At 29.9% G+C, this 144,179-nt stretch overlaps 11 protein-coding genes across 12 annotated transcripts; 6 read left to right on the top strand and 5 right to left on the bottom strand.

The window, feature by feature from the left end:
- Positions 1 to 81,408: 81,408 nt before the first annotated feature.
- Positions 81,409 to 82,517, bottom strand: LOC116766876 (succinate dehydrogenase [ubiquinone] iron-sulfur subunit-like). The gene has a single exon (XM_032657011.2). It carries the CDS (start codon positions 82,386 to 82,388, stop codon positions 81,513 to 81,515), a length of 876 nt encoding a protein of 291 aa, XP_032512902.1. The 5' UTR covers positions 82,389 to 82,517; the 3' UTR covers positions 81,409 to 81,512.
- Positions 82,518 to 84,352: 1,835 nt separating this feature from the next.
- LOC116767058 (uncharacterized) lies at positions 84,353 to 86,891 on the top strand. Its single transcript, XM_061521595.1, has 4 exons — positions 84,353 to 84,356; positions 84,667 to 84,747; positions 85,196 to 85,270; positions 85,665 to 86,891. The coding sequence occupies exons 1-4, from the start codon at positions 84,353 to 84,355 to the stop codon at positions 86,825 to 86,827; spliced, it is 1,323 nt and encodes a 440-aa protein (XP_061377579.1). The 3' UTR covers positions 86,828 to 86,891.
- LOC116767059 (signal recognition particle 19 kDa protein) lies at positions 86,859 to 88,201 on the bottom strand. The gene is made up of 4 exons (XM_032657210.2): positions 88,030 to 88,201; positions 87,415 to 87,592; positions 87,114 to 87,253; positions 86,859 to 86,978 (listed from the first exon to the last, which is right to left on the bottom strand). Exons 1-4 carry the CDS (start codon positions 88,083 to 88,085, stop codon positions 86,906 to 86,908), a joined length of 447 nt encoding a protein of 148 aa, XP_032513101.1. The 5' UTR covers positions 88,086 to 88,201; the 3' UTR covers positions 86,859 to 86,905.
- A 577-nt stretch (positions 88,202 to 88,778) lies between these two features.
- On the top strand, positions 88,779 to 90,091 carry LOC116766649 (tRNA (guanine-N(7)-)-methyltransferase non-catalytic subunit wuho). Its single transcript, XM_032656579.2, has one exon. It carries the CDS (start codon positions 88,936 to 88,938, stop codon positions 90,052 to 90,054), a length of 1,119 nt encoding a protein of 372 aa, XP_032512470.2. The 5' UTR covers positions 88,779 to 88,935; the 3' UTR covers positions 90,055 to 90,091.
- Positions 90,092 to 90,237: 146 nt separating this feature from the next.
- On the bottom strand, positions 90,238 to 98,878 carry LOC116766648 (mitotic checkpoint serine/threonine-protein kinase BUB1 beta-like). Its single transcript, XM_032656577.2, has 15 exons — positions 98,814 to 98,878; positions 98,479 to 98,613; positions 97,980 to 98,184; positions 97,622 to 97,818; positions 97,097 to 97,346; positions 96,283 to 96,451; positions 95,719 to 95,858; positions 95,026 to 95,557; positions 94,754 to 94,953; positions 94,124 to 94,416; positions 92,060 to 94,049; positions 91,717 to 91,964; positions 91,313 to 91,409; positions 90,927 to 91,096; positions 90,238 to 90,784 (listed from the first exon to the last, which is right to left on the bottom strand). Exons 2-15 carry the CDS (start codon positions 98,604 to 98,606, stop codon positions 90,610 to 90,612), a joined length of 4,794 nt encoding a protein of 1,597 aa, XP_032512468.2. The 5' UTR covers positions 98,607 to 98,613; positions 98,814 to 98,878; the 3' UTR covers positions 90,238 to 90,609.
- Positions 98,879 to 99,459: 581 nt separating this feature from the next.
- On the top strand, positions 99,460 to 103,134 carry LOC116766686 (zinc finger protein 830). Its single transcript, XM_032656721.2, has 4 exons — positions 99,460 to 100,060; positions 100,387 to 100,490; positions 102,669 to 102,838; positions 102,944 to 103,134. Exons 1-4 carry the CDS (start codon positions 99,601 to 99,603, stop codon positions 103,089 to 103,091), a joined length of 882 nt encoding a protein of 293 aa, XP_032512612.1. The 5' UTR covers positions 99,460 to 99,600; the 3' UTR covers positions 103,092 to 103,134.
- On the bottom strand, positions 100,970 to 102,565 carry LOC116766685 (ATP-dependent (S)-NAD(P)H-hydrate dehydratase). 2 transcript variants are annotated; one of them, XM_032656720.2, is made up of 3 exons: positions 102,184 to 102,565; positions 101,931 to 102,084; positions 100,970 to 101,819 (listed from the first exon to the last, which is right to left on the bottom strand). In XM_032656720.2, exons 2-3 carry the CDS (start codon positions 102,078 to 102,080, stop codon positions 101,076 to 101,078), a joined length of 894 nt encoding a protein of 297 aa, XP_032512611.1. In that variant the 5' UTR covers positions 102,081 to 102,084; positions 102,184 to 102,565; the 3' UTR covers positions 100,970 to 101,075. The 2 variants fall into 2 exon arrangements, with proteins under 2 accessions (XP_032512611.1, XP_032512610.1); XM_032656719.2 differs by having other exon boundaries at positions 101,931 to 102,562.
- Positions 103,135 to 103,552: 418 nt separating the features above from the next.
- LOC116766684 (26S proteasome non-ATPase regulatory subunit 5) lies at positions 103,553 to 106,503 on the top strand. Its single transcript, XM_032656718.2, has 7 exons — positions 103,553 to 103,919; positions 103,990 to 104,134; positions 104,488 to 104,709; positions 104,790 to 105,042; positions 105,122 to 105,310; positions 105,380 to 105,703; positions 106,242 to 106,503. Exons 1-7 carry the CDS (start codon positions 103,735 to 103,737, stop codon positions 106,433 to 106,435), a joined length of 1,512 nt encoding a protein of 503 aa, XP_032512609.2. The 5' UTR covers positions 103,553 to 103,734; the 3' UTR covers positions 106,436 to 106,503.
- Positions 106,446 to 109,131, bottom strand: LOC116766687 (dnaJ homolog subfamily C member 9). Its single transcript, XM_032656722.2, has 5 exons — positions 108,947 to 109,131; positions 108,401 to 108,673; positions 108,196 to 108,323; positions 107,983 to 108,124; positions 106,446 to 106,673 (listed from the first exon to the last, which is right to left on the bottom strand). Exons 1-5 carry the CDS (start codon positions 109,035 to 109,037, stop codon positions 106,504 to 106,506), a joined length of 804 nt encoding a protein of 267 aa, XP_032512613.2. The 5' UTR covers positions 109,038 to 109,131; the 3' UTR covers positions 106,446 to 106,503.
- Positions 109,132 to 110,276: 1,145 nt separating this feature from the next.
- Positions 110,277 to 111,249, top strand: LOC116766877 (uncharacterized). Its single transcript, XM_032657012.2, has one exon. It carries the CDS (start codon positions 110,387 to 110,389, stop codon positions 111,143 to 111,145), a length of 759 nt encoding a protein of 252 aa, XP_032512903.2. The 5' UTR covers positions 110,277 to 110,386; the 3' UTR covers positions 111,146 to 111,249.
- A 4,605-nt stretch (positions 111,250 to 115,854) lies between these two features.
- Positions 115,855 to 143,740, top strand: LOC116767071 (tiggy-winkle hedgehog protein). Its single transcript, XM_032657227.2, has 4 exons — positions 115,855 to 116,243; positions 134,737 to 134,998; positions 141,219 to 141,361; positions 141,749 to 143,740. The coding sequence occupies exons 1-4, from the start codon at positions 115,968 to 115,970 to the stop codon at positions 142,214 to 142,216; spliced, it is 1,149 nt and encodes a 382-aa protein (XP_032513118.2). The 5' UTR covers positions 115,855 to 115,967; the 3' UTR covers positions 142,217 to 143,740.
- The last annotated feature ends 439 nt before the right edge of the window (positions 143,741 to 144,179 follow it).

Raw genomic sequence — 144,179 nt, 5'->3', positions numbered from 1 at the left:
CAACCTTTCTCACTTTCAAGTCTTATTAAACATTAATCTACGTAAAAACTGAAATAAATATTAGCTGAGATAAATCGTCTCTTAAAAAAATGTTGCTAACACAAATGTATGTACATACTTCGTCAAGTATCAAAAGCAGAATCTCAATATTGTCTTTTATTGAATTATAATTATATTACTTTCTGTCATTGTTTCAAAATTTAAATAAAAATATATATTTTATATACATTGGCGCAATTGTTATTATTTTAAAACTAATAATTGAGGGTAGTTGAAATTATCAGGTGTCGCCCGCATAACCAACTGTGCAAGTAAAGTCACAACAATGTTGGTATAAATAGAGGCGATAGTACAGATTACAAATAGTCTCGCTCGAGCCGTTGCAGGGATCGGACCTCTTCGAAGTAAAGGATTCGTCTAACCGTCTATGGGGTTACCTTCAAGAGTCTGAGATCCTGACTACGTTCAAGAATAAAGTCTTCGATGACGTCAGTTATACTGACGTCACTGTTTTCAAAAACGACAAAGTGCTTCCTCCTCTGACATATACAACTATAATAAATTTTATATATTACTATTTATGAATAGTGTAGGTCAAATTAGTGTCTCAATAGAATTTGGTTGCAAGAATTTGGAGTTTGAGTTGACTGCTATTGCCACAAAAGAGCAGACATTAATAACTACTATTGAAATGGTAAGTGAAGCTGTAAAAGCTTTACCGTTGTTCTTTAAAGCTCTCCCTGATATGGCGTGTAACAGAAGAGCCCCACGCGACTAAATTTGGTCAAACCCATGTTGTCGTTCACAAGGGAGATCATTGTCTTCAAGGTAAAAATCTAAAGCTAGTATCTATCTAAAACGGTCTAATCTAAATAAGTCTTTTATTGAGATATCCGTTCTATATCGATTCTGATTGTGTAAAATTATAAGGTAAATGAAATCCGATTGACGAGAAATTAGTACTAGTAGTTAAAAATCATAGCAGGTAGTTGAAGATAAGCAAATTATTAAAATCAAGTAAACCCAATTAATCACATACAATTTAGTAATGATGCAACTAGGATACAATGCGAGTTTTTAAAATAATATTAAGAGGAAATTATAAAACAAAAAGATTGCTGAAAATTTATAAAAAAATGTGAAAACGAGATTTCCTTGCCTACGTATTTACGCCAAGGTCATGTTGATATTTACTCTTGAGCAACTTGCAGATGTTCGTTGAATGTCTACTAAACGTCGTAGATAATAGTATATTTTATTGAATATATATGTACGATGAATGTTATGAAAAGGTTACCAAATATTATTCAATATTTATTTATTCAAATATTAGTCATGACGAATTGACAGGTGTCAGAAACTCAAAGACTAAGCGGCAGGACAATATACGTAATGCTTTTTGAAAACATAATTTTACGTTTTATTTATTAAATTTTAGGTTTTATAGACATAAAAAGCGTTTATTTATAGGCAAACTTTATTCTAATACAAACGATAACAAAGACACCGAGCACAGTTTGTCTGAAAACAAAGCTGCTTATAGTAATTATTTATCATATTAAGTGTTGAGATAAGCGAGGTGTTGGACAAAGAGATGCTAAGTCAGCGCTTGCAAAATTCCCGAGGATTATAGAGTCTTATTTAATATTAACCGGTATAATTCGTAATCGGAGGTTTATCAAATATTATATTATAAATTCTTCGCTTCTTTTTATTTTTATATGTATATTTCTCTGCAGATAATATTATAGGTTATGCTACCCGACATATGTATTTAACATTCATTATCCGATTGGAAGCGAAAAAAATTTCGGATGGTAAAGTCACCCACCTGGCAAAACCATGCTGTCAGCTTATTCCTCGGGTTCGGAATATGGGGCTCTACAGTTGCCTTGAGATTCGAGCCGTTTACGATAGAACAGAAATTTCATTACATCGTTTCTTGGTCATAGAGGGTAACGGAGTCCGTATAAGGGTACTCTGCTGTCCTCCCGCAGTCAGCAGGAGGTTCAATTAATAGGCTAAACATGCAAGGCTGCATCACCAACGGTGGATAATCCAGTATGGCTCCAACATGCTCGTCTTCAGCTGGATGATAGAAACGTCGGACCGCTATCGGTTTATGTTTGTGACAACATATTCTTCACTGAACACAAGCTTTACAATGAAAGGCGTATATGGCAATAAAATTCAGTAGTTTAGAATGAGATACGACATTTCATTATATCATATCTTTGGTAAATGTTGAGTTTTTCTACTGAAAATCCTTTGCGATGCGCGAGCGTTATAATTAATATGATACTTCAGATTACAAAAATATTTTCTTCTCTAACATATCAATTAATGGCAATGTTCGTTCATTATTTTTGAATGATTGTTGACAGACTAAAACTCAGATAAATTTGGGTAGGTGCTCAAATAAACAAAACTTTAAATTTCATTTCCCCTAAAAAGCCTGTACTGAAGAGACGAAGTCCAACACAAGGGTATTAAATAAGTCAAAAATTTATCGTATTAAATATTATGGCTCCAAACTCTCTGCTCCTGCTCGGAAATTAGAACTTTATGTACCGTAGCAAGGTTACTCATTATATCATAAAGACAATTGAAGTAATACAAAATTTTAATTAGGCTTAAATTTTTTTCCGATTTCCATTTTGCTATATCTCCGTCACGGTTAACAAATTTGAAATCATTGAATCTCGTATATGAGGCTCTCTGGAATATAAACGTTCATTTGCTTAAAAGCTTTATTCACTTGCTTTAATAAACACAATATTCAGAAACGACAACAACGTTAAAATTACATGTAGCTTACATATACAATGGTTTTATTAATATATGCTTCATAATTTAATTAAATTATCTATGGCCATCAACTTCTTTATTTTTATGTTAAGAAATACAATAGAATATAACTTTTTAAAAATTTGTTATAAAATCTTAAAATCTAATCATTAGAGGAAAATCCTTATTTGTTACTATTGTAATTATTTTACTCGCTTCCAGACAAATATAATTTTTATTCAGTTGTTATAAAATGTTATAGGAATACATGACTAGACGGAGACAAACGGGTAGACAGCCACACAAAGAAACAGAAAGTAAATAGTTTTTTTTTTTGTTTTTTACAAATCTCTTTTTCCACCTTCACTTATTTTTTAATGTAACAACGATTTACCAGAGTTTTATTTTATTCGTATATAAAAAAATTATTAATGTTATTGTTAAATAATCTGTAACCTTCCTTTTAACTTAAATACTTAAATATTGCATTAATGACTTCAAATAAATTAGTTGAGTAAGGACAGTAATGTTACCATAAAAAAAAAAAACAAATAAGTTTATGCGACTCACTTCTATAAACTTTAAGTAAAATATATTCAATCGTACTCTATTTTATGTATTTTATTTTTTCAATTAACTGTCATTTATACATATTATATATGTAGGTAAATTATTTTATTTCTAAAATTAAAATAAAAGAATTCTTGACGCGAAAATCGAAATCATAACGCTTTAATGAACGAGCAAAGGTTACCTTTAAAGTTACGCCGACTCAGGCGGAAACATTCAACAACAATTGAACAGAAGAACACAATAAGGGCTGTCCTGAACACGTTTTGGTTCTTGCTTTAAATATAACATACATTTATCTGATTTGTTTAATGGTTACATTTTCAATAACAATAATATCTGTTATAATGTGCACGACGATAATAAAAAAAAGGTTTTGTACCAAACCTATTCAAAAAAGTTTAGAAGAGGAATAAGATTGTAATGTATTAACTCATAATTAAAATAGGTATTTTCATGCGTTTTATACAACGTCGATGCATCTAGGATAGTGTGATAATTTATTTATTAACAATATATTTATTATCATTTGATATACAAATAAAATATCGAACAGAAAGACAGTCAAAAAAAATTTATTCAAATTTTTTATTAATTTCACGACAATATTGTCATCCAATCTTTCTTTTTATTTTAAATATCTTTTTTTGGACATACATTTATTTAAATATTTAGCTTCATACTGCGATTATAAATGAGATAACAAATTAGCTGATAGAAATATTTTTCATAATACCCATAAAACACTGTCATAATTCATAACTGATGAATTTAAAACTATTTTTTATTTGCACAATATAATATTAACAAACGAAATATCACTTGTTTTTTCGTCTTATATTTATTTAAAATATATGTTATTTGTCTTTTAACGTTAATTTAAGTTTTTTGCTGTTTTCGATGATGTTACTTTTGTTTCATATGACTCTATTGTTTATTTCCGTCCAAATGTCACTACAGCAAAGTTGATGGTGATAGTTTAGTGACCGCACGTAATTTGCTAAAGAAGGAGTTTCATTTCCTACACCCATCTCTTCATTTCCTTTACAGTACGCTCAGACATATTTCTCTTTGAAAGTTTTTGTGCAGTATGCTAATTTTGGTTTCAAATTCTTTTTTTTTAAATACTCCTTCCAAATTTTTCCAAGCACACTCAGAAAAGTTACAAAAAAAATTAAACTCAAAGTTATTGGCAACAAGAAAAAAGTAAACAATCCCATACTAATGGTGCGGAAATTATTAAGGACTAATTATAACAAAGGACTGTATCCACTTTCATTAAAGTTTATAAAATTATCACATAGTAACTAAAAATTGTAGCTGATATCGAATTTGCAAAGAAATATTAAATATTCAGTCCTTTAACAGTCTGCTGTATAGCTTTAAAATTTGTAAACTTCTAAGTTCGCGTTAAATTATTAGATCACTTATGTTATGTTCGTAAAACGTAATCCTATAAAAATGCTAAAAAGTCTTTATTTCCTTCAAAGATCTATTGATCCAAAACATGTTAGTGACCCATTTCATTCAAGATTTTTGTTAATAAATTTTACATAGTGACTAAAAGTAGTTGCTAGTTTTGAAATTTAATGCTAGGTCAGAAGTTCCATCTGTCTAGTTTTATCAGCTTATGGATTACACAAGTTTATGACGCAATTACTCTTCCTCGTCCTCAGGTCCTCATAAGATGTTCCTCAAATACGGGCAAAATCTAATACATCAGTGACAATTATTTTCAAAGCACTACGGGCTAACTAAAACTATTTTGTTTTAAACTTGAAAAAAATGTCATCCAAATCTGCAGTTGATTGAATTGATTCCCTCATTTACGTATCATTGTTAACGAGATTTATTTAGACCCTTTAATTCTTAAATGAACTACATTATTTATCTTGAATGCAAAACGATACCTTAGTTTCAGTTTGAAGCTATAATTTTTATTCTATAACAAAAATATCAAATTTTTCACCGTACTTAGGTAAAAGTTACCTAAACTAGAACTCGGATTACGCTACAACATTATAACGAGAGATTATGACACGAAAATATTTAACAAATGTAGAACCACCTCATGAACCCAAAAAGTGAAAATCAATTATATACTTTTATTTTCCATCATTAACAATGTACTTGCAAGGATTCGGCTGGTGTATACTGAAGTATAAAATTTCCCAAATAATATAAAAAAAGTCTACTTCAGAGTTGTTAGCTTATATTCATGTTTTACATTAATAAACATAATAAATTTAAGCAGATAATATGCTGTCATTAAAACCTAACTATTCATTTTTATTAAAAGATCCTCAATTTTAGCTTTTTAATCTTTGGATACATTTTATTTTCAATTTATCCCTGCCGCAACTCAGTCGATGGGTTATGTAATCTTATATTCAATGTAAGATATAAATCATAGCTTTTAAATGGGATATATTACTTTGTACGATATAAAAAAAATATTAAAAAACGACTACTAAAGAGATAAAAAAGTATATTCAGCAATAAATTATCATCGCGACAAAGAAAATAGGTCACGAGTGATTAAAACCCTTAAGTGATTATTTATAATGCAAAGTGTAATATAATTAGTTATGGACGTTATGGAACAAAAAGATATAAATTGAAAAAGTTTCATCCACCCCTTCATATCATTGATGGAATACGAATCTCTAATGAGAGGCTGCAAAGTATTCTAAAGTTATTCTCCCTATTCATATAAAATAAATTCTTAGATTTAATGTAACCAAATGACCCTTTTAGTTTATAAAACAAAAATATATTTCCGCAAATACGACTTAGTTTTTTGTGAAGTTATTATTTAAAAACGCTAGATCTGTATTTATTAAGGTGTAATTTTTTTTATAAAGCACATTGTTACTTACAAATGTCGTGGTCTGCAAAGCAAATACTTATAATTTTATTTTCTGGAAACAAATCAATTACTTCAATAACTAGCTGGCAATATTCCAACTGCACATAATTTTATTTTCCTTTGTTTTTCTTTTCGATAGTATACCGAGAAACATTCTGTCGAATGATACAAATTCTTGTATACATGAACATAACATTGCTTAATTCGACGAGAAAAATCACATACTTATCCTTTTGTGTAGAAAAATGAGATACAATTCATTAGGACATTGAAGTGACATTGATATTGACATCATGTAACAGATAGAACATATCAAGTAAAATATTATCAATATTTATATGTTGATCGTTGTATACGGTTTTTAAATATTTTATTAAATTTATGCTTTTACATATATTAAATCGTACAAAGATACAATTGACTCTCATTATTGCAGAGTAATAAATATGCTAGAACAATAATTTACACATCATGGAATTTTACAACAATAATCTTATTTTTGAGAAAAAGCAGTCAAACGTCTTCTAAAAAGCATGACTCTTTGTTAGTTGTAACGAAAAACGAAACTTTCGTTTTTTAACATTTTTTAAATTACTTAATTAGAACAAATTAAAACAATGAAATGAATCTCTTTCACATATATATATACTGAAGATAAATCAAAAATCCAATCTGTTTTTGCCTAGGTACATTATTACATCAAATGAAGAGTAATATCTATTCCGATCCTATGCAATGACTTACAAAACTTACATAAGGTTATGTAATAATTACGTCATAAAACATTGATTTATTTTTATTAAAAAAAAATTTAGGACGTAATCCTTTACTTTTTATTTTAGAACGTAATCACGAAAAGTGCTTTCAACCTTTGACTTTAGCAATATTAACATATTCATATATTTTTTCTAATGAAATGACTTTATTTTGAATATTTAAAATGTTACGTGCTCGATTTTTTTTACAAATGTAAAGTAACACAGATTTAATACAGACATTTTTTTCAATTCAACGCAGCGAATATGTAAATGTATATTTAATTATTATTAATAAACGATAACCAATCAATTATAAGCAATACGAACAGTGGGAACTTAAATAACGGGATGGGTGACAAATCTTACTTCACATTGGCCTTCGAGAAAAAAAAATATCTTTAAGTATAAAAATAACAATCTTATTTAAAAATAACAATCGATTGTTTTACAAACGAATTCTTTTCCTAAAATAGCTTTCAACTAACAAATAACGCAACCCTTGGAACCCACGCACTCAAAACATAATTATTTGTTGTAAATGCTTTTAGAAAGCAAATTGTTTCAAACTGTTAAAACCACAGGTTGAAATTCCCTACTATGTTTAAAAACTATTCGTATAACTTGTACACATAGTAGCACCAGCACACAGCAAATCTGATATGACGCGGGTTTTAACGGAAACAAGTCACAACTTTGTTGTGTCCATGAAACGAGAACAATGATCTCAACTCTTACACAGGACAGACTTTTAACATTGACAGTTTTTATCATAGACAATACTACTTGATTATTAATTTGCTACGCTCACATAATCTGCTGCAACTATGTATAACTGACCTATAAAAATATACATATTATTATTAACATAGATAAAGAAGAATATTAGGAAAGTAAATCGGCCATTCTTGCTTGCATAAATTTTTATCGTAAAATTTTAAGCGCACTTTTACAGATATACATATTCAAATATATATATATATATATATATATATATATGTGTGTGTGTGTGTGTGTGTGTGTTAATAAAAGTTAAAATCATGCTTTCCCGTCTAGTTTTAAAATAATAAGTATTAAAGACCCAATAATTTCATTTCATGTTTCAGACGTTGCATTTTTAACGTTTCAAGACGATGGGTTTTCATTCCTTTCATACAAAGATAACACATGTAAGTGGCCCGTAAAGTTCTTTAATTACAAGTTACGTTCATTCATCTTTATACCAAAGTGAACATCACGAAAACTGGCATTTGCTTGAGCGAAAGTTTAATAAAATATCCGTTTTACAACTCATTAAAACTATATCATAAAGCATAATATTAACAAATAATCTTTTTTTAAGGACCAAATGTAATCGAAATAAGTATCAAATGAGAAAGCTGTGATATTAACTGTGTTTTTAATAAAATTGTTGAAATGTACGGTAACGTTTTAAAATAAAAATCTAAACATAGATAATACTTTCATTATAATTGTATATAAAATAATGATAGTACATGATTACCTTAACGCGCAAGTAAATAAGTTTGGTTATGAAATGATTGAGTTTGAAAATATATATTATTCTAATTATTTGAATAATCAAGTATTATCTGTGTTTTTGGATGTTCGTATAATTTATTTTAAAACGTTCGGACAGACAAGGCAGAGTTAATATCACAACCCTTTCATTTGACTCTCATTTCGATTAGAGTTGATTCTGGTCTTAAAAAAAGATAATTTGTTAATATCTATCAAGATATTCAAAAGTAATTTGCATATTTTTACAATCCTTACTCATGAAGGTTAATAGATCCAAAAAAATATAAGAATTGTATTACAAATGTTTTATTCACTTTTAACTTCATTATAATAAAATATTCAAATCTTGAAAAACATTTATAACGCAATAAATTAATGTATTGCATACAGATTTGTTGAAAATATATATATAATATACACATATATACTTTAACACTGTGTAATTTTTTATAAGAGTAAAATGTCTTGTAGCATGTAATAAAAAAGCTAAGTTACACAAACAACAAGCCTTTGTAGATCAGAGGTCATAAACGCTGCAATAAAGTCTAGTGGCCACTTATGACTCCTATTCCAGGGGCTGTTAAAGTCTTTACAAATCTTTTCTTTCTTTTAGCTTTTCTATTTTTCACCTTATTTTTTCTTGTGTTAATATATATTTAATGTCACTGTATGAAAGGGCAATATTAACATATCATATAGAACGGAATAGCATTGTATTTTAACAAGTATATTACTCCCAATATTTAAACACAAACTGCATTTTACTTTAATGTATTGGTTTACCATAGCACTTATTGGTATTGGTCATTTAATGAAATATTAGCTGTTTGTTTTAGAATGAGGTAGAGAAAGATATAATATACTTGATGTTTAAATAAATAAACTTTATTCTGTGTCATAACTTAATAAATTCCAACTTGTGTTCAGGTTGGCAAGGCACTATTAACACCGCTATATATGATAACGATCAAAGCGAATAAAGAACTAAGCTCTCCTTTTTTTTTCTGTCATCCTATTTCTTTTATTACTTCCCATTTACACGTTTCTGTGACTAGAAAAAAGCAACAAGCGCACAAAAGATACACACATATCATTTCTCACAGAGTTTGAAGAGTAATTCATTTTTTTATATCTCCCTTTTAAAGTTAATTATTTTGTTCCATAGAGTAATGAAGTAGCCATGAACTAATGCGTGATAAATTCAATAACAGCTGCTAACACGTTTATAATTTAAACTTGTGTAACACAGTCCGGGAAATATTTCATCGGGCTGCTAACAGACAGCGAGTTAAACAACATCAGAAAGTAAAAAATGTATAGAGTAGAAATTTTAGTTTTATTCCAAACATTTTTTAAATGAATTTTTTCTGTACAGTTTTAAAAACTATTCAAAGTTTAAACTTTTTTTTGTTCGTTTTATTGATATTCAATCAAAAAAAAATATCAAAAGTAAACTTACTGTTTACGCTATTTATAATTTACTGTATGAATTAATTTATAATTGCAATATGAATAAATAAGTCATTTTGATTTTTTATTAAGAGTCATAATTTCCTACTATCTTTAAAAACTGGAATGCCATACTTTTGTTCCATACGTAAGTAGAACCTAATTTACACCATAAATATTATCGAAAAATAAAAAAAACTTAAGAAATAAAATCCTTTTACCTATTTAATTTTATTACAGCTAAAACAATCTGTTTCGATAATCATGGAAATATACCAAAAAATTTCTTGTGCCAATTATTTGTGGTTTTTTCTAGCTTGTAACTTTTTTCTTCGCCAAAAAGTTTCATGAATCGTTTAGATCTTTACGGAGTTTTCGCACTCTTAACATTGCCACTAGACCTCATTTTCGATGTCTTGTTCGAGCTTAGTTATTCGCACTATTTTTATACGCTCGTAAATTCTTGTAACATCTTTTCATCATTTTCTTAATCAGTACCTAATGTTTTCTTATATAAATGGTTTGGTGTGATATCACATTAATATTTATCAATAATTTAAATGTTTCATGTTTTCTTTTCTATTAAACAAATTTTAATAATAAATATTTACTAATTATTAATTACATAGAGTCAAAGATTTCAACACCAATTAAATTTGAAGATGCCTGGCCTTGATTTTTTGTATAATTCATATGTTAAAAATAAAAATCTATGAAAAAAAATTGTTATAAAATGATGCATCTTTTTACGATAACGTCATTGTATGTGGATTTTATTTGCTAAAAATTATTTTAAATTTAAAAAATAAAATTTTCTAAAGCTTTTTCAGTAGCTAATTGATTTTCATGAATATCTGTATAATATAAGTTTTATATTTATATAGTTATTATTTTCATGGCTCTAGGAAAGTACCTCAAAAAATTAATTTATTAAAAAATTATAAACTATTAAATTAAATAAATTAGACAAAATGCATTATTCATCACACTTAGTATTATTTAAGAGTACATCTGTTAAACAACTTTTACTTAAAATAAAATATGAATTTAGGATTAACATTAAACGTTGAACGGAACTTTAAACCCAAAACGTAAATTATTCGCTATTAGCTCTTTTCGAGTATATGGATTCCATGCTCTCGAAACCAAGTGCTTTTAGAAGGCCATCGTTTAGCTTTTGATTTATCTATTTTATTTTGCTCTTCTGTAAATTTAATAAAAATTAATTAGCCGCCTAATTTTCTTATTAAATTCGTGTTAAAGAATAGTTTTTAAATAAAAAAATATTTTTGGAACTAATCCTCGTGGAAAATGGATTATTTGTATTTTCTTACATTCGGTAGTACATAATATGGGAATTCTTAAATTTAAATCTTGAAGAAAAAAAATAATGTACTTATCATACAAATATGAATTGTGAAACTCGATTCATTGATTTTCTTATGCAAGGTAACGAATAGTACAAAAAAACAGAGAGATAGAAGAAAAAGTGCTAGAAGTGCACCTTCTCCCTGAGATCAACTTTGAAGTGCCCTGAAGGCAGCTTTTTATTTAATATTAGCCACAGTTAAGATATCTTAAAAGCCACCTTCTGTGATATGATTGAAATACTTCCCAAACATGTCTGTGTTTGTGACTCGTCTAATTATATAGCATTATATTGAATGGGTGTCTTTTATTGCTGACATATATGTATACCGCAATCATTATGTAGTTAGTTAAAAGTAATGAAGAAACTTGACTATGCAACGAAGTCCACATTGATGATGTCATTGCTATCAACAACTTTGTTATTTAATTTTTAATAATTATTTTTATGTTCATTTAGTATACAATAGTAAAATTCAAACGTATTATTTCTATACTTTCAGTTAAAAATAAAAATATTTATTTCTCATGACAATTGCCTTCTTCACTACTCTAATTATCTTATTTAAAATTACATCAAATTTAATTAATTGTCATAAAAAAAAATCTTTCTACAATATGTACATTTTACGGAGAGGTAATTTAGTACAACGATAACAAGTTAAAATAGACTGAGGCCAAAATCTAAACTACACGTGACTCATGAAGACATTTCATTGTCCTTGTCAATAGATATTTTGAAATGACATTCCACTACTATATGTAAAAAAATCGCAGTATATTTTGTTATTAAACATGGAATTCAACAAAATCAACCATTTTTTATGCCATAATGATATATATTTTATAACTTTTTTTTTTTAAAAACGTTATTCCATGTTTTTATTTTAAAGTTTGCATTAACTGTATGTCTACATTCAGACTTTTCGGGGAACTTATAATGATGTCTCAATTAACTCACTTTTATAGAAGTTTATATTTCAACAATTTACTGTTTTTTTGATTTAAATGTATTTCCCATATTTTATCTTTATAACCAACCCTAATATGATATAAGGAAATTTTTGCTTCATTTTTAAATATCGTCCAAAAATTTACTTAAAATCGTTTGAAAACAATTATATTTAATAACATTATATAAAATAATTAAATCCTATGTTAACTTAGTCGTGGTGGCCTGGAGGTTTAATACCCGCCTCTCATACGTGAGGGTGCGGGTTCGAAACCTGGCAAGTACCAATGAAATCTTTTCCGAGTCATATGTACTTTCTAAAAGTTTTTAGACGCCATTGACGGACGGTGAAGGAAAACATCGTGAGGAAACCTGGTCTTATAATTTCAAATTATAAGATTGAAATCGCCAACCTTAATTAACCTTAATAACCGATTAATGCTCCATGTGAAAAGAGGCCTTTGCTCAGCAGTGGACTCCGATAGGCTGATTATGATGATGATGATGATGATGATGTTTACTTAAGATTCATTTCTCTCACAATGGACATCGTATTTTAATTACTTTACATTTTAATTTTAGAAAGTTTTTAAGACTATATTATTTACTACTTTAGTATAATCCAGATGAAATATATTATTAAATCATAATTACATGTTTAAATTATTAATTAATTGATAATATTAACTGGCCTTTAATAATGTGTAATTTGACCTTATAATGAGATAGTTATTATCAGCATGTATGCAAGGTACTAACTCTATATTATATAACTTATAATTAATTAAATAAAATTTCTGGAGCAGTTTGTATAGTACTCAGCTCATATCTTAGTTTATGTTAACAATTTTTCCTTGATATCTTTAATTCGATTTGAAATTTGTATCACATTGGTTTAATGTTTTAACAATATGATAATTTTTGTCCGCTTTAAACATACACTGCAGATGACGTATTTATTAAATTAATAATATTCAATTATTTTATATTACTATTAGTCTAATCTTAATCTTTCAGATTTCAGCAATAGAATATAAAAAATTGCTTTATTTTCATTCACATGAAGTTTGATTGGTATGAAAATAAAAACATACTCAGGTTTCAATCTCCTTGGTCAACTATATACCAAAATAATCAAACAACTATTTGGGGAAATGACGTCACAGTGTCGCAATATTCGTACATCGCCAGCATCCCTCCACAAGGATATAAACAAGATATATTTTCATGGAACAATACCTACACGGTATCTCAATTTTCATTTTACCTCTTAGGGAAACTCGGCGTGATTTGTAGCGTCAGATAGAACCCAAAACAAAGGTTTTCGTGAAATGTTCATCTTCACTCTGTCAACGATACCTAATCTGCACGCACGCTTTGGCTCATATTGTACATTACGTAGCAAAACATATACAATTTTTTAATTCTTATAAAAGATAAAACCGCAGGCGATTTTTTGTTATTGCAAATTTTGCTTCAACCCTAGTCTAAAATTCTTTAAAACTTTTTTCAAATATATACACTATACATTAGACTACACGTTTAAGAAATGTAAACTCAGAGAAGTTGCCAGCCCGTTGCCAATCTTTACTGCGGAGATATGCTCTTTTTTGGAACTTAAAAAAAAGCTTTATTACTGGCTAGGTGTTATTTTAAAGCTTGGTGTTTTCTGAAGTGAAAAGTTTAGTGACAACCCTTTAGTGGTGTATAGTACTGAATTTAAGACCGATCTTCAATTTATAAAGGGGTTGCAAGGAAAACTGCTTTATTGTGTAGAGCGAGCTCCTTTGAGACCAGTTAGCTCTACTGTCTAAAAGATTCCTAAAATCGATCGATATTTCGATGCTAAATTTCGATCTTGACTGAGCTAGATAGAGATATATTCTCGACTGGTAGCGGTGATCAGTTATGTTAATACCAAAATATAGGCCAGAGTCGCAAATCTCTCCGCATGAGCGGCTTTTCACGAACCGATTTAAAATCACAAGGCATCACAATCTCTCCGGATGGGATCTTTGGAAACACGAAGTCTGGTAGATCGATGAAAAGATGTGTCCTTCGGAAATTATATCTGCGTTTCGTTTAAAAAATTAAGATCGGTTTTATATTTATAAGGTAAAATTTTTTGTAAATTTTATTCTCTTTTCAATCTTTTCTTAAAAAATCAATGCATTTTCAATTAACTATAAAAAAATAAAAAAATATTGAGGTTTTTAAGTAAATTGTATTAATTTTCAATATAAATGGTGATAGGATATGTTATATATATGTCGCCGCAATATTATTTTTCAATATGTGGGTAAGACATTATCCACGAATTCATATTGCGACGAGACTAAGCAGTTATTAATGAAACTTACACTGTGATAAAACCGTTCTAAATAATTATGAATAGATTTAGGAATTACGTTGATATTTTTAAAATTATTATTACTTGATTATTGTTCAATTTCTAAATTGGTCAATGACACCAGAAGTGAATAATGGAATGAATTCCGTTGTTGTGTTAAGAGAAAGTTACTACTAATCTAAGAAAGATAAGAATAAGTTAAGAAGTACTGTTAATAATTATCTAACTTAATTATTGTAAATGGATGGCATTTTACATTAGGATAAATCGGGACTCAATAGTTTTTATTAATTTAATTCGCTAGTCTTTTTATTACTGTTTAAATTAAGGATTTACATAGGATCGCTTACTTTAAAATATTTTAGGATTTACAACTGTTCAACACTAAAATGTGGGTAGTCATAACTTGCTTACGCACCACACCTACCTGAGGCGGGTGGGGAAAGCGTATTTAAGAGGCCGGAGCCGAGTGTTAGACACACTCGAGCTCCAGCGATCAATTGGTGAGTCATTTTCATTACTTTGTGTAATAATTCTAATTCCAAATTTTAAGTTATTTGCTGAGATTATCTAAATTGCATTTTTATGTAACAAGCTAATCATTCAGCAGTAAATTATTTATTAATTATAATTTTGTACTTCTTATTTAATTTGTTTATTTTAGCAAAATGGAAAAATCCAATACCAGTACTGATGGCCCTGAAGGAGTCATCGGAACTGGTCTTTTAAAAAATGTAAACAGCGCTGAAATCAGACATATACATAAACAATAAAAAAAGTTACTTAAATACCAGTTTCTAAGTATAAAAAATATTATTTTATTACCTTTCCTGACTCTTAAAAAATATTGCTTTATTCTATACACAAAAATTATTTGCTTACTTCTCTGCATAGCTGACTGACGTCACATATTTCGCGTTGGCACTTACGTAAAATATACAACCCTTGTTATAATTCAGAAAGTGTTTAAACGAAAAATTGCGTAAAAAGGTTCCATTTTATAAAATTGTAAAGGCTTGAAGCCCCTGTTTAAATAACTAGAAAAGGAATCTATTAACAAAAAAATACACTTTTCTAAGACGGAGTACCTAATTATAAAAAATTTTAAGGGACTGTGACATTATTTCTAAAATGAACAGAATTTAAAACGTAAAAATCAAGTTTATTTTATTTCTTATATAAATTTATCTCCTTAGCAAATCTTGTAACAAAGATAAATTAGGATAATAAATGAAGCAAACTCAAACCATTGGTACATCCTGTTGTGGAATCACCAAATTAATTAAATATATTTATCCATAGAAAAAAACAACCCTTCTTGAGTGTAACTCAGTATTGGCCTCTTTAACTTAAACCACACGGACATCTGAGGGTTGTACAGATCATCGTCATAATAACAAAGACCCATTCCTCTCCTACGAGTAATTAGGCAGTATTTTATAAAGCCTATCATCCTTTCGTAATGTTAAAATCATAAGTAACTGGAACGTTTTAATAAGCCTTAGATAGCCTTAATAACACAGATGGAAATTTCAAACGATATCTCCCGTTAGTAGCCACTTATGATCTTACCGGCTCAGTCTTTATCACAAAACCCAGTAGTGGAACGTGTAAAAGGCTACATATATCTTACTAAAATAAAACTGCTCATCTTTAATATTAGTACAGCAAATTATCTTAAAATAGGTTGACGAATTTCAGAAATTCACTTCGGCAAAAGCCAGATTTTGCACCAGCAGCTGATAAAATTAGCTGTAAATTTCTAAAGAAATGCAAGCAACTCCTAGTACCTCCTGTGACTAAAATCATAAAAGATTGACTTTAAATTGGAGTCTTCTCTAAAACGATCACAAGTATTTCTTATTCATAAAAGCGAAGACAGAGATTGCTTCACCAATCAGACCTACATACATATATACATATACACACACACATATATATATCTTATCGGCTTATCGGATAATGCTAAAAAATATTAATAATAATATAAACTCAATCCTCTATTTAGAAACAATATCTGTCTCCAATTTGTTAAATAAACTCGAAAACTTTGGACACAAAGGAATGAAACTTGAGCTTTTATAGAGCTATCTCTCTAAAAGAACTCAATGCATTCGAGTGGATCAGTCTAGAAGTACCTATCTTCGTTCATTAGACTCAATGGCATAGAATTATCTAAATGTATATATCTCAACCAGTTACAATTTATATACAAGTTAGTTACATAGTTATAATTGGAAACTAAATATTTAAATAATTTTAATTATTGCCTTTCACATAAAAAAAGTCAGAGAGATTGTAGCTTGACTCAAGATCGATTTCGGATATTAATACAAAAATTATAATTACGTTTCGTTTTATAGTGAAACACCATTGTTTGGGTTAAAATGAAACTAATACTTTTCGGATATACTACGCGTGCTTTATTTTTGTAAAAAACTACATACTCCCGATGTTTTGTTTACTTTTCAGTAATTTCGGTTACTTTTCAGCGATTTCTTAATTTTCTGGCGTACCACTCTGGATGCTATGGTAGCGATCGCAGTAGATGGTAAATAATAGGACCAACAGACAGACATTCACATCTCGTCTGCCCGTGAACACGGTTGCTGACAAGTAACCGAAACGTCGCACTATGGGAAAATCGCGTATGTTTCGTCTCAAAATCCGTATCTCAATTATTTCAAAACTAAATGATCTGTAATTTTACACACCTATACGTGAAAGAATGTGGTTTAATAGAAAAAAAAAATTTTGAAAATTATGTTTATTAATTTATTTAAAAAATGAAACTTAAAAAAATATGTTTTGGCACTGTGTCAGAAAAGGCGCAAGTATGCGCAACTTTTTTTTTCTCCATGTGTACACTAATGTTTACAGATCGTAATACAATAAATATCTCGACATCGCCAAACAGCGGCAAACGGGTTAGTCTCATAAAAAAAAGTAACCCGAAAATTATACCATCTTAAGCTATATTGATTAATTTTAATTTATATATTTATTATACATAATATTATTTAAGAAACGTTATGAGGAGATTATAAGCTTTTCATAAATGTGTTATACTTATACTTTTATATCAAAAACTTTCGAGTAATGTGGCGTTGAATTGTAGTAACGTATTGAACATGATTTGATACCTTTTATATATATTATGGTTAGCAAAAAATATTTAAAAAATATAGAAAAGAAAGCTTATATATAAAACTAAATTAATTAATTAGTTTTACTCCATAACAACGACTTTCACCTGAAACGGTTTTGAGACGGCCTTGTATGGCTTTCCCATATTGCGTCACGAGTATGTAGTATTTTTACAAAAATATAGCACGCGTACTACCCGAAAAATATTAGTTTCATTTAAATGAATAAAACTCGCGAAGGTCTTAGATCTCACCATTGTTTGGGTTTTGAAAAATGTTCTATTCGCCTTTAACAAGATTAAAAATCTTTTATCTAACTTTATTAGGTACTGTTTCAAATCATTCTTGGATGGTTAAATCTTCTCATTAGTAACATGAAACAGTTTCTATTCATTAAATAATTTGATAGTTATGAATGTAGTCAAAGATTCTGAAATTGTGTTTCATTCAGAAATTATGTGAGCTGTTGGGAGAAATAAGGTTCTAATTTACTCCTAACTTAATTAACGACTAATACATAAAAATACATTATTCTATTAAAATTGTATTTTATTTATTAGTCCTTCTATGTAAGAAATGTTTTTTTAAGGAAATTGAATTATCTATTATCAAAGTCAAACGATTTCTTAGATGTCTATCAAAACAATTTTCTTTAAGTGAACCCTTTTTTGTTTACAGAGATTTTATTATGAAATAATGTTACAAGTAAAACGGAAAATTCCGCTAGATAAATCAAAAGTAATAAAACATGGTCTTTTCATCGCAGTTTTAGTAACGTCGTTTCAATTTTAATTAAATTTTTTTTCTTAAGTGGGCAACAAAACAAAGTTATTGTTGAAGCTTAATTTACATGTATATATTTCAAGGTATTGATATCTCACTGGTCAGGTCGGACAACAATTAATGACACAGAGGTTTATGAAATTAATCGTTATGTTTATAATTTAATGTTACTAGCTACGTAATCGACTGTTTATGGTCAAAAAGGTTTATATATGCTAATAACATTTTATTCTACCAAACATTTAAGTGAAACTAAGTTAGCTCAACATAAAGGGTGGAAGCTATTGAAAGTACAACCAATTTAAGCAAATTCATGGGCTTAGGCCCATAGTATTAGTACTATTACATGTATCTTATATTATAATTATATCATAATTAAAGTACAAGAAGACGTGTGTAAACATATTGTTTTTAAAGTCCTTGACAGGTTATAATTAATTACCCCCTGCTGGAATTACCCAGACCCTAAGAGCTTAATAAATTTCTTGTTAAGGTTTCATTTAGTGACAATATATATTTGCGATAAAAAATTAATATGAAATCGTAGGGTAATCGATACCAATTTCCAACCTGTTGCTGATCACGGTCTGGATTAACAATATTAATTACTGAAATCCACTCAAGGGATGACATTTGTATGTAATCATACTCTATTAAATTATTTAATCTTTTTGACGTACATATGTTTATACTCATTCAGTATAAAGAATACGACATATTTTTACTTGCTAATATTAATTTTTAACTGTTTAGTACTTACATATATGATTATTCCATAATATTTCCTTAGCTTACTATTATATTGTTAATGATATTTTATTTTGTACATATATAGCTATTACTTTGCATCCTATTTATTTCTAGCAACCAAATGGTTATTTGTGCAGATAGAATAAACATGAGATGTAGTTCTCGTTGTCTACGCCTGGCTACATGAATGTTTATTTAAGATCAAAATAAATACAGTAAGATTACATTGCAGTGAATATTGATTCTTCAAGAAAAATATAACAGTTTTAACAAAATATGAAGCTTTTGTAATTTTATTTTACCAAGGCCTATTAATAAGATAATAAATATAATGGTTGGATAAAGTGTTTGATCTTAAAAGATAATCTCTAACGTAACGGAAATCTTTAGCGGCGATTTCAAACTCGTTTTCGTATATCGATAGTAAAACGTCCTTCCATTTTTAGAAAAAAGTAGGAATTACTTTTCAGCTTCAATTAATATTATTTATGGAACTTTTTCTTTTCGACACGTCTTATATTTTATAACAACTCTAATATTAATCGATACTTTTTGTATAGAGAATACACAGCAACTTTTGGTTCGACGTTCGAAAAGTCCGCATTTTACTACTTTCATCCAAATTCAATATATTGTATGAAGTGATATTTAGCTTTGACTAGCGAGGTGTCATGTAATTATTAAACGTGCATATGAATTAACGTGAACATTCGTGTAACCTTAATAATCATCCGTAAATTGGTTTTATTATAAAGATTATTAATTAATGTCCATTTATTTTTAAGCCGTTTCCAACGATCAGAAGTCGCATAGAGAACTCAAAGCACATATGATCTGATATTATTCACAAACTGCAAAGCGTTTTTCTTTTAATTTCAAGTAGCGCAAAGGTTATCTAAGGATACGGCAACAAAAGATTAGGGTAGCGTTGTCTGTTTTGGAAGCCTTGAAACGTGCACTTCTCTTAATTCAAGTAAGAAAAGTGTTTGTTGTTTAGCCAATCGCTCTTTGATTGAGGCCATTATACTATTTAAAAAAATATTTCGATAATTTTATTTACTTCAAAACGTTAAGGTAAAATATAATCATATGGTGGCATCTTTATATATATATATTATTCAATTAATTATAAACACCAAATTTATAACGTTCTAAAAATAAAAACGTGACTTAAACACGCGGGACTGTTGGTTGCTGTGTATGACCGAATTTTTACGATAATAGCTTCAACTGCCGTTACACACAAAAAAAACTCATATATTTAATACAACCACTATTAAAATATAAGATAATTTAGTTTATTCGTATGTGATAAAGTTTTCATAAAAACTAATTCCGTTAATAACAAATAGTTCACGTTGTCTTTCAAAGGTATCTTGCAAAGCATTTTCAATTATCATAATTTATTTGAGAAATGTCTATATTTGATTTATAACTGTATAGTATCTCTTTTCATTTATCACAATTCCTAGTATACGTTTTTAAATTTCAATATTGCAATCATGTTTAGAGCTACCAAAAATGTACAGCGCTTGCTTTGCTTTTTAAATATACTGGATAGTATTTTGTTCAGGTTTTTAAATGTTATGTGAGCTGTGAACGTCTATGATCACGAAAAACTTGTGTGAGCTTCGAATAAATATAAAACATTTTTAAGGAATGATTTTATTGAGGTTGTTGCTATACTCATACTACTAGATTTAAGAAAAGAGCTTGATTTAGCAACTCTGACTAATGAAGATTTTGAATTGGACTGATGCAATTGGATACTTGAAAAGACAATTTTCTTGCATAGCTGCAGTGCAGGTTTTAAGGTCAATTTATGTTTCCGATAGCATTGACTTTTTCAGCTGATGTCGTATTTGAAAATCAAAGTCAACTTCAATTTGCTCAATTCTGTTAATCTGTATAATGTCAATGACTGCTTCGTGATTTACTTAATATCTCCTGTGCAATATGTAGTTTTGTACATCTGGTCTAGGAATAGTATTGTCTTAAAAATTTTACAATAACATCAAAATACCATTGATCAAAAATTTTAAAATTATATCAGGTGTACACATGTTGTTGTGACTAAAATTTAAAAATTGTAACGTCACACATTCGGCTTCGTTTGCTAACAATGGGCGTTTTTGGTTTTTGGTTATAGCCAACTGTATTCATAGATTATGTTGGTAGTCGCATCCAATAAAAATGGTTTTATACACTGTGTTGGTTGCAGCCAACACAGTCTGTTTGACATTGTATTTATTGCTAAGAACCAACGAAACGTTTTGTCAATTTAGGATTCCTTCTTTACATTTCAGTTCATCTTATAAAAAAAATTATATATATGGAGTATATACATAAGGCTAGTTGTATGCATTATCGGCATCGGTTTCATATTTAAAATTGAAGCGTTAATTAAAAAAATAGACAAAGTTTTACTACAATCTTTGAAAGTGACAAATCTGACTAAAGTTCAATTTAACAACCAGCTGAATTTATTCGACCTGTGGACACTGATGTTATGATGTCAGAAGATTACGATTTTAAAGCAGTCGTCGAAGAGATCTCTACGTCAGGTACGTCAAATGCTTGACATGCGGAAATAGTAAAGAGACCTTTACGAGCTTCGTTTACTAAGTAGGTCCTTTGCAGAATATGCTAGTTGCTAAATAATACACGGTGACGTAGAAAAGCGTATAATGCCTCGAAACATATCGGTGTGTGAATTCCATCAAAAGAAAAAATATATAAACCATTACACAATTTACTTGTTTAACACGTTTCTAATAACAAAAACAAAATTATGTTTCTGACAGTCATGAATTTACTCATATGATTGCAAAAAAAAATGATATTAACAGATCGATGTGTGAATTAAGTAAAATATGATAGTATGAAACTGATAAAAGTAAATGAATGAATTTTTTTTGTTTCGTCTTAAGTATCCCTTAGTTAAATTTATTTTCAGCCAGCACTCAAAAGGAGGCCTATCAATGTGGAACTACAATCTTATTGATATCTATTCGGCGTTTTATGTCGTTAGTCAAAGCGGATTCTCTCGAGGAGCTTGTGCCAAGGAGGACATTACATCCGGAAACAGTGTAAGCGGCACTCACCAATCAACGACATTTGTCATTGTGATGTATCGGTATTTGCGATATTTTTATGATATGTATCGGTATAAATGACAGATATTTGGGGAGAATTCTTAATTTTGATTTCAATAAGGCGGCACCACAGTACTTTTACGGATTGTAAATAGTAAAATAAGTTTACACTACCTTGAAATGACTTTAAATCTCGCAATAGTTATAAACACTTAAGAAAGTTGCTCAACTCTATGCGGACGATTGGACGCTGAATAATTATCATACAATAGGTATATTTATCAGAAAAAATGTTAACCCTGAATATTAGGTGTGGAGCCTAGCTTTGGTCGAGTTCATCATCATCATCTTCAGCCTATCGGAGCCCACTGCTGAGCACAGGCCTCCTCTCACATGGAGAAGATTAGAGAATGCTCTAATCACCACGCTTGCTCAAGACGGGTTGGCGATTTCAATCTTATAATTTGAAATTATAAGACCAGGTTTCGTCACGATGTTTTCCTTCACCGTCTATCAGTGGTGTCTAAATACTCTAAGAAAGTACATATGATTCGGAAAAGATCATATTGGTACTTGTTAGGTTTCGAACCCGCGCCCTCATATATGAGAGGCGGGCCTTTAACCTCTAGGCCATCACGACTTTTTGGGTAAATTAGTAAAGTAAATTTTTACTGCCATATTTAACACTGAATAAAGTTAATTGAAATGAATACCTTTTTAATCTAATTCAATAGTATTTTCTAATATAATATTTTGAAATTTTATCTCCCAGTTTTACTTAACAAAAAACATTTGTTTTTAAATATTAATTCAACGTTTTTTATTATATATATTTTTTATCACTTATATCCAGAAGAAATATGTGATATTCCTCAGGAATTACTAAAGCTAGAATGACTTATTACATGCAATGGTTTTAATATTGCCAGTTATCTTTTTCTTACTTTCTTATTATGTTTTATAAAACTGCAATAGTTATTAAAACACAAAACTTAAGGTTACTTCCAACTTATTTTTGTCAGACATCTAAAATTTATAGATGTTAATATCGCAGATCATTACCATTTTCTTGATATGCTGGCAATTTACACATATTCTAAATCACTACATAAATTGTGGGTCCCTACATCAAACTCTTTACCTAGATTTTTTATACGGAAGTGTAATAGAAGAGTTTTGAGTTAATTCTCTTATACATTCTTCAAATTCTAAATAAACCTGAATAACTATCTATGACTAATGAATCTCAACAACTAGTAATTAAATTAGTGTTAAGTAAGTCCAAAATACATCTTGTTTAAATTTAATTATTTTTAACTAAGTTGTAATGAAATAAACATTTTTGAATTTTTACTGACCAATTTTTAGGTAGTACAAAAGGCCGTTTTAATATCTTTTCTTATAATGATAAAAACTTTACCAAGACGTTTTTAAACGTTATTGTTCTATGTTATCTACATATCATCCCAAAAATATTCGTTCATTGTTTACCTTATTATAGTATCTCCTTGACAAAATGTTTCTTTTTTATAAATCTCTTTTACATCTCTTAAATAGTTGAACTATGTCAAACTCGTTAATTTATGAGTATTTTGAACAGCACCGTTTCGATTTTTTATAGATAAAATAGTGAGTTAAATACATATTATAATAATTAAGACTTAATACATATCAACATATTGTTGGGGTACAGTTTCAGTCTTGATTCTTAATCTTCGACGTTTTTTTAGTAACGTCCTATAAAATGGCTTAATCCAGTATTTTTAGCATTCAAATACAAATTGATACCCAAACGTTGCCATGACAAAATTAACATAGGTTCAGTATTATAATTAATGATAAGAAATTACAAACATCGGTTTCAATATAATTAATAGCTGTTTACATTTTCACTATATAACTTAAATTTAGTATCAGGTTCACACAATTTTATCCCGACATCTACATTACTGTATTTTTAATAATAATTAAGTAGTGTAATTTTTAAAAGAATAATAATTGAATAAAAATATATTATACATTAGTAGACAAACACCTTGCTTTCAGTAAATGTTTATTAATGACTAAAAATATTATATAGACTTTATTTCGGAAATATTAAATGATTTATCAAGTATCAGATTATAAAGTGGCAAAAGTTATTATAGAAATGAACTTTTATTAGTTTTCAAAAATGAGAAACTGATTATTTTATTCTATAAAGACTTCTAATAAAGGGTTATAACAGAAATATTATTGGTTTATAAATATAAAAATAAGAAACATAAAGAGAAGCAGGACATATTTTTAATGTCCGTAAAGAATCAAGAAGAAACTGCCATTTTGATGAATTCTTTTGGTTTTGATAGCTTATTTATAACTTGTGGACCGTATGTTTTTTATAATTAAAAATATTAAACTATTTATTGGTTTCGAAATAAAAAGTGATTTATTAAACATTCCCAACGATAAGTATGAACAAATACGATGAGTGCAATAAGTTAAATAACATACACGTCTCCAAACAGCTTCTTAATCAGTGTTCTAAAACTATTGAAAACATCAATAATAGTAATAGTATTTGTTTACCTTTCCAAAGTTTGAATTCTCGAACCCAAGTACATAAATGACATGTCCCTGAATAAATGTAAAAAAAGGAAATCATAGCAAAGTAAGTCGTTCTGCATATTCAAAATTAATTCATCGATGATATTATGTAGACATTTAGAAAAGTCAATTTTCTTTCCACACATTATTTTTATTTTTAAAGATTTTTCTATATTTTACTTTGTATGAACGTAAGCGAAATGTGCATTAAATTTATATACCCTATTAAAGATTTCATGCTTGGATATTTCATATCAACTTCGATCGTCAAAATATTACGACCATATTCGCAACATTTGACAATGTAAGTCTCAAAAGTCGCTCATTCTTTACTAGCCATTTTATATCATCCATGAAGGTGATTTTTAGTGGTTTTGATTTTATGTATAATATTATTATTCTATAATTTAATACTTATAATTTTAGCTACAGTCATAATAGTATACACCACAAGAATATAAATGCAAGGCCTCTGTTAGTTTCTTCCTATCCATTTATTTATATATTACGTAATAACGCAAATCCAAGTAAGTTTCAAGAAAATTTAGTAAATAAATATATTTCGGACTCGTCAGTCAAACTGGCATATAGTAAATTTCAAGAGAAGTGGCATTCTAAGAATGATATCAAAACATCTGCATTCGTACATATATTTTGATAAATATATTCCTCCTCTTTTTGATATTTTTAAATTTCAGCTCTTTCAAGTCTACAGGAGCTGCCAAAAAGCCACCTTAATATTATATTTTTACAAAATTAATTCTCGTCTGTGTTTTGTTTTATATTTTTCATACTTTGTTTTTTTTTATCAAAGTAACTAATTGGCAATTTACTTTAGATTTCCATTAGTATTAAAAAATAAATAAAAGGACTTGATTATTTCATAACTTTTGATGATGATTAGCATTTAATTAAAAAGTTTGTAATGTTTAAATCAATTTAATATTATATATTTTGATCATATAATTCCATTTAAGTGTTACTACGCTGTAACAAAACCATGCTTTAGTTCACAATACGAAAGGTGTATATGGCACCAAACGGTTTTTCTGAAAAAGAGCATCTACGAGTATAAAGTTACTCAACTGTATTTGACCATTCGAGTTAAAATGTATCCTTTGCTATAAAAATATTTCACTATTGCAATGTAAATAAAGTTAAAAAAATTTAACAGATTATCCGTTCCCAGGATATATGAATGAATTTAAAAATTAATTGATTTTCGATAGAAATATAATTTAAATAAAAATATTTGTTGATCTTTGTTATATTGCTGGAATTTATCAATAAAAGTAAGTAGCAATAATACAATAATACTGCAAAAAAATAAAAATTGGTATAAAATTACATAATACAAAATAATTTTTTAATTTCTACTAGAGGAGTTTGTATTCTATGTCGGTGTTAAAATTATGTATTTAAAAGATTATTTATGTGTTTAATAGGAAAATCCTTTTTAAATAACTGTGAGTGCAAACCTTATATCTTTATATATTCTAACAAATAGCACCTAAATGTATGGTTGTATGACACAAACAACATGAAAACTACAAGAAAAGCTAAGAAAATCGTGCAATAGTTTTGTTTCGTGATATTTTTTTCAACGTTACAATTCAATTTATATTCACTGAAACCACAAATTTTATATGATATCAAGGGGGAAGATTGAAAACAATAAGAAATTAAACAATACTTGTAAATATTAAAAAGCACAATTTTAAACTCTTCGCATGTCTGTCAAAATGTTATTGAAGTTTTAACTAAACAATTTACATACACAACATTAACATTGTATGTTAATATCAAATACAAAATTAAATTATATATAAAATGTACACAACCGTGTTTACTTAAATCTAAAGTAAAATTTACTCCTTATATTAATTAAAAAAGAGAAATTTAGTTCTGTGATATGACTCCATCACCATACCTATATTAAGATTGATGGACCATGATACAGTTATATATGAATATTACGGATATCAAAAATTAATTTCTAAATCCCATTAAAATGATATTATTTTGTTTTAAGGCCACTTACAGTACAACATAATTTGACCACTTACAGTACAACATAAGTATTAACTAACGCTTAACCAAAAAGCTTATATAGGTGTCAACTATCTGGTTAAATGAGCCAGCTAATTGGAGGCCGACCGTTAAACGCCGGCGTTAGGTTGACATTTAATTTAACTGGAATTACTGCTTAATGAAGAATGTATAATAATCTATAGATGTTTTTAATGCGTCTAAAAGAGAACCAGGGACTGGGTACTTCATTTTCCAATGATGAACATAACAATCCAGATGCTCATTAGAATATTATATAATACTTAAGTAAAATAATTCCAGATCTTTACGTTTTTTATAAATTATCAATGACATATTAAGTCAAATAAAATATCAAACGATAAATCAAAAAGTGTATGTAAAACAACATTAAAATAGTAACCCACAAACTATTTGTTTATTAAAAAAATGTCCTATAGAATGTAAGTTCCAACACTATATCATCCTTTCATATAAACAAAATATTTTATTTTTAAATAACTTGTCCAAAATGTGGCTTTTTCGTGAGCGACAGCTAAAAAGATAGGTCGCATAATTCTATTTGGCTAGTGCTGTCCATAGACATGTGGCTTTAAATATATTGACAACTATATATATATATAACATAAACGGTAATCAGAAAATATCTTCGTTGCTCAATAAATAATATTTCTTCCTTAATAACATTATCTCTCTTAAATACAGACAAATTCCAAATATAGAAAACGCTTAGTCCTTTCTTATTTCTACAAACATATCTTCAATAACATATAATACAAAATATATAAAGATTAATGATAGGCGAAATTTAAACCTATATACATATTTTTCAGTTTAACAAGTTTGCCATCCAAATTTTTTCACAACAACAATATAAAACATACACTATCTAAATGATCACAATGACATACTTATGTAGATATTTGCATTTTCTTTATTAAACTAAGTGTGCAATAAAAACTACAAATAAAACTTTAATGTCTTTAAAGCTTAGTATTTTTCCAGTTTACTGACTGTAGAACTAATTTTTCTCAAACCCGAAGGTACAATTGCGAGTTGTTTAAATGATAGTTTACTTTCTCAATGTGTAGAGCAAGAACTTTGTTTTTGTAGTCTGACTTTGTTTATTCTTTGTTTTTATTTTTTCTTTACATTACAAGTAAGTTAAATATATAGCAAAAAAAAAAATAAAGTAAAAATGTATATTGTACTCAATTTTGTTATATGATTGTTGCACACAAATTTTAAAACTTGTAATGAATAAAAAATTATCTATTAAATCTCATAATACATTGTAACTATGGAATGTTGATTTAGTAGTGTTGAGTACGTATTATACCTCTATTTACTTAATTATATGCTTGTTACCGTAGCGTAATTATTTATCTTTTTGTTAAACTTGAAACATATCAAAAATATGAATTCTCAATATAATTATATATATTTTTAAATTTATATTACAACGAAATGTAGACCTTAAAAGAGATGTTTATTTTGATGTATTCGTGAAACATCCATTGTAATATAATACGCCTTGATGAATAATTATTAATGAACAATTTAATATTATGAATGATATTTCAGCTTTTCTATACTTAATATTACGCAATAAATATTTAATATTTTATGTGGTACGCCACACAATACGAGTCGAAGTATTTGCCAATAACGCTATCCCAAGCAATAACCGAGGTGGCAGCGACTCACAATGGATTACTTTTACCAATGAATATTTTCCTTTTTTCATTTGTATTATAGTAGAAGCTTGGATTGAAAAATATAAATTATATATAATATAAAAAAACTGTTTTTAAAGATAATCTGATGAATATGGACGAAATAGACAAAGTAGAAAATAGTCAGAATGTTACGAAACGTGAAATGCAATGGATAGTGTTATGGAATATATAATCCAGGATTCTAAGTGAAAATAATCCCTATGATAGAAATACACCTAAAAAATGTTTAAAATGACAAGCAATATTTATTCGAAAAGTCTTATATATTATTCGAATTAAAAAATGAAGCTGGTTAAAGCATTATGAATATAATGTATTTATAAATTTGAGATGTTTATATACAAAAAAATATCAAGTATATATATATATATATATATATATATATATATATATATATAGCATCCATTAAATATAATCTTTTATAAAATGTTATAATATTTCAGCGAATAAGATAAACATGTTAATTTAGCTGCAATTTAGTTTGAAATTAATTTATTGAAATTGAAATTTATTTTTTTCTATTTTATCAGTTTTCGCTGTTTCACATACTGAGGCTTACTACTAGAGGTAACTGGGCATTGAATCAGGATGTATTTGCTCCATTGTTTAACAAAAAAAATAAATATATGTATATACGAACATAGAAAAAAAAACTTCGAACTGAACAAACAAAACTGTCCAAATAACCACTTTTTTTCTCTCTTTTTTACAAATGTTTTACTATAAAACTATCCTAATCAAGCCGGTTGAAATACTAGTAAAAAAATTGACTATTAGTAAATATTCTTTACTAAATACCGAACAAGATTATACTGTCTGCCATTATTTTGAACAACTAGTTTTTGCCCTTATGCCAAATACAGAAAAAGAAATAGGTCTCTTCTAGGTAAGTTGCTGTTATCGGTTACCGTTTAAATTAAATTGATATATTAAATTTTATTAACCGTTCAAAGCAGTTTAAAAATATTATATAGTATATTTACAAAAAAATTAAGACATGTAAATAATCTTATAACTGTCAAAAATAAAACATATTCTTTGACAATGTTTTCATATTCATTATGTTTACTTAACTAAATAATATATTTTAAGTTCCAAAGACCCAACGTCAAGTTTGTTAATTAAAAGACGTAACAAGTCGTAAAATTAAGTTGTTTTACACTTCAGTAAGGGTTCATTTTGGTCTATTAAAATAATTGTTATAGATCAATTCGGACCTTATCTAGTACCTTCAAAAACTGGCTCCAAATTAGAAGATTTATTATAAATTGTTAGGTTAATTTTTGAGGTAATACTTATCCTGTAGCAATATGAAGCCTTAAAAATGTCATATAATTATTATAATTTTTTTTGCGAAACAAAAACTGTATATCATTGATACTAAATAAACCATATATATTCATACATACATATATATTTATTTATTTATATATGTCCTATAGCTATTGCCGTGAAGTTAAAAAATGACAGCAGTTAAAGAGAGAAAATTTATTACTGCTGGAATTAGAGAGGCGAGTAAGAAATCTGTATTTACCCCTGACCTCCAAATGCTACGGCCTGCGTTAAAATATCACGCCGAAAACATTTGAGTCTGAGCGATTCGAAGTATTATAATTTTAATATTCGCACTATTTTATTTCATCATATTCATCTTATATAAATAGTCCTCTGGACTTTATTTTTATTTTAGAACACCTAACAGTAAATACACCATTCGCTTGAATGAAAGCTGTTTGGCGTTATGTTTTGTCTTTAGTGAAAAGTTAATTTAATTGTCTGGTTTAGAATAAATGGTAATTTAAATAGACAAAATAAAATAATTTAAATTAAATTAGATTCTTGTGAATCGATAATTTTCTAGCCATATTGATGTCAAATTATGAGGATCAAACAATCTTTTTATTTCTGTGATATGATTGTTAAGAATCTAAACGATATCAATGTTCTAATCCAACTAACCATGAGTAGCATATCAAAGTCACTGTTTTACCAGAGCAGCTAATTTAATTTCTTGTATTCTAACTCTTATGGAGAACAAATAAACGAACTTAAACATTTACAGCTTTTTTTATTATTATATTAAATCAAAGTTATTTGCTAAAGTTTACACAGATGTAACTTACTAAGTAACAAAGCTTCATAAAACTGTACTCAAATACAGACCTCCCTAAAATATTAAGATACTTAGCATTTAACTATTTTTAAGTTGATAAAAGAACTTGCTAATACATTTATACAAAGGGAACTGCAGGGAGTGTCATAAACAGTTTCGAGATACAACCGCTACCTCAACTTTTGGTTAAATCACGGCGCGTATAGAAAATTCGATATATTTTTTCAAAACCTCGCTAAAAACCTTATTAAATCTATCAAGGGAAGACAATATTTACGATATAAATATAATAGAATATTAAACTAACAGAACTACACCATCGAGAGTGTTTAATCTAAAACGAAACTAGCTGATTATTACACCTTTTAAGTACGACGTTAATCCATTGAGAAATTGTTTCCAAATCTACTCAGAATGATTGAAACAAGAAACGTTACATCTAATAGAGTGAGCTTGTTGTTGCAGCTACTTTAAATTTCAGTCACGTCTCCTGCCTTTGACTCCTGATATGATAACTTGTCTAAAGTTCACGTCGCCCGATGGAAATTCTCTTAGTCTGGGGATATCAAACTACAATCTCAATTATTACTTTGAAAAATATTTCAGACGTTACAAATGTTAAGGGAATCTTATCTTGTAATGGTTTTTAGTATAAATAACAAATAAGTAAATCGTAGTAGAATGAGAAAATGTATTTATCTTTCATATGTTATTTGAAAGTATGTTTTGTGAAAGAAATTGTTAAGGATTTTTAAAAGAAAATATGTTCTAACATGTTTTCTGTCTTCTAAAACAAACGAAATATTTAGGTTTACACTGTTCTAGAATAACTCTTTGACTTATAAATTTTTGAGAGAAACCGTAAAATCTAGAGCTTCTATTTTTGTACATTCTTCGATGATTTTATATTTGATACAACGGATTTTCACTTTTACTCAAGACTCTGTTGATTAGGTTAGTCTTGTATCATTTTGTTAGTATTATATTATTTACAATTATCTTTTCTAACAATATTTCCTTCGTTTGATGTTTAATAAAGACATTTTAAGCATTTATTTTGCACCCTCTTAATATTTTGACTATCTTAGTTTTTTCTTTTCAATTGTACTTTTTTATTATTCGCTTTCAGACACAATTCCGATGGTACCCATAGGTAAATGCTTGAAATTCAGTATGTTATATTTTACCACTAAAATAAAAATAATATCAAAAGTGTTATATTTTTAAAAATAAAATGAGATTTTATAACGTTCATCTCAGAAGGTGAAGAAAATTTTTAAAATACATTTTGTTTACGACATATTGCTAGCAAGCTCAGTTATAAGTTTAGCTTTATTGCATACAATTTAACCTATTCAGTGCGCTGGGATTTTGTATACTGCCAAAACTCTATTAAAAATATTTATAATTTATATATCAAAAATATTTATTTATTAAATGAAGAACACACGTTTTATTTGTACATATCTGTAAGCTCGAAATGACTACTTTTTTTAAATTTTTCCGTTCAATATAACAGCGCGATGGATTGATAAAAACTTATAAGGAAATCTATATCTGTATCGTTTCATTATTTAGTCTGTTGATTTGTAATGTAAACAGGATTTTTTTATTATAATCTCGCCACATTTGTGTCGTAAATAATCAACTTTAAAAATTAAACGAGTTTGACTCAAAATACACTTTAAATTTGAAAAACATAAACATTTAATTCATGTTTTTAAATAAACTATCATATTAGTATTTTTTATATACATTCAATAATACTGACGGAAATAAATTCCCCATAAAACATTCAAACTGAAGATTATTTTTCCGCTGTTCTTCCTTATTGAAAACATTAATATCAAATGGCACTTGTAAAAGCTATGGTTTGTGGTTGATGAGATGAAACATTCATCTATTACAAATATATTTGGTCTAATATGTAAATAGAGTTAATGTTTCATGTTTACATGGCAGTTTTTCATTTAAGGATTACAGAAAAGTAACTTAAAACCGAATGCTTAATCTCATGTTTTTGCCGTCGTAAAATTTAAAAGATAGCTAGTATTTTTATTAACTCACATAAAAGGCATATAAAATAGTAAATATACGAGACGATACCGTGAAAATAGAGCAGTAAAACAAAGAAAATGTTTCAGATCAGACCCGTTAAAATATTACGACCGCCCAATATCACATATTCACGTTTTTAATCACAAAAAGTTCAATGTGACTTTTAAGAATATCCATAACTTTTACTTCTACCCTCTCATAATAGTATCCGAAAAATAAAATCACATTTCATATTAAATTTAATAATCTAATAAATATTTTATAATGTCTACATATTTCATATATATGTTGTGGTTAATTTAAAAATTCCATTTATTTTATTTCCACTGTAATTAGTTCAATTTAATGTGAATTTGAAAATTGCATAATACCAATTTATATTTAATATTATAATAAAATTTATGAAATATTTTTATTTATTTTACGGAATTTATGTCATACACAACATCGCATATTATCTTGAAATTAAGTAATAAAATTGTTCTAAAACTAAAGAAATATGTTACGTACATAGTATATAGTTATTTTTAAAAGTGCAGATTGATTCCTTGCAATCGGTACGGCTGTTCGTAACATCCTGGCGTTTTAATATTTGTAAGTTTCATGAACAAAGACTCACTTTCTTTGATGATGTTTTTGATTCGAACATGAAACAACCAAGAATGGAATTTTTTTTCACCAGGGCAACAGAAAAATAACAAATACTGCTTGATCTTTCAAACATCAAGGTTTTTATGCACCCAGTAAAAATCACATTCCAAAATAAAAATACAACAAAATCCAGTGCGACCCGAATCCTCCATTAAAAAGTCGAAACGAAAACATAAAAAAATCTTAATTGAGAGTTAAAATTCAATCGTTATCTACATACCCACATAAAAATTATAATTTTGAAGCATAATAAAAATATGTTTTCAAAAAAACAATAACATTTGACCCCGTATACTTCCAGTATCATTACCATAAATAAATCTTTTTAATATTCACAAAGAATCACGTTCGTGACGCATTTACATTGCTAAAATATATTTTTTCATGCCGACGACAAGTTTTATACTTAAAATTCATATTTAGCGATCAAAGGTAAAGTACTATGGATATATTGATATTCAGACACAAATATTTTTTGTGTGCTAATAAATTATTGTTTGATTATTATGAATGAAATAAAAATCTAGTAATAAATTTAAAATTACCTTTAGTTTTCCGTGGTCAATAATACCCCAATAAAATGTCGTGTATTTAGAAAAGAGTATACTTTTACTATAAACTATTTCAATACTCAACTCTATAAATGAATGTAGCAGCCAGGTTACTGCTTTCATATTTATGTTATATCCATAGTTATAGTTTTGTCAATAACGTGTTTTATCTAATATAAATAAAAATCGTTAAGAATATGATAGGTTCATGGTTCATATAAATAATAATAGTAAATGCGCCTGAAGTCTTTTGATTTCTATAGTCGAATGTATACGAAGTTTTTAATAATCGCAATAAATTAACAAATTATTTTTGATAATAATCTAATTGTTAAAATACAAGAAATTAGTTATGTCCCGCTACTACTGAAGCAAGACCTTGATTTGGAATCAGATAGAAATATAAAAAGTGTAAAACGACAAATACATTAACCAACCAGCAGCGACATCTGTAGTCTTTGACATGACTAACTAGACGGAACTTTGGAATAGATTATGTCTATGTCTTATTTTAATGTTTAAGCAATATTATTGTAAGTATTTACTAAAATACGTAAAGTAGTATTTGCTTGAAAGAGCAAGAATCATCTATACATATAAACATCTATATACTCACACATACTTTCGCATTTATAAAACGTCTAAAGAATGTTTAGGTCTGCTGTTTTTTTTGTCATTTAGTTTTAGTTATTTGTAAAACAAGATAACGTCCTTTTGCATCAATAGTTTCATTAAACTATGCTTTTATCGCTTGCAAACCTTCAAATAATGCATAATTTCGAGCAAAAGATATGTAAACAAAGCTCTCCCAGAGGCAAGCAAGTAATTACGATCTGGATAAACACCTAAATGTGAATACGTACTAGTTTTCTGTAAATAATGAAATGAAATGTATTTAAAAGTGCAGTATATTTTTTCTGGTTACTAATTGATTCTTTTTTAAATACAATGTTGCAATAAAACTTAAAATATGGAATGAAAACATCATCGATATGAGATTTGATTCTGTATCTTCCGGAAAATTGCTTTACAGTTAGTCGCTCTACCCATTACACTGTCGTGATCTGACTCGAGTCGGTAATTGAAGCATTCTATATATGTACACGAATGTCATGTCGGGATATACCTGCTTGCGTTTGGGACACATACATTTTTTATAAACCAAATTGTATATAGCCTACTCTGAATTCTCTAAAAAAAATAGTCTTATTATAAAATAAATTTTATTTTAATAAATTTATCCGAACGCCACTTGATTGTTTACTTTATGAAGAATTAAAAAATATATAAATTCGAACGCTTATAAATTTCCCCAATAAACATATAAAACATATGAAAAATTTTAGTGACCTAGGAGCTTTAGCATAGTTTGCGCCAAATTATGTTGATTTTAAGTTGAAACAATAAAAATTAAATGACAGGTTTTGTTTGGCCAACTTTCACCAACTTTGGTTGTTTCTGTATGAAATTTAAACACATTCATTTCCTTGCTTTATCTTCATTCGTGTAAAATTTTAAAATAAACCAGTGTTGATAAATTTTTTATTACATAAATGGTGTAAGTAACTCAAATCTCGATAGATTACGTTGGGAAGAAGAATTTTATTTTATTATATTAAAATAAAATCTTATTCTTAAAAAGTTTTGTAACTCTGAATAATTCTAATCATTCTGAGCGAGCGCTTTCGTTTCGTACAATTATTGTCGCAATACGTTAAAAATGATTCGTTTGTTATATTAGGTATGTCACCATTTTTTACTTATCAAACATCGTTAACCAATAAAGCAGATTTAGCACATATATAGATATATAAACATATGGGTTAAAATATTTATGTTACAATGTACAAAAACAGTACCTATATAAAGATATCATGTTAAAAAAAAGTTTTAAAATCGGATATATTGTCTAAATAATAAAATAATTTACGTAAATGATATCGTTTATAGTGATCTCAGTTCTAGTGTAAAATATTCACATACAATCAAAGAACCATCTTTTTAAATGACACTTTATAATTTCTTAACTTGATTTGTTTTAAAAACACAAAATATAACTCATGACAAATTTATATAAAGCCATGAAATTCGTATATTTTGCTGCTCTGTTTATTATAATACGTTTTACCTGTCGCTTGGACAATTTTGCTTTGTTTTGCTTTACTTTGACACTTTCATCTCGTCTGGCCGTGTTCACGTTTACTGCAAAGTAGTCGAAACATCGGATAAAATGTAAAACAATAAATTGCCTTGTAACACGAATGTTTCAGTTTTATTTAAACATAATGGGGCTGTGGAGTAAGTTTTAAGATAATCAGAACTAAGAGATAACACTAGTTATAGAAAAACAATAAAAAAAAGAACTCGAATAGAATATAATAAAGCATTTTAGAACCACCGTTACTTATTTAAAAAACAATTTAGTTATATTGGCCAAATATGGTGCAAATAAACTGCTGCCTTGTTTTAAATACCTTGTACTTAGAGAAATAATAATATAATGTCCATAAAATTATCGTAAACTATACACCCGTACCAAGAGGTGAGCTTTGTTTACGTAATTTCGTTCTATTATCGTTTATATGTCCTTATTTAATTTAATCACTGAACTTATGTTTTTTTCACGTAATTTATACACAATTAAATGATGTTGTAATACTATCCTGACCCGTCCTTATAATTTTCTTTCATTATGATTTTGATTTTTAATATCAAAAAAATAAAAAATATTAATTTATCTAAAAATATTTGATTACAATATTTACAATCTTTATCGAAAGGATAATCATTTTTTTTTATTACCAATTATGAAAATTTAATTCAAATCAGTTCCAAAATTTGAGCAATTCAGATTCCTAAAACTTATAATACGGTGATTTTTCAAATTAAATTTAAAAGAAATCACAGTCTCGTTAATCAAGTGAAGCTTTGGCTATGAAATAAAATATACAAAAGTTAATCTACTAAAAAAAAAATGTATGGTAAATTTTATAACTAAAGTTTTAATTTAATCCTCAACACACGGACAGGCTGACTTAACGTGATGTTTCAAACAGATTAGTGTATTATGCAGCTAGCAGGAACACACCTCGTGTTGGGATACATAATTGCCTCTCCATACTATTTGAATAATAAAAGCGTCTGCACAACTGATTAATGAGTTCTAGTCTTCCTAAATGTAGAGCCCGGGGAAATAATTAAGCTTTGAATATGAATTAACCAAAATTAATTATATAAATTGTCATTGTTATATATGTAAATGACAATACATATGTAGACGTTATTAAAGTTTAACATCACTACTTTTCCGGAGATAATTTATTGCAACATTAATGTTTACATAGAAAAGAAATACAAGAAAAGTAAAAGTCGAAAATAAATTAATTGGCAACTAAATGAAACTAATATTTTTCGGATTATGTGTACGTGTATTTTTTTTTATTTTCAGAAAACTATATACTCCCGACGCTTCGGTTACTTTGCAGCAACCGTGCTCGCAAAGTAACCGCAATCTAACGCAACGTAAACATATATTATATATAAATATTACAAGAGTGAAACTATGACAGAAAGGATCAATAGGTCTCTCCATTAGACTGATTTAAAATAATTAATTTTAGTAAGTAATGTATGTATGTTAGGTCTATGTTTTAAGGGTGTGATTATTATTAACAGAAAAAAACATTTCTTATATAACAGTAGGGTAATAAAGGAATCAGGATTGGATAATTTAATAAATTATATGGTGATGAATCTGAAGGACATTGTTAAAGAAAGTAATGACACTTTACAGGTTTAACATAAAATTTTATGTCATTATTTCGACATTTAAAAAGAACCCTCATAAAAATATTCAACGTAATATTTAGTCAAGAGTTTGTAGCGTTGCTGTTACTCAGTGAAAAAATAAAATGTCGCTCTATATATACATAAAGAGTAGCAATTAGATGAATAATGATGATAATACGTTTTGCAGTTCGAAGGAATATTATTGTTTAGTAATTATTTTATTAAGACAACGTAAGTAAACAAGATTTAGTACGAAATGCAAAATGAATCTCTTAGATTATTAGATCAACCTTTGCTTGCGTAATAGTTTATTATAATAAAAAAAACATTAATCCGTAGAATTGTGTGGATGAAATATCAATTAAATATTTGATACAACAAGATTTATCAACACAAAATATAGTAATAATAATGTAATAATATCTATATATTAACCGGCTCTTTTACTTTATGGTAATTATTTAATTTTCTTTTACGATTAATTAAGTGAAAAAAATTACGAACTGATAAATTTGTCAAAATTTATTACTTTGTCATTTGCAGTCTGAAAACATGGTAAGGGAAGGCTTAATCTTGGCGGATGATCATTAGAACAGGAAAATACGCATATTATATTTTGCTATTTTTATCAAATTATATTTCAAACACAGTGTAAACAAATAATGGAAGAAAGGAATTTGATGTGATTTGATTATAAAAACAGTTTATTTATGTTAGTTAATTCATTGAAAATTATTTCAAGTCATAAATTAATACATTTATTATGTAACAGTTGTTCTAATTATGCAATTTGTAACGTTAAATACGTCAATGAGGAAATTATTTTTTAAATTTGTCCCCAAAATTGTTCGCGAGTTCAAAGTTTAATCACGCCCTGTCTGAGCCGCTCAACTATAATTCAGCTATAATTAAAGAATTGAATTCTACATCAAAATGTTCTCAAATTTAAATACGTAACTCTCATCTACAAAAATTATATTATAATTTTATTTTCATAAAGAAAGTGATCTTTTTAATAAATATATTTTAAAATTAGTAAAATTATAACAAAAATCACATTCAAAACTTATAAAAATAATATCAGAAGATGATGATGAGGAACTCGAGCACATACACTAATTTTTATTTTCTAATTATAATTTTTTTTATAGCAATTTTTTCATTAATAACAATTCCCCATGACCGGAAGTAATAAGTATAAAAACATAAATAAACATGCCATATTTTATCGCAATCCTACTTCACAAAAAAAACGTGTCTTCTAATAAATATAACGCGAAGAGTTGTGCAATTTACAAGTCACATATTAAAAAATACATTTGACGATATTTTTTATGTTTCATTTCATTGAAGATTGTATCAAAATGTTTCTTGTAATATTTATACGTTGCTTGAAAATGCTATAAAATCCAATTACCCAACATCGTCTACAATATTATTCCTTCTAAAGGAATCTTGCCTCGTTTAGATACTTTGGTCTCAATATTTTCCGTACAAACAAATGGCAAATTTAGACACGATTTGTGGATAAATTGCGTAAACTCCACAAACATAAAACAAATTGGAGGTAACACAATCTCAAGGGCTTTTCGTCCGCTTGCTATCTTGAAAGACGGAAATATACAACATTAATTACTTGGCAGACATCTTGTTTCATATTAGAATAAAAATGTATTCACAAAATCCGAGAAAAGAACAAACTATATTTTTTTTATGAAAATTACCACTTTAGATAGATGTAAAACAAAACAGTTTTGCTATGAACTAAAGCGAGTTTTCTCAATTCATAACAGCTATTAATATAAGTATAACGGTTTGGAAAAATATTTAATAAGAAGTACTACTTTTCTGTTTAAGTTTATTTTCCCATTGGGGATTTTATTAATGATTAAAAATTGATTAAAAATTGATTTAAAAGAAAATTTTAACTTTTACAAACACTTCTTTTGTCGGGCTGACACCAAAATATTAAAATTACATATGATACTAATAATGTATATATTAAAATTAAATAAAATTTACATTTGCAGTCAAAATAATTAGAGTCAGTGGTTATAAATATAGGAGAGAGTACAAATTCAAAACTTTGACCCGGCTAAAGCAGGAAGTGGAAAAATTAAATATCTCCCAAATGAACAGTACGGCTCCAGAGTTAAGCACTCCAACGTTCACCCGGTGCACCGCTTCACGGAACACATCACCAAGGATTTTCTAAGTAGATGTCTTCATAATCATTTTTCAATGTTCCGAAAGCATTCGACAAAATCTGGCACAACGGCTTGTTTTACAAACTGTTCAAACTAAAAGTGCCAGATAGGCTCGTACACATCATTCGAACTCACTTGTCGAATCGCTCTTACCGCTATCGAGTGAAGGGCACCCTCCCCTCTCCTTTCCCCGCTTACTAAAAGCAGGTGTCCCTCAGCGCTCTTTCCTCTCCCCACTTCTATACTCGTTATCCACGAGCGATATCCCGGTTCCAAAAGAACCAACAAACCTTGCCCTTTTCATGGGTGACACCGCAGTATATACCTCATCAAAAAGCGGCCAACACCTTATGGAAATAATTTTGCTGATAGAAATTCAAGATCAACCTCGATAAAAGTACTGCAGTCACCTTTAGCAGAAGCTGCCAAGTGTTCATCCCGTTCTAAAAAATTAAGTTATACGACAGCCCCCTCCTTTGGTAAAAACGAGCCAAATATCTAGGGGTCAACCTGATATTTACATTACATTCAACCCACATATTCAGATAGTCAGAAATAGGGCGGCATAATTTTTAGGATGCCTATACTTTCTGATCCGCAGCAAAACTAAAATGTCCCTTAGAAATAAGGTCAAATTTTACAAGACTTACTACTTACTAATACTTCCTATCATGTCGTATGTAAGCGCGTATTTCGCCTACTAATAAACAAAGTGCAAATGCTGCAAAACAAATTCATGGGCACTGCCAGAGGTATTCCCTGGTACATCAGGAACTCCGATCTCCATAGGGTCTCCAACTGCCTACGATAGCAACACATTTCAGGACGATCCCACATACATCCCAACCCGGTAATATTCAAAACGTGAGTCCATTCCCTGTCTCCAAATTCCCCCATAACTAAGAGACGTTCTAAAGACGTCCTCTTAGATCCTGAAGACAAAATAAAAACCGATAACATAAACATGAATATTCCCATGACGCACAATTGCAACTCCAACACACACTGTCTTCGCCGGCGAACACGAGGTGTATCTTACACGTCGCTCCGGCGTTTTGCCGTCGGGGGGCGTCATGCAATACCATTACCCAATACCACCCTTCTCTTCAACGATGTCCTACGCCGAGGTCCGACCTCTTAGATGCACCCTTGGGATGGCCAGGACCTTCAGGCGAAAATTTAACGGGTAGGTCCCATCGGGCCACCCACCCTTCCCAGTGATACTATAAAAGCCATCAGGGCTCACAGCTATAGCCAAGTCGAAACTAAAAAAAAAATAATTAAAACAGTCTCGCTCGAGCCGTTGCAGCGGTCGAATCGGCTCGAACGATTTGCTTCTATGTACGACATATATATTTCCCTGTTAGAGAAAACTGAAAACTTTGTGTGTACTGTTTATGTTAACTGATGCTCGGATCAAAGTTACATGCTGAATACTATCAACAGAGTTGAGAGACTGTTAAACCTCAAAAGATAATTAAACTTCCTCGATCGAGAATAGTTTCATTGTCTATTATATCCATTATATTAAATAATACGTTTTCTAGCTAAGTGGATAATGCATATTTATAGTTTCATAATCTATATATATCCTGATATATTAAAATATAGTATAGGTATTTTAAACATTATCTCGACTTAGACTAAGGAGGTCATTTCTATTTTTGTTTAAATATGCTAATATATGTCGGAGTAAGGTCCAAACTATGGCTTTTAAAGAGTGATGTCAGCACCTGACGTCACCAATGCCTATATTCTTGAATGTCGTCAGGCTCTGAGGTATTTAAGGTAACAACATAGACGGTTTGACAAATCCCTTACATCGAAGAGATTCATACCCTACAAAGGCTCGAGCAAGACTATGTAATCTGTAATATTGCCTATTGTTGTGACTAAAATTGCACAGGTGGCTCTGCAAGTGGTTATGCGTGTGACACCTGATAATTTCAACTACCCTCAACAATTACTTATTCAAATAATAACAATTGCGCCGATATAAACATATTATTTTGTTATTTAAATAAAAATATTTGATCTATCTTCCCTAAGAAGGTGTGAAGAGTATAAATATTTAAGATTTTCGTAAGTTTAAAAATAAAGACATAAACATTTTTAATAACTAGAAAAACTATAAAACATACAATTTTGATTAAATATTTTATTTAAAGTAAATTTTATTTGCATGTGTTATACATAAAATGTACATTTTAAAACAATAGTTGTTTACCCTTTGGGGGTTGGAATTCCTTACCAAGAAATGGACTTCCCGTTATTTTAAGAAAACTTTAATTAAATTTTGTCACAGGAAAGGCGACACCAAACCCCGACTGACACTTTCTAGGTGAAGGAGTTTTTTTTTCAAAAGACTATTTCATACTTTTCCAAAGGATCTTATTATTACATGTTTTCAAAGTTTGTTTATTTTATTCAAAGTCCTGATAATATTTATACCTAAACAATTCACTGAATTTATATATTGTTATTTATTTAGTATTATTTAGCTACTACTTAAAGTAATATCAGCAATATAATTTTCCACAACAAATATCTATGTTACATATTTAAACCAAATAAACTCACTGACAGCGCCACTTGGCGGTAATGAAAATAAATGCTAATTAAAAATTATTTATTTGAATCAAAGATATCAATCACAAAATGACAAGAGAGATTTTTTTTAAATTTGAAAAATATTCATTGATATTAAAATTGGTACTTGGATTTTCTTAAATTAAATCTGAAAAGGGATGAAAAGAGATCTGGTAAAAAATGTGTTCTTAGTTAAATAATTTGTGCTGAAAATTATCGAACTATTTCCGCGTCACGATTATTTTTATGTACAATAAAGAATTACTCTAAAATTAAAAAAATACCGTTTTGGTGCCGTCTCGTGTATAAAAAGATAAATCGGACAATACTATGTAGTTGTAAAATATATACAAAGATGTATTATAATAAGAAACCTATTTATAACATACACATTTTTTTTTATTTTTAAAGTTCCGAAAAAAATATATTGTTATTAGAAAATAGTTTTATTTTATAATCACAGGTAATTTTTATATTAGAACTGTCATGATATCTAGAAGTAGAATATACTAGATGGGTATGCGAGTGCTTAAGAGATTATTCCTATATAATTCTTGGTTAAGAATTGAATAAAATTGTTGATATGGGAAGTAATGCCAGTAAGGTAAATAATAAAAAAAATGCTATACTCTGCAAAGAATACGAGCATCATATTAATTCTCACTCACTATTAATATTATACGAAGTGCAAACAAATCTGTAGTATAGACAAATTTAATTTAAATGTTATGCCTTATACACTTATCACCGAGAAAACGCATTATCAATATAATAACACACTACATTGGACGTCGCTTACTCCACGCTACAATAACCTCGACGTAGGAACATTCAAGTTAGAATATAAAAATACAAAGCAATTGCTAGTCTAATATGGACATTATGTAACGAGGGCTTAAGTATATAATGTATATTTAAAAATGTATTTTGTACTTTTAACAAAGCTTAGTAATTAAAATCTCTAACTTAGACTGGATCCGCACTTACATATTATTTATTATTTATATTTCATTAACTTATATTAACTAATAAAAATGCCAAAAAAATATACCAAATATAAAAAAACGTTGATAGTAAATATTTTTTGACATATACCTAATACATATACGAAAAGGGTTACTTTACTGATTAATTTTATATTATTTGAATTAAAATAATTGCTAGTTTTTAAAGACGATATTTTATAATAATTTAAAAACGAATTTATTTATTCAAAGAAGGAGAAACAAATGTTTAAGGAATAGAAATATTGAATCCAAAAGTATAAGATTCATGCTATCTGTCAATTCTTTTAAAAACTTCCTAAAAATACTGGCACTAAAACGGTACGAATTTTAAAAGTTTCATTTTACACGGTGGCACTTTGTTTGATAACGTTTTGATATTTCGCACCCATTTTTATTGTTTTCTTCAATGCATATTTAGAAGTAAGTTACTGCTATTTTGCTTTATCCTCTAACCGCATGAACTTGACAACTTTGGAATATGTTGGGTTTATTAAAAAAAATAAACTAATAACGTACTTAAACATTCAAGTAGCTGATCGAAGGCTCTATGATAATAAAGTTCTTATAAAAAAATATAGCCATTAAAGACGAATAAAATCAACTTTCTCAAATTAATAAATTATATAAAGCATGTTAATTGTTGTTCATCTCATATGTATTAAAGAAACATATTTAATTCATTTTTAACGATATAATATTTTTCTCAGACACAACAAAAAATCACGCTCCGTGAAACTTATAGTTCTCGGGAAATATCGGTTTACGTCTGTTGTGGCGAGATGTTATACGCTATAATTATTGATTTATTTAGCTTTAGAATGTAAATGAAAACATCATTTAAACTCCTAAAAATCCACAAAACGCTAAAAACAATGTCAAGTTCATAAAAATAACTTTTCTCAATCGTTGTTTGCTTACAAACTATACCTTAAATTTTAGAAATCATCTTTATTTATATTATAAAGCAAAAGATATTTATAAAATTTTGCTAAGTCATCACAGAAAAGTATTATATATTCCTTTATTTTTAATGTAAGATAAATAGTATTAATGTTACCTGTAAAGCATCGGTAAATATTTAACAAAGTGTGATAGTCCACGGGCTTTTTGTTGGGCATCGTCCTAACATATCTTTGTCCTGTGCCTTAGTGTCAAGGGACCTTATCTCAACACTTAGTTTTCATGAATAATAAATTTAAGCCCTCACCGTTTTAACTGGCTTTGAGAGTCATTTTAGGGTACGGTTTGCGCAAAAACTTTTGAAGTGGTCATTTTTAGCAAATCTTTTTTTTTATATCTTTTTTTTTCTTTTTTATCTGTGAATTGTTTTATTAACTTAAATTTACAATATATTATTGCTGCTATAGCTTATCTCACAAGAAGAGATTACAGTTAGTTAGTTTATAAACGAGACAGTGGAGAGCAGACGGCAAGTGGATAACGTTGCTACCGAGTAGTTATAATTAAATAAAGCAACAAAATAATTAAATAAAGCAACTTGTTCCACAACTATCTAGGATTCACCTAAAGAAAATAGGTGGCTTGTATTCAGGTAACGAAATATTATCAACAAACATCAAAGAAAATTATTTTCTATACACAAGTAATTAGAACAATGAAATTTCTTATGTTAAACACTAGACACAACATACTTAGGAATTTGGTTACCTTATTACATCATATTAATCTTGTCATGTCTAATCTTATATGATACGTAAATGTTATTTTCGTCTTAAATGTATTTTACTGATATTCATGTTACTAAGTTTAAGCTAGTTTACGGTATCGATCACAGACTTCTGAACTGTGAGATCGACGTAGTTTAAACTCTGTTTAGGTTATAAATTGAATCGTGCTATAGAGAATAACTTAAATTGAACACTATCATCTATAAGCAATACATACACGCAGGGACAGCGTTATTGGAAGACTAGATAAGAGCAGTTTGATTAGGGCTCCATAAACCAAATACATAGAACTTTTAAAATTTTTGAGTTTTTCTAATTCTCGACAGTCATACATCTATCTACAAATACATTAAACACAAATATTCGTTTCAGAATATAGGAAGTGCATTATTTTGGAAGTTTTTTTTTTTAAGAAATGAATTAAAATAATACAATCATTAATATTAACAAAAAAATACAAATAAATTTACTTTTCAATCGTATGTTCCATCCTCAAGACTTCCCAGAAAATTTCTTTTAGATTTCTAGCAATAAAACAAATTATAGTAGAAACATATCTGTTTCTACATTTATTTTTCTACATTACGTAATGGAATATGTACAGCATTTTTTAATGTTCGTGATTTTTTGGAACATTTGAAAAAGGAAAAATAACCTTGTGAACTAAACAAATATCAATTAAAATATGACAAGCAGAACACAGCATAAATAGTATCATATAATATATCTGCGTTTAAATTTACACTATCTGTTAAAGTCAACTTCTGAAATTGTCAATAGTTATTATTGCTGTTTCGATGATTATCTGGAACATACAGAAGCAAACAATGTTAAAAGCGTTATTCGTTATTAATACGTATGCTCATAGATATGTCGATATTCCCTACATTATATTTTGATTAATATACGTGGGATGTAATGTGTTAACATATTTCTATATAAAATAAATACAACTGAGATATTTGCAGTTTTTTTTTTAATTAGTATCGTTTCGTTCTTTACATGACAGAACTACAAACCGTTTGTTTCTTATGCCTGTTTCTTTCTTTTTATTATTTAGCGAATTTTAGGTGGAAGGAAGAATTATAAAGGAATTTATGTAGTATCAAAACAGTGAACTTAAAGGAAGTCCAAAAAAATATAATGATAAAAAAAAACACAAGGGAAATCTAGAAAAGGAATGAAATAAAAACTATGTTAGCCCCAGTCATTTTCCAGGTAATATGTCAAAAATGTAGTTATTAATCAGGATAATCGATATTCAATGTTAATACCTAATTAAACTAACGAAAAAATAATAAAGATTAGTTTCGTTATGATTATGAGAATCCTATAAAATCCGCTCTGACTTATAATAATCTTAGAAAAGTTTTTGTCTTTAAGTACATATAATGTCGCATTCATATATAACTGGTGACATTTAAACGCAATGCAACAGGATGCAAAATTTTACTAGAAGTCTAGCACAGCTCTTTTAGAAAAATATGATTATTTCATGTATAGTTATTTTGTAACAAAAATAATATCACACAAATCAGTTTACATTCCTTATAACTCCTATGATATCTAAGAGGCGAAACTTTATTGACATATTATTTAAGACTTCTTATCTAAATGTGCGTTTTCATAAATTAGTTTAATTATTTCTATTAAATACCTTATTTTATAGTTCATTAAATTTATTATAGTATTTTACTTCTCATATATAATTTATATCTTATACAGTTGAAAACTATATTCTTAAGACTAACACAAAGCTTGAACGGTGCACCAGTACAAAAATTATGGTTTTGATGTTTTTGTAAGTACCTACTACTGTTACTACTGAAAGAACATACTAAATTATTTGAAACATGTCACGTAAAGCACAAATAATCGTACAAGGACTTTGCAAGTTCAAGACTCTTTTATATCAATATTTGCATTTGTATCACAAGTGTGCTATTTTAATATTATGTACAACACGGGTTGTTTGAATTGAGTTGGTACTTAGATTTTATCACCACACCACACCACTGTAGAAAAATAAATGCCTACATAAAGGTAAGGCACCAGATTAATTCACCTCTTCAGGTACAGGTTTAAATTTTATAACCATACGTTTATTTTATAATATTTTAAGCGCTAATGACTTCTTAGCGTTAATCCTAATTCAGTTTAAAATTATTAAAGATGCTATGCTATTGAAACTAAAGCGTTGCGTCGGAATTATTTCAAAGGATAAACAGAAGTGCATCGTGATCTTTTTTCGAAATATTTACTTATATAACGAACAATTATAAGTAAACGAAAGACCGTAGAAGGAAAAAGTAAGCTGTGATAAAAGTAATCGTCATGTCCTAATCCGTAACTGTAATAAAAGATACCTTAAAAAAATATTTGCGCAGTAAATTTTACCCCTTTGATATTTTCTTTCTTAACACAAAAAAAAGGATTATTTGTTCTTCCAGCATTGTAAATATTGTCATAATTATATCAGAATAGATTGGCTAGTGTTTTAATGTTTAAATAAAAGAATATACCAATTATTACATTTAAAAGATCACAGAGATAAGAAAAAATGTTAATATAAAAAGCCATTACTAGTTATAGAAGTATTTTAAGATTCTGAAATTTCTTTGTCTACCATGCTTCATACCAATTTATCAAAAATAGTTTTGTCATACAAAAACAATTAAGGTTATAGAACAAATCAGTAACTTTCTTTAAGAAAATGGCCCACAGAAATCAAATCTCTAATATTTTCTCAGAGATTTAATCAAATTTTGCTTTTTATCATTTTCCTGTGAGAGTATTACAAGCAAACAATCTCATTCACTAGCTACAATGGATTGACCTACATTTTTCTATCGATATAACAAATGATAGAAACTAAAAATATTAAAATAAATCAAGCTTTTAAATTGAACACGTTTATAAGTAAAGATCTTTAAAAAAAATTATCTTCAAATTTTAATTATAGTAATTTTACACGGTTACCGTAAGGCAGCAACATTAAATAAGGATTGAATATAATATTGACATAATTTACAAAACAATACAGACCTCCTCTTGTTATATAAAATAGTTTTAAAAAATCGTTCTGAAAACAAGTAGTCTTTGTTTCTTTCAATTCACATTTTTTTCTAGAAGAAAAATAAAGATACGACGCCTTAAACTTCAGATATATTTAATATTCGTTTTTTATTTCTGCTTTTTTTGTTATTAGGAAAGCATAAAGGAGTGTATTTAACCGAAAAATGCTAGATTGTTATTTTTAGATTAGTTATAACTCAACCCAAGTACATATATTTGTACCAAATCATTAATTTATAAAAGTTAATGCTAGCGTAATTAAAATATTGTTATCTCCCCGGGCGAATAATGAATGTCAATTTGAGATACAACTAAATTATTTTATGTAATATTGTTACAGTTCAGTTTACTTTGAAAGGGTTTGTAAATTTATTGTTTAACAAAACATCAAGTTCAATTTGTAAACATTATATCACTGCTTTATAATGATTCAATATTAAATGTTACTGAAACAAAGGGAAAATTTTATATGGACGCTATAGATGTTTTTCATAAGGCAATACTATTAATTTCATATCAATCAATAATAACAAGTAATAAAATTTTACATCAATAAATTATAAGTAAAAGCTATCGTTAGTACGCTTCTGTAATGTGTCACTTTATGTAAATGTTTTAAAAAAATAACTTATCTCGAAAGATTTACAAAAGACAGACCTGGTTTATAGTTTTGGTAATAACAGAGAACATAACACTCACAAAGATCAGATAAGTTTGTATTCATTTGGAACATCTATTTATGTTTGAAACCGTTCCTCGTGTTTTGTATTTTAAGTAAAAAGTTCGTTTTCCAAAGTTGGGGATCTCTTTCTAAAGTAACCATAATTCTAAGATCGCTTGATATTTGTTCTTTTTAAGTGTTACTTTCAAATCATTTCTTTAACACGACCTCAGCCGGGATAAATGTATGTAGTATTTTCCATTAATGTCACGGAAAAATTATAAGTATAAAACATTAGTGGAACTGGCGTATCTATTGAGTGTACGCTATGACTAGCACCATCTTAAATTATAAAACAGTCATCATTTAGTTTTATCGAATGAAGGTATCTAATATCATCGTAACAAAAATAAATATTAAAGCAAAAAACATAAAATTACCTAAAAAAAAAAACAATAATATTAACAAAAATAATGGCTTTTGCTTGAAAATAATGATTTATAAAGCAAATAATGAAATATTCTTTCGATCTCATATTTAAAGTTTATGAAACAAAACGGAACTTATAATTTCCTCTTCAGCATGCATAAGAAAGAACATCAACAAACTGCAAAAAACTAAACAACGTCTGTCCAGCACAGCGGACGACCGCCTTGAATAGGAATGACCCTTTTTTAATCACCCTTTCACGCGGGAGCTTTTTTACGGTTTACACACAGAATTTCATTTTGATATTAAGTAGTCCATTACTTACTTAGATCGAAAGACCGAACGAATATTCTAACTTTATTTAATATAAAACTAAAAGGTTTACAATTAAAAGTATTTTTCTAATACGTACCATCATTGCATTCTAAAATCAAGAAGTAATTTTTATACTAAAGAATAATTTAAAGTAGTTTAAATAATACAAATACAAGATGCAATATATGTAATTTAGTTTCTCCAACCGTTACTTATAAACACTTTTATGGGATGCTTGAATGATTTTTTCCAAACAAACGTTGAAGCTTATTTATTGCTTACAAGCTAAAGAAATATATACATTACAGATCAGATATTTAACATTCATTTACGCTTTAAAATTGCTGCCTTAGGAAATATGCCACCACGTGACGGGCGACTGTGAAACGTGAACAATAGTAGCGGTTGGTATACAAAGAGCACTTTAATGTTTTAGACTCGGGAATTGTCAGAACAATAATTAAAACGAATAGTATATCTATGATATAAAAGCCAAACAATAAGGACACTTGTTATTATTTTCTGTCTTCCTCTTAAAGGGAATTTTGGATTAGATTTTTTTACTGGTTTATTATTATTATTTAATATACTTTATTGTACTGGTTTAAAAATGTTTTTATAGTACGGTTTTATTGCCTCTTTTCGTTGTAGTTTGTCTTCTATACCAATTTTTATAATTAACAATTCCTTTCAAACGTTCTCAATTTCAAATCCCCAAAAATTTGGTCAAACATAATAAACTCGAGATTTAGATAAATGGAATTTTAAATTAATTCAGTATTACTCTCTCAATATAAACAGACTGAATGATGATCATATGTCAAACGCGATACATTGAATACCAATTTTGGTTCAAATATATTAACACACTCAAGTATATACACACATGTTTGCATACGTATATATATATATATATATATATAAACATATCTACATAATCATTAAGGGTTTTTGGGCTACGCAACAATAGAAAACCTCCTGGCTATATAGGGTGATTAAAAAAGGTCCAACATTCGCATTCACGACGGATGCCGCCTGTACTCGACAGAAGCTGTTTAGGTTTTTGCTGTTTGTTGATGTTTTTTCTTATGATATCGTTGATAAATACTTCCAAAATATGCTTTAAAACATCTGTAAATTTAATATTAATTCAAAAAATGAATTCGTAAATAAAAACTACATAAACAACTAAGAAACAATAAATCTTAATCTTTTTTAAATGTCGACAAGATAGACTTAAGTTAGCCATGTTTAGAGTTCTTAATTTAATTCAAATTTATCTCTTGTTTATTTAAATACAACCTAATATCTAGATATATTAAATTGACTTTGCTAGCAAAATCAAATTGTATAAGAGCATTTGATAATATGATATTGATATTTAACAGATACAAAACAAATTTTGTACTCACTTTGATTTGGGAAAATACATATAATCTCAGTAAACATTTTATTTTTGTTTTAATATTTCCGTCTATACAAGATTGTGATTATTATTATTATTTTCTTTTAGGGAAATTTAACAAAAAAAAATTAAGGTTTTAATATCACATAAATAATTTTTTTACAGAAACTTACTGAAAGAAATGTGTATAAATAATATGGATTCTGTTTTTACTTCTCTTATTAACATTACTAAAGTAAAAGAAAAATATTATGTTATTATAATAAAAAAAAAATTACTCATTTTTCAAAGTATTTTTATCAATAATATATTTTATTTGTAATGTAAAATAAAATCACCTTTTCACATACAATTTACCAATACACATTTACCAATTGATAAATGATAATAGGCTATACAACAATTTCAATCCAATTATACTTATCTTAAGATCGTGGTTCAATAAAATGTTCTTGCTGAGACTTATTAAATTGCAACATTGTTAAGAGTATACATATTATCAAACAAAAAGACAACTGAAGTAAAAAATACGGAGAAAGTTGTCGAGCATAAAGGTAGCCATACAATAATTCTTTTAAAGTAAGCTGAAGAAATGTATTAGAATATATAAAGTAATCTGTATACATAAATTCTAGTCCTGTATTTTATCACGGTATTATTTACTTTATAAAAAATGTAATGTAGCGGAGTGCATTTCGAAATGAAGTCCTTGGAAAATTAAAAAAAAGTTATTTAAAAGATTATCTATTTTTTACAAATCTTTTATTATCTACCTACTATAAAATTAATAATATACATAATTTATTCCTAAAAATACAAATAATATTGTAGGTCAATAACTTAATTTTCACTTGGCCATTATGATTTCATATAAAATTTCTGGTAAACAAAGTCAATAGAAGATGAGACATGGCAAGCTTACTGGCAATTTCAATCTAATCTTTAAGGAATTGAAAAAAGTAAAATCCCTTTGTGTATTTTATCGAAGGGGATTATAATAAGAACAGAAGCAAGAAAAGTAATAATTTTCTCATAATATTAATATTATTACTTTGATGTTTTTGTATAAATTCTAACCTTTTAATCCCCAATTGCTCTAATGCAATGATTAAAAAATTATCATTAGAACTGTTGTGAGATATGGATTCTAATACTTTTAATGAATTCATAATACAATTATTTTTTATATCACATAATTTAATATTCTCGCCACAAAAAAACAATAGAACAAAGTAAGTATACCAGGAATTGAATTATAACCATCACTTAATTATATCTTTTTGTAACTGGCGTCACAATAACTAAGTTAGTTTTCTTATTATATGAAAAGATAAATACGTAAAACATAAACAAAATATTATCATATATCCTTATATAACTGGTCGAATTCGAAAGTAGTTTATTTTTTAAAAATAATAAAATATTCGTAGTAATCCGAAAATATCTTTCATTTAAATGAATACTCGCGAAAATCTCATTAGATTGATAGGAATTTTGCTATAGAAGATATCTACTATTAAATAGTTGCTAAAACTTACTAATAACTTATACTTATCAATTTAAAAAAAATCTGTTGTTTCCAAGTTTAACTACATTATTTTACATATAAGTGCTATAAATTAAAAGGGTTTATAACTAGTAGAAAATATTTTTAACTATAAAAACGAACATAGCTACAGCAAACGTTTGAGCTTTGGCCTCAAAAAGCAAAGTCGATCAGGAGCTGCAATAAGATTTAAAGGAAATGATCGGAACATTATTTTCAAATAGTCATCTTGCATATTCAGAGAGAGGCATCCCATGGCGCCTTTTATATATCACATGTTGTCAAAACTTTTATCAAACCGAGAGTCAAAATACTATTTGAGAACAAAATAAAGGCGACGAAAAACGTTATTATTAAGAGCGTATTTTATCATGAAGCATAAGAAAGTATAACTAAAATAAAATATAATTCACAAGGTTTTCGCCTTTGTTCTATTGCCTACTAATAAGAAGTGACATCAAAAGTTTTTGTAATATACAAGACTCTTAGAACTCCATAATTTATTGTCCGAAAAGATAGTTTACCTCTTTTACATACACATATTAAGGATGAAGTCAATTGAGTAAATGGGCTTGACAGCTAAAATAAATAAATGTATTAAAATGAAACTAATATATTTCGCATTATACTACGCGTATACACGTGATCACGGTTGCTGAAATGTAACCGAAACGTCGGGAGTACGTAATTTAAAAAAAAATAAAATACGCGTAGTATAATCCGAAAAATATTAGTTTCATTTAAATGAATACTCGCGAAAGTCTTAGATCTAAAATGTAATAAATTTTTGCTGTTAGCTTGGTTTTGTTACTTAGTATATAATATACTTATACTAATGTATTGGACTAATAAATAACTCATGATCTATTCCATTTTTTCCTTGGAGGCTTAGAGGGTACTAGAAGTGAAAAGGTGGATTATATAACGGATATAAGAAACTATACATACGTAACAAATATGTTATATTATATAGTATGAATTTTTGTCTGTTTAAGGAGTAAATTCGAAAAATCCATACATGATAAAATATAAACACAGAATTCAAGAGGAGATTCAAAAAATCCGTATAGTTTAAAAAAAAACTCTCAAAATAATAGAAAAAACAATGATCCAAGATGTTGAAAAGAATGGGAAAATAAACCATATCTAATAAATAAATACTCGATTTAAGTAGGCTTAGTTTTACTGGAATTTTTATAGTAAGCAGTAAAAACTCTGATCTAATTCTGATTACTTCAATCGATCTTATTACTAATGTAATATTGACTTTTATGTGAAGACATTTATAGGAAATAACAGCCAATAGTAAAAGAATATTTATATTGTTGGACGGATCACACTTGTCGAAGCGAGAAACCAAGCCTCGTTTTATTTTTTCATGGAAGTTATTATGAAAAATCATAATTCTCAATATTTCTGAATAATACTCCCTTCTTCATCCTAGCATAGGTATAAATCATAGTAAAATTGTAGGGAATAAAGTGCAATAAAAAACTTCAAATAGTTAATATTTATATAGGCCAAAAAAGATTTCTTTTCCTTTCTATGTAATTTAATAAGTACAATGTCTAACATAATGATATATGATAAATAAAATTATATTTATATATACATAAGTGATAAAAAAAATATTGTTTAAAAAAGATTATCTCTTTATTAAAATAAGTTAGATGACGTACAATTTTGTTAATTATAAAAGATTTACACTATTATCGACTTATTATTATGTCGCAATCCATTGTGAGGCATTTTGTGCAAATTGTTTTCAATTTTTTATTCCAAATTGTGGTTACGGCGATGATCCAGTTTTTAATAGTATTATTTCGAAATTTTCAACGAAAGTAAAATCAATTCCCATTGAGCAGGTTTTAGACGTTATAAATAATATTTAAATATTACCATGAAAAGAAAACAGAAAGGGGATTTATTTCATTTCATCAGAAACTAACTTTGTTCTTGACTGAGGAAAAATGTTGTTGTAAGTAAGACCCTCTTAATGAGCTATTAAAATTAAAATATAGTTTTAGGTACGCCTTCAGTACAAGGATAAAAGACAAAGAGATATTTTGCTTTAATAGTAAACAATACAAATAATTTTATATTATACTGGTTTTTGAGATTGCCGTTGTTCTCGTTAACTTCTGAATTAGGTTCAGAGTTAAATATATATAGTGTATTAAAAAGAAAACAGTAACAGGTAAAAACTATAGATATAGATACCAATTCGCAATGACATCTGTAAAGTAACATAAATTCATGAAAAATCAAGATATAAGGCGATTATCCCACTGGGACTTATTCTGATATTTAAAATACAATAATGTAAAGTTTCGTCTCAATCTCTGACGTAGTTTTAGAGTGAAAGAGCCATGCATCCGTGAATTCGTCTATTCGTACATCCATATAGCCACACATATTCACATCTATACTTTTCCCTTATAATATTAGTAAGACTATTTTTTTATTTATGTATTCGATATTTAAACAAACAGAAAAAAAAGAGTTTAAAACGTTAATGAATTTAAGATATTTGATTGGTTTAATTAATTTATATTAAATCCTCCTTTTTGTTCTCATAACGATATATTTATTAATCTAAACATTGCACAAATCAATAGTATATAAATAGGAAAAGGGCAAAATATATGTTAATTATAAATAAAAACAGATATGATGAATGAATTATTTTGAATTAAGATATTTTGAAAAAAAATATTAAAATAGTTCTGGGACACCAAATAACACATCAAAGCAATTTAATATTTTGTATACTATTAACTAAATGACCGAGTTGCAACACGTGTGAAAGGGATCAAGTTGCTATTACTAAAAACAAAATTTGTCATATACGACTATCGCACTCATCTGAAAATTGTACAGATTAGAATAACAAAAATCAATTTTGCGATATCGTTCAACAATTCACTGAACTGTGCACGTACCTTGTAAATAATCAACATGTTACAATTCATTTTAGATGTTACACATTTATTTTTTGACTTTTAATTCAATTTAATCTTAGAGGAATAATCAATCAATATACATTTTATAAAACAAAGTCCCTCGCCGCGTCTGTCTGTCTGTCTGTTCGCGATAAACGGAAAAACTACTGCACCGATTGTCAAACGGCTATCACCACTCGATAGCGTGATTCTCGAGGAAAGTTTTAGTATATAATTTACTAAGTTTTTGTATTTACTTGAGTGTACATTGACGAGAAAACATGAGCCGTCGGAGAGCTTTTAACGAAAACGCTGCATAAAGTCTTTAAGATATAACAAAACAATATATGGTGGGGTTGTGTATCTTATATAGGTCTACAGAAAAGTCCACGTTGTTATATTTTATACCTTAGGGATAACATACGATATCCATTTTACAACTTTTAAAATTGGCATTCCTAAAACGTATAGCTATATACATAAATACGGTGTTAAGTCTTATCAAAATCAATTACTTCGTGTTGAAGCCTACATCAGTATCAGTAAATTAATTTTTAAATCATTCTAATCGGACGTACCATTTGAAAGTTATCATAATATAAGTTTAATAATTCTCAAAATTAAATAGGCTATTTTATATTTTTTGTAAAGAGCCCGTGCGAAGCCGGGGCTGGTACCTAGTTAATGATAAAATAATTTTGTTGAAACCTTACGTCACTTTATTGGAAATGAAATCGAGTAAAAATTTTGCTGTCGAGATGTAAGTTTTTAGATTATTTATGGATAAAGAAAATTATTGTAAGATTTTTATGAAACATAAAGAAAAATAAAAATAAGAGTATTCATCACTTAAAGTAATTTTAATTTATCACTTGCTAGTTAAATAATGGAAAGTATGTATGTTTAACATATGTGATATTTTATATTTGAAAAAAAAAGCCTTGTCAGTAACAGTGTCATTGTCCAGCAATTATATGTATTGTTTTGTCCTACACTGTCCCGGACGACAATGCATACGGACTATACGGACCACTGGAAAATGGTTTGTGGGCACTCCGGGGCTGGCGATACCCAAAATTCAATTGCACCGGTCACCAGTGTTTCCAGCCTCCCATGATTCAATTTCCATAAGTACATAATTCGATTAAAATTAAATTCATTAACGATCTACGTTACGTCTTAATAACTTGTTTAATTTTATAATGCAATTATAATGTATATAAAAGTAATATTTTCAGATTACTACGCGACTACAGACATCTCGTCTGTCCGTGATCACGGTTACTGCGTCGGAAATATGTAGTTCTAAAAATAATACAATAACGCATTGTAATCCGAAAGTAATAGTTTTTTTTCCTACAACCCTCCCATAGTAAATCTAACTGCTCTATTTTAATTGTCAGTCGAATAAGGTTTAACGTTAACAAACATTGAAGGATGTGGCTTTCTTAATATAATTAACATGGGTAAGTATAAAATAATCTTTTTGTAGTTGATTTATTATTACAGCTTTGATAAATCGATTCAGTCTTGGTAACCTTATAAACATATTTATTCTACTATACTAAAAGAAACACAAAACTCCAGTTAAATAAAAACTATAACGCTCGTTGTCTAAGTTTGAATGCCGTCAATTTAGAGATCACTGAATTCTAAAAAGTTACATTGGAAACGTTAAACTCGATTTTGTATACACGGTAACTTAAACATCGGATGATGATTAAGCGAATTTTTAGGGAAATTACGATAAGAAATGCAACAACCCTTAAAATATGCGAATAATATGTATTATATGTTTGCAATACCCTAATGCATATCAACTTCATATATCTATTCAAAAAATAATAAGACTGTCGCAGTAAATAAGGAACAAATTTTTTGAGTAGAGCCATGAACTTAACTTTATGTAGAATTTATCTCTGTTGGATTACATATCTTTTACTAATTCTTACCAAAATTTTGTTAGCATATTCTCTTTTCGTTTCGTTCTTCATTAGTGCCATGTAAGCTATCCCGACTTAATCAAGAACCAATTAAAAGTCTGTAGTAAATCTAAAACCTTATTATACAATTCATAGTTTGCTTCCACAAAAATATTTTACAATTTCAAAGTATCCTCAAGTGGCTTCTCAAGACCTGCTGTCACTTGTGATTTTTACATCTTTATTACTTTCAGTATATTTTACAGCATCATAGCCATAACTAAAATGCCACAATTTATTATTAGGACATTTTTAATTTGTATTTTATTTACAAAATTTTATTGTGTAAAATAAAAGTAGTAAATAAATACAGGAATATGACAGCATTTATGTATAAAATCTTCTTAAAGACATAGCTAGCAACCCAGCAGCTTCAGGTCTTCTGTAAAATATCCACAACCATTTGGTTTTAAAAAAGTATTTATACATTTTAATTTCGTCGTTAAGGGCATATAAAAATATTTAATAGATTATATAATATAATTTTTAATAGATTATATTATCTGATACCCTTTTTACATCAACACTTATTTTCGACTGGTATTGTTTGAAATTGCTCAATTAACTTATAAAAGCATTATATGGGGTAATATTACACGTCGCTGTCGAATACATTTAATGGTACTGTACTTAAATCGTGCTCTAAGTATCACTTTATACTGAAATACTAGAAACCGCTTTGTTTCATCCGAGCTTTCCACTACAAATGCATTGCGTGAAGCATTTCAATTACAAATGTGGTATAAAACTACAGTATGTAAAAATAGTACATACTTATATGTAACGCTCTTGTTGTATTTGTAAAAGAATGTACAAAAATTTGGTATTAATGATATTTGGTTGGATGTAAAGTTCTTAAACTGCGCAACATCATTCAAAATGAGTATAAAAACCAAGGATCCTTTACATTATAATAACCCGATGAACCTAAGGTTGAGAGTTATGCACCCACATTCTAATAAATAGCTCTATACTTGATTTTAAACGTGCAAATGGTCGCAATTGACCAACGACCGGCGGTCTGTTTAGATGATGTCTAAGTTATACTTTGGTAAGGTACACCCGCAAATATTTTTTGTATTTTTTTATTTGTTATAATGATATAACTGCATGTACTCTTGCCAGCTGAAAAAGAATTATGTTTTACGAAAAACAACTAGGACAATATAACGCCGTTAGACAGGTCGCTGATGGTGACTTTGGTGATCAGATTGAAATTGACGATATAGGTTAGGGAAGCTAAGAACAAAGTGATTTCTAACAAGATACAGATAATCGGGATAAAGAGTCGAAAGAGTTTGGTGGATCTGAAAAATATTAGATTGAAGGTAGTGAAGGAAGATAAATCTGTAGCTAACATCGCCTATATTTGACTCTTTCTCTTGCATCTGACCGAAACTACAATAAACAAAATTTGAAGGGTTTATGGAGAATTTCGTGATAAGGAAAATTAATGACAATTTGGCTACTACTTTTTCTATTTTAATTTTTTTTTTTTTGGGAAGTTTGTATAAAATTCGAATTCTGTTTGTAACCATCCGACTTAACTGTCGGTTAAGATCTTCCATCATTACAGAGCTGTTACAGTTATCATCAACATATGCCAAACACGTCAAACACTGTGATACAAATTTTATTTTTGCGCACGCTGTTCTAAATTAAAATTTTTAATTCATTTAGTTTTTTTTGTGCCAGGCTCTTTAGACTAGCTTGATTTAAATTCGTATATTGCTTGCGTTAAACCGTATATGTGGTTAATATTATGTACATTGTAGGTTTATTTGAAGTAGCATAGCAATTAAAAATGCATTAGGTTAGATTATAGTTTTTGGCTTATTAATTAAATGTGCAGAATATTGTCAGGATAATAATGATGAAATAAAATAAAAAAGTGCTAAAATAAAATTTAAATATTCTTTAGGAAGTGCCAGTATTTTGGGTAGTGAGAAATTGATATAGGATATAAAATATCCTCTCTTAAATATGTTTTAAAAAAGCTCGTTATCAATTAATTGCGTATCGTCGGATTTCATGACTAGCTTATAGGTGGTATTGAACAATAAAGTATGACAACAAATAAATTTCAGAAGAAATTTCGCAGTTTTCTAATGACTGTATAATGGGATGAGTTCCAAAGAACTGACAGTGACAAGGACCAACTGACAGACATTCACACCTCGTCTGCCCGTGATCACGGTTGCTGCAAAGTAACCGAAACGTCGGGATTATGTAGTTTTTAAATAATAAAATCCGCGTAGTAAATCCGAACAATACTAGTTTCATTTAAATGAATACTCGCGAAAATCTTAGATCTCATTAATATGACATTCTTCAAGAGAGCAATAAACAGATATTTGAAAGTTCCTTGGTGTCTGAAATGTCCTTTATAATGTAGGCGTCCGTAGGTTTCGGGAACCGCTTAACATCATGAAACCCGTGCGATTGTTTTTCTTCGGCGGGATATAATGAAAAATATTTATTTAAAATTGAGGTAGTTTTAAAAAGATAATTCGTAAAGTGTGCAAAATTAATTATCAAAAAAGTAAGTAAGTAGTAAGTATTTTTAAATAATTCTTCACAACAATAGCAATTAGTAGATCTCACTTAATGAATGTTAACCCCAGTAATTTTATCCTGGATGTCGATTCTCTCTATATTCGTTGGACCCAGTAGTCTCTAGAATACAAATTAATCTTAATTTTTGTGTCTCAGCATTCAACATAAGAACTACGAAATATGTTGTAAAATTATAACTATCTTACCTTATTAATATGAATTCTTTTTACATTCAATAATAAAATACCCCATAAAAGGATATGACATCCGTATATAGAACTATAAAACTGCTTTAGCTTATCATTCAAAAAATTCAAATCATTACAATAGTATACCTCCTAAATATGTTCTGTAGAATCATATCAATTAAGGTTTCATATTGTCTTTTCTCTCAAATTGCTGTTTTAGAAATTTCAATCATTCACTTCCGAAATAAACCTGTCATACTACATTTTCTTTTCAACATAGTTTGTGTAGATAAAATTTCCCTTGATATATTTTTTTGTATGAAGCCTATTTAGGCAGTTTTAATATGTTAAATCAATTTTATTGATAAATACTATTAGTTAAGTTGCATATTAAATTTCACTACAGACAATTAACCTTCTACTTATCATAAACACTGCTATATTGTCAGGTGTAAATTAATGCAAATGAATGCTAACATCACTCCGAGGTAGCCTCTTGCTATAAATCATCAAAGCAACATTGCTACCAATTGACTTAAGTGGAAATTGGCATTTAAAGCCTTTGTCTGGTAATAAGAGAGGCCCATAAAGCTAACGAGAATAAAATATATCGATTAAATAATTCTACTACAGTTTTGATAGACAAGCCGCCACAAAGTGAAAGTGTGGTTTACTTGTTCGTTAGTTCTTTCTATTACGTTATCAATATAAAAACAATATAGCAGTTTGAGAAGCTTATTAAAGTAAGAATGAAAATATAAATAATATAATTTTCATGATAACGCTGGTTTGAATTTATCAAATCTAAAACTGTACTTATCGTAAATAACGTTGCAAAAGGTTTATACACAATGTTAATTATAGAACATTGATTTCTGTTTGGCGTTTAAAAAATAATTTCAGCAAATCGACTTACATATTACACATATACTTATTATATCTAATTCTTCATTTTATTTAGTTCAAAATAAGTTTAAAAAAAGAACAATTATCAAAGATTTAAAATATTGTTTATTGTGTTGCCGTTAAGACTAATAATCTATTTAGTTTCATATTTTATAAAAAAATATAATACTGTATACAAAATTATTCTATACAATATTGTTAATAAGATGAAAAAAGAGTCAGTCAGTTGCAATACACGAACTTTTGAAGAACTAATCAAGTAAATAGGATTGCGCAAGAATATATTTTTGCAGTGCAAATAATGTTTACTTTCAGCCTATAATATAGGTAATATAATTTGCTCGAAATCGATTTGGACTTTGGAGATGTTGTTAAATACCGGTGTTTCAGTTTTGAATTAAAAAAAATAAGTCACATATATACATTATTTTTTATTTAAGAAAATAATCGTTATTTATTTTAGTGATTTTGTTCTTTGGCCTTCTCTTCATATTTTTTTTATTTTTACACGAGAAAATTAAGAAGTCGTTGGAAGTATATGACCAGAAGCTATACTAATCAGCAAACAACTACACTTCGCCTGACCGTAATGACGGTTACTACGATGTAGTCCGGAAAAGTCCGGAAAAAATGTTAATAAAAAAAAATCTTGCGAAATTAAATACGAAAATCAGTTTTACTGTAAATTTATCCTCGTAAAAATTTTGAATATCATTAAAAAAAGTCTAACTGACAAACAATTCCACTCATGTGTGACCACGGTTGCTGAAAACAACGCGTAATGTATAGTAAAATATAAAACCGCTGGTACAATTCCATATAATAGTTATTTGAATATATGAGAACTTCGAAATTAAAGCCTTATTCAAATTCTACATGCTATTTTAAATTTGTCAAATTAATCATACATTAATATAATAACAAAAGAAAATCTACAAAAAATGTCATCGTCTCTATGCCTCTGAAATTATAAACCAAAATCTGTGTTATTGCGTCTTTCTGTTATACTTTTAAAAAAGATTTAAAACATGCTTATTTTTTATAAAGTAAAATCGTTTACGGAACTTGCATTTACTAATATATATTATTATCAAGTCACATAATATCATATATTAATTTTTTTCACGGTTATGTATGTTCTAATTTTAGTTTTTTAATTAAATCGTCTTTTTAAATATGTTTTTTTTTCTTTGTTTTATTGTTATCATCTCTTTTTTATTGTATTGTAATGTATTGTCGTAATCTTTTTTTCTAATAAACAGATAACATGAAAATTTGAAGGGTTGAAGTTTTCTTTTTTCATTTGACATCTATATGATAGAATTGCTTGTAAACTTACCAGTCATCCGAGCAAAGTCAGATAGATGCAAGTCAGTTGATCTCACCTGCAAGCGAAATCGGTTGCATGATTGGATTAAACATTGAAAACTTTTTTTAAATAATCTTCCGAGATTTTATGGCATGGAAATGCAACCATTTTTGCATTCATTTATACATTATGCGCGAATATTATCAATGTTTAAATGAAACTTATATTTTCGGATAATTATTTTCGGACTACGCTTAATATATAACTATTATGCAGACGAGATGTCTGCAGTGATCACGGTTGCTGCTAAGTAATCGAAATGTCGGGAGTATGTAATCCGAAAATATTAGTTTCATTTAAACATTGATAATATTCGCGCATAATGTATAAATGAATGTAATGAATCTCTCAAGTACCTTTGAGCCACGAAAGTACCTTAAAACGATTACGATCTGTTCATCACCGCTTTATAAAAGTTATTTAAATCGGAATATCCAGTGGAGATCCAAACATTCTTATTATTATTATTTTTATTAAAAAAACAACAGACAAATAACTCATTTGTGTGTACACAATCTGCCAGCTAATTTAAATTTTCATAATACTTTTTATTAAAAAGAATAACATTACCTTTCTTTTAGTTCAATCGCAACTGGTCACACACATTCCCTTTGTAATTATTTTAATTTTATTATCAAACGACAATATTGAAAATCTAATCGTAATTAAGTTCGATAAACACACTCACAGCTATAATTTTCCATAATTCGTTAATAAATTAATTCACCATTTACTAATTAGATAATTAAAACTTATTCACTTGCGCTTAGAAAGACAAATGACAATATTCAATAATAACAAAATGGCGAAAAAATATATATGAACAGTTTACCGACCAATCAGAGAGTCCCGTTTCATTTGACAATTAACGGACTTTCTACGAAATTTTAAACGAAAAAAAGTATGCAGTGCATCTCGAATACAACCCATCATAGATTTTCGTACACACACATGCATACATTTCTGCATACAACACGAGATTTGTAGATCGTCCTTGATTATTTTTGTATGGAAAATAAGCACCGAGTAGTTGTGCATATCGCCGCTTTGGCTGCATAGCGGCGCTAGCAGTTAGCAGCGGCCGATCGACAATGTTTCGTTTTTACATTGATAGATGGTACTTTTAAAAAATCGTCAATCAAATGTCATTTTAAATGTTTGTAAACATTTGTATTTCATAATGTTTGATTAAAAGTATGTAAGTAAGAATTAAACAATATAGTTTTATTTGTTATATGGGTAGGGAACCAGTGCTTATTTGCATCTATGGTGTGCACGCCACTGCCAGAAAGGGTTTTTACCCGGGATATCTGGTTTCCTAGAACACAACACTATTTATCGAAGAGCTTAAAAGATACTATTAAAAGCGAGAGGCAAATTACAGTTTGTTGGATAGACTTAAAAAACGAGTTCGAGTCGATACAACATGAAATAATGCTATTCGCTCTAAGATGGTATAAATTTCCAACACAAGTTAGTGATATGATCGCGTCATATTACTCAAATTTTAAGTTTTCCTTAACAACTAAAGACCTAAGACGAGAATATTAAATATAAAATCCATGCAATGATTTTAGAAATTAGTACAGTAAAGTCGATACATATAGGAGATTTTTGCATGCCATAAGCAAAATGAATTAAGGTGCGCCTTTTTGCATGCCATAAAAAGACGCATCTAATTCATAATTGATCGCCAGCACTTTAACGCAACGCAACGTTTAACGCGCATTAGATAGAGGCCCCTTGAGTCTATGTACACCTGGGTCGCAAGTCCCAGATACTGGCAAGCTCTAGAGGTGGTAGGTAAAATTACTGCTTCTCGAAGATGGGCTGGCTAGACCGGAGAAGTACCACCCACTCACAGAAGATTGACGTGAAGTAGCCTTTAAAAATCAAGGTTTGCAACGCATCCGCAACATCTATGTTGCGGATGTCCATGAGCGACGGTCACTACTGCCCATCAATTAGACCGACTTTTCGTTTGCCAAATTTTACATTAAAAAAACTCCTCTCCCTGCAAGGCGATGAACCCGGCATCCGCACGGTGAATTTATGGAATTCTGAGAAGTTTCGATTCTATAAAATTTTATATATGAGTTAAACAAATCAAGTTATTAAAAATATATGTTTCTTATTAATTATCGAACTTTAGTTTTAAAAACTTTACGAATAAAACACAAACGAATTAAATAAAAAATAAAAAAAATACATCCTAAATCTAAATATACAGAACTTCGTACTTTTTAATCAAAACAGCTCGTATTTCACATCTAGCTAACAAAACACCGAATTCATCACTGAGCAGCTAAAAATTCATTTTCAGGCTTTAATTCTTCAATACCCATATCACGAAAAAAAATATTTAGAAGCTCGGTGTACGTCCTATTAGTCGAATAATATTTCAATTGATACTACATATAACAATCCTTTGTTAAGCTAAAGCTTACTTAGATTAATCCACTCTTAGTATTTATAACAATATCTTGTTAATTGTAGTGAAATATTAATCATTATAGTTATGTGTGGGGTCAAATTTATTAATATAACCAAATTACACAACAACATGTATTGATTGTATGTACAATGTGTTTGATGAACATTAATTTTATTTTGACTTTAACTATCATAATTAAAGTTGTACTTCTTAATATTTAATTGTGCACAGATTTGAATGACCTTATTTACAAAGTTCTTGAGATTTCATATTATAAGATGTGAAAAACTTGGTTTTCGTAACTGGCTTCAATACTTACGTTACCTGTTTTCAAACTTTCAATACTCATCTGTTTTTTTTTTATAAAGTGGATAGTGCTTGACTGCCATTCAACTTATTGGGAGGTGGAAATAAAAGTTTCGGTTGTGAACGCACTGAAAGGCTGCCGTACTTTTTCAAGAACGCTAACTCTTTTTGGTCCTGCCTTAGCGTTAAACTCAATGAAGGAAAAGATAAGTTACAAGGTTACGTCTCATCCATACACCTTATAATCCAAGAGATTGCTGTATTCTAAGAATACATTCTGGAAGGTTGGAATCACCATAATTCTATTTTGGTGGCATTAAGATTCACAAAATTGGTATCGCCAGAGATAGACTGCCTGAAGTTTGAAATTAACTCGCTCTACCATGGCCTCTCTTTCCCCTTCCTATTTGGTTCTATTTGAGCTGTGACATGGATTGATAGACTCCACAACTGTGCTTTTATTTGGAAACAGAAAAACACCCGGTGATAGCAGATCGTTAATGTGAAATAGAAATTCCTAGATAGCACTGAACATGTTTCAAAATGAAAAACAGCTTAATGTATAGAAACTTGCCAAAATTTTTATTGTTTTTTGAAGTAATCTCCGAGGTTCACTACCCATCGTCGCATTTGATGGAAGCACTGAAAATATCGGTGGGCTCATTTTTCTCTTCTATGGCATTTTCATAAGATATAACCGCATCTTCAGGCTTTAAAAAACGAATACCTCGAATTTTATCTTTAGTTCTTGGAAATAAATAAAAGTCGCAGGACGCCAGTTCCGGACTATATGGAGGATGAATCATTATGTCGACACCTGACATAGTCAAATATTCAACAGTCCATTTTGCGGATGCGTCGAAGCATTGTCGTGATGAATGAGGATCCTGCTTCGAGGGCGCTTCTGTGGAATTTTTCCAAAATAACAGGCAAACCGCGATGATATACCAGTCTGCGGTAACTGTCCTTCTATCTTCTAGCACAACTTCGCGAAGTCACCTTTCTGACCAAAGAATGAGGCAATAACCTTTTTTCCTTGACTTCTTCCTTTCTTTACCTTATTTGGCCGATCCTCGAAAGGAAACACCGACTGAGCTGATTGTCTTTTGGTTTTGGTTTCGTAGCAATATATCCAGTTTTAATCTCTTGTGACGATATCTAACACAGCATTTGACTCACCGCCGTTGAACTTATCTAACATTTAGCGACATGTGAACGCTATTCTGGATGTCGTTTGAAGGGGAATGGGGAATCCATTGGTACAAAGCTTCCTGACGCCTAAATGTTCGTGTAATATTTTTCGAACTTGACTCATACCATGCTTAGGCTTGTTCATATCTGCTGATAGGTCACTCTCTTATCTTTCTGTATCATGGGTCAGCACCGATGTTATTTTCAGCAGTCGCTGCTAAAGGAAATCCCTCCCGCGAATCATTATTGAGATTGCTACGTCCACGCTTAAACTCGTTAAACCAATTATTAATAGTGGCACAAGATGGGGCTTCATTGCTAACTTGTTGTTGGTAGCTTATTGTTGGGTAAGCCTACAAAGAAAGTCACAACAATTCATTGACCCGAAATTCTCTCGCGTTGGGTTAATTTTCACGTGTAACAAGAGTTTTAGACTAGCCGTAAATTCAAAAACCAAAGGACATATGAATGCAATATACAACACTTAGATTACCAAAGAGTTCTAAAATTTCAATTCAAAAAAAGGTTTCATTAGCAATTTTTCAATTTTCTAAACATTTTCAGTGTTACCCACGTAGTGTTACTGAAAAACTTCTGCCATGACCGCGATGTACTTAAACGAACAATCTCTAACAACTACTCCTAGAGCATGGTTCCTTAAAAATCAAACTCTGAAATAGCTGGAAAGCTTAGCCATAATGCTGATATACAAAACCCTGGCGACAGCTTTCAAGACTTCAAATGAAACTGCTAAAGCTTCACCGTTACTCTCTAAAACAGTCTACCATAAATACGTTTCATCGACCATAAAGTCCCCAGTCAATCGATATCAAAGCTTTCAAGATATAAAAATACGCAAGTATCTGCCAGACCTTCTCCTTAAAAAAGGGAATAAAAGAGACCAATAGACTTTTACATCATTTTTAGATACGAGAAGTGTTATAGAAGGCAATGAATGATTAGTTTATGTTTGGATACTAAAATATAAATATATTTTATGAAAAAATATCTGATTGAAATTAAGTTTTGTTATTGTATCAACAACCTTACTATCATTTATTGCTAATGCTGATGTCTGATGCAATCTGTTGGTTGTATTTTATTTTTTAAAATCTTTAATGTTTATTTTAAAACATACTATTTATTTTTGTAGTTGTCTCTAACTTTCTCTTTTATCGATTTACTTTCCAATACCATGCTCTTACTTGCTGCCCTCTATCATTATCATCATCATCAGCCATCGGAGAGCCCACTGCTGAGCAAAGGCCTCTTCTCACATCGAGAAAGGTTAGAGCATTAATCACCACGCTTGCTCAAGACGGGTTGGCGATTTCAATCTTATAATTTGAAATTATAAGACCAGGTTTCCGCACGATGTTATTCGTTCACCGTCCGTCAGTAGTGTCTGAATTATGTACTCTTATAAAATACATATGACTCGGAAACGGTTACTTGCTACTTGCCAGGTTTCGAACGCACCCCCTCACCTATGAAAGGCGGGCCTTTAACCTCCAGGCCACCACTACTTTCTGCCCTTTATACTCCTCGTTTTTTTATTACTTACTTCTCATACGTCAACAAAATTTGGTAATATAATAAAAAATACATATGAATATCTTTTAACCAGATAAACATAGAAAGGGAAAATTCTTTATTATTTTATTATTCTGATGTCGCAATATAATTATAATATAAGCATATAAAAAGAAAAGAACTTTAACAAGCAATTATACGTTAGAAAATATATTTTATGTACACAAAGGAGATCGTATTTCACTTCTAGTCAACGAAGCACTTCATCATAGAGCTCTTGTCACTATCGATCTCGGATCCTTAATTCTCTTCTCTCCATCGATATACTGATATATTAGACAATTTCACTGTTTAATTACTATCTTATAAAAACTTTTATTTATATCTCATAAAAATTCTATTCTATTAGGATAATAAATACATTTTTGTTAAAAATAAATTATATTTGCTTAGGACAATGTTATCTTCATCTTAATTTAAAAATCTTAATTTAAAAATAACCTAATTAGCGTTTACTTGGTTACTTAAAAAGGTAAAAATAATTTGTTACCTACTTTTTTATGTATTTAGTACATGTGCACTTTGCTATAAATTTGAATATCTTCTACTTTCAATTTTAATCTGCTCAAAAGTAACTACGTGCAAGTGCGTGAACCGTTCTTTTTTGTAAAGAACCACAGGTATTTTTACTGAGTAAAAAACCACGTTAAATAATGCGAAATAACATCAATATTTAAACTTATTTTTGATAATATTTTAAAATTTTATAACAGAAATTTTTAACGTAACTGAATTTTAAACAAGCAAAAACTTTCATTGATTCTTCAAAAAAACCTATCACTGGGGAGTTACTTTGTGGTTCTGTGCGCTAGGTAAACGCCAACAGTCTAGCACGCTTCACTAAAGACTACATATTAGTCTCAAAACAGGAAGGAGTTTTCCCTTAAGTATACGATAGCGAAGTGGATAAATGCTACATTTATAATATTTAATCAAAACTAAACTTAGCTTAAAGACTTACTCAGGTAAGTAGGGCCATATGTTTTAAAAAATTGGATCTCTTTGTAAATTAACACTTTATACACCAAGAAGTTCTAATTCTTATGAATTTTAATAAAAATATTATTTTCATTTCATTTAGTGAGTTAATGATAAGAATATATTTTTATTCCTATGTGAAAAATGTACATTGTACACTATTCAAATATTAAAGTAAATAATATAAGTAAATTAATAGCAAATATTGTCTTTCTGAAAAAATAGAGTCACTATAGTTCTAAACGTATTTTCGATAACATATTTGTTTTTAATGTGTCATACATAAATCGTCATGGAGGAATAAAATATGAAATATATAATAAATTTTCTGAACGAGAAAAAAATTATGAATTAATTAAAAAAAAAATTACTACATATCTACTTCTAAAAATAATTAATTTACTTCATTAAATGTGTTACTATATTTTCCTCAGTAATACAATCTTTGTCATACGACAGAGTTCCTAAGAGTCCCTACTATATAAATAAAACATATATTAAACTGGTGTTTGTACCTCAAACATAGACTTCTCCCAATTTCCCAGGGTACATTTAAGAAACCTTGTTTTATATTTACAGTATGTTTCACAAATGCTTATTTTTTATATTAGAAATAAAGAAAGAAAAGAGTATTTACATATTAATTAAATATGTTTACAAAAAAAAAAATCACATTCATGGTCAATCAAAAAATGTTTTTTTGTTTATTTTTCTAAGTATTTCGTAATTATGTTTTAACTTATTTATGTTGTGAGATAATCTCTATTTTACTCGAAGAAAAGTGTATCTACTAGTTTAATACAGAAGTGTATAATGTTGAGGTAAATTTGCATAATTGAGTTAATATATATTCAGCTGACGAGAATAATTTTGAGGCTACATTCTACACTCATGTTAAATAATATTTTTATAAAAACTTAACATAGCATTAAACTTCCAAATCTTCACCCTGTTTAGGGAAAGCAAATAAGTTGGTGGTAAAAATATAATATATTTTATTAAGATAAAATAATTACATCATAAATATTTATTTAGAAGAAATTGATTAATTGTCCTTCATTATAATCATAAGCAACATATTTCCCTTAAACGAATTTAATCTTAGGAGTTTATATTTCACCCCTATCCAATAGAGCACTCCATCATAGAGAGCCTGTCATTAACCAAGCTCCAAACTCTTGACTTGTCTGCTCCATATCAACGCGTATCCATATATAATGTGAATAGTATATAACATAGCCAATATTTCATTAAATATTTTTCATTTTATTATAATAACTTAAATTTTTTTCTTGAATTTTATGAACAAAAAGATGTTCTATAATTTAATAGAAAAATATGAAACTACGAACGTTAATGAAGGAAAGCCACAAAAGTATTGAGAAATATTGTACCGTCTTTATTTAAATCTTCATTAATGGTTCAATGATCTTCAAAAAAATGATTTTGTAATTTTTTACACCACTATACTAACTTATTTACTTGTCAAAGGATTTTATCATGTCTACTTCTGCAAATTTTTCTTAAAAACTATGTTTTCGTTAGTTCTTAAATACACAGAATTCGATGGTCACCTTTAAGGAGCTATGCACACTCACGGCTTGTTAAACACTATCACATTTTCTGACCCTCAGAGACATTTTTGTGTTTTAACGATATGGAGCTGTCACTTTTGTACTTTTTTATTTTATTGATCTTACTGGAGTGCTTAGTCTAGAAATGGCCAGATGTATTTTGATGGTTTAATTCAAGCTAGTTCATGCAGACATCTCTCCAGCCCCTTCAATATTTCGCGTTTGAATAAACTTTTGATGAATAGTGGTAGTTAGAGTTTTGATCCACAAGAATGTTTTTGGTATCTCCTCACCGCTACAACAACGGCTTATAAGATCGAAACTATTATACTAATATACTAAGGAAACGTTAAAGAATTAAGAATACTTCTTTTCAAAAAGTCACATTTTAGAAATGTACAATATTATTGTTTATCATAATATTATTCAAAATAAAATTCTTGTCAATGGTCTCCTTATGGATATTGATATTATCATTTAGCCATCAGTTCGTGATTTTGTGATAGAATAAAAGGTATCACATATATTTCATTAACGCACTTGACCTAAATGTTCTTCACTTCTACGAATCCAATAATAAACATTTTATTATTTTTATATTTGTCAATTTTCTTACTATTAAATACCATACTAGTTCTGCTATGAATAGACACTAATTTAGCATGATTTTAATAAGATGGAATTATTTCAATTGTAGGATTCCAAATAGTTAAACGCTTTTCGACGTATGTCAGACAAATTTTTGGTAAAGACTTCACTTTTATAATTTAAATTAATGAATATGGACTTTAAACAATATTATTGTCATTTATTTCATGTTTAAAACGATAACAATAGATTTAATTGACATTTCTCCCAACTCTTAAATTTCTTTACGCCGCATCAAATGAAGCAAATAACGTAAGAGGAGCAGAATACAATTTCCAGCTTAATTATTTATATTAAATTTTGCTCATAGATATACTTTTAACTTTACAATTTTCAATTTAGTGAGTTTGTAAAGTTACCCACCAGATGAATACGTGAAAACATCAAGCACATCGGTCTCATTTATTACTTAAGGATATGTTCTAATTTGTAATAGGATTAAAAATGCAGAGTTGAGATTACACCGCATAAGCTCAAGCAAATAACTATGCAAATACTATGTAAGAAAATTAAAAATGCCTTTTCAACGTCAAAAACAACCATAAAGGAGTCACGTTGCCAACCTTGTACAAACATTGAAGCGGGGTTGAAATCATTTCAAGCGTAATGGCTTTAAGCACTTCAAGTTTCCTACATAACACACACATTATGCTTGTTTCAACATTTTGTCATTCTTTGGGTATTTGTTTTTCTTTCCGAAATATTTTAAATTACTAATCTATGAAAAAAATCCATTAAAATATGAAGACTAAAGGAAGTAAGTAAGGTTAATGCCAAACCTCGATTATTTTTTTTTTTTTTTTATAATTACAAAAATATTGAAAATCTCAAAGAGATTCTTCTCATATTTTATAACAATTTGCATCTTAATATGTTAAGTAAATGTGTGTCTAGTGTATGGTTAGTACAAGTCATATTTTTTAATTTTCCAAACTCACACGACACGAAACCTAGCAACATTTTTGAAAAAAATAATCGACATTGCCTGTTTTAGAGGCAATTAGAAATGTGTCAGTAGCTCTGACGGCAGAAAAATATCGTTAGATTTATAACGAGGGACCAATAAAGTATGAAAATTAGATAAATATTTTAGATGTTATAAGCGTGTCGCATTTTCTTTTTAAGAACTGTACCATCATCATTCATACCAAAATGCTTTTGTATTCATATTAAATCTTTTTCCTATACATATAAACTTTTACTTTCTTTACTAATATTATTTTTTCAAAAAATTAAATTTGCACATCTTGCAATAAACTTTCTGTAAAAAATTTCTCCAGATAATTCTATTTATATCCTATTTTACATCTCACTGAAACTCAATTTAACGATTATATTATATTTCAAATTACACTAAATATTCTATTTCTATCTCCTGGTATAAAAAGTAAGTATTAATAGTATCAATCATTAAATATTGGTCATAGCTTTATATAAAATTATGTATTCAACATTTCATAAATATCTTTCGTACATATTAGCCTCAAGTTTGTCCAGCAGAATAAACATTGTAAAATCTTCAAATAAAGCTATACATCAAAACTTTGGGTGGGAGAAACCAAACAAATATTAAAAACTATTAGAGTGATCACACAATCAATTAGGAATCAAACTAAAAATAGTCAGAAACATGAAAGACTGCAACAATATAACCGATTTAAAAAAAAATATCCTAGTTTTTTATTATCCAAATATAATATACATTATTTATTTAATGTGATAATTAAGATCGCTAAAATATTTCAAAGTTTACGTCGAAAATCGAGAAATCAGTGATAAATATAGGAACACTCGAGCTTTAATTAAGTCAGCAAGTCCGTTGTACGGTCGATCACGAAATTAAGTTTCAGGTTCGCAAAATTATGCACATTTAATATAATTGCATTCAGATAAGCTAACTTAAATTAAGAAAATTAGATGATGCTAAGCACTTGTACCCTATAAATGCAAATCGCTCCAATGAGCGAATTGCATTTAAATGCTTTAAAATATCAAATAGTTATAAAATTAGACCATTCTCCTTAAACAACTGTATTCGAAAGAGAAAAAAAGAATAAATTATTTTATAAAAATTTTACTCATTTCCATTTTTATTTACAAATATCAATAGGCAAAATTTTATGTGAACATTTTTAACGACCACGTTAAAAAAATTCACATAAAATATCCCTGAGCCCTCTTTTTTTGTATTTCAAAAAAAAGTTAAAAATAACTACAACTTAATAGGAGCTGATTTCGATCTCACTTACATTCTAAAACTAAATATGGCACCTTTGCAATCGTATTTGTTGTTTTACTCATCGCAAAACTAGTTAACATAAACCACTTTCTATACTATTTTTTCAGTTTTTTGTATCTCCTGATTAAGTTTATTTTTTCTTTTCAATATATCAGAATAGTATTTAAAAATGGCATCAGTTTGAAAATTTTTGAGACACGAAATATTTTAATACTTTTGTTAAAAATTACAAAATAAAGTCCTGCTTCTGAAATATTGTTATCATATATGTATTTTATATTCATTGTAGTCGTTAACTAGTGCTCTATCAAATTCGAAATGCATCTTACAAAAGTGTGACAGCTCCACATCATCTATAAATTTCGAATACTTTGTAAAGTATCTCTCAATACTTTCTTCTGTTAATCTCCCCTCGATGAAATAGGGAACAGTAAAGCAATCATTAATTATCCCGACAAAAACGTTTACAGTTAATCGCACTTGAAAAGCGTCTACGAATGATCAAAATTGAAATTTTCACCTCGAGGACTCGTACTATGTTTATTAAGGATATTCAGCAAATGAATTCTAGTATAAGTACCGTCTTCTCGTTACGTTCTTTATAAATCCATTGTTTTTTGTTTTTGCTGTATGGTCTTTTATTCACTTAGCATTTTATATATAACATTCAAACACAGTATTGCCATATATTTATACTATCAGCCATACACAATACCAAAACTTCCGATTTAAAGAATCATTTTTATATTTGACTAGACAAAGAAATTATTCTCTTTTTCTCGTGCATGTATTGCTTTTTTTAAACTCTGATCTAAATATATCCACCCTTTTAATGTTTTGTTATCTTTGTCTTGATATTGATACTTTTAGACATTAATAAAAAATATCTTTGACTCAATCTTAATGGTCAATATTTCGAAAATACTCTCAAGAAAACTTTTTTTTCTACGCTCTGGATCTTAAAGTTGACAGGCGTCAGTCGCAACTGTCCACTTTATCTGAAATTTTCAAAAAAATCTTAAATATTATATGTTAAATAAAAAGTGGAAATAAAATAAGATATCAAGGATTTACTTTAAGGATAGCGAAAAGACCAAATCTGGCAGAGACTAGGAGAGGTCTGTGTTAAGGCTATCTGAATAAAACGAAACTTTATATACATAAATATCTCTATTGAATTGTACAACATAAATAAGTTGTTATTATTAATAAAGAAATAACTAGTTTTGTTAAATAATAACAATGGCATTATAGAACATTTTATAAGATATAATAATATATTATTTAATTTTGGTTCATTATAGTTATCTGTAAAAAAAACTATTACTCGTTCATCGGATATTTAAATACATAAACGTTGGAATAAAAAATTCTGATAATTATATCATATATAAATTAAATTTAAATCAAAGATCGTCTTAAGCGCCTCTTGTAATTTTACTTTTAAGTGTCGTTATATTAATGAATTTCCACCCTAATTGCCATCGCTTTAATTAAATGTCTAAATATATTTTGCTACCAAATGCATTAGTAGAATATATTTCCTAAAACACTTTAATTACAAATATCTTAAATACCTTAATTTTGACGTATATTTATTTGCTTTTAAGTATTAGAAAATCATTTGAAAAAAGTAAATTATATGTAATGTTAAGAATGAATTACATATAACATCTTATCTAATTTATTAATTTAAAATATCTTTTCAGAATTTAACAACATTAATTCGAAATTGCTTGTTGAAACTTAAATCTGACAGTTTACAAATCCAAAATGATAAATCTTCCTGAATGCGACAGTTACCTATTTTAGAGTAACAAAGATGCATAAATAATATAAACAGATGACATTTAGTTTGATGGTGTTACCTCGCACTAAGGGTAGAGACCACGAGGTTTCGGACAGAAATGCTTTCATAATTTGAAATGTATAGGCCTTACTTCGTGAACTGTAGCAACTATCAAGATGAAAGAGTTTCTCTAATAAACGTAATACTTTTTAGAATAATAAATCTATATGTATATATACTAATGTCCGAGTGATAAAGTTAATCTCAGAGAGAAATGTATAAAGTATGTTTAAACAACACATATAACGTACGTTGCAAGTTAGTTTAAGTTAGTAACAGCTCAGTCACTTAGAAATTAAATATAAAATTTTCCTTATCACAAGTTTTTGATTTTTGGCTGTTGATAATGCAGTTATGTAGCTTACCAACAGATACAATAGCGCTTGAGCGAGCATGCTCGATCTCTTTCACTCACATGCAAAGAATCTATGATATGATATGATATGATGATTCTGGCAATCCTAATGATTGAATTGATGTAAATTCTACGAGGTATTAATTTGCCACCGGTGCTTGATAAGCCTACAAAATTTTAGCGAATTCGGTCCGTTTAAAATGGGTCAAAATCGAGTTGGAAGAAGTCGGTTACAACCATACATACATATAGTACATACATACACATGAAGCTAAATAAAAGCATGTACAAACGGATAGTGAGACTAATAAAAACACAATTATAGGGATTTTTATTTTATAGATCAGGGGATTCAGCTGAAGTACTAAATTCCTCTTGTATCTTAAGTTTATAATTGAAGAATGACGTTGATAATAGCAAATCAATAGTAGACAAAATCTCCAATTGTACATTTTAATTTCCATGTGTGTAGTTATAGTGAAAACATAATAGACACCACCGTCCAGATCACATGAGTATGTTAAAAACTGAGCAAAATACTTCTTAAAAAAACCTCTAATATATGTTTTTTTTTGTGTAAAATATATAAATACATGCCACATAAACCAGCAGCATATTGCTGTTGGCTATTCTGTCATGTGCTCTTTTCCCCTACTCTGCTACCAAACGCAATATGACATACAATAAATGGACGAAAAAGATTTAGGCGGTATACATAAATTTCACTTTTAAAAGTAAAATTAAACAAAAAATTAATAAATCAAATAAAAAATTGTTCTTTAAAATTGGATTATACATAATTAAAAATTTTTAACTGTTTAAACAATATTTTTTTACAGGAAACTTTAAGTTACATATTTCTAATTTATAAAATATTCAAAGAAGTAAGAAAATGTGTAGTTTTTTAGCTACCTGTTATAAGAAATTAGTAACCTTTTTGCTTATATCGGTTTGACGTAAAATTATTATTTAAATAATAGCTAAGTAGTATAATATAAGCCTTTGAAATAAAGTTATTGTAATATTTGTGTTGTAAATAGAATAATTTAAAACGACATTGTGGCGGTCAAAGTGATTTTTAAATAAATCTGCCAAATAAACTTGCCCGATTCCAAATACAATTTGAATTCAGTTGCTGTGAAATCAATTTTAGATGGGGATTGCGGTCAGGTACAATTCCACTTATTTAGGATCACGGTATTCACTTGCTCAAATACTACAAGCGTAAATGAAATAACTTTTACTCATTCAAAAAAAGATTTCACTTCTACTTTTTAAAATAATCCAAAATAAGTAAACAAAAGTAAAGTGTTCTAACCTACTTTACCTTAGAGTGACCTTTATCAATATCCTATAAAAGGAATACATGTTTTTAATAACTTTTATTTACCTTGCAATGTACTCGTCCGACCTTGCCGATCTGCTGACCTTGACTTTTGAGGAAAGAGGAAAGGGTGGGAATAGGGAGTGGGCAGGAAAGGGTGGGAATAGGGAAGGGGCAACCGGCTCTTTCACTCATCGGACGAAATACAGCCATTAAAGGCCACTTCACACCGACGTTCTGTAAGAGGGTGGTACTTTCCTGGTCAAGCCAGTCAGTGTTCGAGCTGTAGTAATTTAACCACAACCAGACTCTACCACCTTCAAAATTAGGAAAAATCTCATAACTTAATTCAATTCCATAATCAGTTTATGATAAGAACACAAAGTAACAGAGCAGGGTTAAGATCAAGTAAGAAGGCCCTAGATACAGATATTTGAAGTCTTTTATTCGGCATAACGAAAATTCTAAATATAAGATCCATGCAATGAGTTTAGAGATGCAGAACGAGTGGTTAGTCGCCATGTTTGGTCGCCAACATTGCTAAAATTTTATCTCAATGCATTCCAAATGACTCTCCCAGATCAGAGTAATTTAGTAAGATGGGTAAAGTTACCGAAAAAACTTGCTATATCTGTGGGAAGTCAGTTGGAACTGCTAAGCATTTTCTGGTGGGATGTAAGGTACTCCGGGATAGCGGTGAATACTCGCGTCGTCACGATAGGGTTTTGGGAATCTTACGTGAGGCGGTTAGTCTTTCGGCAGCTAGAGCGCAAAGGGCAATAACCACTAAAGAGCGATCAGTAGGTTTTGTGAGAGAAGGCACTAGAGCTGCAAAATTAAATGTCAAGCCTTAAGCCTTTAAATCGGCTTCAGGTTGAACTATAATGATGGTTACGTATGAGAAACAATACAATAAATCCCAGTGGATAATTGTGCGTCGTCCTCCAGACCAGACATATTTATATATTCGCTAATTTTAAAGCGCGTTGTGATAATAGAGCTTACGGTTCCTTGGGGAACCAACATCCCCAAAGACCATGCCATCAAGTTCAATAAATATTACGAGCTCGCAAACGAACTCGCTCGAAATAGGTTCGTTGTGGATTTGTACGCGGTAGAAGTGGAAGCGAGAGCTATAACGGCAAAATCTCTCTACAACCTACATACTAAAAGACTTGGGCCTGTCCAGAACTAATATCAATTCATTCTTGGAACGTACTTCGAAGGCAGCCCTAGTAGGTTCTTTTTAAATTTAGTTAGGTAGAGAGAGGAGCTTGGACAGTGGAGGTGAGCAATTAACGCACGTTAGATACGGGCCCCTTTTAATCTACACCTGGGTCGCAAGTTCCAGACACTGTTGAAGCTCCTCTCCCTGCAATGCGACGGACCCGGCACCCGCTCGGTGAATCCCTTGAATGCTAAGAGGTTTCGTCTCATAAAGGAGACATCTGAAACCATTTGTTTCAGATTTAAATAACAATGAATGGTTTGTCACGTGATTTTTAATAAAACTTATGTGCTCATCCAAGATGATGAACTAGTAATCTTTAGTAAACTCCAATGATATGGGTATCAAAAGAAATCGCCTGCTAAGAATAGCTCTAAAAACGAAGTAACGTCACTTTACAAGTCTATGATAGGCCAATTTTATTTTTAATACATATCTAAAATAGTTCTTACTAAGAAAACAATGCTAGTTTTGTCAAAACTTCCATCAAAATATAATCATAGCATAGCATAGCAGAACGAAAAACGTTATTCATATAAGGTTGGGTTTACACAGTCCACAAAATGTTGTGATACCTATATCAACCAATAGCAAAAAAAAACCTTTTAAAACAAACGCGTTTTTATTTCACTGTGTATAATTAAAACAATATATATTTGCTTCAAAACGTACACTATCAACTTTTAAATTCATTACAAAATGTGTTTATGTTTTTATTATTTTCCAAAAATCAATAGATTATTTCGTATGGAAAACAAATAAATTAATTGATGGGATTGATTGATTGGGTAAATTAATTGATGGGTTTAACTATAAAAATTTTCGAAGTATAAGATATGACCACTTAGATTCTCTACAGGCTTTTATATCATATAAATTAAATAGATAATAAAACTTTCACAGTATTATTTTTTTGTTTCTGTACGTACAAACAGCTTGTTTAATAAAAGGGCTTCTTATTTTTAATTTATTTATGTTATACGATACACGTCGCGTGTCTCACATGGACTCTCACAGGTGTCTATTGAGTCAATGTAACTTTGTGGTGTCCATTGGGATTTAGGAAAGAAAAAATGTATATTGGAATTGTGACTTTTACAGAGAGGAAATAATAGGAACTTAGGGCTCCCAAACCACTAACTAATCAAACATAAGTCACTTGTAATAGCTATTGTACACCTATAGTTTGTGAATGTCTTTCTAAGTCAGGCCAATCTATATAAGGACGACGTTAATTGGCTATTTATAAGCTGAACAATAATTACTTTGTATAACACTAATGTGCCACAAAAGAACATAGTATCAGATTACTTGAACCTTTCAACATAAGTTACGATACATCCAACCATATTTGAGACATCGGTGACATTTGTTTATTTTCATGAAAATAAGAAAAGAACTAATAATAATAAAATAATAAATTTTCTTTTTAAAATATTATCTGTTAAAAAAAAGGTATTCTAAAGAAAAAAATATCTTTTAAAGAATTATTTTTTGAATTAGAATATAAACAAGTAGACGTTTAAAAGGTCTTAGAAATTATTTTTTGGATGACTAAATTAAGAAACAATATATTCAAAATAAAAACTTTAAAATACCGAATAATCATTATTATTGATATATTTTTTAATAAACATGTCCTTAAAATAATTTACAATAAAAATGTACCAGAAATAATTACGGATCGTATAAATTAATTAAAATGCCTATTACATGAACACATTGGTGTAGTATAAAATATATGTTCTTAGCATATATATACATATAATACGTACGTATATATACATATTTATTCGTATCTCTAATTATTGTGCATAATTTATCTGGTTCATTACTAGATGTTAACTATGTCTTGAATGATGAGAATGTTTCCAAAGTAATACCAGTCGGAACAATTTATTATCTGGCTTAAGGAACCTTAATGATAAATAGTTGCTATATGATAAATAATTTGAATCGTATTTTGTTAATGTTCATTGTAATTTTGCATATTTTTATTTTCTTTATAAAGGTGATAAACTTATTTTATTGAACTTGAGAGCATCAATAAAAGTCGCCTTTTATACTCTATCGATTTTGAATTTAACTATAACACTATACAAATCTGAAACACTTCGAAACTCTTAATAGCCTAGTTTTCAGTTGGAACGGACGAGAAAAGCTGGTTATATAATTTCTCTATAACTTAATAATTTAAGTCTTCGATTATTTAAAGTTTGTGTTTCTTGCAGTGACTTGGACTTTTTAGTGACCGTTTTCATAAGAAGACTAAAAGTCCATGGGAGACATACGACGTGTACTATTACGCATAACATAAATAAAATATAACTGGCTTTATATACTGTATACTTGTTATTCACTCTGTAGTATTTAAAATTTTTATACAAAAATACCGTCGACCGGAAACCTGCTTTCGAGCGAGATTGACATGTTTTAAATTCTCTGAAACTCCTGTGCGAAATTCAACAAGAACTTAAAAAAATATTGCTACCACGCAATATGTCACAATTTTGTAAAACATGCTCCGTTTCACAACGAATAACATAGTACCTAGTGATCAGAATGGTCTTCTTTTTATATATAAATTGGTTTCCGAAAAACAAGTTATGTTAGCATAATTTATTGTATTGGAGGATATTGAGTCTTGACAGATACTGCGTATTGCGTTCACAAACATTCGATCAAAGCCGACTTTGATGTATCATTAAAGAGGAAACTCAGATCCAATTTAGATACCGATTCCGTGATAATCCCCGCGAGGATAGCGTTTCTTTGATGAAACTAATAAAATATAGAAACGAAAGAAAATGAAACGAACCTTTTTCAACGCGTTGAATTCATTGTGTTAGGTATCTTTGCCCTATCGTACTAGTTTTTGCGAAACGAAAAAACATTTCATATCTAATTTATTTATTATATATTTCTGCCTTTTCTGTTTTAAAAATAGTAACAAAAATTATGATTACAGCATTGATTAAAAAATGTGACAGTAAATTTTCATTTACAACCGGACAGCGAACCCGAAGCAAATTTCATAGGATCCATTTCGGGTAAAGGTTTTTTATCTAATCCTGAAATTAATCTTTTTAATTTTGCTATAGCTAGAGCTGGGTGTAATCCTTTAGGACATGCCAGAGTACAATTATATATAGTGTGACATCGAAAAGCTTTAAAGTCATCTCGTAGTTCAAATAATCTTTGTTCGGATTCTTCATCTCGAGAATCTATAATCCATCTGTATGCGTGAAGCAAAGACGCTGGCCCCATGAAACGTCGGCCATTCCACCAATAACTAGGACAAGCTGTAGCACAACAAGAGCACAGAACACACTCGTACAGCCCAACTAATTTGGAGTTATCCTTCTCACTTTGTGCATACTGAAATTTTCCGAGGGCCCCAGAATTGTTTCGGATTAAATATGGACGGAGGCTATTGTAAACATCAAAGAAATGTGTCATGTCTACGACCAGATCCCTGATGACATACATATGAGGAATGGGATGTATGGTTATGACTTTGTCAGAAGGAATTGCAGTTATACAAGCGAGACAATTTTGACCTTGAAGATTAATAGCACATGACCCACAGATACCCTCACGACAGGATCTTCGAAATACAAGCGTAGGATCCATATCTTTAATTTTAATGAGAGCGTCTAAAACCATCCGTCCGCAAGTATTGATGTCTAAATCGTAACTTTTTAATGTTGGTTTCTCATTACTTAGAATTCCTCCAAACCTGTAAATTTTAAACACCTTTCTTGGATCCGAAGGCTTTTTAGCCGCGGCAGCTGCTGGTTTTGGACCCGAGTAGAGTCTTATTGATATCAAACATGGCAGTTTTGAACATATTGCTTTCTTAATACTGTGCATTGGCGATGCTTCCTTGTTTTAATATTTATTTATAAAGAACTTTTAAGACCCTGTTCTTATAACAAAAATCTACACAAAGCCTAAAATCCAAAATTACATGAGATTGTCAAATGCAAAATATATATTTTTTAAACCTATAATATTTAGTATATTCTGAAAAAAGGTTGCATAATTCTTTTATAATTTGTTTGTTTACAGATGTAACTATAATGAAATAATATTGTTGTTCTTAGATTGGTGTTTCTAGGTAGGTATAAGTGAGGTCGTAGACTATTAAGGGATGTTTGGCAATATTAAAAATTCTATGTTAAAAATAGAAACCTACATTTTATTAATTCTATTATATAAAAACTTATTTATTTTAAGCTCAATTCAAAATTTATTAAATAATACAAACATTGTCAATCTTCTCACGAACTAAGACATTAACGGCAAAAACAGATTTAGAGGAAAAGCAAATTATTATATATTTAAAAAAAAAAATTTCGCTTAGCTCAGATATGAGAAAATTAAAATCCGTGAAAATCCTTCAGAGACGCCGACATTAGCATATTTATTAGTAACAACCAACGATTCCGCTCTCACAGCAGCTCCGATATCAATAATAATGAATTACGCTGCTTTACATTGTGTTTGATCTTTTTTTAAAAATTTCTAGACATATTATTGTCTTAAAAATTTGGTTCCCATTAAATAAATGCTTTTACATTTTTATGTAGGTTTCAAAATAATTAAAATTAATTAATAAAATAATTATAGGTATTCACATAAAGTTATTCTTTTTGTCACAACTCCCGTAGGTAAAAACATTTCAATGAGTTATCAGAAATAGTGACCAAAGAAAATAGAACTAATTTTTTTTAATTTTATCATACACCGCCAAAGATTTAGAATAAGAATCAGCCAGCCATCTTTTTATTGCAATTACATTTTTTTTTTGTTACTTACATATTAACAAATTAAAACACAATTAATTTAAATGCGATCCTGGACGTAATTATGTACCTACTCTCTTTAAGGACATAATGCTGAATGTAAATTAACAAAATTAGTGACGTGTAAGAATTTGACATTTATAGGTTATGCCGAATTTCCAATGGGCACCTTAACTTCTTCGAGAATCAAGATAGGATTATTGGCAAATTGTTCCGTTCGCATTCCGACCAATACGCACTCGTAATATTAAACACCTACCTATATTCAAATTCCTACTTATTGAATATTGGTAAATTCTTTAGATTACCTTTTGTCATTTGGAATATTTTTTGCCATGGCTCTCTGAAGTACTTCTTTTTTAATCTTAGAAATACAAACATTTACGCAGATTAGGTAATATAAGCTGGAGGCACGTACGCATTGTATTAAGTCGATATTGTAACATCGAAGTTAAACAAGATGTTGTTTATGTAGCTTGCGAAATTTTGTCTTGTATACATTTCTGTCAACGAATTAATTGAAATCTTCCGCAAACTCAACAAAACCGATGAAAATAACAATTTCAAGGTTTGTTTATTTCCACAGTATTTAATATAAAATATTTGTGGTTTACTAAATGATTTCTGAAGTAGATCGTAGTTAAAATTTTAAAAAAATAATTCTATTTTTAAAATAAATTATTATATATGTTAGTATTTTGGTCTATTTAAATGCGTAATTTACTTATGGTTATTTAAAACTACCCGCGTATATTAAATTATAATTTATATTAGCATTAAGATTTATTCACTCCTTACACATAAATGTTAAATAATTTACATAAAATAATAATCTATAGCCAAGCTATATGAATTATGAAAACGACATTATACAATAATTACATTTAATATAACATGCATTTAAGTATTTATACGAATTTGGTTTCGGAATATAAATAATACAGAATTATTTAGTTACAGTTAAAATTAATACACATAATTACAAAACCAAAATATCGTACAGGAAACTGCCGCTAGTGTCATAACCGAATGAGTACGTGATTAAAAATCGCTGTGTTGTTAAATTAATTTACAAATAAATGCATGTCGAAATGAAACTAAAACAAAGCTATTCAGTTTGCAAATAACTTCCTGAAGTGATCAATCACTTGTTAAAATGATAGAAAATGGAAATAAATATATTATTCCGTTATTTTAGCTGGAGCGTAATTTTATATTGTGAGCTTTTCATTTATATTTTAGTGTAATATTTTGTTACGGATTTATATAAAACAAAATTATTTTGAATTAGCAATTTCTATAGACCCAAAATTTTGTTATATGTCTATTTATTTGTTCTTTAGGTTTAGAAGCAAAATCAATATCGTTGAACGACCTTATTGCTGCTGAAAAACAATCATCACATCCTTCAATCATACATCCAGGTAATTTTTTTTAAATAATTTCTTTGTCCAAATCGCATGACGGTCAAAAATATCATGCATGGAGTCAAATCAAATAAAGAAATTTTTCTAAATGTATTTATTTTATTGAGATTAATCACTTAATATTCAAAAATATTTATGAACCGGTAAGTGATATTTTATTTATATATTACTATTATACGACGATGACATGGTCCACAGACGATCAATTAAATTTTCCTAGTTTTGGAATTAATTTTGAATAGATTAAGATAAAAATGAATTTTTACTTCTAATTAATCATCCAACGACAGGTATTGTTTACACTATACTTGGTCTACGATTATAAATCATATAATATTATTTTAACTTATTTACGCAACATGAAATAATAACTACATTTACTTAAACTTAGTTAGATATTCATATTAAAAGTAAGTTTTTATATTGATTATTTATTTTATTTCAGAATATTCAGCAACGAAGGACTTAGGCCTGTTGCAATTACCTACCCGTACAAAAATACAGAGGCACAAAATATCAAGTAAGTAGCAGAAGGTAATAAGTGTAGTCACACATAACACACTTTATTAGTTTTTCTTCTAAATCCCACAAATCACTTAAATTAATAAGCGACCTAAAGATAATAAATATGTATATCGCAAACCCAGCTTTCAGAATACTTTTAGAAAAAAGGGAAGGTATCGCGGTTTATATTTGTGTAAAAAAAGCTTTAGAAATTTAAATACTATCTTTTAACTTGCGTCATTCCTATTACAAAAACCAAAAAATATTGCTTAACTCCTGTAACCTTAATATTTCTTAAAGAGGATCTTAGGAAAAAAGACGTTTATGTTTAGGCAGTTTTTAAGAAAGGAAAAAAAATTGTTATTTATTATGTTAATTTAGATCAACACTAATACTTTAAGTTGTTTTAGGTGACATTGATAAAGGCAAGAAAACATCGTCACTAAAATTCAAAAAAACTTTCCTTATTAAATCGCCGTTAACACCAAAAAAGTTAAAATATCTGCAAAAACCAAGCTATAAACGAAAAAATTTAACAACAAAACGTGATACTCAAGGAAGTCATGTCAAAATTAACCAAAAATACATTCCCCTTCTTAGGAATATTGGGGTGCTATTTGATAATATTCTCAGTTCAGACTCTAGCGAAACCAACGAATTTCGACGACGCAAACATAAAAGAAATCCGTTTTCCAATAAAAAAGATAACATTTGCACCTGTCCTAGTAAAGACAATACCGAAGAATCTTATACGCAAGAGGAGACAGTTACGTATTCCTCGGATCCTTCCAATGAGATCGAGAATACGCCCCTTACTGCCACCCCGTCAGCCGATAATACTATCTATGATAACTTCGGCCGTTTCAGACGGAATAAGAACATACCCATATTATTTGCAAGAAATCCCTTTAGCCTTCGGAGAAACGATACTGAACTCAGTGAGGGAAGCGGCTCCGCATATAACAGATGCAATAAAGGACATATCTCCAGGGATAATGGAAATAATGAATGCAGTACCCGAAACGGAGACTATGCACCCTTTTCAGAAGATTATGAAGAAAATACCTACGGTTATTCACGAAACGATGCAAGTAGCCTTGGATCCACCAGAGGAGAACAGAGAATCGGAATTAATACCCAATCTACAGAGACTGGTGGAGGAACCAACAAAAATTACTCATTCATACTCCCGGCCCATGGAACCTCTAAAAATCTTACAGGAGAAATATCAGAACACGAAAGACAAATTAAATTACAAGTTCGAAAAGACGAAACAGAAAGCCCAGTCTTTTTATCAGAACTTACTTCAGGACTACGAGGAAATAACACCCAAGAGGAAAATATACCAAAACGAAATACCGAAGAGTATGAAAAAAGCATCCCAAACAATATCTCCAGTGATAAACGAATCTCTTACGGAAATGGCCAAATTACCACAGAAAATAAAAAAATTCGTCGAGCAAATGAAACAGTAGGACCAAAAGTTGTCATGATCTTTGATGGCTACAGCGTAGCAAGGGATGTGAACGGTAAAAATAAAATGACAGAAAGGGCTATACATATTCACTCTTAGATATAATTTATTAATAAGTAAAACAACCACATAGAAATTATGTTTATTTACTTGTAAAATAAAATTGCACATAAAAGATTATCGTCTTCCTTTCTTTCCCTTGCTCTTATTGCTACTTTGCTGAACTGCCTGAGGTTGCTGTTCCGCAGGCCTGAAATAAATATAACACATGAAAATATAAGCACAAAAATTTCAAGTATAACATAAAATTCTAAAATATAGAAAAGTAACAGCAGTTGTAATAATAAATAATACTATAACAGACCACAAATATGCAACGATATACCTATTTTGACGAGTCTTCAATTTCGGTATTGATTCAACAATGTGCCTCATAACTGCCTCTCTTGTAGGATACTCATCTTTTATTGGTGTACCATCATCATTTTTTAATTCAACACGAATCCTTCCTCTGTACAGCATTTCCTAAAAACATTTCAGAATACTGGAATGATCAAAAGGAAAATCTATATATTAATATCTACATATTGTATAAAACATTAATCACCAAACAGCTAGGCAAAATATTATGTGACAAATAATTATACCAATGGTTTACCTTCAATTGTTATTTAAAAATGTACTACCTTACTACGTTCACGTGGGTACAATTTATTTTCAACGCCTATACGAAGTCCAGTTGTGAAAAGCACATCCCTTATTTCTTGATGTGTAGGATTTTCCACACATATATCTCTAGGCAACTTTCGGCCTTCAGCAAGAGTTTTTTTACTGTTCAAGTAGGCTGGATAAATACAAATCCATCTGCAATATTAATGTACTATAGCAATATATAAAAAGGACCTGCAAATTTTGTCCTTGATAAAAAGTGATCATAGGGAAACATTGAAGCAGAAATATTGTTTTTAAGAAACTTTGGTCACAATAAAATATACACTATAAATATTTAACCACTCCCTAAACTAGAGACAAAAGTTAAATTGTACTAATATCCTTCTTAAAAACAGTACAATCAATAAGAGAAAATTAATATTTGATTTCTATAACTGCAGATTTCAAATTATAATCTCATAAACAAACGTAAGACTTCAATTTAAATAACTTATAAAATATATGAAAATGTAGTGTTAATTAAATATTACTAAAGAAGAGCCTAACATTATCTTTTATGTTATGATAATATATTAAAGTTAGCCACCAAGTTGTAAAAAGCATTGTGTTGTGCCTGAATTAATACATACCTTTGAAGATCAGTGTGCTTTTTATCGGGAGTCCATGAAGTTACTACAGCAGCCATGGTTTGATTTTGAAATTAAATGTGGAAAAATTCTGAAAATGTTTCTTCACAATGTTTAATTTGACAACTTAACTTTACAAAATAAATGTGTCAGTGTATGGGCTCTATTTTAGATGACGTATGAAAACTAACGACAAGTAAATGAAAATAGCCACAGAAAACAAAAAGGTTTTTATTTATGGCAATATTAGAACAATCTATCTGGTGATTTAAAACGAAAATGATCAATAAATTCAAAATAGAAAGTTAGGACACAAAAGTTAGAAAAATTACATTTTTTGAAATGTGTAGAATTCTTAATCTGTGTATAACAAAATAATGTGTATAGAGAAAAAATATTATGCTAGGAAAGTATTGGAGGCCTAATACATAACTAAGATTTTAACTTAGACATATTCAATTTTGTATACTTCTCGCACAGAACTCTAGTGAATTTATATTAAGTTAATGATTTTTAAATCGACTAATATTTATAATCAACTAATAAATAACTTAAGAGCCGTCCCAATACATTCTAATAGATATACTTTTTAATTCAGATATTTTTTATAATATTAAATACAATTAAACAATAATTGTAACAAAGCAATCAGTTACTATTTAATTTAAACAAAAACTTTAAGTAAGTAATAATAAGTAAGTAAAGCTCATAAGTAATAAACTATAACAATAACAGTACTTCTCGCTATTGACATCTGTCACAATCATGCAGTTTAAAGTGAGGTTATAAACATACTATTTAGTTATTCCATATAGCAGAATTAACTTAGTAGTTTAAACTTATCCTTTAAAAATTCAAAGGATATTACCAAAAAAAATCTCAAAACATTAATCATATTTGTCATGAATAATGTCCTGTCTAGCTGTGAGTGATGATATTGTCGCAGTTTCAAATGCATTCTATATAGACTTTTTTTATAAATCAGATAATGTTATTAATAAATTAACAATCGATCCTTCACCTTCAGAGGATGAAACAGTAACGGACCTTATAATATCATATGATAGTAAGTATTTAGCCGTACTCTTGTCTCTTTCTAAAAGGGTAATAATTTACGAGCTACAACATATGCAACAAATTTTAAACATTACACTACCACGAAGAGCTAGTAAGATAAGATTTAACATAAGCAATACACAAATATTTGTAGCTGATAAGACTGGTGATGTATTATCTTATGATATACCATTAGGGAACAATGGTATCAAAATCCTGGGACATTTAAGTCTTCTTCTAAACGTCTTACAAACTGATGACTCAAAGTATCTGATTTCATGTGACAGAGATGAAAAGATCAAAGTGTCGTGCTATCCAAACACATATAATATACAAACATATTGCTTGGGTCACAAGGAGTTTGTTAATCACATAGAACTCTTGCCACACTTAACAGAATATTTGACAAGTAGTTCCGGAGATGGAACTGTGAAAATTTGGAATTATGTAAATGGTATCTTAATGCACACTATTAATACCGGTAATGACTTAGAGAATACTGAGTTACAAGAAAAATTTTGTAAAACCATGGATGAAGATGGAATAGAAGTTTCATCATTACCCATAGTACATTATTCAATATCAAAATATGATGAGAACTCAAGCATATTAGCAATTGCAGTACATACATATATGAAAATTATGATATACAGATTACAATCACAAAATAACAAATTCAGCCACAATTTAATATCAGAACTGTCAGTCGATCAATTTCCTTTTGCTATTAAAGTTAGCAACTTATCCTTATATGTATACGACAATGCTGATTTTAAAATTAAGGAATACCATATCCTTAATAAGAATGAGAATATAATAATCGAATTTGCAAGGGATATTCAAGTATTTAAAGAACGAGATTGTAAGTCTGAAAAATATGATCCAGATGCAATCAAAGTTTTATTTAAAAGAAAATTTGATAATGTACAGGAATACCAGGAAAGGAAGAAACTAAGATTAGAGAAATCTTAACAATGTTCCATTTTAATTAATAAAATATTTGTTATAATCGTCTTTTTTATTTACAAGATTATGTAACCATAGATTGTTCTTTTTTTTCTATATGAGACCATAAATTTATTACCATAACCAAATAAGTCAAAATAGTTTCTATTTCAATAGCTTTAGGATTAGATATTAAATAAAAGATTCATATAACCAGGTTATTATTTATTTTTAATACAGTTGAACAAAAAAAAATAATGTAGTGCAAGTTTTATATGTTGTACAAAAATAAATGAAACCTAAGTGAAGTTTCAACATTAAGAGCTAACAAGATATTCTAAGCCAAGTTTCATATTTACTAACAAAAAGCTAAATTACATATCACATTTTTAATCAAACTCAACAAGATAACCTTAAAATGTAGAATCTGATATTTAAAGTTTTTTTTTTTCGCAATGTTTCAACCTGATAAATGACTACTCAAATTCATCCAACTTAAATATAATTATTATTAATACAAACATGTTTTTTTTTTTACAGTCACAATAACATCTAAATGCAATAAATATAAGTGTATCGAGTTTACCTAGATTTAAGCACATTAGCAAAGTTACGGAGCTGTGAACCGAGACAGTCAATTTGATTTAGTACGTTGTCAACATCGTTCTTCAGTTCCATTAGATCCGGTATATTGTTACAATCAGGCACATTTAGAAGAGTCGTAAATATTTTATCCCAAAGGCTATTCTTCATATACCTGGAGAGAAACTCAAATTAATATATTAAAATGACCAAATTTGGTATTTTTTATATATATATATATATAACTTATTCACAGAGTATTTCACAGATAAAATAAATTGAGTATTGGCCATATTCTTTATACATTTTTATCATACCTTGGTAATTTCTTATCTATATTCCATTGTCCTAATCGATTAGCTACTTTCATGTAGCTACCCATCAAAATGACGTGTATTGTACCAGCGAGACAATATAAATCAGTCTGATAGGTCCAAGGCTTCCCTTCTCTCATTTCAGTGCAAGTAAATCCCTCGGTAGCGATTAACTGAAATCATATTAGAAATTTGTTGCATTGAAGAGACAGCATAATCATTAATTACCTAAATTTATATTTCAAATTTAAACTAAAAATAAACAAAGATTCAAAACTTATGTCATTAAAATTATATTTTTTGATCCCTAAAAATATATTATTATAAATTGAATTTGTAGCAAACTATGTTATAAGTTGTCATACAATTTCGAACAGAATGTAACTTACTTCTCTGAATGTAGTTCCTTCTGGGAACAGTGACATGTCTATAGCACATCCTAAATCAATTAACTGTAAGGAAGGAGTCCTCCATTCTTGAGTAGGACTGAAATAAATATCATTTATTAGACATATTTAGGTTCCCTGGATATCAGAACCTAATTAAAGAAAATAATACATGTCTTCAGTTAAGCGCACATTAATTCAAAGCTATTGAATATATTACATACATATTAAATTAGTATTTTTTATTTCTTAAGAAAATTTTCTCTTATCGAAAAAGACATAAATGCAATGTCATCTTAAGATTTTTATAACCACTACTTCAATAGTATACCAAATTGTACATCAAACAATGTAGACCGAGCCACGGGTATCAGCTATCGCACTATATTATATCATATAATACTTACATCTTCATTAATAGGAAGTTGTCAGGTTTAATATCGGCGTGAATTATTTGCGCCTTATGGAGATAATGTACTATAGACAGCATTTCTGATGTTAACAAAATAACTATGAGTTCATTGATGCACTTTGACGTAGCAATCCTAACTTTGTTGGCTACGTCCAACAAGGACCCATAACGTGAGTATTCTGATACGAACAAACTGGCGTTTTCGCCAAGGAAAGCTGTCGATATTTCCATGTAACCAGGTAGCTGTGACAAAGAAATATTAATTAATATTTATAAAAAGTCATGTCATAACTAAAATTTAAGAAAGCGTTAAATAATGGTTATATAATATTGTTTACCATGAAGGGATCTTTTATCCTAGCCTTTATTTCCTGACAAATGTAGAATTCCCATGGACGACTTGGTTTCTGATATTTCACTGCAACAGACTTATTGCTGTGGAAATCTAGACACAGAAACACAGCACCATAGTTTCCTTTGCCCAGTTGTTTTTCTATGGAATATTTACTATTGCCGACGGATATGACCGTTGCTGTTTGCAATTTAGGTATAGATCTGACTTCGTTGTATCCCTCGGCGTGCGTCTTGTTGGGAAATTTTACATATTCCAATAACGATGTTAACATCTTCTTGTTGAATGGATCGATGACCTTGGGGAAGTCTATATCAGCGGGTCGTGGAATATCACTGGTTTCAATCATAGAGATCGAATGCGAAGATTTGAAGGCGCCACACTCCATAGAGTTTTCACTGTCAATATCCATACCGTAGCCGTCGGACTGGAAATCGGATTGTCGCGAATACACTGATGATATCCTACTGTCCTTACTGACCGAGTCCCTGCTATCTTCCGATTGAATCTCGACTCTATCTCTGTGCTCGAAATCTAACTGCCTCTTTGAAATGTCCTTTTGTTTATCGATAGTGAGAATTTTGGCAGATTGTATCGGTGTAGCTGTTTGGGCAGTCATACCATCTTTGCTGTCAGTGTCCGAAAGACCTGACGAAGGAGGAATCTGGGCCTGCTCAGGACTCGACACGTATAAGTTTTTATGCATTTTCTGAGATATACTTGGGCTATTCGTAAATTTCGGTGTATTCGCATTGTCCTTGGGTTCGTTTCTATTAGATATGAAGTTCAAGAATTGATTAGAAAATCCTACCTCTGGTGATTTCTGTCCGATTTTAACGTTAGGCTGGTCGTATCTTACGTTTCTTAATACTGAATTGTTTGGACTTTTATGTGAAGATGAATTTTTGGACTGCGGGTTATTAATAAGAGTTGTGTTTTCAACATCTCGTTCGTGTTTCCCCAACGAATCAACCATTTCTTGCCGTCCCTGTGTTTCTTGATAACCTTGAACCATGTTTGCGTCATGCATTGATGTATTGCGGAGGTTACTGTTCTGGGAAGCTTGAGGGCTTTGATATATTTGGAATTGTTGGTTGTTTGACATTCCGTAAGAAGCTTGGTTCTCAATTTGTTTGGGCACTTGCCTGTATGGACTTTGTACTGTATTGAAATTCGGATTATTAGAATTTTGACCACTACTCGAATACATGTTAGGATTATTATATTGACTTTGGATATGGTGATAGTTTTGTTGATTGTACGAATTTTGTGTCTGCGGCTGACTGGATCTTTGGTAATAAACAGAGTTTTGAAACTGAGTCTGATGTGGAGGACTTTGAAAGACTTGGTGTTGTTGGTTTACGTAAACATGGCGGTCCGTTTGATTACTGTAGTGGAAATCCTGTCGTCCGGTGAAACCTTGTTGGGGACTCATCATTACATTTCCAGGATTATTCACCGGCGACTGATGGTACGCCATTTGATTAGAATAAGTTGGACTTTGGAATCCAGTTGGTACTTGATTCATTTCGTGGGAATTTTGCATGCTTGGATGCTGAGGACTTTGATAGGAACTCGGGTTAGGACTCCCGTAACCCTGTTGCTGTTGATTCATCATATGATTGTTGGGAAAGTTTTGTTGATAGTTATAGTTCTGCTGATAATGTATCGAGCGTTGTGGCGAATAACCACTGAAGTTTGGCGGCATAGGTTTTTGGTATTGGTGATCGTGAGAATGATAAGGCACTGAGGTGGACGGTGTAACTGCCATCTTATTCTCCGCTTCCCTCTTCTGTGGGTACGCTCGAGCGAATTGACCATTCGGCAGTCTAGCTTGAGCTGATAATGAATTCCTTTTTGATGTTGTACTCGGATGATTAGGGTCATTGTGGTTATTGTAAACGGAGTCAAAGTTGGTAGTGTAGCCTGTAAAATTAGTCCTTATTGACTGGCCCGATGAACTAGAACCAGATTTGCTGAAATTTGAAAATGCTTCCTGAATTTGACTGAACAGAACTAACAATAAGTTTATTTTCGTATAATCACCTACCTATTGTATTCCCTTGTAGCTTCCATAATAACAGATAATCCGCCACCTTGATTGTCATTAGTTGCGTGTTGGTCGTTTGTTTGTCTAGAACAATCGTCTCTCTTAGTACTAATTTGATCAGGCTGTTCAATGACACTTTCGTCAATGCTAAATTTCGGTACAGCGAATTTACTGGACTGATCAATATTTGATGGTTTCTTAAATTGGGACATGTTTGGAGTACTAGCGTTTTTAATGTTGAAATTAAACACCTGGGTGCAAGATGGCTCTTCAGAAAACATAGTCTTATTTACCTGTAACGGAGACAAGATATAGTGAAATTGCTCTAAAATTAAATAAGTTCTATTTAAATTTCTTACTATCATTATATTCTGAATAATAGCATGATATAAGAAATGGATCAATGGTTTCAAGTCTTCATTGTACAATACAGTTAAATGATGAAAATTTAATTTTCAAGACCTTTTATGCTTTATGTATTTAAGTTTCTTCAAATTACTTTTTAACCATAAGAAAGAGAAAGAAAAAAAGATTATCTAATTTAGTAATGTAAATGACTTAATTTCTTTTTAAATTACCAACAAATGCTCTGCATAAGCATTTGTTTACTTTAAAAACTTTAACTCTTACGTTTGGTGCTTGCGAGGTAACGTTTGGCTGAATAGCGTTAAATTTATTAGCATTTTCTTTATCCTCTGGCATATTTCTGGCATCCTGAATATCAAAATTTTTCTTCACATTAATCGCCATAGTCATAGATCTGTCTTCGTGTATATCAAATTTGGGAACGTCAAATTGTTGAACAACCGGCTGAACTATAGATGGCTCCGCTATAAATTTAAAAGTAAACGTTGATACAGGGTGTTATTTTAAATAAAATACTCGTATTTATTGCCATTTACCATTGTCATTAAATATGTTACGCAACTCCCAGCGAGCCTCCTTTGTGTTAACAGTCACTGAATCACCCAAAAGGTTCCCCATTAAGCTTCTATTGAATTCTTCCATTAAATTATTTTTGCCAAAATTACCAACGTTCTCGTTGTTGAAGTGATTAGCAACTTGATTTTCCTTGTCGCTTAATGAACTCGATGGGATTTCATTTTCGTCGTTTTTCTTAGCGGCAAGCTCGCTCACTTCTTTCGAGTCTAAATTACACAATACTTTAGGCTCTCCCGGTGAATGCATATTTGTTACTTTGGTGACATTTTGTAGTGTTGGCATTGTTAGTGGCATTAATTGTCCCATATGATCTTGTTCAGAGTCCAAAGCACAATTGGCTAAGGTTTCTAATGCACTGCACTGTGCTAACGTTTCGTTTATATTCTTATAGGTTTCCTGTACTTGCACATTTTCTGTTTTAACGGCTTTTTGTACATTATATTTTCTAGCTCTTATTTCTTCTAAACTGTATTCTTTATCGTTAAAATATACCTGAATATAAAATAAGATACTTTAACACTATTTTCAGAAAAAAAAAAATTATATAGGAAATAAAATCTTACACATGTTTCAAAATAAATAAAAGACCTTTCAGAGATTCTGTTTTTTTTTTTTTGAAAAATATACGATACCCACGTTTTAATAATTCTTACCTGGGCTTTATTATAACAGGGAATTTTCGTTGGATCGGCTGGATCAGGTACACACAGTGGCACATTAAATGTTAAGTCATCTAAGCAATAAGGCATATGCTTGGAAGAAAGTTTTAAATCATCGTCCATATCTTCATATGCTGAAAGAGAGGCTTAGAATTAAAATTATATAGAAACTTATTATAGGTTTATTCTGTATGAATAAGACAACCTCTGGATAAACATTGAAATAGGTAAATTTGTATCGGAAATGACACATGATAATAAAAAATATTTACTGACAATATATATAGAACAAGTGTAAGTAAAAAAGGTATCAGCAAATAAAAATAAAAAAAAAGTATATGAGAGCTGAGACTTTCGCTAGTAGTCATGTAAATTAAACTTTGAACATGATCACAGTTACTGCAAAGTAACCGAAACGCCGGGAGTATGCATTTTTGAAAATAATAAAATAACGCGTAGTAATCCACAAATATTAGTTTCTTTAAGCATATAGTTATGTGAATTATAAATAATTATTTTCTTCATAAACAATGAGAGCACCCCTAAAACAACACTTACGAGTAAAAGGCAAAGGTTGGTGCGGTACGACATTGGTGTGAACCATCTTCGTTTTGGGGTTGGTCCATATCCCAACCTCCTTTTCATTTTCCACATTGCAGGCCTGGACCAGTGATGCCGGGCCGGGATCTTCAGCTGTCACAACTCCTCTCGATGTTGACGGAGCATCCTGTTTTACATTAATAGAATTAATTATAAACATTTTTAACACCCGCTGCACAAAGAGCGACGCTATAATTTTGACATCGATGAATGAGTGTTCGTGCATCAGACTATCAAATTGGTGCTCTTAAACGAACCGAGCAATTTCGATGCGACATCATTTCATTTGAAAGACATTTCCTTTATTGTTTCTTTACTATATTTGCTTAATATTGGTCCAGCAGATTAAGAGTACCCACTCTTTTCCAAAATAATATAAGACAATTTTGCCCTATGACTACTCAGTTGAGTGCCTCATGCAAGCCAATATATTTATTAAATCACAATTAATGCACAGATTTTTTTTTCATATACACTGTATATTATAATTCTTATAATCTTTGTAAGATTGATTCTTTTGACTATCCACATGCGTTACTGTACAAGTAACTTTCTTTTAAACTAAACCATTGACACTTTTGCCAAACTCAAATAATGATTTTTAAATTAAAAACGGAAAAAAGGTTGAGGTTCATATAGTTTTCATTCAATCACTAATCAAATTATCTCATTAACTGCACCTATCACCTTATTAATAATATAAATCAGTACTAAACAGTTAAATACAGCATTTGTTTAAATTAAGTTAAGGTTTACATTAAATCTTTCTTACCTCATACACATTAACCATTACATTAGAGTTGGGTAATCTGTTATCAACGGCCTGTTGTCTTACAACACCTGGTAGACTGCTCTTAACACTGTCACCGACTCTTTGTACTGGGACATTAGCAATGTTTCTCCTCTTGAATGATTTAAGCGATGTCAGAGCCATTCTGGTTTCGGCAAGCGCTGAAGCCGCCTTACGTTTAGTTGGTGAATCATCATGTAACATACGCTGGGCAAAAAATAACTGGAAGTTCCTGTGAATGATATTTATATTGAATAAAATTAACTTATTATTTGTATGATAAAAAATTGTATGACATTATCTAAGTTTATGAAAATATACATGCTGTATAGACATTTTATTAAATATTGGACACAACTACAAGGCTATATATGTCATCAAAAACTTCCATGTACAACTCAAACTGTTTCGAATGATCATTGGCAAGGACTAAGTGATCACACCATTGGTCAGCCTAAGAAATCATCACAAATATATTATTAAATAATCATATATTTATTAACTTACATATGAGCCTGTTCCAATTCATCCAATGGCTGAGCCTTAGCTTGCAGACCTAACATGTACACTTGGTTTGCTTTCTTATAATCTCCAGACTCCTCGCAATAACAGGCCCAGGCTCGGTAAAACTCTGAACACTCAACACCAATGCCAGTGTTATATAACCTTTGATATATCTCAAGAGGATTGGAGAGACAGTCCACCTTAAATATATGTATCATTATGCCATTACACAAACACTTGTTTATTCATATTGGCAATTATAATAAAAGACTAATATTAGTACATAACACATATTATATATTTAAAATTGTATATAACAAGCAAATAAATAATATTTATTATTAGGTTTAGGTTAACTTACATATTTGATCCATAATTTAACAAGACGCCTATCTTGGAAGTACCTCTCATCTTTTTCAAACAACTGTAGGCAGTCTTTGATAAGCTTATCAATATTCCCTTCGTGGCCATGCTTAGGAAAAGATTGTTCCACCCATTGGATGTAATTAAACCATGGCTCCAAGGGATCAGGGCCTTGGTACTGTCTTATAGCTTCTTCATGCTCGCTGAAAGTAATATCAATATATTACTTGTGTTACTGTAAACTATTATAATGTCCAATACATTGAATTAGATTGACAATAGAATACACAAATTGTTCTATATTCTCTTAGACTTAAAAAAAATGTATAACATATAAATAATAATGTCAATTTTTATAATTAACTGGACTAGAGTGATGAGGGACCAATTGAGTTAACATTTTTTTCAGAAACAAACAAACAATGATTTAAACCAATAAATCAACAAATTCAATAACCCTTCTTATATCTATGCAATGCTAGCTAAAGGAAACTTACTCTTTTTGCAATAGTAGTTGTCTTTGAACATCACTGTCTGACTGAGCTTGCAAAGCAGTGCCCAGCTGCATAAGGTTTCTGCCACCTCTTAGAGGTTGGATATTTTCCTTACTAACATCTATATCCATTTTAGCACTACAATTAAACCTTAATATCAGAACATTAAACTTAAACACAAAATATTTTACACGAACTAGGTGATTTCAAGACCTAGATTTACTTAAACAATATTTTATTAAGAAAAACCTTAGACACTAAAACAATACATTAAATTATTTTTTCAAAACATTTCACAATCGGGTCATTCTAGAATACATTATAAGTTTAAGATTCACCGATTATATAGCTATAAAATTCATGTCTGTTACAACTGAAGCACAAATCCTGAATTCACTCACCATCAAAATGACAAAATTATGTAGACGAATGATGTCTATGGTTCAATTCAAATTTATAATGGACATGGCCGTTATGTATCGTATTTAGGGAAGTATATCTTCAAATTAATACCGAATAATATTATTAATGATAAGTTTCGTACTAATTCTTCTTTGGTTAAAAAGATGAATTACTGAATTATTTTAAATAGTTATATAATATTATTTTCAATGAATATAAAGTTATTCGTGATTTTAAAGCAACATAAATTTTTCAGCAATTACACCTTGAAAATATTCAATCAATTAGCAAAACTTTTTAAATTTTGCAAAAGAAATTATAAAAAAGCTACAATTTAACCAGAAGTTTTAGTATTAGTCGGACATACAAAATTTTAATAACTTTATAAATATTTAAAATATATTACTTATTTCAATTAAAAATAAATAGTGACTTGTGCAAATTAATTATAAAGGAATAAATATTAATTTAGATTAATAACCATCTAAGCCTGCCAAAATACAAGAAATACAGGGCATAACTTGATTAATACTAAGGTGAACTGTGAATTGTCAACTGTCAATAATGCCTAATATGCAGACAAAATATGTCAGTGTCAATTACAAGAAATAAAAATATGATTTACCTATAATCGTTGTTACTTTAATATATTGAGCAAATTTCAACCTAAGTTATAGTTTTTAGCATATACGTATATACTTATAAAAATACATAGTAGCTACGATGGCTCTTCGATTGCAAATTGAAAAGAAAAAAGCTCAGGAAGAAATGCGACGTCTGATGGCTGAAAGAAAGAATAAAATCAAAAAACCAACCCAAATAAATAATCCCCTTGCAAAGTACAATAATACCGGGCAACTTATGTGCGTTTTATGTAGTTCAATAGTACGTTCAGAAAATGTTTGGCAAGTGCATTTAAATAGTAAACAACATAGAGAAAATATTGAGAAGGCCAAGAAATTGAAAGAGCTCACCAATAACTTTACCGATGATAAAATTAAAAAAAGACAAAGTTCTTGTGCAATAGAACAACCACCTGAGAAGAAAATAAAGAGTATTCTTAAAAATGCCCCTGAAAAAATTAATGCTTTTAGTCAGAAACCCAATAATGATGCACCAATTATATTTTCCCACCATGATGAAGAAATTAAGAGGAAAGCAATCAATCCAATGTCAGTCGATGGTAAGTACCTTTTTATTTAAAACTTTTAAAAAACTAAATTAGACTCTTTGAGTTTAAATTAATTTTAGTATACTTGTAATATTGTTGTTTACTATAGAGTTAATATACCACCTATGTTTATAGGTGGATTGTATTTTGCAGTATATTTTATAAAATTTTGGATATTTACTATATTATCGTGTTTTAAATGTATTATAATTATTGTACATAAGTATACAATGTGACATACTTGTTCACTAGAAAGGTCATTTGTTATAAAAATAATAATAACTGTAGTATTTTATTAATATTATTTGAATAATATTACATGTAACTTTTATTATTAGAAGCACCACCAGGAGAAAAAAGTGATGAGCAGGGGAAGCCTGAATTAACAGCTGCTATGCCAATACCTGAGGGTTTCTTTGATGACCCCATATTAGATGCAAAGGTGAATGATTTATATTAATAAAAAACCCAATGTCTAATCAATATTAGTAGGTTTCCATTTTTTGTGTCTATGAAGTCTGTTACAGTTTAAAAACAAATTTCTAGGTTTTTGTTCTTCTAAGTGCAATTTTTGAACTTTCTTTATCTGTGGCTCTTTTCTTATATTTTATATTTTGGATGAACACCTATAGGAGATGTGAAGAAATGAAATTTTGAAAGGAGCAATTCAATACATTAACTGCTAGGAATTTGCTCCTATAAAATAAAGTATTTACTTGCAACTGCAACCTCTGTGCTAAAATTTAAAAGCATTAATTCAGTATACTGAATTATGTATGTTTAAATAAATAAAAAAGAACAGATTTACAGCAACCAAATTTATGTTAATATGGTATGACCGAATGGAATTAATTATAAATTCAAATAAAATAGGACACAATTCTTTTATTATATTCATATTATAGAATGAGAAAAAACACATTTGTGTTAGAAACATTTATTAGATGTAAAATGTTATTACCTACACTTAATAACAAGTTATAATATGAATTGTTTAATATCGCACCTTGTGTTATATCTATTTGTGTCAGTTCTCATAGAGTTCCTGAAATGATTCGTGTATGTATTCAATCATATCCACAGCCAACATGCTCCTCCCTTTAGCTTTAAATGCCTTTTCATTACACAATCTCACGAGTTTAGCAGCAGCGAAACATGATAATGAGGACAATAATAACATTTTATCGACATTGACACCTATCTCAATTTTATTTGATGAATTAATTGCCCAATGTAGAAATGTTGCTATGGATCCCGAAAGAATGTCACCTTGTCCACCGCATCTTCTCCCAGAACCCCCCGTATTGATCTTCCACTGTAGATTAGAATGGTAGCAAAGCAACTCATCCGTTTGGCCTTTCCTTAATATTGTTACATTTTTTCCCAATTCCGCCAAACCGGCCGAAGTACTCAATTTGTTGTAAAGCCTTTCAAATTCAATTTTATTTGGTGTTAATATCACTGGTGAAGAGAAATTCTCCAATAGCTCAGGTTTTTCTGTTATTAAAAATAGTCCATCTGCATCAATAATGAGTGGTATTTGTTTAACGCCGATTAATTTAATGAGTTGAGATACTACAGTAAATGTGTCAATTTCCCGACCCAAACCTGGCCCAATAACCAAAACATGGAGTCTTTCAAGCCATGGCGTAATCTTGTCAATTGCATTTGGTTGATCCAGTAAGGGATGAACAATTAACTCTGGGCTATATGATTTTATAACTGAAGCTGCTGGTGTTGAACAAAAGATATGTAATAAGTCGGCTCCAACCTATGGATTTATTATTCAATGTGTGAATACATGTCCATACAAAAACTAATATCACTTATGCCTCTTATTTTCCTCTTAGAAATAATATTCATATTCAGGTATATGACTCACCTTTAAAGCACTTATTCCAGCGAAATATGGGGCTCCTGTATATTCCAATGATCCCCCTACAATACCAATTCTACCAGCCTGTCCTTTATGAAGAGTTCCATCTAAAGGCGGCAAAATTCTCTTTACTAATTTCGGTAAAGTCCATTCCATTGTGCTATATGGTCGAAATGTAAAATATTTTCTTATATTAGGTGCCCTTAGTGTCACAATTACTGACATTTGCGCTTTTATCGCGGTAACGCCATTCACTTACGTTAGTTATTCATTCAATACATATTCATGTACTTATCGTTACAAATATTGTAGTAAATACATAATATTTTTTATTCGATTTTTTGGTACCGAAACGATTCGCAATAATATTTATATAAGGGCAGCAATGTATAAATAATTTTTTTTTTTAAATAAAAACCAAGATGATTAAATATGTAATATTTAGTTATATGTTCTGCAGCCTACTGTTCTGTTCATTTAATTTAAATGTTTTTTGTTATACCCTTTTCAGAGAAGAAAAAGTTATTACTGTCGACTAGCTATTAAGTAACAAATCAAGATTTACTAAAAAAGTTGAAAAACAAGTTTTCTAACTGCTAAATACGGCGTAATTCTTAACTCGACTATTTAGTTCTTTATTTATATTATTAGACTTTGACGTGTTTTTGACATTTGTAGTGTAAAACAGCTAGAGGAATGCAAAATATATTCTGTGGTTCCATTTTTATATAATATAATCTACAGGCCCGCAAAATTGAATATAAAGATCCAGTGGAAGAAGAATGGGAGAAGTTTCAAAAAGAAATTAAAGAAGAAACTACAACCTCTGCGGAAATAATAGCTGGTGAACAAGAAGAAGCAACCGCCGAACGGCAGATAGATGAAATAGATGAACAAATTCGTAATTGGTCCAGGTAATATTTTTATTAGTGTCATACACATATATCTGTTATATATTATAAAAAATGTACCCGTAAACATTAGTTTTTGTAATATTTTTTGTTCTTTTATCTCTGCAGGGTGTTGGACCTGGAATTAAAAAAAGAAGAAACGAAAAAGAAGATTCAAGATATTGAAATGTTAGACGATAATGGTGAAAACGAATCTGATAATGAAACTGATATAGATGAATTTTTGGATTGGCGAGCGAAGAAATCATATGTTTAACGTTTTTATAATTTTCTATTACACATATGTAAATACCTAACAAGTTGTTTGTTTTTCGAGATTAAATTCAATCACAATTATTTTTCGTGCATGATTATCGAATATTTTATAAAAGCCATAATGATAAAATGATTATTGAGCAGGATCTAAAATTTAACATAAACAGTTTTTGTTTAGAAAAATATATCCCTTATGATTTAATTTACAAAAACATCAAGACATAGTTCGTTTTGTCAGAATTTTTGCTTTTCTAAGAGCCGAGCATTATATTTTATTTTCATATTTTCCATTTCATCAACAATCGCAAATTTAAACTTAATTATTACTTCAAAATATAAGTTCCATGAGCGCTGCAAATTTTTTTAGTACAAATCCAGTCTTAGAGTGTAACAAGGGATATTCAAAATTCAATATTCTTTAATTATATGGCAACTCGTATAGTTTTAAGTGTCAAAATCAAAAATAAATAGTAATCAATAGTCTTGCCGGGTCTGACAAAATCACGAATAATAATACGTTTATTATAAAATGAAAAACCATTAATATAATAAAATTAAACACTACGTACTTGGTTAGTCGTGAAATTAAAGTATATTTCGACACTGGTAGTATTTTAAATAGACAACATATTTATAAAACTGCAATGTCGAATCGAGACCTGGACGAGTTAAGAAATTGCTTTAATAGACTAAAAATAAAGGAAAACGTTCCGACGGCACTAAATGAGATAAAAAGTATTTTAGCTTACAAACCAGCTGCCGAAGCTGCCCCAACCATCAGGAACATTGGGATTTCCAAAATCCTATATTGCATCAACACCAGTACCAAGTAAGAAAATAATTTATATATTTATTTATATCAAAATCAATTTTAAATTGGTCAATTCTCTCTATTTTAGAAGTGAAGCTGAACTTGCTTGTGATGTCTTAAAGATATGTTTTGATAAATTTGAACCTGGAGAAGCTATTAGGTGTTATATCAGTCACTTCATGTATTTATTGCGGCATGAAAGGGACTGTGTCCGAAGATTGGCGGTGGATGAGGTATTTTTTGTTTTTATTATCACTTCAATTATTCATAGAATCTTAGTCTACTAGCTATCTAAAAGAAAAAGATGATTTGTAATTGTCTAGGTGTAAATAAATAAATTATTTTTTTCTTATTGCTTTCAAATGACTATTAATATTCTACTATGTTTTAGGTTATTGCTTTTTAGCATTAATTTTATTTTATTTTACAATTTCTTTTAAATATTAACAGTTCTATTGATTTGGTTATACATATGTTTAATAGTTAACTTTCCAAGATTGCTTTTTGCTACTTGCTGTGTTTACTTTGTTGCCAAAAAAATACTATTAGCTTATAAATATTTTTGTATAATATCATTAATTTTCAGGTCTATAAGGCTATAACATCAAATGTCAATGTGCTTCCGTTGCCACAATACATAGATGTATATGTGGCAGTCGCTCAAATGATCTGTGATGTTGATATTGGCATAGCCAATAAAGCAGTTTTGATAACGAGCAATTTGCCTACGGAAGCTTATCCAAAAGTTTTGGAAGAAATGAAAATTGCTCTAGATTGCAACAATAGTGCCAAATGTAATGCTTATGAGGTAAAGATTTTCAAATATAAACATATATTTTTATTTTCCTAACTGACACAGTATATGAAATATATTTTTCAATTTATTAGGTGGTTATGAACATATCCTCAAAGTCATATGATCTATTCCAATTGTGTGCTCAAGAAAGATATATAGATTTTATGGTAAATGAGCTCAACTCGGATGATATCTTATATCAGCTGAATATTCTCGAACTTTTGTCACAATTAGCTGTAAAATCTCATGGAATAAACTATCTTGTTAAACAAGGGATGCTACAAAAAATCGCTGATCAAGTCAAAGAGTTGCATAGCAATCCATTCGGATCACTTTTAACTCCAGGTAAGATTTAAACATTTAGTATAAATTTCTTTCTTTAAACTTGTTAAGATGAATTCTAAACATATTTTAATTATAACAGGTTACATGAAATTTTTTGGTTACATTGCTTACAATTATCCAAAAGAAATTTTTGGAAAATATCCTATCCTATTGGAAACACTCTTTGAAGCTTTGGATTCTAATGATTCCAATCTTTTGCCTGTTGCTATTGACACGCTGGGTTTCATTGGAACCACGAATGAAGGGAAGATGTGTTTAGCTACATTAGGTATTGCCATTAAATAAAACTTTGATGTGTTATACAAATCGAAATTATATTGTAATCATATATTTTCAGGTAGCAAATATACCCAGAATATTGAGAGATTGGGTAGCATTATAAGAAATAGCCCCTCTGAATTACGGATTCGAGCCCTACGTTGTATGGGAAATCTAATAAGCGTGGATAAAGATCCAAATTCAAAAGTTGAATCTGTTGATCAGAGAATAACTTTGATGACGCGCGAATGGTTCAGGATTTTGAGTAAGCAGCCGTCATCTATGGAAGTTTTATATGGCATTTGTAAGAATCCATTCCCCGATATAAAGTTGGCTGGATTGATTTTACTTGATGCTGCTTGTCAACACCAGTGGGGTGAGGAGTCGGTGGCGAGGGTAGCAGGTGAATATTTTTTTCCTATTTTATGAGGCAAACACGCAGATATCTATTACTAAATCGCAACAATGAAAGGCCTTCAGGTGCAATGTCTCTTTGCTGAATTTATATTTAGAAATCTGATTCAGATACAGCGAAACAAGCTTTTAATTTGTATCTTTCCCATTAGTTTGCATCGTAGTACAATGAGAGTATATCGTTTTTCATTCGTAACTCTACACACATGAAAGTATAAATTAATAAGTTGTATAAAGTGTGCCAATGTATACTCTGTTAAGTTGCACTATTTTATGTCAAGTACAAACATGTCTAAATGAGATTATGTTCTTGAATAAACAATTAAGAAAAATTTAATTAGGATAATTTAATAAATTCACTCAATAAACATGAGAGGATTTAAAAGCGGGACTCTTTGCTTTTCTTATATTTATCATATTCACATAATTTAAGTGTTATTAATACACATATGTTATCATAGCCTTTATTTGACTGTAATTTTGTAAAACTTTGTAATTTATAATTTAATTGTGATGTCATTTATCAGGTTTTATCGAGTATTTATTGGATCGGACAACAGATTTTAACAAGGAATGCAATGAAGCTAAATATGATATAATAAAGAGGTTAGCTTCATCTACAGCTTTCGATGAAGCCATTATCATTCGGCTCCAAAAATATGTGGAACTTGGACCGTTCCACTCTGAAACTACTTTAGAAGTTGCTATGGATGGCGAATAAAATATAATGCTTAACTATTTAAAAATGTATTAAATTTCAATAAAATAACCATTTCAATTACACACGAATCACTTCTTTCTTTTATTTTTAACTCCCGCTTCAGATTTGCTGCCAGCTTTTCGTTTTGTTGCTTTTGATTTCCCGCCATATTTAGCGGCTAAGTTGTCTATCAATGAATTCATTTGTTTTTTTCTATCATTCTGCCTTTTTTGTATCATGACTTCTAAACTGTCACCACCTGCAATAATTCGTTCTAAGTTTTATTTAAGCTGAATGGGTTCAATGTATTGTCATTATCTGTTGTGTGTGTAATTTTTCAGGGACTTTTTCATTATTTTTTTTTTAATTAAAGGCATGATTTTAAATGTGACAATATATCTGTTAAGATTAATCGATTCATTTTGAAAGTGTATATAATAATTGAAGCGTCAGTTTTTTTTTTCTTTTACGCTAAAATAAATAAAATATTCTCAGCATGGTTCATGCACGGTAATATTTCTAATAAAAATCGAGGATATCTTTTGCTTATAATGAAGATTTACTATTAAAAGACAACTGAAACTTAGAAAAATATGTCCAAAACAGTTTTCATAGGAAGATTATCTATTGTTCACAGATCTTTAACATATGTATATCTATTTATTTTCCAGAAAAAAAAAAAAAAAATTGTGTTATTTTAAATAAAGAAGTGAAGTATAATTATTAGGGGAAATTTCTAAACGTAACAAATCATATAAAGTAACGTGACGTCTTTCAAGTCTTAAAGTATTTAGACTAAACTTTTATTTTTCATTATTTCAATAGTTGAGTCTAAGACGGTGGGAAGTCAAAGTTTACTCAAATTTTTATATTCTTTCCAAAAGTTAAAAATAACCATGATAAGAATTACCACTATTATTATTTATCCTATTTAATTGGAAACTAATTATCAGTGAAAATATTAAACAATAAGTAGTAGACATAATCATCAAGTATAAAAGTTATATGTTAATTCCATATTACTAACTTTCCTTTCCAAAACAACAGAAGTTTTGAATTTTTTTTTTTCATTATTATAAATAAAAGTAGTAAAATGAAGTTTAAGCATTTTTTCAACTCGTCCTAATTTAACACAAGTTATAAATAAATAATCATTAAAGAAATGTACTGATTTCAGAAAAAAAATCTTGTTTGATATCCATTTATGTGTGATGTGATGTGTTTTTCTGTTAATTAAAATTTCTGCCCCATTCTCGATTGTCGTTGATACACCACCTACTTACTTGAGATATAAAATAAATTATTAAGGACTAAATAAATTAATACGAAATCATAAAAAATCATGCAGCATCCGGTTGTCTCACAATGAATATTTGTATAATATATATGTATAAAAAAAAAGTTGACTTTAAAATTACCAATTAGAAACTGCCCCTTATAAATTAAAGTTAATGAGACTTTTCCAGAACCTCTTACTTTATTAATTACCTTGTGTTATGAAAGATTTTTAAAATGACAGTCTCAATTAATGACTTATTTTGCTTCAAAGTACAATACAAATTCCAAACCTGCATTTAGCCCCAATGATTCTTTTAGTTCTTCAGCTTCTTGAGCTTCCCTGTTTTCTTTGGCATGACGTTTTTGCTTTTTTCTAGCCGGTTCATGGGTAAATATCTTGTAAGAGGGAATCTCACCTTGTTCAATCATTTCCTAAATATTGATAAGTTATAAAATTTTATATATCATATATAAGTAGCTTTATAGGATTGCTCTAAACTGACCATTAGAATGCCACATATTCTGGGTTCATGTTCTGAACGAGCAAACTGTACTTGATCCACAATATAATCCATATCACCCTTCCCAGCTAAATATGCAGTTTTTAAATCCTTCCTTTCCTCTTCTGAACCTAAAAATGCATTTAAATATGTGATAAAATTCTTAACTCTATATAGGATAATTTCACTGTTGCTAAGTAGTATTTACCGATGTATTCTTTTTCATAAGCTTTAATATCTTCTTCTGTAATCTTTTTGAACATGTTTCTCCAGTACACAGTCCAATCCTTAGCATTAAGATCATCATAATCTTCTTCATCAACACTTTTAGTTTGATCATATAGATCTCTTTTTTCTTTATTACTTAATATGGCATGAACATTACTAAGGACTTTAAATTTTTCTGTAGCCTCTAACTTTTCCTCATCCTTTACTCGATCAGGATGAACTTTAAGTGATAATTTGTGGTAGGCTTTCTTAACTATAAAAGTAAATAATTGATACATATATAAAATGAAATACAAATTTGAGAACAAGATTTTTATAGTTGCATCTATATAATAAATTTAAATCAATATGGTCCCATTCCACAAATTGTATATTTGATTATATATAACTATATAGTTATATTGTTTTATTACTAAATTGTGATAGTCGCAGTTCACTTGTGAATATGAATCATTTTTTAGACGGGTTAGATAAATTGTAGAGTTTAAGTCGCAATAAAAATTATTTCATTCGCATTTTAGAATACCTTCTTTATCCGAAGACTTTTCTGATATTTGTAAAACCTCGTACAGATTATTTGTATTAAAATATTTCTCACACAATTCTAAAAGACCCATGATTAATGTTATATAGGTTTCAACTATGTATTATTCTGTCAAAAATGAGCGCCAAACTTCACATAACGAACACAGTACGACTTAACTGGCTGACTTTTAACTGTCATAGACCATAGTGACAAACAGTGCTGCGATTTGATTGGATACAAAGAGTTCCTGATTTTTAATGCAAGTTTGCTTTGCATTCCTGTTAAATCGATTTCGATGTTCGCTGGTATCACTTTTCTAATTGTTTAAACCACATTTTTTATACCATAAATATATTATAATGTAAAAATTTAATGTTCTAAAGAATATTTCACAATGTATGAAACAACAGTAGACGACAGTTGTTCAAAAGGTGCTTTTCTTGTATTCTGCCTATTTTACTGTTTAAAACCATGTTTATCTGTGTGAGGAAACACCCAAAAGAAGATTTTGTCAATAATTAATTGATTAGTTTTTTTGTCAGATACCAAATGATCGTTTAACCTGGTTGTGGGTTTTTACGAAGAAGGAATAAGGATATGTGGTTCTGTAGTCTGTTTTTTCAGTCCGTTCGTACAAGAAGACTGAAAGTTTCAGAATATACGTATTTGATAAGAGTAAGGATCCCATTTTTTAGAAACGTAATAATAAAAATATTATACTAAAAAAGCTAGTAATAAATATTAGTGTGGAAAGTCAATTCCCTTACTAGAATGATTTTAAGATTATTCTGTATAAATGTTTCAACTACAAATTCTTTTCCCTAAATTTCTTAATTTTCTGGTGATTTTTTCAAAGATTGTTTTGAGCTTTATAAGAACATTTCTGTTTTTTATGTTAATTATAATTCTGTATTTTATTACTTAAGGCATTGAAAAGGGTGTGTCACGTTAAAATTTACCTGATTATTTCATAATTGTGAAATAGGTTTCATATGTTCCTGATGTAATGTTGCTGTACATTGAAGAGGCCAGTTAACTACTCTCCCTTTTAAAGAATTTCTATCACTTTATTATTGCTGAAATCGATTAGGATATACTTGATCTGCTTCTGTTCTGTTCTTATTTTATTTAAATTACCAATATTTATACCCATTATTTAAAAAATCAATGCCTACCTTTTATAGATTACTTAATCAATTAATATCAAGATCAAGCAGAAAATATAAGTAACTTGGATCGTGGGCAAAAAAAATCAAATTTAAATACAAAAAGAATATGCATTTAATACTGGCAATTGGTGTGAGGTAGGTTAATTATATGAAATATTTGAAATTTGAATTGACGTTTAGGCAATATCGAAAAGTATACAATTTGTTATCATATGATATTTAATAAATTATTAATAAACTTTAATAGACATATTACTAATAAAAATAGGGTATGGATGTATGTAGAGATACATCTGTTGATGATGAAAAAGATTTGCAAGTGAAAAAAATTGGGGATGATTCCAATAATAATGAGGAAATAAATAAATTAGAACAATGTAAACAAGACTCGAGAGTTATAGAAGAAAACGATATTAAGTTGAAAGATAGAATCACTCAGTGCAAAAACATAATAGCATCTCTTAAACTAGAGCTTAACGAGGAAAAAAATAAAATAGAAAAAGAAGCAAAAGCTGCAAAATCAAGTCAAATATCAGACGCTGCTACACATTCGTATACCTACAGCGACGGTAATACATCTAATAAAAGCGATTTATTAGCTACTAATCTGTTTTCAGTTTGTGTAGATAGCAAATTTAATTGCGACGAATCTTTAATCGAATATGAAAAACAACTACAGAGGTATCAAAACACTCTTAATATGGCACAGATTGAAAAAAAGAATGCCATAAGAAAACAAATGTTAGCTAAGGCTTATAAATTGAAACTTTTGGAAGTTGAAAATCAATGTAATATTGAATTATTACGAATCAAACAAAGTCTGCAATGTCTAGAACCTCTTCAAATGATTGCTGATAAATGGAAGAATAGTAATGATGACGTTTACGATTTGGACAACTATGAATTGATACCCAGGTATCCTGAATTAAATGAGACTTTGGGAAGCGATATTTTGTCTAATTCAGACCTAACGGAAAATAAGATGGCCGTTGCTACAGACGTCAACGATAAATTACGTGACTCTAATTAAAAATTCCGGCACTTTGAAATTTTTATGAACGATTTTTGATAAAGTTGTATAATATTGAAATGAACTTTTAAAAATTAAACGCTTTTATATTCTCTAGAACAGAAAAAAAATTGTTTTCTTTAGAAATAGGTGGTCTTAGTTTGGATCAGAAATGTATCAATCTATATAGTTTGCGAGTTTACGCTTTATTTTTAAATGAATCCTTTAACACCAAAATTTATATATATATTAATACTTACTGAAATTTTTAAGTAACTTATTATCAGTGACTATAATTTTATTATTACCAAAATAATAGCCAGTAAATAATGTTATCCGACGGAGACTGTTCAAAACATTTTAATTTTCTTAAAAATGTCGATATTCTACTAAAATCTTCAAATAATGGCCTTCATCCGTGCAAAAGTACGAAGTAAATTCGTAGGGTAAGTTTAATTCGCTGATATTTTTTGTGAAATTGTAGTTTTAATTTTGTGCGTACCTTTTTGTTAAGAAAGAACCTTATCCCCCTTCTTTTTAAAAAGTCTTCTCATGTTTTAATAATTCAATTAAATCAAAATGAAGAAATGTATTTATTAACAAAACAAAACATTATATAAGCGTATCGAGACACATTAAATTAAAACTCGAACGAAATTCGACGGTAAAAAAGTGCGAAAATCAGATTTCAATATATCAAAAAGCCAAAGCGGACCTCCATAGTGGACCACACACATCGAGGCACGCGCTTCGAATGCTGCCGACTTTTTACTCTTGCCGCCCGAGCGCCGTCGGGTGTCTTCGGTATTTATCGGCAGCCGATCGGAAGGTTGGACGCATACACTATACATCCAACGAGTCCAGTTAGAAACTTGGCTTTAACATTAATGAGATTCCAATTTGTCAATTAGAGGGCAAAGTATGAAGTGAACAGGTTTGACTTCTTTATATTTCGTATTCCATACAGAAATGAATGTTTTGTAATATTCGTACATGTATTTATGTCATTCGTAAATGACACGTAAATAAAATGAACTAAAAAAATAATCTAAAAAATTATTTGTTAAAGAGGCTGCAATATATATATTTGTTTGTGTTGAACATAATTTTTGTTTATTCGAACAAACCTCATTCTTTCTTGCAAAAATTTAAGTTCACATTTTATAGTTGGCAACAGATATATACAAAAATTGATACAGTTTACAAGTACACCGCTCACTATTTCGATTTTTTGTGTGTAGGTAATCAACATAATGTTTAAAAGAGCATGTAATTATGATTATATATATTGCAAACTTACATGTTAAGATATCGGATAGTAATTGAGCTAACTATTACTATCCATTAATATTATTGGTATCATAAGTTTAGGTTCATGCGTCAATCCGTGTAGATGGATGGCATCTGTACAAAGTGTGTAAGAAGTGAAGAGTTTTATGCTTAAATAAACAGTTTAAAACACTACAAAGCGAGGTTATATGCTCAGCACTCTACTCCATTAGCCTCCGCTGACACCTCGCCGGTCCTTTGTCGAAAATATTGTTTGCTTTAAAGCACACTGGAGGTGCCGACGCGACACACGTTCACTGCTTCGTACAGTTTGCATTGGCTGCCTTTAAGCCGCTTGACGAAATACAAGTGTTATTAGAAACGATCTGTCGTTTGAGGTGTAAACCTGAATTATGTTATCTTTGATTTGTTTATTTTAATGGAACATTTAAAAATAAAATTATATACGAATTGAACAGATTGCTCATACGACAAAAATGTTCATACCTCCGAGCTACGTTAAGAAAACGATATTCAGTTTGGTTTAGGGTCGGGTTTTGAATGGATATTTATCTTATCTGTGATTTAGCAACAGCATTGTGCGATGAGCGCAAACACGTAGCATTCACACGCTTTTGTTTAGTCTCACCTATATTCGGCCCGCTTGAGGTATGACTACTTCCGAGTATTATGGATAAGGAAGTGTTAAATCTTTATCTTGAGGTAAAAGTCATTACTCACACATCCGCTTTACAAAACACGTGCAAGACTCAACCTGCATTAACAGATTTTTTATTAAATTGACCAATTTATGAAGAAAGGTAGGTTTTCATTAGAAAGCTTTACTAGTCCTAATTATAGAGTTGTATCTTTTATGAAAAATATATATGTAAAAATTTGATTACATTCAGCCGAAGACCTATAAGATAAATCGTTAAAGTTAAGAACTATATAAAATAGGGAAATCTATGGTGACTCAAATGTAATTTATGATTTTATGTTCCTGTCAATTCACGTGTTCAAGAAATATTGAATGATAATCTGAGACGCTATGACATTGGCAAAATATTCCACGATTCTAGTGCGAAAGAAACCATAGCATTAAAAATCTGAGACACTAAGTAATAGTGACGTAATAAATTAAACTGACTTATGAATTTCAAAACATGACGGATATGTGTAGGAAATAAAGAATAATATTATTAGAAATGAGAAAAAATTATGTTTTAAATGTAGTTTTTGGTGCTGACGCGAGCAGCGTCATGTTATTTGACTTACGATCCGATTATGCGTCTTTTGTGTAAACCTCATCGCAATGCTTACAAATCGTCCTAAACGGACAAACTATGTTATGTAAATGTGCATATAAATTACTCCGTAAACAATTTCTCTTTTAGGTCAAAGCTGAAAGGGAAGCTCTAGTCGTTTTGTCGTCGCAATTATATTAAAAAATGGGATTATTGACCTTTTAATACAGAATTATTTCAGTCATGGCAGAAGTTGCGTATCGTTTGAGTGGATTGCATTTTTTATATCAAAACATAAAAACAATAAAATTGCTATAACTTAGCATTGTTTGTGACGGGTTTTGTTCACTTAATTCATATCACGATTACATTGCATTGCAGCAGAAAAACTAACAATTCAGTTTTCTTTCATCACAATGATATAAAATTATGACCGGTTCTTTTAAATGGTTTGACGTTTTCGTTTCACATTATTTAGGTCACGTGACTAATGATACGATAAATATTTATTAATATATGTAAATAATGTGTTGATGATTATATATAGTTTATTTTACGTCTTTGCTTGTATTCGAATAACCGCAGTTTTGCACAATATCATATATACAATGAATCGTTAGTGGTTTTCTGTTTCAATGCCAAATAATTTTGTTATAAAATAGTTTTGTTATTTAATATACATATAGATTTAATAACGGAATATATAGAATAAAGTTAAAATGAAAAAAGGAGTGCGCAATATATATATTTTTCAATCCTAAACAACTGTAATATACATGCAAATGTTTAGTTTTTCCGTATTAAGTGTTAATATTAGTTTATATATTAAGAAAAACTTGGTATATAGTGAATTTTATTATTGGCATATATCTTTAATTAATCTAGTTTATGAAGTTAACAATGTAGGATGTATATTATTGAGAAAAGTACCAAAGAAACGTGATTTGATTTTTATTGATTTTGATGGAAAGTACCTACACAGTAAGTAGTAACTTTACGATTCGCTATATTTCTGGGATTGTTAAGATAATGGAATCTATTTGCTTTATACTTTAATGATATCAGACAGTCATCAAACCAAGTATTATTATTAAATATGTATAAAGTTTCTAAATAAATTTCTTAGTCATTTTTAAATTTTCAAATACGTTCAGTTTATAAATATTTGTAATATGTACTAAGCGTTTTAATTATATATTAATTAAAAAAGATTTATTCGAAAATAAGGATTACATTGTTTTTTTTTTTTAATTTAATTGTCAGTGTAAAAAATATATTATACGCATATTTTTCTTCATGAAAATTTCTCAAGTACCCGTCCCGTAAGAAGGGTCCTCAAAGTTTCAAGGACTTTGTATTTTTAAGTATTCAATTATAGAAATACGTTTATGTCCTAAGGATAGTAATTAAAGAGGATATTAAATTATAAGATGATTATTTAACGAAAAATTCACTTGACAAATTCAAGATAATAGTAAAATGTTTCTAAATTTACGTTTTATTATCACTTTCACGAGGTTAAATAATAATTGTAAGTTAAAAAATTTAAATTATATTCCACACATGTCTGATTTTTACATATAGGTATACTTAATAGAATAACCTTTTTCAGGTTCAAAAAAATATATGGATGACTTTTGTGTTCCATAGAAATTTCAGTGGAATTTAGATATACGGAAACTAATCCATCAACATTTATAGCAGAAAAAAATATGTTTTATTTTTTCAATTATTAGGATATTCCTTTAAAAATATATTTATTTAAATTTCACAACACGGTGAGTAAGAGTAATTAATTCTTCTTAAGTAATGTGATTCATAATGATTCCGCAAGTCTAATCTAAAAGCGTAATATGTACCAATTTTGACAATAGCTTGTTATTTTTAGATTAGGAACAATAAAAGTTAAGCCATAATAGGTTCTGCCTAATCTAAATATTAAGTCTGACCTTTATAATATAAATTGATTTTTGATTTATGTTCTTGAATGTTAACAAAAAATAAATTAATGGTTTCATTCAATTGCATATAAGAACCGGATAACAATGTAAAGAAAAAAATATATATATTATATTATATAGTAGAATAAATATAAATTAGTTAACGTTATTGATAATATTTTGATAATATTGAAGAAACCGTGAAAGGCAAAGGCGGGCTAACATGCGGTCACCACCATTGCCGGCGGGTTGTCGTGTCAAGGGATGCAGATTGCAGTCATTGTCGGTGGTTGAGCTCAGGAACCGGCACAGGCCAAGTCTCAGTGTCGCTCAAAACGCGGCGCGCGGTGGTCGTGCGTCGGACGCGCGTGAAGTGATGTCTGAGAGATGAGGCTAACGCTGGTGCTACTGTGGCTGGGCGCTGCGGCGGCCTGTGGCCCGGGCCGTGGCTTCACCCGCCGCCACGGACCGCGCCGCATAACGCCCCTCGTCTTCAACCAGCACGACCCTAACATCAACGAGAACTCCAAGTCAGCCAGCGGACCCCCAGAGGGACGTATCACTAGAAACGACGAGAAATTCAAAGACTTAGTGCCAAATTATAATCCGGATATAGACTTCAAGGATGAAGAGGGCACGGGTGCCGATCGGCTCATGACACAGGTGAGAATATAAGATAATATAAGATCTCTGTGGAGTTTATCGTGATTCTTATTTTTTTTTATTCACAATAAGTACGGTTGTTGAAAGTTTGACACGAGACAATAGGTTTCATGAAACGTCTTCTGTTTTGAAAACATCTCAGTGCGCGGGTAGGGACAATCGCCGGTATAAATATTAACGGGCTATGAACAATGGGCACAAATTGCGGGCGTTACGGTAGCTTCGTAGCGAGTGTTACGATTGTAGCACTGCAATTACACAGGCATTGACAAACAGTATTTTGTCTCTGTGACTAATTGATGAATGATGAATTCTTTTTAATTTTGATGCCAAGTTCGCTAAATATATTGCCATCATAAACCTCGAGGCATTCAAACCCATGCGTTGTCATTGACGACGTTTTGTTAACTTGTTAATACAACTTACGGGAACCTTTTTGTTGTTTTCCAAAAGCATTGTCCTTTTTGGTTTTGGACGTTCATTATTGTTTGTCTTCGTTACGTAAATAATTATAAAGGTTTTGCATTATATACAACTAAATAAATTGCTACTTATGTTTTTATTGCATGTAAATATGATTTGTCTGTTTATTTGATAAAAAATAAAAGTTTTAAGTAAAACTTTAGAATCTGTTGCATAAGGTATATGTATGAAGTTTTATGCACATAGAAATACAAAGGCCGGTAAACATTTCGTCATTCGTATTTCAAAATGATGTAAATCATATTAGCGTTTCTAGGGAAACAAATCATCTCGCTTTTCCCACTGAAGTATTCTGAAAATTTACCGATTGTAAAACTTTTCATCTGTAAATCTTAAAATTTTGATTTGAGATATATTTTTTCTTTTTATGATAACTAAGTAAATTTACAAGTATCTCTAAAATATCGTTTTAACTACAGAATACGTAATAAACCATTTTAAAGTAAAAAAAAAAATGACTTCTTTGCGAAGGCAAAGAAATCATGCTTCACTGTAGAAGGTTGATATTTAAAATAAAAAAAAAATTATGAAAAATATACTTTATTCTTTGGCCAAAATTAAGCAATAAATTCAATTAATTATCAAAATGTTTTTATTACATATGTAAGTGGAAATGTAACGATAAAAATATTTCATATTAAATATACAGAGTACAAAGCATATAATTTAAATATTATAATTCATATATATTTTTATATTGTAAATTGTTTTAAATTAATATTTTATTCATCTTAAACACCGCTGCAGGACATACGAAAAACATTGTACATATTTCAACAAGCATAATTTATTTAATTTCAAAATTCGATATTTGAAATGTCGAAATTCCTTTGTCGGCTAAATCATCTAATAGGCACACAGTACTTTAATTCTTGTAGTGTTTTAGCGCGGCCTCGCTCTAATGGCTCGACAAACATCGGCTGTGTTGACAAACAAACATACATTCGCCATCAACATGCTCAGAATTTCCTCGAAGATATAGGTCAGGTATTACGTAAATGAATAAATTAATTTTTACATAATGAAGCAGAAAAATCTAAACCTGCTTGTGTCGTTTAAAAAATATATAAAATGACGTTTCGGTATAACGCGGATTGTTTTCATATTTTTGGTAAAATGCATGTAGATTATCTTTTTAAAACGAATAGTAAGGTTTATTAGTTTTAAAATTCATTCAGTTTCATAACATTATTTACACAATTGTGTGCAACTATAATTTTAGTGTGTAATCATAGCTACGCAAAAATAATATAAAATATGTACTCTTAAATTAATTCATTTGTATTTCATAGCTGGAAATGCATAGGTATTGCTTGCAGATAAAAAATATAGACACATGTCAATTTAATTAACGTCCTGTCACATTTAATTGCATTATTTAGTTACTTATTTGTAAGGACCTATGCATTTTATACATGCATAGTTACATTAGATTTTAGATTTCAATAAACAATAAAATATATTAACAATGACAAGTATCGGTAGAATTTTCGTAATATGATTCCGTTTCACGCAAAAAAAAATTAATAAAATTTTAATTAGCTATAGATGAATTGACTTTTTATTCTTCAATCGTTTAAGACATGTTTATTGGAGCCTGTGTTTCAGTTGCTTGTTGCTTGTGATGTCAATCTAGATTCAGTGATGTTGATATCAGTCAAATCGATTTAACGTTATACCGACATGTTTACGCTTACCTCAAAACCGATCAACGAAATGACATATGTTATTAAATATTTTGAATCCGATTCCGTCCGTATCTCAACATTATATACACATTACTTTCAAGGATGATTTAGCTTGTCATTCGCAAATAATGGCTTTAACTTACGGTCGGTTTAAATGGTAAATATTATACCAGACTAATGTGCTTACGTGGAGTGCAGTTAGGTTTCCATATTAATAAATCAATGAAGATCTGCAGACAATCGTCCGTATGTAATATGTATGTGGAACAAGAAAGGCCGAGCCGGCGCGAATCCGCCGACTATTATGTTATGTGCCTGCCGCGGGCAGCACATAGCCGGCTCGAGAAGCAGCCTTGCATTCGTAAAAATCTTTAAAACCGGTTCGATGTGCCTCCATTACTTTCTTTCTGCCTCCACTGTGCCTCCCATTTAACTCGGACCCACTTTTTATCAGGAATCGGTATCTTCCTCTAATAGTATTATTTATTTCTCATGAATAAGTAGGAATATAAGTAAAGTTAATGCATATTGGTGCGGGCCTATTTCGAAATGAATTCCAGATTTATTTTATACGTGAAGATTGTTTTTTAAATTAACTTAAAGCATGTCAAGAAGATATGAGTAATTATATTTTAATTTATTATCAAACCTTATTTATCTTAGTATTAAATATAAATGTTTCTATAACACGTTTTTTGTACAAAATTACTTAATGTTACAGAATACTGTTTTGCAACTTGTAAATTTTAAATAACTTTTGTATTTATTTTTGAATAGTTTTAAAAAATCAATAAAATGTTAGCAGATCCACCATGTTGGCTGCTAATAGAATATTTTCATTGTAAAAACACTTAAGCTTTTGATTTGTGGGCTAGCTGTGCAAACCACAGAATAGGTGCGAGACCGCACCTTAGCGCTTCTCCAATTCCAATCGGAATTACTCACAATTTTATGTATGTTTTTATTTAATATTTTATATTCTTGAATCCGAATAAGCCTCTACCGAGGGAAGGAAGGGCTGGAGAGGGGAGGGGGGACATAAATATCTCGGTGATTTATGAGCGGGGCGGTCGCGGGATAGGTCAGAATTATTCAATTTCGTATTTGAGGCTCGTATTACAATAAACTTTTACTGCAGCGCCCGCGCAGATAGCAAGCCGTCCCGACAGCTTTGTTATCTTAATTTAATTTTCATAATCTCCAGATTATTCCATGTTCAAACATCATTTAAACGACCGTCGGTACGGTAAAATTTTAAACACGGTATTATTTTAATCTCACGAAACTTGAGCCATGCAAACATTATCAAATGATTTGATTTATACGATGGAATCGTTTTAAAGTCACTTAATTATGGATTGTTTATATTTGTTTTATTTTACATAGCGATACGCTAAAGTGGTTTAATTTGTTGGCAGCAAAGACGCCGACATCCAAATTAGATACTTTTCGGCTTATTAGTGTAGAACAAAAAAAAATGGAACGAGCACCGATCGCTTTGTGAATAATTGACTGTAATCAAATTAATCCTAAAATCCTACGGTGGGTTTACAACGTTATAAAATGTTATAAAGACCCTTTAACAGCCTCATTGCATGTTTACCATTAGTTTCATCTGTCTTATTGCTTACCTCACTCAGTGATACTGACCGATTACGCACAATAATCATACAGATTTAATAAATTTATTGACTTATACAATATTATGTTATTTATATTGTTTTAGGATATACGTAGGTAATCGTAAAATATTTTTGAGATGTCTGTTAAAATATTGTTAAAACAATAGAAATAAAAAAAATCATTAATAAATCACATACGAGGTAGATGAATACATTCAACACTGACCTCAGTTACAGGCGTCATAAAGCAAAGGTGTAATATGGATACATAGACTAACAACAAATAAACGTAACATGTTGCTTCACGAGTAGCAAGCGATATTGATAGGTATAGTTTTAGTCTGTAAACAACTAATACGTCACTTTACATATATATGCTATTATGCTGTCAATCGCTATACCAGCCCTACGATGTTCGGTCGAATGCAAGGAACACTTGTTCAAATACGAGCCAAACTGTTCATGATAGGTCTTTGAACCGTGTGTTTGCGGTTTGTTTTATACGGTTGCTTCTTAAGGTGGCGATAAATTAACGATTTGCATCTCTTCGTCCAACGTAAACAGTTGTGATAAATGTATACACAGTATGTCAATACCCTTACAATGGCCGTGTGAAGTGCATTGTGAACTGGAATGTATTGTTGGGGAAAATGTAATTCTGTTACATCAATTTCACTTTTACACATAATGTTTATTTACAATGTATATCAATAACATGTACAATATAACTCAATATCTCATACCTAAGTAATAACATACATAAAATATTTGTCACATACGTTTATATATAGGTAATTAATTATCGGCCGACAGTAGTATGGAGATGAGCTATCGATATTAGTTTGAATGCTATACAAAATATTCATAACGTGTTAATCGAAAAACTATCTGGTCTCAGTTTAATAACGCCACGTTCCTTCATGGGTTTGTTTTAATAATTTCCGCAAATATTTATCCTAGTACAGCTGTCGACTGTTATCTTATTCTTATCTGTCAAACCTCAGTCAATGCTAAGAGGCACGGGCCACTAAAATACTGTTCATACAAAACACAATGTACCCTCACACTTTTAGTATAAGTATATTTATAGAAATAAAACTAGTAATTATACTTTACCGCTCATGTCTTGATATATCGATCAGAAGATGAATCTTTAATATAGATCAAAACCTTTAAGAATTTTAAGCATATAAGATGTTATTGCGGATGATTACGGATCTGTTTAGAAATGCTCATAAATCCTGTAGATCTTAAAATAAAGGAGCTAGCTAAATAGGGCGCAACAACAAAATTATTACGCTACGTACCTTTTGATAATTTCAACAAGGAAGTTGTTTAAGTGTAACGTTGGCCTTTAAAATAAATTAACCCTCGACTTAGTTATTTTTAAGAATATAAATTAAACAATGTTTATAATATTCAACCAAGGAAATATATAAATATTCTTATTTTTTTTTTATTATATCTAAAGATTTTGTTTTGAGTTTCATAATGAGGTATCCAATAGAGAAATTAATTTTTTGACATTTACATTGTGCATGATCCTATGTTTATACGAGTCTGAGTGTTCTCAATTTCGTGTAAGCGAGCGAGCTATTATAAATTTATTACTCTCTCTGAATATTTCTCCACCGTTTTAACATCATAGCCGGATGAAATATATTTAACGTTGAACGAATTACACATAATGAAAATAAAATGTATGTTACACGTCTCATTATATCTTATATGATCGATATTTTCAATGAGTACTTTTTAAAGACTAAAACCATTTTAAGAACCATCCGGAACTTATTCTGGCGTGTCGATTGGCACTTAAATCTTACACCCAATAAAAGTGCACCTCGCACAGCACAGACCTGTAATTGGTCGTGGTGGTTTCGATTATGCTCGCAACGAAGGCGATCAGCGCCCATGTACCTTTTACGATTCTCATTGGTCCCGTTTAATGACGTGTAACGTTTCATACTAAGAACAATGAGCTTGTAATTGGATTTTAACAATGTAGAAAATTTTACACACGCTGGTAATGCAATGAAAATTTTATATCAATTGGTGGGAAATAATCGCACATTGGTCAATATTAGTTTCAGCTTCACGCATTATGTTTTCAGTTGCAGTCTAGATTTTCACGGTTACATTTCTTTAAGTTTCAAAGCGACCGGCGATCGAGTCCAGGCGCCGCGGGATGCCGGCGTGTCCCCGGGCCCCGTACCCCTTACCTTTATTTATATTTATTTACCTTCCCTTCATTCAACGAAGGGCCGCCCTTTCGGCCCTTTTTGTCGCCCCGATACAAATATTGTGAAAGAGGCCTGCGGTTGGAGTGAATTTATTATGGCCACAATTTGATGGTGCAGTTCTTGTGATGATTTTTTTATGTTAAACTTAAGCAGATGGTCCCAACGCACATTCGTAGGCCCAGATCGTAAATTTAAAAAGCTTACAGAATTGTCACATTGTAATGCTTGATCTAATTTGCAATGGCTAGGCAGTTGTTACACTTATATAGAGATAAAGATATTATATTATATAACATGTATATTTTAATTAGTTATTTATACATTAAAAAAACTATATAAACTTATGGAATCATTCAAAGGAAACAAAGGATTTGTTCGGTCTAGGTATATAAATACTTAGTACCTGATTTCGATTCCAGGTAATGCGTCAGCAGCTCCGTTTATCCCATTATCTTGAACTAACAAGGAAACAATGTAAGATAAATCGGTACAAATCGTGAAGGCTAAAGATCAAATCTTCACCCCATTTGAACGTTGTGACATCGCGACATGCATGCGCATCAGTTATCATGATAAATGACGTATTTATTTATCCGACGGGCCTAAATAGCTATGGTAATATTGGTCGTACAACAGCACAAAAGGTAACAAAACACAAAAGTTGAAAAAGGTAAACCGCGCTATTTACAAAGTGGCTAGCGAGGACCACACAGCCACAATCGAGCCGCGCGTGCGACTCCACCGCTTCACAATAAAAAAAATTCCTAACATAGATCTTTTTCGGCTATAGATTTCGTATTTTGCTAGTGTGATTTGTGACGTTCGGAAATGTTAATGGCACGTCCGATTCTGCTTCGCTCTTTTCTATACCACGTCTAGACTGGCCCTATTCAAATTTAATTGGAATAGATAAAGTGAGCTTAGAAATATTAAAATAGCTTGTAATTTTTTTTGAATATTCTAACGTGAATTCCGTATAAACGCAAAATGTTCAAAAGAACACAACACGGCGGATTTGTTTATGCGATCGGCACAAGCGCTGAAAGACGATGAACATGCCCGCAGTCTTTGACACCGCACTACGCGTTCCTGCTCATTTATTTTTGGATACCATAATCTAATCACATAATACATATTTCTTCTAGCAATAAAAATACAATTACGTTAAAAATATCATCATGAAATACGACACCATACAAAATTATATAATAAATCACATTAAAAATTATACATCAGATTAAAAGTAACAAACAGTCAACATCATATTCGAAATGATTCCCATCATTCCCACATTTCCTGCATTACGAGTAGTTAAGTCGACTAAGAAACGAATTCCGTGGGCGGTTCGTGTATCGTCACGCTGGAATTATATTGGTATGTAGTTGCATCAATATTTTCTTCAGACGATCATTACACGAGGAAGTCGGTGTGTACACGTTATTAGTTGCCTTTACATAGGTACATATGTACATACATGTGGGCAACTTTGGGGTACGTCTAATTGAAGGTAGGCGCGGCGGCCGCTTCGGGCTGACTAACCTAATTTACATTAATGCAAACGAGGAGCATTGTTCAGGTGTGAAACACCAGTGTCAACACTAGGCACTACTCAAATAGTTTATTAGCTCCACCCAGCGTTCTGGCGCGGGCGGTTGGACCTTTGATACCATCCTTAAAAAAGTATATATTTTTTATAATTAGAAGCATTTTACTGCATATATTATTGAATTAGTTTTGAAACTATCGTCATTATTTTAATATAAAATCGTTGTTCGATTCATAGCTAAGCCTTTTTGATATCCCGATGTTTAACGATCCGCGATTTTATAGTTCTCTTCAGCCAGTTTAAAAGTTCATCTGATCGGTTTTATAGGCTCTTCACACCAGTTTACAGGATCATCGAAGAAGCAATTTAACGCCTATAAATATATGTCATTACTTAGAGAGAAATGTTATTGGTCAGTTTGGGGTCAATGACTTCAGTCGAGGCTGCGGTCATCTGAAACACTAGAACACTGTAGTGGTCACATCATGTATCTTAAAAACCTCAACAGAGAGATCACAACGATTTCACAATACTTGGAACCGCATGTAGATTTCTATTTCTGTGTCAATATTTCACACGATAATCATACTGATCTAAACAGTACTTTTTTTACGTTTCATAATTTTTACTGTATCATTAGTTTGATAAAGTTGTATATATTTTAAAATAATTTGAAGTTTTTTTTTGTATGAATCAAAAATGCTCTCTAATTGAATCTGATGTTCCGCGAATGTCTGAGATGACGTCAGTTACAAGACAATGGGCAATAATAAATTAAAGTGACAATCTGCCACCTTGGAAATTAATCTTCGCATGTCAGGTGTGCTTCGTATCTTCGGTAAACATATAAAAAATACCGATTGAGACCTCGTGTTGTAAAGTGCATTCCTGTGTAAGTTGGTTAAAGTCAATTCGCGAGAATGTGCGAATGCAAGAGAACGAACACTATTATCACTCGCAGAACTATTAATGTATGAGTCATTATTAGTTGTAACGCTTATTTATATATTTTATGGATTTGTCGTGGCTTATATTTAAAATATTAATATGTTATAACAAACATTTCATACTTGCATCTATGAATCCGTATCTCGTTAACATCGTCATATTCAAAAGGGCTTTCAAGAATAAAACTGTACGTGCTTTATATACAAGAATACAAAAATATTCAGGTAAATGTGCTTAACATGTTTTATCTTCTGTTTTCTGTACTTACTCGTAACCTTCATTCCATGATCTGAAATTTCTTTCTCGTATTTGAAATTTATCATAGAATATATCACATTAATTTAATTTCTGTTGTTTTGGTTAATCAACAGTTAATACAAATATAATATAGACCTTTTAATTGTATTCAGATTCTAACTATAACATTCCAATATAACGCTATTGTCAGAAGTTTCTTGGGGTGTGGGCGATATGATTCAATTGTTTACTCCATATATACATCAGTATGTGTTCGACCATGTGGTATCTTTATGCGGTAGCTCTATTTTTATATAATTCTCCTAAAATTATGAACCAAAACTATTCTGGCGTGTTTTATTTTCTTAATGTACACAAATGTACTTAAAAACATATTATAAATTATTCGTTTCAGTGTGTTGCGTGAATCAAGAAAGAAAATTTGAATTAGGAAACAGGTTTTATAGCTATAGTCATTACAATTACATAGTTTTTATAAGTAGTGTCTTAGAACATAAAAATATGTCATCGTTCATAATCGAAATTAATTAAATTAGGTCGCCTTAGTCGTAAACTATTTTACGTTCCGAGCCATACGCCATTCCTTTGCTGTTGTTAATTAATTGAAAATTAATTTTATCAGAAGGTTGTTGGGTTCATGTTTATCAACGCTTGTTTAGTTAAAATTGATTTCACGAGCATGTTATTGGGTTTTTTATGGTTGTCGTATACTCGATTAAATTCCGGTTAGTACATATTGTTAGAATGCAACATTGCCTAACATAAATGGTATTATTTTAAGGATTTATAGCGAGCTATGTGTAATGGCTACGATAATTGCAGTAAGAATTTAGGACTTTTAGTTTATGGGAAGTTTTTGGATGTGGGTTTGTTCAGTATAAGGTGGTTAAAAATAAATAATTGTGAAATATATATATATATATATATCTTAAAGAATAATATAATATTACGAGAATGTTTTTATTAATACCAAACTCCTATTACTCATTTAGATTATCACACTTTATTATATCAAATAATGTTAACAAAGTATTATTAGTAATTTTATTACGTAATTAGTTTTATGTAATTTCATAAATTTTTATAACCAACAACACAGAAGTTACCGGTGACAATTATATGTCATTTCCTTGACATATGGCTTGAAAATGAAAGTTATATCACAAGTCATTTACCATTAAGGTAATGGTAATATTATTATATCGTAATGTACATTATGTACGTCTTTCATTCATGTAAGTTGAGCCTGTGGTGTTATTTGGTCTAGTGCTGGACAGTAATGGAAGAACAATGCGATTTGCGACTCCACATTAATAAACTAATGGGTTTATATTTTGTTATGAACACGCTCGCTATTATTTAGACTGAAACGATCGACTTCGTGCCTTCGATAACGTTTATTTCCATATCGATTTTTTGTTATTAAAACAATTGAGCTATACATTTCCGCTTGGTGTTGATCTGGGGTTATGAAGTACTATAGGTGTATTATTCTATCATAATAAATAAATGACTAATGCTCCTAATGCCGGGTAGTTTTCTTTTTATAATGAAATTAAAGCATAGTACCTACACGTAATTTTTTAATTAGAGCAGTAAATAGTAGTATTTTTAGAACATTTCAAGTAATGCTCTGCCGTTTCATGATTTATTTCTTCATCAAAATGTAATAATAAGACATTTTAACTAGGACTTTTATTCCAAGCCAAACTATTGATAGCTGTAGGTATGTCTAATAAAAATCGCATATATCAAATATTTAACAGAAATGTAGTTACAGAGATGTCTAGTAGTGCTAGATAGGAGTTTTATGTCAATATTTGAATACGTCGGATAGTAATGATGCGTTAAAATACATAATTTTCATTAACTCGATCTGTAAAATGAGGCATCCGTTTAAGTAGAAGCAAATATTAGTAAAAAAACAGTTCCTAGTACTTGTTTCTTTTGCAATGAAACATAAATACAAAATTATTGATCATTGTTTTAATACAACGGCCGACATACTGCTCATAACTATTAAAATGCTTGCCGGGCTGGCCCCAATGCTCTCTAATATCTTGAGTCTTCTCAGTTGCATTGTCTAACTTTAAGTTACGGCGTACTGCGTCATTGTTCCCACTTTGTACTACGTTTTAGCGAATACTTTCGCTAATATATTCATGTATGCTTAAACACAAGTTTATCAAGCCTTCGTTATATTTCGTAACAAATGAGTTAGTTTTATGATGTACCTAAATTCCGACAAAACTTTTGTATGTGCGGTGACGTTGAATGTTATAATTGTTATATTAGCACCTTCATAAAGTCTGTGTGTCAAATAGTTTGCAGTGTGCAAAATGTTACGTAATATTTAACACTTTGGAAATATAAGGTACATATGAATTTATTTCATACTCAGAAATTATGAATGTATACACATTATACACAAATGAATTGAGAAGGAAAATACTCATAAGTGCTCAAAGTTGGGAAAATCCCGAATTCATTGTATTAAACAAAATGTATTAAAAAATTAAAATAAAAACAATAAATAAGAAAAATATTTACCATTTAAGAATATTACCAAAGAAGAAATGGGATATTTTTTGATTTTGTTGTCTCGAAATAAAATTATGAAGGCGTGGTCGATTGGAGTAAATTTTAAATTGCGGAGTTATATCATCCTTGTAAGCGATGTTTGGTAGCAATAAATAATCGTGTCGGAACACAAAAGATGGCATTGTGAAGTCGACACGGCGACGTCCGATAAAGATCGCGCTTCGGGACCGGCCAGGCTCCTGCGCGAGCGCAACTACAGTTTGAACTTAAACCGTCCAAGTGTCTACACAACTTAGAGAAGATATATTTATTGATTTACTTAAATTGAAACAACTGGTAAAACTTACGATTAGTTCAATAATTTTAAAAGCAATTATTTATTACTTGTATAGGATTTTTGTTTTTGTAATATTTCGATATATATATATATATATAAATAGACTAAATGTTTTTTCATCGATCTCAATAAAACATAAAAGCTTTTTCATAGAAGCTGTAATTGCATGTTTTGTTTGGTTTTGCATAAAATTAAGCTTTTTAGACTTTCAAATTAGCATGTCTTGAAGTTGAATTGATAGCTCGGAAGCCACGCATTGTGCCCGCTAAGGGGGACATTTGTCTACTATTATTATTTTGGGCTTGTTTTTTATGTACCTGCCTACGTGGCGCCTGTCTATTCATATTCAAATTGGGATTTCGTGTTGAGTAATTTTCAACATTTATATACAATGATTATTGTGTAATAGACGATCAGATGATAAATTTGAATGATCCATTTGAAGATCGTTTTATACTAGCCCTTTTTTTAAATCTTTTGGTTTTTTTTGTTACGATATGACAATCCTGACCAATAGAAATGATACAGAACAGTTTATGCTTAATAGTTATGGCCGAGAGTCCTGCTGCGTCAGACTCGGGTCATCCTGCTTATTCATTAGCGCTGTGTTCCACCCACTGACGTCTCTCATTTTATTTTATTTATGACCGTTCAGTCGAGGTGAGACCCCAATTTCGCATACGCCTGTTGCTTGATAATAATTATACCCTAGCGGTTAAAAAAGCCGCCATTTTAAAACGCAACCTCTTGATCATATATTTCTCGCTCCGAAAGACAGCCTCAGTATATAACATTCAGGAAAGGTAGGTAGAATGTTTTTTTTATTTTTTTATGTGATCTTTTGAAATGGGTATATTTTATATTCATATGCCATTATCATGTTATTAGAATAAAATTATGCCACAACATGTTTTAGCTTAATACACATTTAATGGATGAAATAAATAAATAATTAAATTAGCAAAAAACCAATAGCTCCCAGGAATGTGATAAAGTGGTATAAGAAGGTCAATTCGAGGGACTCAGTGGCAAAAAGCTCTCTCATGTCCGCGATGTTCAGATAACCTTAAACTGAGCATTTGTTATCCTTATCTCGTGTTCGAGCGTGGCTAATGTGGCTGCAGGCAGATACACCCGATCGATTTATGTCGCCTGCCTGGCACCCACGACAAATTGATAATTAATTTTCGACCGACGTCTTTGATCATACCGAATTATTTGCAAGAATACGCCGCGCTAAATGTCTACTACCGCAACATTGGAGGAAAATATTTTGATATTTATTTAATTATTTGCTTTGTGTTGAATAAATAAAATTGCAGGACTGTCGGTATGTCGGTATCGTGGATCTCATCCTTTGGCTACAACAATGGAGTAGGACGGAGGCACGTCCAAAGCTTTTCTTTGTCCTCAGATAAGAGACATAAATAATCGGTCCCTTTAAATGACAGACTTGGACTTTAAGTGCCTCTTTATGAAAATTAATTTACATTTCCATTTTCAGTGTTATTTAAAAAGCTATTATTAATCAACACATTATTCTTAACACAAACTCCTAATGAACACAAAATAAATGTCAATCCTGCAAATTGCTGGGATGAAGTGAAGTGGAAATTACCACAAGATGGTCCCATGTCAGTTTGTCTTGAGGGTAAAATATTAATCGATTGGAAGCAAGTTACAACATGTAAACCAATATTCTATGCCGTGTTGCCAAGTTATATTTGCAGTCAAAATTATCCTGTATCTTATGGAGGTTCGGTGGATAAGGGCTAAAATTTTGTTTCCCTTATCATCACAAAAACGATACCCCTCCAACGAGTAATTTTGTCAAATTACTGGAGATATCATTTTTGATTTGGGTACCGAAAACAATACAAAACCTTTTGTGTAATTTGACACCGACCGCTGACGTAACTAATAAAATTTAGCGGTCACAGCGACCCAATCGTATAAAAAAGTAGCACGACGAACATTCTATTATATTTAGTAATATGAAGTATTCATAGTCTATAAATCATATTTTACTGCTCTTTAATGTTAAAAAGTATAGTTTAAATCGTATACATAGATAAAATCCATTAGGTTCTATAAACAAAAACAAATTATACTTATCGTACACTTACGATCTGGTAGCTATTTCACACTGATTATACAAAAAAATAAATGGTATGTGTCATAAAAATATGCGTGTCGGACAACACGTCACCTTAGAATGCGTCCCCTAAACGCCGCTTAATCCTTTAAAACAATGCTAATGGATCCACGGTTAAAGTATACCGCCCCAAGTCCTGTCAGCGTATAATACATCCCACTGATCGCCTTAACGCTTCGCTCACCAACAATTAAGTTGACACTAAATAAAACTGTTTTATTTTATATCAAAATAACAAAAATTTTAAATAAATATTATATTATACGCGTTCACTGGACGCATTTTAGTGTGAGCGATGAACACGGGTTCACGTCAAAACATCTTTATCGGGTTATTTGTCTTATAAAATATTATCGAGAGGCACTTCGGGACCGTCAGCAAAAGAGGACGCATAGTGTGATCCGTGCGATTGTTGACTTTACACCCACAATGATGTGATCACTTCTCATCGGGGCGAGACAAACAATGAAAGCGGCGATTACGAGCCTGGGATGTAACAAATACAGTTTATTATTATAAGACGATGTTCGATTGGTATGACTTTGTTCGTTCGCTGTGTAAGAAGCTTCGCTCCAGACTGTACCATAGGAGATTAGTGCGAGAGCCGCTCACCCGCCCGTACCAAATACGACGCGACGGCTTGACTTATGAAGTACTGATATACTGATAAATCAATAAATTTTATTGCGATAGCTCGAAAGCGTCATGATTTTAATTCAATTAATAGCTCCGTTGAGAAGTTATCATAATCATCTTGTTTGATCGTTCGGATCTTAAAAAAAAAAGAAACATGCGATCTGTGTTATTATTTTCTTAGTTATAGCACATTATATGGTCGGTGGTTGTTAGATAAGGTAAAAGCTGGAAACCGGTCGTGTCGGAAGAGGCGGGCATTCGTCGCCCTCCGCAATCACTTACTTGTCGCATTTTCATCACCTGCTGTGTTAAAAGTGACGTAATTATGGATGCAAATCGATCAGCGGTAGTTAACAACACGACAAGGGTTGACGCAGTAAATTAGCACGATACGCCACTTAATATTTATTACTTTGCTTTATGTGCTCATTAGACATTAATAACAATTAATATCGATAAGGTATGAATGATTTACCTAAAATCACATGTTTATATAATGTATTAAATAGAGAAAGAATTCTAAATATCAAACGACGTCGGAAGCATGGATTCCATTTTTCATTCAGATGACTTGCATCTTGCAACTAGTGGGCATGTTCTCATTGACTCCGCCATTGACCCCCGACACAACAAAGATCATGATAATATAAATAATACTCACGAAATTCCCGACGGTACAAACTACCAAATGTAAAATAACAATAAAGCAGTCAATACAGATCGAACCCCGGGGATTTCTATAGTTAAATGAATGGAATTTGCGAGTGGTAAGTATAAAATGTATATGTTTTACAACCTTAAATCGTTTTCACATCTAGAAAAAAGCTTTACAGTAAGTCGACGATAAGGTTAGTGACAACGTTTCAGTTAATATGCAATTAAAATATATATATATTATTTAAAATTTTACAAGATGAAATTGGTTTACAATTTTATATTTTAATAATCAAATAGCAATAGTATTTAAATGTTTATACAAATTTTATAATGCCAGAGCGTTATACGCATCTAACTATGAATGTTTTTATATCAATATGGCGACATGTGTACACACATACCTGAATAGAAACCATTATAGAAGACAATCCCGAGTGAATGAAGTGTAACGTTTCATTAACAGTGTTCTGTAAGTCAAGCAAACACTGAGAATTGGTGTCTTGTTTCAAAAGCCTTTTTTTAACGAAGTGAAAGGCGCCCGAGTCTCCTTTAAAACTTGTGGACTGTTTTCGTTAGCGTGCCGTGTGTAGATCTATGGGAAAAAAAATAAATTAAGTACATCTTTGTAAAATATTTTTTGTGGTTTCAACATCACTTTTTTATAATAAATTGTATAAAATACTAAATATGTTATGTATCAAATGTGATCTTAAATATCACAGGAATAACATCACAGTTTATAATTTAAAAACATTAGGTACATAAAAAATATTCTTGCTCCTGTATTATATAATGTTTCAATAAAAGGAAAATAAGAATTGAGTAATATAATAATAATAATTATACATTCAATAAGTCCGTCACAGTCACAGTCATACAAACGCATTAATATAACAAAGCGGTTATAAATGTACATAGGTTGATATTTTTCATGAACAAACATTAAGGTGCTTCAACAAACGAGTACAGGTGATCGTCTATGCATATTTATGACTTGTTCGACGTCTATGCGACAACAGGGTTTACGGGCTACAAACAAATGTTTGTTCTATACCTTACTACCATTGTAGATACACATTGTTGTATTCATTATAGAATATGTGTGAGCTAAATTATTGTTTTTGTTAATTGATTCAATAATAATGTTAAAAATTTTATAAAAAAATTATACTTATATTACCACATATAATGATTTTTTTTAATTGGTATTTTTTTTAAATACATCTCTAAAACAAATATAATACAGCTACATACGTATATCATAGCCCGCTTACTTTGAATGAAACCAACACTCATACCTATAAAACAACCCTTACCTATTTGTTGTGGTTAAATAAAAAAAGAACAAAAAAAAAGTATAAAACATCAAAACCAGTCAGTATTGGTCGGTGCTTTCGACTCCTCACATTATACAAAAAAAGATGTGTTAAGGAATGTAAAGAGCCATTTAATTATCCTAATATATTATTACGGTCGCAGAGGGAGGCGGTGATAAATAAGTGAACTGTAAAACCTTAGTAACGTGGAGGTGGCGAATGGATGTTTGAATTAATTTAATTAATTCTCATTCTTTTGAAATGGAATTTCACAGAAATCTTAGATATGCATATTCATTTAGCATGTTGAATCGTGGGCAAATCGAGTAAAGGATGCTCATAGCATGCATGCATGCATGCATACATTCTCACGTTACTGCACCCGTTGCTGCAGTGCGATGATCCTCATATTTTTTTTTCTCATTTTTTAAATCAATTCCATCGCACGGCCTTCATTATGCGTCCGCAAGTGCCTTCACCGGTTCAGGTAGCCTGGTTTCACTTAACATGGCCTTAGGTATTCGACACGCTCGTTATTTTTAATTATTATAGTCCAAATGAGATTTTGATATAGTGTAATATGATAATTTGCAAATGTTTTTTTTTATATAAAAACAAACTAGTTTGATAGTTGATATCCTTTGGTTTCGTGTTCGGTTTATATTTTGATTGTATAAAATAATTATAGTACCTGGATAGTTATTGGTGTCAGACCAGCGTCCCGCTGTGAACGGCCATTGTGATCGACAGCTTGTTTACTGAAAATATGCATAATGAATTTATAATAGCCCTCCCTGTCTGTCGTCCTAACTTGATCTTATAAACTAGTCGCGGAACATATGTGTATATATAATATACGGATCAATCACATTCATAATTTTTCTATGGTCAAAATATTTTAAATGCAATAAAAGATAATATTCCTGTGAATGTATCCCGGGTCTGGGAATATTGTAATCCAAACAAGTAAGTAAAGGGACCTAATTATGGCACAGCGATGTTCTCACGTTAAAGTGCATCAATGTTTGTGTATACTTTTAGCATACGATTGTTTTAGTGTGGAGACGTATGCAGAGTAAACACCAAGCATCCCGTCTCTCAGACCTGCCCGTCGAATCGGTGACCTGTTTAAATTCCATATTCAATTAATTTATTCCAGAATGCAGCTTTTATATCTTCTCGAAATGTAAAGGGTCGGTTAGAAATAATCGTGAGATTGGATGATATGATAACGATTATGTTTTACTAATATACGTACATGTTTTGAGAAGTTTCGTCCGGAGTTTTTTCTGATTTATTAAACTTTTAAAATATTACTGTAACAAGACACATTATTCATACCAATAATGAGTCTCCTTAAATACTTGTACATTCGTAAATTTTAAAATCAGAACCGTCAAAAATCCGGAATGACTTTGGCGAAGTTGGGCGTTTTGAATTTCTTACAACTCTTTATTAGGTGGTTGGAACGTTCGTAGAAATAATTATGTACGGTGCTCCAAAATATCTTTTATATTGAATGCAAGCGGACGCGACGCCACGCGGGGCGCCTATCGCTTCGATTCGTTACGTCAATCTTAACATTTTTTCACTACAAAATCTGCATAGAGTAAGTTGACATCGAGGCACAAAGCTAGCATGCGGCGTGTCCAGCATTGTCCACATTTCTTTATAAATATTTTGACATTTCCTTTATTTGTCCCGCCAAGTTATTTCACAAACAACGGCGTTTATCCTTTTGTGCGGTCTGTTTTAATTTTATTTATTTTTTATAACAAAATGCCGACGTCCACGCTTAGTTTTGGCGATGGACGCATTTGTCAATTTGTTAGCACTTCGATGTTATTCAATAGTGAAATCAGACAATGCGATATACGTATACATGGCGTGTCTAATTATTTCTTTTAGATACATTCATGAGATTTATTGCTCGGCAGTGTGTTTTAGTTTTAGGTTACAAAGCCTGCTCTTTGCCATGATCCTAATTCTCCATGTGAAAATTTAGTAATATATTTAGCTTTACCTTTGATTTTGTCCTCATTAAATCTTTGACTTTTTTCCAGAGATGCAAGGAGAAGTTGAATACTCTCGCTATCAGCGTGATGAATCAATGGCCAGGGGTTAGGCTGAGGGTGATCGAGGGTTGGGAGGAAGAAAACTCCCACCTGGAGAATTCCCTCCACTATGAGGGCCGGGCCGTTGACCTCACCACCAGCGATCGAGACCGCAGCAAGTACGGCATGCTGGCTAGACTAGCTGTTGAAGCCGGCTTCGACTGGGTCTTCTACGAAAGCCGCTCCTACATCCATTGTTCTGTTAAGACAGGTATGTATATCACCAATAGATATTCATATGCAATCGAAATGAATTGATACCATTTAGTTATTATTTACACACACACTCATTTAGGAGTATATACTTTTTGTAATCGTCACAATCAAACAAAATTGCTTTCAATTAAAACCCGTTTGATGTACTTAAATTAGTCATTTTTTTCTTATTTTTGGATGTTTTCCTATCTGATAGAATATGAGTAGTAAATAGAATTATTTAAGAACAACGTTTTCTTTGAAAATAATGCAGCAGTCTCCGATTTTTTGAAGTCCAAAATGAATGGGTACATAGCAATTGAGAGTATGGACCAGATCTTAAAGGCCAAATATATAGTGAAGGTTTACAAGAAGAATGCACCTCGGACAGCTTCCCGCGCCCGCTCTCAGGCGGTGTCGATCAAACGGACGAACAAGCCTCTTGTTAACTACCGTCCCACTCTAACATCATATAAAACATATGTCCATCCCATTCTGACACAGCCGCATCGCAGCCAATCCCCCACTTCTATAATTACGTCGGTGATTCAATGGCTACTTATAGCTATATGTATATATGAAACATAACGATCAGAGAAACAACTATTTATATATGTATGAACATGTTTTAGTTATTATGATTACAATATGGTCATGCGCATTCTTTTAATTTATAGATTTTAGGGCTTTCTATTAGCGATGTTATAGCATTGACATAGCTATAACTAATTTAGATTTAAATTAAAGCTAGAGTTTGTTGCGATTATTTACATTTTTTGATGTAAGACATCTGTGTGATGTAGATTTTAAATATTGTTTCAAATAAAGAAATTATGATGTCCTCAAGGTCATAATTCTTGTTTGTTCGTATTTATGGAGACAAGCTTTCAAACATTGTTACAGCGTTCGTTCAGTCCCTCGTAGTTCCTAGCTGTGTTTATTTATGCTTAATTCGTTACGTTGGATATCTTTAAGTATTAATTTGGTGGTTAAAAATAATGAATGCGATTATATGTCGCGGTCGTGGGCCCGAGCGGGGGTCAAGGACGTGGAACGCACGAATTTCTCCAACCATCGCATTGTTTCATTATCATTTACACAGAGGCTTTCTCTGAATTCACTTAAGTGACTTTTGTTCCTCGTTCACACGGAATATCGATTTTAATATTGATTCTCTGTAAATGTCTGACAATTCTATGCTTTTTAAAATGTTTCACTTATAAATTAAAAGTACGTAATTATTTTCAAGGTCATTAAATGCGGCAGCATATGATCGATAAATACCTTTATGGCACATTAAAGTACAAGCACGTATAAAGGAACTTAATGCACATCTTCTAACACTTTAGTTTCGCCTCCGTCTATAGTTTTTTTGAATAAAAATCCCAGCCCACAAACTCGAACCTTGAGAACCAGTCTCGTGACATGATCTCGTATATTAAATTAAAGCATAGTGGATCATCGCAGCCAATAAAATTACCAGATTTTATAATCGTTCCAATTAATTCATTTTAATTGGCTGATCTTTATTCTCTATTTTGTACAACCTTAATTTTTTGTTGCATTATTAACAGATTGGTTGAGTTACGCTTATTCGCTTTAAATATTTTACCCTTTTTGTTCCAATAACATATATTTTGTTATTATCTGAAGCGTTTTGTCATTATTCAGTTGTCCCTTTAAAAGACATCAACGCGCTCAACGTAGAGACACAGACAGATTCAACTTCCTTTTGCTAACTATAGGAGATGTTTAAATAAAAAAAATATAAAAAATCACTACCTAATAGTTTTTGTTTTAATCGTATTAAAGAGATGTGATTATGAGTATGAAAGTTATCTTAAATCACTTGTGTCTCATTAGCAGAGCCATCGCTCCATAGTATGAAACTTGATGAAAAAAAATCAGCTAAGGTTTAAAATGGAGGAGGTACGTAAATGGGGCGTGACCGAGCGAGGCAGGTCACGAGACTCACGTGAAGGACGAATACGACCCGTTCTAGGCAAGACGGTCCTAAGAGGCCTTAGCGGACGAATGGGTATCTGAACTTGTGATTAGAATACAAATGCAACTAATTGGGTTTGAACGGCAACAACCAAAGAAATACTGAACTGATAAAAGCTTTTTCGTACAACTACCAACATATTGCAAAACCGATATACTTCTGGTGTTTTAGAATGGCGTTTTTTCTTTGTCAATTAACGGGTTTCCCTTGACGCTGACATCCGACACGCCGACAAGCCGACATCCCGGAAGGCTGCGGCGGGGACTCGATCTGTTCCCACACATACCGACATTTGGACCATATTCGAATCATCACTGAACATTCATGATCACATCCCGCTCATTATATACGGATGAACGTTCTGATCACTAATGATCATTTTGTTAATTTATATATATTAGGAATGCGATGAAAACTCACATATTGTATTAATTATAATTGGTTATTACGTTCCAATAAAACTTCGTTCACAAACAACAACGAACTCTAATCTCTGACATATAGCATACCCATTAAATCATACTTAAAATTATACTAACCATTAGAATAATCAAAAAATAATATTTATCTACCTATATACTATTAAACAGGTGATATTTCATATTTGGCACTTTTAGTTTCATCAGCTATCTGATTGAATATTAAAAATGTATATCCTCAGTCATTAGCTCTAAAGAAACCATAGTAATAGAGTTCATCGCTCCATAACATTGAGCAAGATCTCCGAACGGTGTCGATTACCATATTAAAAGATCCGAGAATTTCTATTAAAATATAAAATCTGTTTAATACACTCGAACCGTCCTCGGATGAATTGCTAATCTATTATTCAATGTCATAAAGAAGACAGCAATAACTCAGCGATAAATTTAATAAGGTATGTGATATGTTTAATTATATTAGAAAGTATGTCATATTAATGCATTGCTTGCGTAAAACGCGGTGACTGTTGTGAAATGGTTTACGACGGCCTAACAAGATTTACTCAGTCTTTAATCCTATGATATTTTTGATAAATCATACGATAAAAATATATAAAGTTCGGCTCCTTTTATACAATACAGATAATTAAATTTAAATTTCAGTAAACCTTTTGTTATACGAAGCGTCCGTTTTCAAAATGTTTAGTTATTTCTATAAAGTATGTTTTTGTATGATTCACGAGCTACCCGACCGTCTGATGTATACGGGATGATGTGTTTGATGTCGGCTAATTGATATTCATTACAATATAAATCAGATTGTTCTCGATCCGGGTTGCCCCTGGGGCGTTTTGGTATTTTATTTCGATATAATTCATGTAAATTTTTTGAATTTCATGCCTCTTGGTAGATTGATTTGCAATAGCTGTTAGTATGTTCTTTTATGCGATTTGTTTTTTTTAAAACAAAATTAAATTGGGGATTAATAAATACTTTGTTCAATTTAATAAAAAAAATAGGATGTTGAGTCATTAAAAATTTAAAACAAGCTGAAGTTCAGATGAAAACTGTATGGAACCTAAAATCTAAAAGTATTTATTAGGATAATAGTACACTACAATTACAAAGTAAAAACAGTTAAGACATAATCAATGTCGCAAGACTTTTTTAATTTTATGTCAACCAATTTTTTGTCATCATTTTAATGTAACAATGGATAAAAATCAGATAACTGTTTCATTTTACTTTAAAAATTACAATAAATCAATAAATTCAAAAGCCTTCATCATATATCACATCGATGTTCTGTTATTTGTACGATATCCATTGATCGTGTATGGAGTGCGCAGGCGCCGCCTAGCGCTGCCGGTGGTCCGTCGGGGCGGAGTCCTACGGGCCAGTACAAGCGACCCTCCGCTCCCGCCTCCGCTCCCGCTTCTCTTATCGTCACATCATCAGGCTTACGTCACGCGATGAATTTGTTTAGTCTTTTAACTTTAGTTTTGAAGTTTATGACACAAATAGCTATTTGACCTATTTAGCTTTATCTTCTATTGTCAATTTTATATTACAATCATACTAGAATCTAGGTTAGTATAGTCTGGGGTTCGGGTTTCTAGGTTAAGTATGTATTTTAAGAATTATATAGCTTGAATTGTTACTTAAAAACTGCTGATAGATATTAGATTTGATCCTATTCTAGTTTGTATCTTACTATTTGAAATTTTATATTTTCAAAGAATATTTAATATTTATAAAACGTTATTTAAAAAAATTATTAAATATAACTAAAACGTTACGAGTAAACAGGAAAAAAACCCACGTAATGTATATGATATTTTTCACAATAGAAAACATTGGATCATAAATGCTTTATGTATTGCAATTTGTTCATCGACTATAAATTATTAGCTGGGTGACAGTTAAATGTTCTATAGCACGTGTTATTTTAAAGAATATATAGAATAGTAGGTAATCTTAATTATGTATTCTGTCAAGACGCAATAATGATGTAGTATCAAGTATATTCAATTATTAAACACTGCCTTGGCTATGTAATAAATCTTGTGTAGATTATTATATTAATTTAACACCGTATTTATTGCACATAGAATATTTTACGTACCGGTTGGTTTATAACTTTATTAATGCTTTAATCACGATGAATAATCAAATAATTATACAAGACAAATAGAACTTATCTTAGTTGGTTTCGTCAGCAAAACCTTTGAGATAAGTAATAAAATTAACGTAAGTTCAATATCAATAATAATGTCAAACAACTTGAGTAAATTTGTCGATTTAATATTAACATTGACAATACTAATAAAATAGGTACTTTTTATATTAATTTCTTTGTTTGGCTTCTTCGTCATTATTTAACATTACTTACTGTCCAATCTGAGGTGGATTGGAATTTACATAAAAATGTCTTAAAGATTACTATGTAAGAAGGAAGCGGAAAGTCTTCGTGTGATATTTGAAAAGATAACGTGAGCAACCTAGAAAAGATTGCGTTGAAAAACAAGAGCAAAAAAATAAAGATGGCCGGCGTCTATTCAATGATTTGTGTGATATGTTCAACCATCAACAAACAAAATGTGTACAATAAGCGCTTGACTTTAAACGAAATCTAATTTGTGCGGTTATTGTGAAATATGACCGAGCGGTCCCACCGTTTTGTAAATGGGAATCGTCAGAATTTATCGCTCGGTTACACAACAAATTAAAAGTTAACGAGCTCTTGCAAACGCACCCGCTTTATCTTAATCCGTCACTATGTCTGTTTGAGCGTGTGATTGCAATGCTATTACTTGCTTTAGTGAAATTCAAGTGTCGGGTACTTTCATAATGGTGACTTCTTTAATTCATTCACTTGCACCTTCCGTTGTGGGCGACGCGTGAACAAATATTCTAGGTTTACCTTCAAATATTTCTTATTATCGACCTGGTGTTTCTTTTCACGTGAACGGACATTTTTTATGCTCAGATTAAAGGCAGGTACAGTTTAAGCGGGATCAGGATTTTAAATAAATACAATTAGATAATAAACAAATAATTTCAGCTTGTGAAATATCTTCCATAACACGATTTTTTTAAACAATGGGTTAAAGATTAGTCAAAAGGGATTGAATTTTTTATTCCTTAAATTTGTTTAGGTTCACGAAGACGCGATTCTTGGAATTTTTATTTATAAGTAAATAATCTGCGTTTCGTATATTGGATTTTCGCATCAGGTTCTGACAAAAGAATTACCTGTATGAACACAAAGTTTAGTGGCTAAGAGATAAACCTGGGACTGGTAACAAGAAAGCGTCTTCGATTCCCTTTGTTTCGTATCTTATCGGATTTTAATTACGAGCGTAGAGAAATCTCGTTTTTCCTTAAAGGGATATGACTACACAAAGTTAATTTACTTTAAACTTTAGCACGACTTTGTTGTTAATTTTATTGCAATTAGTAAAAAGCATTGCGGATTTCATTGATTAGATTAATTGGTAATAATATAAAATAAGATATATATATATATATAATGTTAAATTATAATATTAAAATACGAAATTGACGTGAAATATTTACTTTATATCTAAATGAAAATGGCCAATCACAATAACAAGGTGCCTTTATAAAAAAATAACTGTAACATTTTTACAATTTGGTCAAAACTTTTATGCATATTATATTATAACATAAAGTTTAAAACTTTGCTCAAATGGTCACTCAACCGCTGACCGTAAAGGCATAAAAAAATCATAACTTTTATAATTTTGTATGTATAACGTTTTTAAGCTGTCTATTCTCTTTTACAGAATCTTCCGTAGGAACAGGAGCAGGCTGCTTTCCTTCTGGTTCTTTGGTCCATACAGAAAAAGGACCTAAAAACATCGACTCTCTTCAAAAGGGTGATCGAGTTTTAGCGGCCGATAACGATGGAAAGTTAGTGTTTAGTGAGGTAAGCAAACAATATTAATTAATCTTCTACATGAAATTTATAATTCATTAAAATTAAATATGGTGTTTCCGTATTATCGTAAGGTATTGGCTGAATATAAAAAATTGCAACACTATTTGGCTGTTAAAGAAATAATACCAGTTTGTTACATTTAAATAAAACTAATATATTTCTATTACTACGCGTGATCACGGTTGCTGCAAAGTAATGCCGAAACGCCGAAATAATAAAATAACGAGTATTAATCCGAAAATATTAATTTTATTTAAATGTATACTCCCGAAAGTCTTAGATCTCATTACTTTGTTACGTATTTGGTTAACGCGTTTCCAAATTTTAAAACAGAAAATATTCAGTTCGTCATTCGTAATGAAATTATTATTTCAGGTTTTGACTTTCATTGATCGAGATCCGAACGCTGTACGTCAATACATCGAATTGACGGCCGAAAATAATGCCACTATTACGACGACGCCATCCCACCTCTTGCTGCTAGCCGCTGCTGATGGTTGGCGGGAATCATTTGCTGATAATGTAGAGATTGGCGATTTCCTTCTAACAAGAGGACAGGGAAGCGTGATGCGACCTTCAAGAGTTGTTAACATTAGAAGGGTTTCGAAACTTGGGGTATTTGCACCTCTAACGAGAACTGGAACTATCATTGTGGACGATGCCTTAGCGTCCTGCTATGCTCTCATCAATAGTCATTCCATTGCCCACGCTGCCATGGCACCCTTAAGGTGGTTGGCCCAATGGAACAGAACACCTGAAGTTAAACGCGGTGTCCATTGGTATGCCAACGCTCTATATAATATCGGCGATTTCGTGCTACCCTCATCGTACAAGTATCGCTAAAGCAAAACAGTTTTCTGTGTTCTGTTGTGACTACTTTTGAAGTGATTTACAAAAAAATTGCGCGCAGGACGTGCCGATAATGGACACTTGTAAATAAAATCATGTAAATAATAACGTGAATGATGATCATGAAATTGTATATATATTCACGAATATTAAATAGTTTCCTTTTACGTATAACCAAGGTCATATACTATATAATTGTCTTTCTTCGGTATCTTGTCTATTTATTAAGTAGTCGTAAGGATGACTTTTGCAAATGCACATTATTAGTTTATACAACTATTTGTAAATTGTGTCGGTATTGTTATTCTGCACAATGCAGAAATAATTATCTGTATGCGCTTATGTTTTTTTTAAGTAATTGTATAAATATTATAAGCCATTTATTAGCTAAATCTAAATTATGTCCCTTCGTTTATTTGTAGTGTAATAAAGTCTTTTGTGACGCAAAACAGTATTTGGTTAAATCAACTTGTTTGTAAACTTGACATTCCAAGGTTCTAATCTTTTACGCGCTAACATTTAACTAACGTTGATTGTAATAAAATTGTGATCTTGGTACCTAAAACAGTGCCTTAAGATTTTTATTTATTAATTAGGTTAGTAATCTATTTAAAGATTTGACGAATACTATCATATAAAATTATATACTTCTAACTTATTCTATGGCTTTCGTATCTTTTATTCGCTAATTAATTATTTATTTTTTCTTTTGCGATGTCATAATTGAGCCTTGCTTTATTTATTATTTAAATTTTAAGCGCCACTGTCGGATGACTAGGCTCTATTACTTTCGCCGTAATATCACTATGTCTAAGATTACATTTTATTTTAAACGACAGCTTTGTTTGTATTTCATACAAATATCTATGTAATACAAAATTTAAAAGGTTAATGACCGCCGAATCGCTGAAAGGTTTTTCACTACCGCACGTTATTAAGGTTCTTCTTTTCTTGATAGTGTTTAGATTTATGGAATGGTAATTTTATTGGAGATGAATCTTATTGTAACAGGAGTCTAAATTTTACACTACATACAATAAGCCATTGATCGGGTACAGATCTAGAACTGAAGATTTCGTTCCTATAATGAATTTAGTAATGTTTACTATCTCGCATCAGTATTTAGAAATAATATTTAGGTTGGAAATTTTTGATGTTATGTATTAATAACAGTTTATTGAAGCTTTAACTAATATTTTGATAACATGCCATACGATATATGCCATATTACATGTAGACGGTTCGCTGTAACTATTTTATTGTTGTACTAACTATAAAACTTGTCTGTTTTATATGTCTAATGTATGTGTTTTGAAAATTGTACCAATAGGAGTTTGTCATATACACGATTTAGGCACAATTTATATACAAATGTACTGTAGGTATCAATTATTATGAACTATGTATTCGGCTGACTCACTTCATGTAAATTAGAAGGTTTTCATGTAATTATAGCGCTTTTATATTATTTATTTATTGATGTTATTTTTGTATTGATATAAAAGTTAAATATCCCAATATTACTTGTTTTATTTCCTTATTTTTATATATTATTTATCCATGAAATCTATGAAATATTTTTACATATAATTAATTAAAAAGAACACGCGTTATGTGATACGGAATATATTATGTAATAAATTTTAATACACAAGACAAAAGATGAAAATACGAAAAATTTTTTGGTGTAGGTACACAAAATTAAACTTATCTCGACTCATGGCGAAAGTTGTAACAGACCGTTTTGGGATTATTTATCGCATTCATTATACAGAATTACAATACGGTGATTCTGTTATAGTAATTCTGAATAAAAGAAAGTTCTTAACTTATTTACAAAACTAAAAATGTTACTTTTTTTTACTAACTTAATTTACTATTTTATCGTTTTATTAGTGTCCATGAAATTTATACAATAACTTATTGAGCTTTCCCTTTTTTGCTTTAATAAACTTAT

Source organism: Danaus plexippus, chromosome 10 (genome assembly GCF_018135715.1).
Source record: "Danaus plexippus chromosome 10, MEX_DaPlex, whole genome shotgun sequence".
NCBI classification, from domain to species: Eukaryota; Metazoa; Arthropoda; class Insecta; order Lepidoptera; family Nymphalidae; genus Danaus; species Danaus plexippus.
Note: the sequence above shows the minus strand (reverse complement) of the source record. Positions and strands in the feature narration are given on the sequence as shown.

Excerpts from the sequence above, each read along its gene's own strand:
- LOC116766876 (XM_032657011.2), bottom strand. The coding sequence starts at position 82,388 with ATGCACAGTATTAAGAAAGCAATATGTTCAAAACTGCCATGTTTGATA.
- LOC116767058 (XM_061521595.1), top strand. Across the intron at positions 84,748-85,195 it reads TCCTTCAATCATACATCCAG|AATATTCAGCAACGAAGGAC; the intron begins GTAATTTTTTTT and ends ATTTTATTTCAG. Across the intron at positions 85,271-85,664 it reads ACAGAGGCACAAAATATCAA|GTGACATTGATAAAGGCAAG; the intron begins GTAAGTAGCAGA and ends AAGTTGTTTTAG.
- LOC116767059 (XM_032657210.2), bottom strand. The coding sequence starts at position 88,085 with ATGGCTGCTGTAGTAACTTCATGGACTCCCGATAAAAAGCACACTGAT. Across the intron at positions 87,254-87,414 it reads ACCCACGTGAACGTAGTAAG|GAAATGCTGTACAGAGGAAG; the intron begins GTAGTACATTTT and ends AAATGTTTTTAG. Across the intron at positions 86,979-87,113 it reads TTGAAGACTCGTCAAAATAG|GCCTGCGGAACAGCAACCTC; the intron begins GTATATCGTTGC and ends TATTTATTTCAG.
- LOC116766649 (XM_032656579.2), top strand. The coding sequence starts at position 88,936 with ATGTCCTGTCTAGCTGTGAGTGATGATATTGTCGCAGTTTCAAATGCA.
- LOC116766648 (XM_032656577.2), bottom strand. The coding sequence starts at position 98,606 with ATGGATATAGATGTTAGTAAGGAAAATATCCAACCTCTAAGAGGTGGC. Across the intron at positions 94,050-94,123 it reads GCTACAAGGGAATACAATAG|CAAATCTGGTTCTAGTTCAT; the intron begins GTAGGTGATTAT and ends TTCAAATTTCAG. Across the intron at positions 91,965-92,059 it reads GGATAAAAGATCCCTTCATG|CTACCTGGTTACATGGAAAT; the intron begins GTAAACAATATT and ends TCTTTGTCACAG.
- LOC116766686 (XM_032656721.2), top strand. The coding sequence starts at position 99,601 with ATGGCTCTTCGATTGCAAATTGAAAAGAAAAAAGCTCAGGAAGAAATG. Across the intron at positions 100,061-100,386 it reads CAATCCAATGTCAGTCGATG|AAGCACCACCAGGAGAAAAA; the intron begins GTAAGTACCTTT and ends TTTTATTATTAG. Across the intron at positions 102,839-102,943 it reads CAAATTCGTAATTGGTCCAG|GGTGTTGGACCTGGAATTAA; the intron begins GTAATATTTTTA and ends TTATCTCTGCAG.
- LOC116766685 (XM_032656719.2), bottom strand. The coding sequence starts at position 102,149 with ATGTCAGTAATTGTGACACTAAGGGCACCTAATATAAGAAAATATTTT. Across the intron at positions 101,820-101,930 it reads CTGGAATAAGTGCTTTAAAG|GTTGGAGCCGACTTATTACA; the intron begins GTGAGTCATATA and ends ATAAATCCATAG.
- LOC116766684 (XM_032656718.2), top strand. The coding sequence starts at position 103,735 with ATGTCGAATCGAGACCTGGACGAGTTAAGAAATTGCTTTAATAGACTA. Across the intron at positions 104,135-104,487 it reads GAAGATTGGCGGTGGATGAG|GTCTATAAGGCTATAACATC; the intron begins GTATTTTTTGTT and ends ATTAATTTTCAG. Across the intron at positions 104,710-104,789 it reads CCAAATGTAATGCTTATGAG|GTGGTTATGAACATATCCTC; the intron begins GTAAAGATTTTC and ends TCAATTTATTAG.
- LOC116766687 (XM_032656722.2), bottom strand. The coding sequence starts at position 109,037 with ATGGGTCTTTTAGAATTGTGTGAGAAATATTTTAATACAAATAATCTG. Across the intron at positions 108,674-108,946 it reads AAAGTCTTCGGATAAAGAAG|TTAAGAAAGCCTACCACAAA; the intron begins GTATTCTAAAAT and ends TTACTTTTATAG. Across the intron at positions 108,125-108,195 it reads GAATATGTGGCATTCTAATG|GAAATGATTGAACAAGGTGA; the intron begins GTCAGTTTAGAG and ends ATCAATATTTAG.
- LOC116766877 (XM_032657012.2), top strand. The coding sequence starts at position 110,387 with ATGGATGTATGTAGAGATACATCTGTTGATGATGAAAAAGATTTGCAA.
- LOC116767071 (XM_032657227.2), top strand. The coding sequence starts at position 115,968 with ATGAGGCTAACGCTGGTGCTACTGTGGCTGGGCGCTGCGGCGGCCTGT. Across the intron at positions 134,999-141,218 it reads CCATTGTTCTGTTAAGACAG|AATCTTCCGTAGGAACAGGA; the intron begins GTATGTATATCA and ends TCTCTTTTACAG. Across the intron at positions 141,362-141,748 it reads GAAAGTTAGTGTTTAGTGAG|GTTTTGACTTTCATTGATCG; the intron begins GTAAGCAAACAA and ends TTATTATTTCAG.